Source organism: Pleurodeles waltl, chromosome 5 (genome assembly GCF_031143425.1).
Source record: "Pleurodeles waltl isolate 20211129_DDA chromosome 5, aPleWal1.hap1.20221129, whole genome shotgun sequence".
NCBI classification, from domain to species: domain Eukaryota; kingdom Metazoa; phylum Chordata; class Amphibia; order Caudata; family Salamandridae; genus Pleurodeles; species Pleurodeles waltl.
In genome coordinates this window covers 76,024,545-76,165,032 of record NC_090444.1, presented here as the reverse complement: position 1 = coordinate 76,165,032, position 140,488 = coordinate 76,024,545, and the positions used below count along the sequence as shown (strand labels likewise).

Sequence of the window (140,488 nt, the reverse complement as noted above, 5' to 3'; positions counted from 1 at the left end):
TACAGACCCTTTCCTCCGCCATGTTTTCTTTCATTATGCATCGCTGACAGGCAGATATAATCTACCAACAGAAGTTTTCAAAGGCTACAGCACTGCCATGAACAGACTCAAAGTGGTGCATATTCCACCAACGGTAGTGGTGCAGAAGCTGCATGATCCACCACACTGCCTCCTCTCTTCTGCCTCAGACAGTGGGGCCCACTGGATCAGAGGGATTTTACACCATTGGGTCTTTCCTAAAAGATCAGAGTCTTTAACTGTCTCCACTTTCTAATGGACATCATCAGCCGGACATGCAAAACAAAAAGATGGTCTTGTTCAGTTGTTCTCTTTTACAAAGTTGAGTTGATAAAGCCAACTTACTCTGTCTTGTTCAGTATGCATTAACATTTTCACTAATAGATAAATTAGGGTGGGTCATGAACTCTATTCCTGTTTTGCATCATAACCCTCCTCTCTTTCTTCATAATTTCTCAAGGACCTGGAGTTTCTTCCTCTCCTGCTCCCTAGCATACCATCTGTTCACACCAGATGTATTTATGTAAGGTTTGAATACCATGTAGTATATAGGTGATATTGTCCTCCCAACCTTCAATTTTACTTCCTGTGGTGCTACACTTCTCTTTCAGCTTCTTACATCTCCTCTTCTACATAGTAGAGACATTTAGATCCCTTCATTCAAGTTCCAACCCTTCACTGTGAATTGTCCTGTGTAAGGAGGGGTGTCACATATGTACTCCCTTGGATTTTAGCCTACCTTGAACTCTTTCATTTTCTTTAACTGAGAAACAGCATTAGTAGTTTAAAAAAAAAATAATTGTAGACTTTATTTTGAACTGGAGGGGTGTGCTTGGTTGGTGAAACTTCAAAAGACTAAAGAAGTAAAACTGCACACTGATTGAGGTACGCAAATTGAAAGAACTCCATCATGGTAGCAAAGCATCTTCTGTCTGGGAATTGATCATACATCTCCACCATATTACCCTTTGCTGGTGGCGTTATTCTGTTTGCTCCATTCTGCATCTCTACATTCACACCTTTCATTTACTGTATGCTTCTTTACCCTCACATTCACTGAATTTGGGCAGGCGGTACATATTCTCCTCTGTGAGAGGCTTAAACATTCCTGTCTGAATTTCTTGCTGTTGGACAGATTTTACACATTTTCTAAAAGTCTATCTACCTGGCTCTGGTATTTGATATCTCGATTGTTTGTACTATAGTAGTGACTGTTTATGGGACACAAAGGTTTTGGAACTTCTTTAAAGAGTCTAATGTTCTGGGGTCTGCAGCTGTACTTGCACCTTTGCTATAGAGGACACTACTTTGAGATATGCCGTAGATTTGATATTTTTCACAAAGTTATAAAATGAGTCCCTGAAGTGCTGGTGATGTCCTTCTAAAATGCATTCTGTGGGCAGTTGTCTGTCCCCCTCTTTCCCAGATGAAACAAATTTTGTCTAGTGTTGTGGCGTCAACTTGTATCTCCATTAAAGTAGCCTTTACTGAACTTAAGCCCCTAAGAATTACTAAACTAGGTGGGCGTAGTGTAGTTTGGATTTGTTGGGGTACAGTGTCGTAGAGGGGATTATAGGGGAGTAGAGTTCAGTGGAACAGTGGCAGAGAGTGGGGTGGTGTGAAGTGGGGTGGAATGTGGTGGAATGGATTGAGGTAGTGGGCTGGATTGGAGTAGAGTGGGGTGGATTGGCTTGGCGTAGAGTGGGGTGGATTGAGTGGATTGAAATTGGGTGTGGTGCATTGGAATGGGGTGGATTGAGTGGGATGGATTAGATTGTGGTGGGAGGATTGAATTGAAGTGGTAGGGGTGGGGTGGATTGGATTTATTGGTTTGGTGTACTGGAGTGGGGTGTATTGGACTAGAGTGGTGTGGTTTGGATTAGATGGGATGGATTGGGTTAGAGTGGAGTGGACTAGGGTGGGGCGGATTGGAGTAGAGTGGGGTGGGTTGGAGTGGGATGGATTGAATGGGGTGGATTGGAAAGGGGTAGAATTGGATTGAGTGGGGTGGATTGGATTGGGTGTTCAAGATGGAGAGCAGTGGACTGGAGTGGGGTGTATTGGACTAGAGTGGTGTGGTTTGGATTAGATGGGATGGATTGGGTTGGAGTGGAGTGGTCTAGGGTGGGATGGATTGGGGTAGAGTGGGGTGAATTGGAGTGGGGTGGGGTGGATTGGATGGGGTGGATTAGATTGGCGAGGGGTGTAGTGGGGTGGATTGGGGTGGGGGATTAGATTGAGTGGGGTGGATTGGATGGGATGGGGTGTTCAAGATATGGAGAGGGGTGGACTGGAGTGGGGTGGCATGGAGTAGTTGGCTTGGAGTGGGGTTGATTGGACTGAAATGGGGTGGACTGGATTTGTGTGAGGTAGATTTTGGTGAATTGGAGTGGGCTGGCTTGGATTGGTGTGGAGTAGATTGGATTGGAGTGGGGTGGATTGGATAGGGGTGAATTGGATTGGGGCTTCAAGATGCTTACACATGCCTATAAGCCCCTTTAGGGCATAGGACCATCCTACATCAACCACCGCCTGAACTTTCACCAACCCTCCAGACACCTGCGCTTTGCTTCCCTCACCCTCACACACACTCCCTGCATCCTCCCGGGCTACAGTGGAGGACGATCCTTCTCCTACTTCGCCACCAAGTCCTGGAACATCCTCCTCCTCCTCCGAACAGCACCCTTCCTATGGAAATTCAGAAAGGGACTTAAGACCTGGCTTTTTGACTGAGCCCAACGGGACCACAGTGCCTGGATAAACTTTCAGGTGATTAGTCGTGCTTTATAAATCCGAGTTGATTGATTGATTGGAGTGGAGTGGGTTGGATTAAGGTAGTTTGGTATGGGGTGGATTGGAATGGGGGGACTGGATTTCAGTGGGTGGGCTGGATTGGAGTGGAGTGGGGTGGAATGGATTGGGGTGGATTGGTTTGAGGTGGATTGGATTGGAATGGGGTAGATTGGATTGGGGTAGGGAGAATTGTGGTGGATTGGTGTGGGGCAGATTGGAGTGGGATAGATAGTTTTGGATTGAAGTGTTAGAGTGGGCAGAGTGGAGTGGGCAGATTGTTTTGAATTGAAGTGAGGCAGATTGTTTTGGATTGGTGTAGGGCAAATTGTTTTGGATTGGATTGGGGCAAATTGTTTTGGATTGGAGTGGGGCAGTTTGTCTTGGATTGGCATGGGGCGGATTGGAGTGGAGCAGATTGTTTTGGATTGGCATGGGGCAGACTGGAGTGGGCCAGACTGTTTTGGATTGATGTGAGGCAGATTGTTTTTGATTGGAGTGGGGCAGATTGGAGTGGGCAGATTCTTTTGGATTGGAGTGGGGAAGGTTGTTTTGGAGTGAGGTAGGTAGTTTTGGAGTGGGGAAGATTGTTTTGGGTTGGATTGGGGCAGAGTGTTTTGGATTGGAGTTCAGCAGATTGTTATAGATTGGAGTGGGGCAGTTTGGGGGGAGATTGTTTTGGATAGAAGTGGGGCAGATTGGAGTGGGGGCAGATTGTTTCGGATTGGAGTGGGGCAGAATGTTTCAGATTGGAGTGGGGCAGATTGGAGTGGGGCAGATTGGAGTGTGGCAGATTGGAGGGGGGCTGATTCGCTTGGACTGGAGTGGGGTAGATTGAAGTGCGAGATCTTGTTTTAGATTGGAGTGAGGGAGATTCTTTTAGACTGGAGTGGAGCAGATTGTTTGGATTGGTGTGGGGCAGATTGGTGTGTGAAGACTCTTTTGGACTGGAGTGGGCAGATTTCAGTGGAGGGTTGGGAGGATTGTAGTGTGGTGGATTGGTAGTGGACTGGGGTGAGTTGTTTGGATTGGTGTAGGGTTGATGGATTAGTTTGGGTTGTATTGAATTGAGTGGGATGGATTGGATTGAATGGGATGGATTTGTGTGGGTGAGGTGAGGTGGGGTGGGTTGGGGTGTACTGCATGATTATGTGTTAAAGCATAATTTTGGAAATTACACGTAAGAAAGAAACAATGTTGCTGTGCAATATTTAGAACAAAATAATCGTCGTTTTTTTAGAACAGTGCCACGGGCAAAAACAAGACAGGAGTGCAAAGTGAGAAAAGATGACTTGGCAAAAGTAAAAGAAACAAGTTAACTACAGAAAATAAAACTTTGCAATTTTGCTTGTCCTTCTAGGCATGTTTTTGCCAGTCACACAGCTGTTTGCAGGGCCCTAGAAGTTAAAAAGAAGCACCTCAATCATGTTGGGAGCAGCAGACGGGCACTGATTAAGTTGAGTCAATCAGTGCTTGGTCCCTGCTCCACAGACAGGAACGGAAATAATACTAGGCTTGCAGTGACCAATTACAAGGGTATAAAGATGAGTGCCACGCATGCCAACAAATGGTAAGCAATGGGCTCTATGCTCACTGTAAGCTTACAAAAGTTTAGAGACCTAAAAAGGAACCTTAAATTTACGGACCGCTACTAAAAATGGCAGTGTTGCATGGTCTCATCCAGTGGTCACCCGGCCCTGCAGTTATACACTTGTTACTATCTAGATAGAATGTGAACACCCCCCATGTTGTGCAACTGTGCTTGTTTTTATGGGTGGGCAGGGGAAAATTAAAATCACACATTCAGGCCTTCATTTGGACTTTGGATGTCAATTTCCCTTACCGCCAAAGCCCAACCCGCCAGACGACCGCCGGTGCTGGCGGTCAGCAGACCGCCATATTACGAGTGCTGGCTGCTTTCCGTCATCATTGAGGCGAAAAGCAGCCAGCAGTCGTGCTGGCGGTCGGTGTTGCAGAGGCAGGTCCCTTGCCAGCATCTCCACCCGCCATATTACAAGCTGTAATATGGCTTGGCGGAGTCCTGCTGGCGTGGTGGTGGCAGCGAGGGAAGACCGCCAGGACCCATCCTCTCCCGAACGTTCCCCCTCGATTGGAGGTGGTAAGTGGGCGTCCAAAGGAAAGGGGGGAGAGGGTCTTTGTGTTTGGGTGTGTGTGTGCATGTTTGCAGAGGGGTGTGCTGAATGCGTGCGTGTATGTGCGCGTGAATGGGGGTGTTTGTGTTGATGAATGTGAGTGAGTGGGGGTGTCAGAGAGAGAGAGAGAGAGAGAGAGAGAGAGAGAGAGAGAGAGAGAGAGAGAGAGAGAGAGAGAGAGAGAGAGAGAGAGAGAGAGAGAGAGAGAGAGAGAGAGAGAGAGAGAGAGAGAGAGAGAGAGAGAGAGAGAGAGAGAGAGAGAGAGAGAGAGAGAGAGAGAGAGAGAGAGAGAGAGAGAGAGAGAGTGAGAGAGAGTGTGTGTGTGTGTGTGTGTGTGTGTGTGTGTGTGTGTGTGTGTGTGTGTGTGTGTGTGTGTGTGTGTGTGTGTGTGTGTGTGTGTGTGTGTGTGTGTGTGTGTGTGTGTGTGTGTGTGTGTGTGTGTGTGTGTGTGTGTGTGTGTGCGCGCGCGCGCGCGCAGGGGACAGGAATGAAGATTCCTGTCGCTGGGTGCATGACCGCCAGGGTTTTCGTGGCGGGGTGACCACCACGGAAAGCCTGGCAGTTTGCAGCCTTTCATATGCTTTACACACAAGGGAGAAAGGTTGGGGAATGGGTTAGACAAGGTCCCTAAAGTATGCCTCTGGTCCTTAAAGTGACCATAATAGGCAGGAGCATGTTGACCAGAATATATTAGACAGGAAAGGTCCTAATAACCTTACCCTATAGGTTTGTAATTAGCGGAGGTATTTTTCGTGTTACGCGCACATTTGACCGAAAATAAGATAACCCCTGGAGGCAAACCTAATACCTTGCACCAAAAGAACTAAAAGCAAACAAAAAAAGTTCAAGGGGAGCCTGATTTGCAATATTTGTTTCTGGCATGATGCGACCCCAAGAATGAAGCACCTTGCATGGGTGAGGGGTTTGTGCTCTTTTTAGGTGCACACACTTTTGCTTCCTCTAGACAGATGGGCATTGCCCACTTTGACAATGATGATTTGTAGGCATGCTGTATGGTAGTGTGGCAGCTGTGTAGCATGGCTAAAAATAATAAGGAAGATAAGATGCATCCAGCACTAATGCACTTAAAAAAAAGAAAAAGCATATTAGCCTCGACTGCGTGTCAGTGCTTTTTTAAAACAGTTCTAGCCACCCTGCAAAGCAGCACCGCTGTAAAACATTGCCAAAGCCAATAGTTCCCATAGGCGAGACATACTGCTTTGACAATGCTTGTTTAGGAAAACTACTCACCAGGCTTTTCCTTCATACAATAGTTTGTTAAGAGAAAAGATGGAGTAAGAAGTTATTTTGCACACTTCATTGGCCTAATTACTTTGTATTTGGACTTGATATTTCAGAAGATGTACTAAGTGCATTTTACCCCTTCTCCAGGTAGAGCAATCGGCCCATCACGAAGGAAAGGCACAGGGCTTGAAGGCACCAGGCCCCCTGGACAATTAGGCAGAGGTCTCTACAGCATCAAAATTGTGTAACAATATGCAATTATGAATAAAAAATTAGAGCTACGAACTAGAAGGCAAACATACAATGGATGTAACAGAGGTCTTAATTTCATCATGTCCTCTAAATTTTCATCAAGAAAATAATGCTGAAAGAAACCATTGCAATTTGACATTCTATTTGTAAATTGGCAACATTACAAAAAGCAAAGGCAATGATAAATTACAAAATATGCTCCTGCTGGGGCATCATGGCTGTGAGTCTTTATGTAACATCTGGAAGCTTCAAGTGAGCTCGGCAGAACTTTAGCTTGAGAGCAGAGAGTGATGAGCTTGCAAGAGCACTAACTTGTGGGGCTTCCAAACCTAGCACAGTTGCAGGACCAGTTGCCCTTTTTGGAAGAAGGGACCTCTCCTGGAGAATGGAGTAGACGGGGGAACTAAAGGCTTCCCGAACCTCAAGCAGATACATTCCCCATGGCCACCTGTGTGTGAGCGCTTCCTCAACATGCATGAGGCAAAGTTGCTGGACCCCAGACCCACTGATTCCCGAGTAGGCAACAAGAAGGAAACACTCTGCTAGGCACCACAGTTAGAGCTACTAACCTACTTGGCCAAGTTTAGGGCTCCTGCAAGGACTCTGTTTCACTGTGAAAGGTTTATGACCTGCTGATTACATTGGTCCCCCAGTACGTAACAGAATGTATCCTGCTTCTCAGAAAGGAGTTCTAGACAAATCCAAGATTTAGGTTTACCCTCATGGGTCTCACCCTTCTCTTATGTCCCAGTGCTCCTCACTATATATTATGGTATCACAATCAAGGAGTAGAAGACTGATGGTTGATGTGCTACGTGGCTGGAAGGAGGAGCCCTGTAGTGGTGATGAAAGGAACAGAGATTGTTACTGTACTAACCAGAGAGTCATGATCTGTAGATGCATCCCACCATGCTAAAGTCTAGCCATGACAGATGCGTAACTAAAGTACCAGAGTATGGCACTCAGTTGGATTAGTAAGTGATGTGTTAGGGAGCAGTAACATGTATAGAAGTCTTCTTGGACCCCAACAAGCAGGTAGAGGCACTAGGGCTCATATTTATGCTTGGTTTGCGCTGAATTAGTGGCATTTTTTTTTTTACGCTAATTCAGCGTAAACCTAACTCCATATTTATACTTTGGCGATAGACATGTCTAGCGCCAAAGTAATGGAGTTTATGTTGTTTTCTAGTGTCAATTAGATGCAAGGTAGGTGTTCCCGTCCAGAAAAGGACGATATGGCCTTTGTGCCATATTTATCCCCCTGTGCTAAAATCCAGCATGGGGGGATAGGGGCCTTAAATAATGGTGCTAAGCAAGCTTATTTAATGCCTGGGTCTGGGCAGGCGTAAGGGGACCTGTAGGCAGATTTGCATGGTCGGAGACAGGTGCCCTTCCCTGTCCCAAGGGACACCCCCATCCACCCCTACCCACACCCACACCAGGAGGTCACCTAAGGATGGGGGACCTATCCAAGGTAAGTCCAGGTGAGTATTTCTTTTTTTTTTTTTTTTTTTTGCCAAACACCGATCGGGTGCCCTGACTTGGGGCCCTCTGCACGGCGCTGGCACCAATGGCCATGCCCAGGGGACATTTGTCCCCTGGGCATGGCCATTGGGGTGGTGCGCATGGCTCCTGTCTTTACGAAGACAGGAGCCATGTCCTTGGGGCTTGTGCGCCAGAAAATGGTGCTACACTGCCTAGAGGCAATTTTATTGCCCCTAAACAGTGTAGCGCCATAATTTGGCGCACAAGCCCTGGTTCCCCCTACGCCTCCCCGGCCTTGTTAGCATCCTTTACAAGAACACTAACAGGGCCTTAAAGCTGAATAGCGCCATTCCATAAATATGGCGCCCTGCCCGGGTCATGGAATGGCACTAGCTGGCGCTATACCTTTTGGCGCAACCCTGCGCTAACACAGGTTTGCGTCAAAAAGTATATATCTGCCAATAGGTATCTTTATGAGAGTAATGATGGTTTATTACACTTGTACGCTGGACCGGATATGTGAGCCCACTCCTCCACCGCACACAAGCAGTTGGCCAAAAGCTATCCGAAGCCTCAACAGCTGGATCACCGCATGTGCTGATGCCCTGGCTCCCCTCTGGTACGACCAAACCGCAAGAACCGGCATCGACTGAGCCAGCTGGTACACAGAGGAACTCAGAATGACAAATCACAACTGCAACCAACTGGAGCACAAATGGAGAACCAGTCAAGATACCACAGATAAAGACATCTTCAAATCAACCCTTAAGGTCTACCACCAGTAGATACAGAACACCAAGTGAAGTGCTCTTGCAGATTTCATTGACACAGACACTAACAGCAGCAAACAATTCTTTGTCACCATCAAATATTTCACCGAACCTCCTACCGCCTCCAGCAACATCACCCTTCCTCTACAGAGACTCCTACCACCCCTAACAATACCTTTGCACAAGATCTCGGAATTCTTCTACAATGCATTCACCCCCATATATGGCATGTTTGATCCTCACTGCCACAGTTCAACTTCTCATCACAGCTGAAGAACAACCCCTGACCCTGTGGTCCACTGTCACAACCATCAAAACTGCTACTATCATGAAGATCATCCACTTGGGGGGCCCCATCTGACCTTTGCCCCACCAAAGGTTCATCAAAGGACTCGTACCAATCAGCAAAGCGCCAACACCAATCTTTAGCGCCTCCATTGACTTAGCCACATTGCTGGACACCTGGAAACATGCCACCCTCATGGCCCTGCTCAAGAAACCATCGGCTGACCCAGACATTCTATCTCCTTTCTACTATACCTACCAGAGATCTTAGCGAAACTAGTCAACTGATGCCTCACTGACCACCTCTGAAACTACCAGCTCCTTAATTCTATGCAGTCCAAATTCAGGCCTAACCACAATACAGAAAGAGCACTCGTCACCGCCAAAGACAACATCTGCATGATCTTTGCGAGAGTAGACCTGGCAGCCCTCATTCTTCTTGACCTCTCTACAGCATTTGACACGGTCTCACACCCTATCCTCATCAGTCGCCGGCACAAGATTAGCATGCAAGGACATGCTCTCCACTAGATATGCTCCTTTTAACAGAACACAAGCTGTCAGCCATGCATCTTACTTCTTGGAAGCCCGCAGACTCCTCTGCCGAGTGCCTCAAGGTTTGTCGCTCAGCCCCACTCTCTTCAACACATCACTGATCCTTGTGGCCAACATCATCCGCACATGCAATGCAAACTCTCCATCACAGACAAGACCCCCAACACAAGAAACAAGTTCACTTCCTGCATGGCTAACGTAGCTAACTGGATGAATGCCAATTGTCTTATGCTCAGCACCAACAAGACAATAACAGTGATCTTCGGCACAAACCCATTAACATCGGACTCCAACTGGTGGCCACACCATGGCTCACAATAACCATCAACAGCAAACTGGAGATGACGGCAAAATTCAAAGCTGTTACTGCATCCTGCTCCCGGACCCTGAAGATGCTGCTGAAGATCTTCAAACAGCTCCCATGCAAAAACTATCACCAGTAAACTGGACTACAGGAACACCATCTATGCTGTAATTACCAAACAGCTCATGGGAAGACTACAAACTATCCAGAACTCGGCACCCAGTCTCATCCTCAAATTCTCACGCCAAACTGGTTCCAGATACTCAAGCACTCTCATTTTCAAACTCCTCACACGCATTCAAAGCACTACACAACTTACGCCCCACCTTCGTGAACCGTCGCAGCTCCTTCCATCAACCACCCAGACACTTCCCTTCCGCAGGACGTTCTGCTCGCACACATCCCACACATAAACTGTACCAAATCAGGATGACGGGTGTTGTCTTACGTTGCTCCTAAAGTGTGGAACAGCTTCTCCTCTCCTTGAATTCCTCAGGAAGCTAAAGACCTGGCTTTGCAATTAACCAACTTAACATAGGTAGGGCTGGGCACACACACTTGTTCAATGCCAGGATATCCTCCCAGTTGACCGTGTGCTTTACAAATACACAAAACATAAGATGCAGGTGAGTGCCAAGCCCAGAAAGGCTGCTAATGGAGGTTATTCACAGCAAATCTATGGAAATCAAAGCTGCACTACTGAGATGGGTTTTAGCTAAAATTATTGTCAGCAAAAACTACTGTCTGACAGCAATAATAATGCCCTACATAGTGTTCACAAAAATATTGTCCCATTGGGTGTAGATTTTCTTTTATTAACTCTGAGGGGATGTTTTTGTAAACTATATTTAGAACAAATATTTCTGTTAGGCAACAGTTTGGTTATATTGTTTTGGTACCATACCCTGAGACATGAGTATGCTGGTGCACCACACAGATGTTGATGCCTGCAGATCTGATATATGTGGCAATGTGCCACGTGCAGAGTGGGTGTGAATTAGCAGCTCCTGAGACCAAAAGCATGCTACGACCCTGAGTGGGCATAAACGTGGAAAGAGTCCAAGGAAGTACGCAGAGGGTTGTGCACATGGATAATAAGGAAAATTTAAAGGATACATTCCACCTACTGTTTGAATAGCACATTTGCAACATTGTTTTTGCAACATTGTTTTTCACTTTGAACACCATGCTTGTTTTTCCACATTTCTGAGTGTGGCAGACTGCATCCGCCCTGCACATACAGAGTAAGAGAGAGGGAGCAGGTCTTTACCGGGTCTAGATTCCCGCTTCCACATTGTGGAGCATATTTACAAGAAAACGGGCAATCATAGATGGTGCACCACTTTTGTTGCCACCCCTACCGGCACATAACGACACAATGGTAGCGCTGCATTTATGATCCATCACCAATGGCGGTCGTTAGGCCAATAGCATCAGAATTGTTTATGCTGTTGTGGCACTTTGCTGCACTAGCGTCAAATTTTGATGCTAGTGGAGCAAAATGAAAGGAGCCCATAGGTTACTATGTGTGTGTCATTTTAACGCCTGCTCTGAGTAGGCGTTAAAAATTATACCAAAAATGGCGCAGTGAAATCTTGTAAATTTCACTGCACCATTTTTGCAGGCCTCCCAGCACCGGAACGCCCTGCTTGCATACACTACGCCTGGCGCAGGAATAATGTGGTGCAAGGGGTTACAAAGTGGCGCAGTGCATACATCGTGCCACTTTGTAAATATGGCGCTGTAAAAATGTCTCCTTGACGCCACATTAGCATAAAAAAATGATGCTAATGTGGCGCAAGGAGGCGGTAGGGGTTTGTATATATGCCTCTGTGTGTGTAAGAACAGAAAGTGAGGAGAGGAAAGATCACAGAACATGACTTCTCTATCTACTGCCTCACTCCAGGAAGGATACTCTAATGAGAAAAAATCCAGACATTATTTTGCTAGTGTAAGGAAATGCCTCCTTGGCATGGTTGCCCCCTGACTTTTTGCCTTTGCTGATGCTATGTTTACAATTGAAAGTGTGCTGAGGCCTGCTAACCAGGCCCCAGCACCAGTGTTCTTTCCCTAACCTGTACTTTTGTATCCACCATTGGCAGACCCTGGCATCCAGATAAGTCCCTTGTAACTGGTACTTCTAGTACCAAGGGCCCTGATGCCAAGGAAGGTCTCTAAGGGCTGCAGCATGTCTTATGCCACCCTGGAGACCTCTCACTCAGCACAGACACACTGCTTGCCAGCTTGTGTGTGCTAGTGAGGACAAAACGAGTAAGTCGACATGGCACTCCCCTCAGGGTGCCATGCCAGCCTCTCACTGCCTATGCAGTATAGGTAAGACACCCCTCTAGCAGGCCTTACAGCCCTAAGGCAGGGTGCACTATACCATAGGTGAGGGTACCAGTGCATGAGCATGGTACCCCTACAGTGTCTAAACAAAACCTTAGACATTGTAAGTGCAGGGTAGCCATAAGAGTATATGGTCTGGGAGTCTGTCAAACACGAACTCCACAGCACCATAACGGCTACACTGAAAACTGGGAAGTTTGGTATCAAACTTCTCAGCACAATAAATGCACACTGATGCCAGTGTACATTTTATTGCAAAATACACCCCAGAGGGCACCTTAGAGGTGCCCCCTGAAACTTAACCGACTGTCTGTGTAGGCTGACTAGTTCCAGCAGCCTGCCACACTAGAGACATGTTGCTGGCCCCATGGGGAGAGTGCCTTTGTCACTCTGAGGCCAGTAACAAAGCCTGCACTGGGTGGAGATGCTAACACCTCCCCCAGGCAGGAGCTGTAACACCTGGCGGTGAGCCTCAAAGGCTCACCCCTTTGTCACAGCCCAGCAGGGCACTCCAGCTTAGTGGAGTTGCCCGCCCCCTCCGGCCACGGCCCCCACTTTGGCGGCAAGGCTGGAAGGAACAAAGAAAGCAACAAGGAGGAGTCACTGGCCAGTCAGGACAGCCCCTAAGGTGTCCTGAGCTGAAGTGACTCTAACTTTTAGAAATCCTCCATCTTGCAGATGGAGGATTCCCCCAATAGGGTTAGGATTGTGACCCCCTCCCCTTGGGAGGAGGCACAAAGAGGGTGTACCCACCCTCAGGGCTAGTAGCCATTGGCTACTAACCCCCCAGACCTAAACACGCCCTTAAATTTAGTATTTAAGGGCTACCCTGAACCCTAGAAAATCAGATTCCTGCAACTACAAGAAGAAGGACTGCCTAGCTGAAAAACCCCTGCAGAGGAAGACCAGAAGACGACAACTGCCTTGGCTCCAGAAACTCACCGGCCTGTCTCCTGCCTTCCAAAGGTCCTGCTCCAGCGACGCCTTCCAAAGGGACCAGCGACCTCGACATCCTCTGAGGACTGCCCCGGCTTCGAAAAGACAAGAAACTCCTGAGGACAGCGGACCTGCTCCAAGAAAAGCTGCAACTTTGTTTCCAGCAGCTTTAAAGAACCCTGCAAGCTCCCCGCAAGAAGCGTGAGACTTGCAACACTGCACCCGGCGACCCCGACTCGGCTGGTGGCGATCCAACACTTCAGGAGGGACCCCAGGACTACTCTAAGACTGTGAGTACAAAAACCTGTCCCCCCTGAGCCCCCACAGCGCCGCCTGCAGAGGGAATCCCGAGGCTTCCCCTGACCGCGACTCTTTGAATCCTAAGTCCCGACACCTGGGAGAGACCCTGCACCCGCAGCCCCCAGGACCTGAAGGACCGGACTTTCACTGGAGGAGTGACCCCCAGGAGTCCCTCTCCCTTGACCAAGTGGAGGTTTCCCCGAGGAACCCCCCCCTTGCCTGCCTGCAGCACTGAAGAGATCCCAAGATCTCCCATTGACTTCCATTACAAACCCGACGCTTGTTTCTACACTGCACCCGGCCGCCCCCGCGCTGCTGAGGGTGAAATTTCTGTGTGGACTTGTGTCCCCCCCGGTGCCCTACAAAACCCCCCTGGTCTGCCCTCCGAAGACGCGGGTACTTACCTGCAAGCAGACCGGAACCGGGGCACCCCCTTCTCTCCATTCTAGCCTATGTGTTTTGGGCACCACTTTGAACTCTGCACCTGACCGGCCCTGAGCTGCTGGTGTGGTGACTTTGGGGTTGCTCTGAACCCCCAACGGTGGGCTACCTTGGACCAAGAACTAAGCCCTGTAAGTGTCTTACTTACCTGGTTAACCTAACAAATACTTACCTCCCCTAGGAACTGTGAAAATTGCACTAAGTGTCCACTTTTAAAACAGCTATTTGTGAATAACTTGAAAAGTATACATGCAATTTTGATGATTTGAAGTTCCTAAAGTACTTACCTGCAATACCTTTCGAATGAGATATTACATGTAGAATTTGAACCTGTGGTTCTTAAAATAAACTAAGAAAATATATTTTTCTATATAAAAACCTATTGGCTGGATTTGTCTCTGAGTGTGTGTACCTCATTTATTGTCTATGTGTATGTACAACAAGTGCTTAACACTACTCCTTGGATAAGCCTACTGCTCGACCACACTACCACAAAATAGAGCATTAGTATTATCTATTTTTACCACTATTTTACCTCTAAGGGGAACCCTTGGACTCTGTGCATGCTATTCCTTACTTTGAAATAGCACATACAGAGCCAACTTCCTACATTGGTGGATCAGCGGTGGGGTACAAGACTTTGCATTTGCTGGACTACTCAGCCAATACCTGATCACACGACAAATTCCAAAATTGTCATTAGAAATTCATTTTTGCAATTTGAAATTTTTAAAAGTCCTGCTAGGGCCTTGTGTGTTAAGTCCCTGTTTAGCATTGTCTTTTAGAGTTTAAAAGTTTGTTAAAAGTTTGAAATTAGATTCTAGAAACAGTTTTAGATTCTTTAAAAAGTCTTCCAACTCTTAGCAAAATAATGTCTGATACAGAGATGAATGTGGTGGAACTCGACACCACACCTTACCTCCATCTTAAGATGAGGTAGCTAAGGTCTCTCTGTAATATCAAAAAAATAACCATTGGCTCCAGACCTACCAAAAGTCAGCTCCAGGAGCTGTTGGCAGAGTTTGAAAAAGCCAACCCCTCTGATGATGACCTCACAGAGGAAGAAATTAGTGACTTGGAGGCCAATGTCCCTCCTCCAGTCCTAAATAGGGAGAACAGGACCCCTCAAGTCCTGTCTCCAACTGTGTTAGTCAGAAATAGTGAGTCCCTCACAGGAGGGTCCCACATTTCTGAAATCACTGAGGATGCTCTCAGTGAAGATGACCTCCTGTTAGCCAGGATGGCCAAAAGATTGGCTTTAGAGAGACAGCTCCTAGACATAGAAAGGGAAAGACAAGAGATGGGCCTAGGACCCATCAATGGTGGCAGCAATATAAATAGGGTCAGAGATTCTCCTGACATGTTAAAAATCCCCAAAGGGATTGTGACAAAATATGAAGATGGTGATGACATCACCAAATGGTTCACAGCTTTTGAGAGGGCTTGTGTAACCAGAAAAGTGAACAGGTCTCACTGGGGTGCTCTCCTTTGGGAAATGTTCACTGGAAAGTGTAGGGATAGACTCCTCACACTCTCTGGAAAAGATGCAGAATCTTATGACCTCATGAAGGGTACCCTGATTGAGGGCTTTGGATTCTCCACTGAGGAGTACCGGATTAGGTTCAGGGGGGCTCAAAAATCCTCGAGCCAGACCTGGGTTGACTTTGTTGACTACTCAGTGAAAACACTAGATGGTTGGATTCAAGGCAGTGGTGTAAGTAATTATGATGGGCTGTACAATTTATTTGTGAAAGAACACCTATTCAGTAATTGTTTCAATGATAAACTGCATCAGCATCTGGTAGACCTAGGACCAATTTCTCCCCAAGAATTGGGAAAGAAGGCGGACCATTGGGTCAAGACAAGGGTGTCCAAGACTTCAACAGGGGGTGACCAAAAGAAAGGGGTCACAAAGACTCCCCAGGGGAAGGGTGATGAGACAACCAAAACTAAAAATAGTAAAGAGTCTTCTACAGGCCCCCAAAAACCTGCACAGGAGGGTGGGCCCAGAGCCTCTTCACAAAACAATGGGTACAAGGGTAAAAACTTTGATCCCAAAAAGGCCTGGTGTCATAGCTGTAAACAGCATGGACACCAAACTGGAGACAAGGCCTGTCCCAAGAAAGGTTCCACTCCAAACTCCCATCCAGGTAACACTGGTATGGCTAGTCTCCAAGTGGGATCAACAGTGTGCCCAGAGCAAATCAGGGTCCACACTGAAGCTACTCTAGTTTCTGAGGGTGGGGTGGATTTAGCCACACTAGCTGTCTGGCCGCCTAACATGCAAAAATACAGACAGCAACTCTTAATTAATGGGACTAGAATAGAGGGCCTGAGGGATACAGGTGCCAGTGTCACCATGGTGACAGAGAAACTGGTTTCCCCTGGCCAATACCTGACTGGAAAAACTTACACAGTCACCAACGCTGACAATCAGAGAAAAGTACATCCCATGGCAATGGTTACTTTAGAATGGGGAGGGGTCAATGGCCTGAAACAGGTGGTGGTCTCCTCAAATATCCCAGTGGACTGTCTGCTTGGAAATGACCTGGAGTCCTCAGCATGGGCTGAGGTAGAACTAAAAACCCATGCAGCAATGCTGGGTATCCCTGAACTGGTGTGTGTGAAAACAAGAGCACAATGCAAGGCACAGGGTGAACAAGTAGAGCTGGAGTCTGGAAGAATGGCCCAGCCTACCAAGAGAACAGGAAAGTCAGTTGGGAAACCAACTGCAACACAGCAAAAGAAAGGGAACCTCTCTTCTCAGGAAGAAGTTCTGCCCTCTGAGGGAACTGAGCCTTTGGAGCTTGAACCTTATCAGGTTGAGCTCTTAGGCCCAGGGGGACCCTCAAGGGAGGAGCTGTGTAAGGGACAAGAAACCTGTCCCTCTCTTGAAGGCCTTAGGCAGCAAGCTGCTGAAGAGTCCAAAGGCAAGAAAAATGGAACACATAGGGTCTATTGGGAAGATGGACTCCTATACACTGAGGCCAGAGACCCCAAACCTGGTGCCACTAGGAGAGTGGTAGTGCCTCAGCTGTTCAGAGAGTTCATCCTAACATTGGCCCATGACATTCCCCTTGCTGGACATTTGGGACAAACCAAGACGTGGGAGAGGTTAGTCAACCACTTCTACTGGCCCAATATGTCCAACATGGTTAAGGAGTTTTGCCTCTCCTGCCCCACCTGTCAAGCCAGTGGTAAGACAGGTGGGCACCCAAAGGCCCCCCTCATTCCACTTCCAGTGGTGGGGGTCCCCTTTGAAAGAGTGGGTGTGGACATAGTTGGTCCACTAGAACCTCCCACAGCCTCAGGAAATCTGTATATCCTGGTAGTAGTGGATCATGCTACCAGGTATCCTGAAGCTATTCCCCTTAGGTCGACTACTGCCCCTGCAGTAGCCAAGGCCCTCATTGGTATCTTTACCAGAGTGGGTTTCCCTAAGGAGGTGGTGTCTGACAGAGGTGCCAACTTCATGTCAGCATACCTAAAGCACATGTGGAATGAGTGTGGAGTGACTTATAAATTCACTACACCATACCATCCACAAACTAATGGCTTGGTTGAGAGATTCAACAAGACATTAAAAGGCATGATCATGGGGCTCCCAGAAAAGCTCAAAAGGAGATGGGATGTCCTCTTGCCATGTCTGCTTTTCGCTTACAGAGAGGTGCCACAGAAGGGAGTAGGATTCTCACCCTTTGAACTTCTGTTTGGTCATCCTGTAAGGGGACCACTTGCTCTTGTTAAAGAAGGCTGGGAGAGACCTCTCCATGAGCCAAAACAAGACATAGTGGACTATGTACTTGGCCTTCGCTCTAGAATGGCAGAGTACATGGAAAAGGCAACCAAAAACCTTGAGGCCAGCCAACAGCTCCAGAAGTTTTGGTATGACCAAAAGTCTGCACTGGTTGAGTTCCAACCAGGGCAGAAAGTCTGGGTTCTGGAGCCTGTGGCTCCCAGGGCACTCCAGGACAAATGGAGTGGCCCTTACCCAGTACTAGAAAGGAAGAGTCAGGTCACCTACTTGGTGGACCTGGGCACAAGCAGGAGCCCCAAGAGGGTGATCCATGTGAACCGCCTTAAGCTCTTCCATGACAGGGCTGATGTGAATCTGTTGATGGTAACAGATGAGGATCAGGAGGCAGAGAGTGAACCTCTCCCTGATCTTCTGTCATCAGACCCAAAAGATGGCACAGTAGATGGAGTGATCTACTCAGACACCCTCTCTGGCCAACAGCAAGCTGATTGTAGGAGAGTCCTACAACAGTTTCCTGAACTCTTCTCCTTAACCCCTGGTCAGACACACCTGTGTACCCATGATGTGGACACAGGAGACAGCATGCCTGTCAAGAACAAAATCTTTAGACAATCTGACCATGTTAAGGAAAGCATCAAGGTGGAAGTCCACAAGATGCTGGAATTGGGAGTAATTGAGCGCTCTGACAGCCCCTGGGCTAGCCCAGTGGTCTTAGTCCCCAAACCTCACACCAAAGATGGAAAGAAAGAGATGAGGTTTTGTGTGGACTACAGAGGGCTCAATTCTGTCACCAAGACAGATGCTCATCCAATTCCAAGAGCTGATGAGCTCATAGACAAATTAGGTGCTGCCAAATTCTTAAGTACCTTTGACTTGACAGCAGGGTACTGGCAAATAAAAATGGCACCTGGAGCAAAAGAGAAAACAGCATTCTCCACACCTGATGGGCATTATCAGTTCACTGTTATGCCCTTTGGTTTAAAGAATGCCCCTGCCACCTTCCAAAGGTTGGTGAATCAAGTCCTTGCTGGCTTGGAGTCCTTTAGCACAGCTTATCTTGATGATATTGCTGTCTTTAGCTCCACCTGGCAGGATCACCTGGTCCACCTGAAGAAGGTTTTGAAGGCTCTGCAATCTGCAGGCCTCTCTATCAAGGCATCCAAATGCCAGATAGGGCAGGGAACTGTGGTTTACTTGGGCCACCTTGTAGGTGGAGGCCAAGTTCAGCCACTCCAACCCAAGATCCAGACTATTCTGGACTGGGTAGCTCCAAAAACCCAGACTCAAGTCAGGGCATTCCTTGGCTTGACTGGGTATTACAGGAGGTTTGTGAAGGGATATGGATCCATTGTGACAGCCCTCACTGAACTCACCTCCAAGAAAATGCCCAAGAAAGTGAACTGGACTGTGGAATGCCAACAGGCCTTTGACACCCTGAAACAAGCAATGTGCTCAGCACCAGTTCTAAAAGCTCCAGATTATTCTAAGCAGTTAATTGTGCAGACTGATGCCTCTGAACATGGGATAGGGGCAGTTTTGTCCCAAACAAATGATGATGGCCTTGACCAGCCTGTTGCTTTCATTAGCAGGAGGTTACTCCCCAGGGAGCAGCGTTGGAGTGCCATTGAGAGGGAGGCCTTTGCTGTGGTTTGGTCCCTGAAGAAGCTGAGACCATACCTCTTTGGGACTCACTTCCTAGTTCAAACTGACCACAGACCTCTCAAATGGCTGATGCAAATGAAAGGTGAAAATCCTAAACTGTTGAGGTGGTCCATCTCCCTACAGGGAATGGACTTTATAGTGGAACACAGACCTGGGACTGCCCATGCCAATGCAGATGGCCTTTCCAGGTTCTTCCACTTAGAAAATGAAGACTCTCTTGGGAAAGGTTAGTCTCATCCTCTTTCGTTTGGGGGGGGGGTTGTGTAAGGAAATGCCTCCTTGGCATGGTTGCCCCCTGACTTTTTGCCTTTGCTGATGCTATGTTTACAATTGAAAGTGTGCTGAGGCCTGCTAACCAGGCCCCAGCACCAGTGTTCTTTCCCTAACCTGTACTTTTGTATCCACCATTGGCAGACCCTGGCATCCAGATAAGTCCCTTGTAACTGGTACTTCTAGTACCAAGGGCCCTGATGCCAAGGAAGGTCTCTAAGGGCTGCAGCATGTCTTATGCCACCCTGGAGACCTCTCACTCAGCACAGACACACTGCTTGCCAGCTTGTGTGTGCTAGTGAGGACAAAACGAGTAAGTCGACATGGCACTCCCCTCAGGGTGCCATGCCAGCCTCTCACTGCCTATGCAGTATAGGTAAGACACCCCTCTAGCAGGCCTTACAGCCCTAAGGCAGGGTGCACTATACCATAGGTGAGGGTACCAGTGCATGAGCATGGTACCCCTACAGTGTCTAAACAAAACCTTAGACATTGTAAGTGCAGGGTAGCCATAAGAGTATATGGTCTGGGAGTCTGTCAAACACGAACTCCACAGCACCATAATGGCTACACTGAAAACTGGGAAGTTTGGTATCAAACTTCTCAGCACAATAAATGCACACTGATGCCAGTGTACATTTTATTGCAAAATACACCCCAGAGGGCACCTTAGAGGTGCCCCCTGAAACTTAACCGACTGTCTGTGTAGGCTGACTAGTTCCAGCAGCCTGCCACACTAGAGACATGTTGCTGGCCCCATGGGGAGAGTGCCTTTGTCACTCTGAGGCCAGTAACAAAGCCTGCACTGGGTGGAGATGCTAACACCTCCCCCAGGCAGGAGCTGTAACACCTGGCGGTGAGCCTCAAAGGCTCACCCCTTTGTCACAGCCCAGCAGGGCACTCCAGCTTAGTGGAGTTGCCCGCCCCCTCCGGCCACGGCCCCCACTTTTGGCGGCAAGGCTGGAGGGAACAAAGAAAGCAACAAGGAGGAGTCACTGGCCAGTCAGGACAGCCCCTAAGGTGTCCTGAGCTGAAGTGACTCTAACTTTTAGAAATCCTCCATCTTGCAGATGGAGGATTCCCCCAATAGGGTTAGGATTGTGACCCCCTCCCCTTGGGAGGAGGCACAAAGAGGGTGTACCCACCCTCAGGGCTAGTAGCCATTGGCTACTAACCCCCCAGACCTAAACACGCCCTTAAATTTAGTATTTAAGGGCTACCCTGAACCCTAGAAAATCAGATTCCTGCAACTACAAGAAGAAGGACTGCCTAGCTGAAAAACCCCTGCAGAGGAAGACCAGAAGACGACAACTGCCTTGGCTCCAGAAACTCACCGGCCTGTCTCCTGCCTTCCAAAGATCCTGCTCCAGCGACGCCTTCCAAAGGGACCAGCGACCTCGACATCCTCTGAGGACTGCCCCGGCTTCGAAAAGACAAGAAACTCCCGAGGACAGCGGACCTGCTCCAAGAAAAGCTGCAACTTTGTTTCCAGCAGCTTTAAAGAACCCTGCAAGCTCCCCGCAAGAAGCGTGAGACTTGCAACACTGCACCCGGCGACCCCGACTCGGCTGGTGGCGATCCAACACTTCAGGAGGGACCCCAGGACTACTCTAAGACTGTGAGTACAAAAACCTGTCCCCCCTGAGCCCCCACAGCGCCGCCTGCAGAGGGAATCCCGAGGCTTCCCCTGACCGCGACTCTTTGAATCCTAAGTCCCGACACCTGGGAGAGACCCTGCACCCGCAGCCCCCAGGACCTGAAGGACCGGACTTTCACTGGAGGAGTGACCCCCAGGAGTCCCTCTCCCTTGACCAAGTGGAGGTTTCCCCGAGGAACCCCCCCCTTGCCTGCCTGCAGCGCTGAAGAGATCCCAAGATCTCCCATTGACTTCCATTACAAACCCGACGCTTGTTTCTACACTGCACCCGGCCGCCCCCGCGCTGCTGAGAGTGAAATTTCTGTGTGGACTTGTGTCCCCCCCGGTGCCCTACAAAACCCCCCTGGTCTGCCCTCCGAAGACGCGGGTACTTACCTGCAAGCAGACCGGAACCGGGGCACCCCCTTCTCTCCATTCTAGCCTATGTGTTTTGGGCACCACTTTGAACTCTGCACCTGACCGGCCCTGAGCTGCTGGTGTGGTGACTTTGGGGTTGCTCTGAACCCCCAACGGTGGGCTACCTTGGACCAAGAACTAAGCCCTGTAAGTGTCTTACTTACCTGGTTAACCTAACAAATACTTACCTCCCCTAGGAACTGTGAAAATTGCACCAAGTGTCCACTTTTAAAACAGCTATTTGTGAATAACTTGAAAAGTATACATGCAATTTTGATGATTTGAAGTTCCTAAAGTACTTACCTGCAATACCTTTCGAATGAGATATTACATGTAGAATTTGAACCTGTGGTTCTTAAAATAAACTAAGAAAAGATATTTTTCTATATAAAAACCTATTGGCTGGATTTGTCTCTGAGTGTGTGTACCTCATTTATTGTCTATGTGTATGTACAACAAGTGCTTAACACTACTCCTTGGATAAGCCTACTGCTCGACCACACTACCACAAAATAGAGCATTAGTATTATCTATTTTTACCACTATTTTACCTCTAAGGGGAACCCTTGGACTCTGTGCATGCTATTCCTTACTTTGAAATAGCACATACAGAGCCAACTTCCTACAGCTAGTTTGTGTGGAATTCAGATTCTCATGAGTTGTCCTAGGAATGAAGCATGGAAAGTAAAAATGCGAGGCTGTGATCTTGTGTGGACCAGATGAATGCCTTAGTAAGTTGGCAGTGACTTGGCCTGAAAGTAATCAAGAACCTTACACCAAAGAAGAAAGGCAAGCTGTGCCTCCTTCGCCCCAATCCATCAAGGAATTGTCCAACGTCAGAGTCTCCCCAGAAGAGTGATAAACTGGACAGGGAGCCAGCCACTGCCCCAGTGGAGTTAGAAAGAGAGCCTGTGCCCATGGGATCCAGGATGGTGAGGGTCACTTGCAGTAGGAACCTGAACGAGGGGACCAAAGACAAAGGAAACCGAAAGAGGGCGCTGGACTACCAAATTCACCCAGAAAAATTGCAACCCCAGAGCCCTATGGAACCCCTCTGCATCAGGATGGGATAAAAGGAAAATGTCATGCGCAATGGAACCGAAGTGGGAGGAGTCCCTCGGTCTCGTGACTCGAAAAGACTTCTTCGAAGAAAAACAACTTGTAACACTCCGAGCCCAACACCAGACGGCGGACTATGCACAGCATGTGTATCTGCAGCTACACATGCCACCGAACCGTGTTTTTCAATGGAACACTCAAATGAGGACATCCACCTCTGGGGTGTTTCCATAAACATGTTTGTGGCAGCAGAGGCGTTAGAACTAATGAATCAGAGACTACACCAATGAACTCCGTGCTATACAGCATGCACAGGGGCATCTGGGGTGGTCCCACTGGAAATCTTCCCCTTGTAAAAAAAAAAAAAAAAAAATAGCATGCCCTCTTTCTGAACGAAACTGATCAGTTTGAAGATCCTTACAGTCTGTCATTAGTAAAGCTTGCAGTCACCTCTTGAGTCTCCTGCGATTTCACCCTCTTCTTGGACAGAAATACTTAATGCATGCAGAGGTCACAATGTCATAGGTCAGAGAGGATTGGCCACTTCTCAACTAATCTGTGCAGTCCTCTGACAAATTTGTAAACTCCTCAGCTGGGTAGGATGTTGTTCCCCTTATGCCCCTCCCATGGACCCTTGCATCACCCTCCTTTTCAATACCTACAGAGCTTGAACAGTCCTCACACCCTTACATAATATTCTTCTGTGCATCAGAGAGAAATCAACTGAAGTGAGTGTACTTTTGGTACAACTGTCTCTATGTCTCAAATACTTGAGTTTATAAGCTGTATTTGTTCCTAAATGTCTATTTTTAATCATTTTAAGTAGATGATTGTCCTCGATATATGTGATGTCCTGACCTTGATACCCAGCATTATTATTTTTAGGGCTGAGAAATCGACCTATGGATCTATAAGAAAATAAAAGTATCTCACCTGTAATCGTCAGCTCTAGTTGTACAAGATTAAGTTTGTCTATTTTAAAACGGTTTCTGTTTTTTCAATAAAGGAATAAGCTTTACATATCTATTATTTGTAATAAACTGTTTGGCACTTTTCTCTCACACCGTGTGTACGTATATCCTATTACTTATGATCTGACACATTAGATTTTTTTCTCAAAAAGAAATAATTTGTATGTCCAGGGCCTTATTCGTGTTGAACTCGTCGATTCAGTTGTCCTACAAAGCAATCTGAGACTAATTAATATACAGGAAGAGGTTGATTTACCTACCTTAAAATATTTCAGAAAAATATAGAAAATTAAGAATCCTTGAGTTGAGTGTCTAAATCAAACTGTGTGGAGCACAGAAGAATGCAGCAAAACCGGAAAGCTTGGCCCAACCACGAAAGACCGTCCCAGCCAGGCCAAGCTTCAGGCGGCCATTGCAAGAAAGAGACAGATAAACACGACTACCAGCTCCCAGTCTGAAGAGTCCAAGGGGAGCTGTTGTGCACCAGGTCATTGCACAAGTCAGACTTGTGGACCATATCTGGTCTGGTCAGTGATGCGCCGCGTCAAAGAACTCAACAGAGTGGTGCTTGTGTACAGGCAGGTGGACAAGGCACTTAAGTCCCCAAAACGAGCCTGAGACTCAGCTTGCCACGTCTGAGCATGCTTAAGAAAGAATTTTAACTTTTGGGGAAAGAGGCCTGGGGATCCTGCACCCCCTGGGCTCCAGATTGGGGCTTTGATAAGGTAGGGCAATGCTAGGTGAGAAGTCGAGGCTAGCTGATGGAAGTGTTGCACTTCAGCAGACTCCTCGTCCAGCTAAGGAAGGATGAGAGCATGACTGATGATACCTAGCATAAGTGATGGACCATCTTCAAATACCTCATGGATGTAGGAAGACATCCAGACCTCTTGTTCAATTACATTTTGAGATAAACATCCAGATTGCAGTATCACCCCATAACATCATCCTGAATTGGCTCGGGTACCTCCTGTCACATTGCAACAGGTCAACAAACTCTGAATATAACAAACATTACCTTCCTGAAGACTATCTACATATCACACACAGAAACAGGACTTCCTTGAGCCTCACCATCCCTTCTGGTCCTCACCACAGGTCATCCCGCCTGCACAGTTTCGCCAGTTCGTATTTGTTTAATGTGGAAATCTATTTGCTGGAGACATCGATTTAACCATTTGTAAAATGCATCATTTGTTGTTTTTCCACCCATGTTTGTTGAAGAGGGAAGGTTCTAAGAAGCTGAGATGGTCACTGTGCGGCTGGAATGCTGGAGCATTTGCAAGGATATGCAACGAGGCAGCATCTAAATGCCCGTTTGGTTGCTCAATGTATTGTTAGAAATGTTCTATTAGTGTGTGAATGATGAATAGTGGCTATTCCAATGCAAGGAATGCTCTCTGGGTGGTTGTGTAAAACCTTTCATAGCCAGCTGTGACCAGTTAGATTCTGATGGACCGCTTTGTATGACTCACACAGTGAGGGAAGAGGGCTTTTGAGCTGTCACAGACCTCAGGTCCAACAACTAGGTGAGCGAATGACCATGTAGATCCCCACAACCTTGCACGTTTGGCCCAACCATGATGGCTCTATATAAATGCTATAAAATAACTTATTATAAAGATGGATGAGAGATTTAGGGAGTGAGGCAGTCACGTGAGACTCATGTACACTGTGTGTCCTCATATGTGGATGTGACTTTGTCAAAGAGGCTTGCCCAGTCCGTCAGAGCCCAGAGCGTACGGCTGGCTGTCATACAATGTCTCTGAAGTATGAATGTAGTGTGCAGAGCATGATCACAGCACATGAACTGTTTGCAGAACCCTGGGTAGCATTAGGTGGCCCTGAATCAAAGACTGCTTTCAGACTTCTGTCAAGAAGGGATGGTGAGGTAATCAGATGTGCCTAGAGGCGATTCTGAATTGAGTGACAGTGTCTTCAACGAAATCAGGAGATACTGTGGCATGGCAGGGAGACCGTGCACAATTCCTGTCTAGTCGAGAGCCAACTCTGTTGAAGGAAACCATGGCAGGAAGGGCATGTAAATCCGGGCACCATCTTGGATTGGGAAGACAAAACACCATCTTTCACAATGCTGCTCATGTGCAGAGGGAGATCTGAAAGGGCCCCCAGCTGCCTGCCCAGCATGCTAAAACAAGCCATGTCACTTTATGCCCCCTCTTTCCCTAGTGCGAGTTACAGAAAAGCAAAGCTCTGCACCACAATCTCAAGCAATGCATTGCGACAGATTTGAAAGCCACATATCAAGCCACAACCAATGTAAAAATCAATTCATCTGCCCGCCACCCCCAAATTATGCTATACGTACCGGTTCTACTGAACTACACCACGTTCCACTTTAAAACTTTCTTTAAGATATTTCAGGCTCTCTGCAATCTTAAAAGGGCTGGTGCAAACCACAAACAGGATCAGCCAACTGGGAAGAGGGATTGGTTTTATCTTTTTTGTTAATTTCACGAATTCCTCTTTACATAGAAAAGTATATATTGGACCACTTCAGAAAAAGTCATTTCTATTTCGACACAGGAAGGTGAGGTTATGGAGAGGGGAGGATTCTGTTATGAAAGCTGTGTGTTACACTGGCTAATAGGCTGTCAGAAGTGGGGAGAAAACAAACTTATGGCTGATAGACACTGTAAAGCTTGTGCCTAAAATCATGAATGAACATTTTAAATAAGTCTTTTGTCTCTGGATTTCCCTCACACGTTCAGAGGTGGAACACAGAAGGCCACGGAGAGGATGCATGCGGTGATAGTAAATTCTAAAGTAACTTGACTTTCCAGTCCTCGATAGCCTCTGTTCTGAATAACGGATGGTACTGCCTGGTGGAGACAAGCTAGGACCGTTGCCTGAGTTTTTCATACCCTAGCAATAAAGCCAGGTTTAGCTTCTAGGCACTCTTTTGATGGTGGGGCTTGGGCAGCTCAATATTATCAGTTTAACATGCCACAGACCCTAGTCCGAGGTTTAGATTTCCACTGTCACCGAGATGATTGTGATTTCAGTCTAAATGTGTTGTTCAGTTATTGGACTTTCTACCTCTATTTTACTTTGCCAAATATTTTTTTCAGGCATCGTGTTATGTCCTCATGCCTGCAAAAGTGCCATAAATTAATAAAACATGCAACTTGCAGCTCAGAATATTGGCAGCACAAGAAGGTCAGTGATTAAGGCGGAACATGTGCATGAACTTGCTGTGAGCTGCTCTTTGGGTCAATGATTTTAAGAGTTTTAATAGTCAAATTAAAAATTAAAGTTCAATGATGTTCGAGCTCCGTCAGCTTCAGTGGCCATGTAGTGATTGTTCTGCATCGCTGGGAGGAAGTGCTGGGCCACAGGTCTAGCCCTTCAGTGTTCAGGTGGCCAGTGCAGCGCCTGACTTTAGTGCAGTTCACCCTCGAGAAGGAGGACCCTGAGCTGTGCACTAAACTGTGCACAGATAAAGTCCACACCGAAGCTACATCTCGTGGTCTGACAAGACGCCTCCATGGTTGGGTTCATCTCTCTCCTCTACTTCCACTTCCAGTTCTTGCTCGTATTCAATGTTCTCGTGATCTTCAGGTTGTGGGGCTTCCTCAGAGGCAGGCTGTTCGTGTTCTGCAGGCGGAGGGTTCTGAGAATCGTTGTGCAGATCTCCCACATTCACCTTCACGGGTGACCCCTGCTGACTTTGCTCCTTGCCTCCTTCGCTGGCAGGAACACCTTGATCCAAATGCTGAGAGGAAGGATCGTTGTTTTCCTTCGGGTGGGCGACATGAGGCGGCTGAAGAACGATTGATGGTACTTCATCTTGTTGCATCTTTTGCTCTGACTCTGCGGCAGCAACATCGGTGGGGGGCGTTAAGAGCTCAGATGGATCTAAGAGACCATCATGGTTGAAGTCCTGCTTCTCCAACAGTTCATCCACCACGAGGCTCACCTGTACAGGATGAACATCACAACAACAAGTGAGACTAAAGTACTCTTTGTAATGCCACTTTAATTCACTGACTAAAGCTTAGACAGCGTGTCCTATTATAAGACATTTTCAGGAGAGTTTACATGCAGTAATTGAAATTAGCAAAATTACTATATGTGTAATGTAAAGCATTAGCAATTCTTTCACAGAAGACTTCGGCTTGTGTACAGCTTAAGTCGCTGGATCAAGTAAAAGAGTTACAATCTTATAGGGCATTCCAAGTAGGAACGCTCAGGGTGTGGCATTGGACTTAGAATGAAAAACATTCATGCCAGAAAGCTACACATCCCTTTGTCTTCAAACTAAAACACAGAAAAACAAAGTAACATACAGGGATGGCATTAAAGTAAGTGTGAAAATCCTCAAGATTTGTCAGCCTTTTGACAACCCGTTGTTCAGTGTGCCACACGTCCCGCCACACAACATTACCAGTTCCTAATGTAAGAGGGTTATCCACCTTGACATACCACTGAAACCAAACCGGCTGGAAAGATTGGCTTTTCACACTAGACCTGGATTTTCAATTATACTCCTTTTGCACTCTGCTCTACGTACATCTCGTTCATCCTCCAAATCATCCAGTGCTAACCTTTTCCTTAAAAACTAGCACAAAACTGAACCTCGGTCATGTTATTTTCCTGGAAACCTCCACCACATGCTGAATTTGCAAATACTTAGAAAACCCTTTTCTTTTTCACACAAACTTAAGCAGTTTCCCCAGATCTCCTGCTTGGACCTGTAAAATGTCCATGGTTGTGTGCGTATCACAGCTAGCCTTACTCTCTCTCTCTCCTTTACTCCACCCTTTGTTCTCACTCTGCCTATCTAGATCTATTCCTAATTTGGGTTCTGGCATTCCAGAGCCATTCCAGATTTAGACTAGTAACAGGATCTCTTTTCTGTACTGATATGTGTTCTGTAGTCTCTGCAGAATACAGCTCAAGATGTGGATTCTCTAGACCCCCTTGCAGCACAGACAGAGTCAACATACCATCACTGGACAGACCCATGCAACCCACTGAGCATGCAGCCCACACAAGCCACTGAGCATTACATGAGTAAGATGTGCCTTAGGCAACAATCAGTCCTCACAGGAGTATTTATGGACTCCAAACCTCTTTTCGCCATGAAAAGCCACACTCAAGAATTCACAATAGGAGTGTACTTTATGCTTTTTAAAAGCAAACCCCTATCCTAGTGCACACAATATGGATAGTAGTTACAATAAAAAACAAACAAGATAGTGGTAACGATATTGTTAAACAAGCAGAAAAGTAAAGAATAGTGCAGCATTCAAACTGTAATTTACAATTTGTATGCATCAGCTCTCCATCCAACCCTCTCTCTCTCTGAGCAACTCTTAGCAGTAAAAGGGACAACCAGAGTGTTTATTCCTGGACTCTTCTTAGCCTCTCGTTATTCAATTCTGGCTGCAAGTGGTATGTAAATGGCCCAGATTTAAGAGGGGTAGCGCCATTCTAACAACACATTAACGTAATTGTTTTGGCACTAATGCAGCACCATATTTACAAAATGGTGCAATGCATGCATTGCGCCACTTTGTAACCCTTTGCGCTACATTATGCCTGCGCCAGACATAATGTATGCAAAGGGGGTGTTCCCCCGTTAAGGAGGAGGGGGTGAAAAATGGCGCAAAGAAATCTAAGAGATTTCTTTGCGTCCTTTTTTTTTTTTTAGCACTTTCAAAAATGTTATGCTAATCCTGCAAAGCGCCGGACTAGCATAAAAAATTCATAAATATGCCCCCAAATCTGTAACATTTGACCAATAGTCATATTCCATCCAAATCCAATATTTAAATCACACATAATAATGAGAAAGGGCTTTAATCAAAACCTGTAATCATACAATAAGAATGAAATATATATATACCCTCAATTAATTCATTCAGCTGTCACCTTCCTTCTATTGTTGCTAACGAGATAAATTATACCTGTGACCTCACACATATCAAACTACCAGAAAAACATCCACTTCTTGATAATCTGCTGAAATTTAGTGAAGGTCAATGAATATCTTCACATGTAGTAGAAACATAACTTATTCAAATGAGAGAGGCCTCTCAGAATTCGCACATCCTAATCAAATCTTGGAACCCATGTTAATCTCTATTCGTCAATCCCACATAGAATGTGAAACCAGGAGCGGTTCGCGGTGCTTATCAGCGGCTGGGCACAAGGGGGGGATTAATAATTCTTTTTTTTTTTTTAAACTTACCTGTATAGTTGCTGCCGCTGTCACCACCGCGCCGCTCCTCTTCTGCTGCAGGCACAGGCTCCCAGCCTGCCCTGCAGCCAATCCTCACACTGCTCAGAGAAGCGTTAGGATTGGCTGGGAACGCCCAGCCAGAGCGCTCCCAGGCGGACTGGGAGCCTGTGCAGGCTCTCTTCAGCCCGGCAACACAGTGCCGGGCTGAAGAGAGCCTACTGTGCATGTGTGTTTGGGCGGCTTGAGACGGCAGGCCAAACATACATGGGCACTGAGGGTGAGTGCTGTGCACTCCCCCTCAGTGCTAGCCACAGCCGGTGGCCCCGCCCCTTTCACTAAGAAACAATAATAAACACAGTTTATTATCATTTTTTAGTAAAAAGTTTGCAGCAGCTGCTGCTGGCGGGGGTGGGTGGGTGACGCTCCTCCGCCCTAGTGGAGGAGCTTCGCCTGTGTGAAACACTAGCATCCCTATCAGAAAAAGCAAAAAATAACGTTTTTATAAACCTAACATATCTATCACAAAGTTAGAATCTATGTGGAGTCAAAAGTTAAATGCCAAAATTATTCCCCACACAACCTGAAAAAACAACATAAATCAGAGAGAACCACACAATAATTTCTCTGAATCATCCGTAACAAAACTTAAGTCACCAAGGTAGTAATCAAATTACGTGAGTACCCTTTAATTCACATACTTTATCATCGGCACTAACGCTCTAATACTGGGGAAAGTGTCCTGTAAAAGCACACACAACTAAAACAACTCACCAAAATAGTAAAGTCACAAGGAGAGTTCTCCAACCACCATCCACATGTAAAGTCGGGGTGTGGGCCGGGCACCATATTGGTATCATTATATAAACGCCCATCAATCAACAAAAGACAATGGACTTAGGTGTCATATAGTAACATATTACTGCTCAGAGGAAGTGTTCATAGTGTGGACGGCGCTAAGCTTTTGATTAAAGTGTGGGTGGCCCCTTGTCCTCCCAGAAGCACAAGCGATATGCAACTGCGGGTATACTTGGGTTTGGGCCTCCTCTTGGGCCTGGCCACGGTAATTGTTTTACCATGAAACACAATGTACTCCAGATCAGCCGTTCGGCATTGCACACTCCCACCACTGAGTTTCACACCTAAAGCACATCCCCCCAACCAGGACTCAGTCTTCAGATACACCAAAATTCCTGTTATTACAGTCCTTGAATGCAGATGTTAATTTTACCACAGTGGTATTGGACAACTTTAAGGCCCATATTTATACTTTTTTAGCACTGCATTTGCGTCATTTTTTTACGCGAAAGCAGCGCGAACTTACAAAATGCAATTGTATTTTGTAAGTTTGCACCGATTTTCCGTCAAAAAACGACGCAAATGCGGCGCTAAAAAAGTATAAATATGGGCCTATGTGTTTTAAAATCAAGTTATAGCATCATAGTAATCACTACACAAGTTTACATGACTTTGCCAAATTACACGTCTCTTCTGATTTGTAATAAAGACCATGTTATCACATGATGCAAAGCAGCTTTGACTTTGCAAAAACACCCGCAAATGATTTAGATGTTCCAACAATGTGGCCTTCAGAGGGCCAGCTCGAGTTTCCAATTCCACTTACATAATCACACACCTTTATGCATCATCAGCTTCCAATATCATATTTGCTCAACTCCTCTTAAGTGAGAGGGTGGACAGGAGAGAAACAAGGATGGAAGAAAACAGAAAGAGGGAATGATGAAGTAAAGTGGAAGAGCAGAGGTTAGCCATGTTGAGGACGGTAGAGAAGGGCAAGTTAGCTAGGCTAACAAAAAATGAGAAGATGCAAGACAGGAAACAGAGACAAACACAAGGGTTCCTGAGGTGTTCATGTGACAAGAAAGACTGAAAGAAGATTGAACATCAAATACAGGGGTACTAAGTAGTCCCCTATATGCTTAACAAGAATTGTACCAGAAACAACCCGTAGATGTCTGGATGGTTGGGTTTAAATTGACATTATTGGGGTCTTCATGTCAGAACCCCCTAGAGTAAGAACTTTAAACACAACTGTGGTGCTACTCACTGCTTCAGAAGAAGGTCGCCAGGTGGAGTTTTGAGATACAACGTCACTGAGCAGTTTCAAGAGCTCCAAGCCATCGAGGTGCTTGCTGTTGTCATAATCATGCATTGCAAACAGATACAGAAGAACTGAAAACACAGAAAGATGGTGCATCAATATAAATCACACAATACACCAGTAGGATTCAGAAGAAATGTGAATGGTTATATTACTAATGAATGGCTCTTGGCGCTAATAACAGGATATTTTTGGCGTTTGTGTCATACTCTTTTTATTATTTCCCAGTTAGATCCCCCTGGTCTTCAAACATTTGCAGATAGCCTCTCGGTCTCCAGAGCTGGAAAGACAGACAGTCTCACTGTGCTAAGTCACGAGTTATCGGTCAGACCTACCAGCTATTCTTCCGAGAGTGTGCGTGTACCGAGTTACAGATGTTACAGTTTCACATATAAACATTTAGATTCACAGGTGAATTTATTAGACAACTTATACCAACTCTTCATAGGTACTTTATAGGGTATAAACACAAGGAGTGCATGAAGTAATGGGAAAACAGTGTGTAAAGTTTCTGTGATAAACCTTTGCACATCTATCATCTGAGTTGGGGGAGGCATTAATTTACTCAAGTGTTACATGACTTGATTTATAGCAGCTGTGCAAAATCAGGCTTTACTAGTCATGGTGATATGTTGACCCATTGCTGTTCGGCTGAACAAGGAGTGTGTGGACGCACTTGCCAGGCTCTGAGCCAGGTCTTGCAAAAGGTTGCCAGGGTTCAGGTCTGTAACATGTATAGAGTAATGTGCCAAGGCATGTCAGAAACATGAGCCTCTGCTCACCTTCAGGGCCCAGCAAGGGACCATCCCCTGGGAAACATTCTGGACGGGAATCACTTAAAGGCCGTACCGCCTTTTGGGGGAAACTTTGTGACTTGCAAAAAGCGCTGCATAGAACAGGCGCTGCCTATCTTCGATTCCGGTCCCAAAGAACCTCCGTGTGAACAAAGAAAGATGGGGGTCCATATAATATTATAACCCAATATCAACTTTCAAAGTAGTGTAGACATCTGGAATGCCTTATGGATAAGGATGTCCCTCCAGATACTCAAGTCAGTACAGGTATGATTGGCACCTATTACAAGGGCATACAAGGACGTCTTTAACTCTACCAAACTTTTAGCTCTGTTTTTGTGAGGTAAGGTGCCAACATGCACTTGGAGTAGTCCAAACGCCCCCAAAGGAAGTTCGGGAGACAATTACAAAGAGTCACAAACTCTGGATTCCTGTGTACTTTGGTGAATAAATTCAACTCCAGTGGTAATTGGTGGAACAGAGGATCAATTTAAAAGTGGCCTATTTGATTCATAAACGGAAGTGCTCCTATTCCATCCTCTGTAGAAGTCCCAGACCTCTACTATGTATATTTTTCTTCCTATGTAATTCTCATGTTTTGTTGTTGCAGAATGCCTGATTAAACCACTTTACAAGCCCTGTTTCGTCTCCATTAGCAGTCTTTGCCTTTATCGTCTCTGGACCCAAATCAGGGAAACCATGCTCTTTGGAGGGTTCATATCTCAGTGCACCCTCCTTCGAACTGTTTTATGTCCCTGACTTGAACTAACCAATAGATGATTCTCCTACGCCCCTCTTCACCAATTTGTTCTCTCTTTTGGGAATCCTGCACCCTGCTTACACCTATGGCATCTTTCTACATGCAAAAGATACTTCTCAACTTTCAGTTAATCAATCTGTTCTAATTCATTACCTATTACATAGTCTGGTCTTCTACAATGTCCACTAACAGTAACACGTTTAAGAATTTGACAAGACTATGTCCTAGTGGCCCCAACATTTGCATATTTCTCATGGAATAATCCTGCTAATGTGCGTCGAGTATCTGTAAGAAACAAGGTCTGTCTCGGCCATGTAAGATGATGTCCTAAACAAACAACAAATCAAAGTAATTATAAGTTAGCTCCACCACCCACACTGGTGGAACACCACTGGGTCCCCTTGCCGACCCACACCCTCTTCAAAACCACTTATCCTATAGAGAAGCTCACCATCTCTGGTGGTCCTAGGCACAAACACAGCAGGTATTTTCCAGCTATACATCTAGGATCTGGAACAACAAACCAGTATCCATGGGGACCATCCCAGAGTGGCTCCAATTTAGGAAAGAGCTGAAGACGCACCTCTTTAAAGAACACTACATCACAATGCATTATCACTTCACAAACCAGTTTCCTCTCACATTACTCGCTGATTTAAGATAGCTTTTGACCATGTATAACGCTCCACTGCCTTTGACTAGGTCTGCTCTACAGAAAGACCACATGCATACATACAGGTATAAGTGGAAGGAGCAACATCTGGTGTGTGAGGAACAAAAAAGTAAACTGAAGAAACTGACAGCTCAGATTTTTACTGAAATGTATGAAACCAGAAGTGGTGGCTTGTGAAGAAGCAGCACTAAGGAAAAGAAAACCACATGGATAAGGAGTATGCTAGCACGGCAGTTGTTAGCAACATGGACTTTAGCGTGGTGGGTGTTAGCAAGGATGTTAGCGAGATGGGTGCTAGCGAGGTGAATGCCAGCGAGATGGATGCTAACGAGATGGATGCTAGCGAGGTGAATGCTAGCGAGGTGAATGCTAGCGAGGTGAATGCTAGCGAGGTGAATGCTAGCGAGGTGAATGTTAGCGAGGTGAATGCTAGCGAAGCGAGGTGAATGCTAGCGAAGTGGATGCTAACGAGGTGGATGCTCGCGAGGTGGATGCTCGCGAGGTGGATGCTCGCGAGGTGGATGCTCGCGAGGTGGATGCTCGCGAGGTGGATGCTCGCGAGGTGGATGCTCGCGAGGTGGATGCTCGCGAGGTGGATGCTCGCGAGGTGGATGCTCGCGAGGTGGATGCTCGCGAGGTGGATGTTAGCGAGGTGGATGTTAGCGAGGTGGATGTTAGCGAGGTGGATGTTAGCGAGGTGGATGCTAGCGAGGTGGATGCTAGCGAGGTGGATGCTAGCGAGGTGGAGGTGGATGTTAGCGAGGTGGATGTTAGCGAGGTGGATGCTAGCGAGGTGGATGCTAGCGAGGTGGATGCTAGCGAGGTGGATGCTAGCGAGGTGGATGCTAGCGAGGTTGATGCTAGCGAGGTTGATGCTAGCGAGGTTGATGCTAGCGAGGTTGATGTTAGTGAGGTGGACGTTAGTGAGGTGGATGTTAGCAAGGAGCACGTTAGCAAGATGGACATTGGTGAAATGGATGTTAGAGAGGTGGATGTTTGCAAGGTGGATGTTAGTGAGATGGATGTTAGCGAGATGGATGTTAGCGAGATGGATGCTAGCGAGATGGATGCTAGCGAGGTCGATGTTAGCGAGGTCGATGTTAGCGAGGAGGATGCTAGCGAGGAGGATGCTAGCGAGGAGGATGCTAGCGAAATGGATGTTAGAGAGGTGGATGTTTGTAAGGTTGATGTTAGTGAGGTGGACGTTTCCAAGGTGTACATTAGCGAGGTGGATGTTAGCGAGATGGATGTTAGCGAGATGGATGGTAGCGAGGTGGATGGTAGCGAGGTGGATGGTAGCGAGGTGGATGGTAGTTAGGTGGACATCTGTGAGGTGGATGGTAACAAGGAGCACGTTAGCAGGATGGACATTAGCGAGATGGATGTTAGAGAGGTGGATGTTTGCAAGGTGGATGTTAGTGAGGTGGACATTTCCGAGGTGGACATTAGCAAGGTGGATGTTAGTGAGATTGATGTTAGAAAGGTGGATGTTGGCAGTAAGAACATTAATGAGGCAAAGAATAAATGAGTGTCACAGGACAAAGGAAGCAGAGGTGAGACATGGAGCAGTTAGTGTGCTTTAAAGAGGAGTGTTTCCAACAGCAAGGAGGGTAGAGAAGAACAGATCATGAGTGGTCCCTGTGACCTAAAGACCAAAGTGCAAGGTGCAGCTGAGCAATGTAGGTAGGTGGAGTAGAACAAGGATACTTTAAAATCTTGTAGAAGAAAAGAGAAAGAGAAGCCAGTGAGACCGAGATAAAAAACGCTAAAAGATTGTATGGTTCTGCTTTTCTTACCCTGCTCCCACTTCATGGCGTCAGTATCCTGTTCCACTTTGTCAGTGCTCTTCAGGTAATTCTGCAACAACCTGGACAAGAGATTGAGAAGACACCACCATCAGTGGAAGATGCTCATGGCGGAGGCAGGATCCATACAACTCAATCTCATTGACTGTGAAGTGTGGTTTACCGGCTGCATGGCCATCCCGCCGTATGTGTGAAGCACATGTTTACTGGGATGATCTTAGCTAATTCCTGGATGATGAATGACTGAGCATGTCACCCAAAATTTCAGGAGAGTTTACTCTTGATGGGTTCCTCATAATATGCACAGAAGGTATGATTGTGGTGCTACTGTACAATGTAGGACAGCGCAGGCAACTGGAATGTGAAGGTTGAGTGTGAAGACAGGGGCAACTTGTGCTTAAGCTTGGCAAGTGGATCTATTCTGACGCTGATTTTATCAATAAATTTACAACTTCACATCATCTTATGCATAGAAGAGAATCCTTTAAATGGCGATGTGGATGCAATGTCAGTTTTATAAATGGTTTTGATGAATCCCTCTACTGTCTACTTAGTTTTCAATGATCTGCAGCAGATAGGATGAATCCTGTATAAGCCTCTTACAATGGCCCATCACTTATCGTATCACAGGATGTGGATGGGCGGCTTGTAATGGCAGTATAGCCTGCCTATTCACAAGAACATTTAGAAATGCAGGAGCCAGGTGGCTCTTGATGTGTATGACTTCTGCTGAAGGGGAAATGTGCTGATAGAGAATTTGAGGCTTCACTAAATGTAGGTAAGAGCTGTGGCGTGAATGTAATAACATTACTACTATTGTGCTGGGCAGATGCTTAAGAGTGGTACCACGGCAAGACGCTTGCTAGCTGCATGTGGTGTTGGGAGGCTGCCATGGTGCGCATGCACTGGTCAAGATGTTGAGTGTAGACAAGAGTCCCTGCATTGGGCACTGGCTCCGAAAGGATGCCAGCCACTGTTTAGGAGCTGGTCAGGGTAAATCAGGCTTAGAATGTGGGCTCCTATGCATTCACACCGACTAATCTCTTTAACCATGTGTAATAGGTGACACTACTAGGTAGGTAACACGTAAGTTGTGGATTTAGTAGTCACACTTCTACCACTAGTTAGCAAGGGACCAGAGGGCAGGTAAGTACCAGGGAAGCATGGGCTGCCAAGGGTGCCAGTTACAATCATGGCATACTCGGCCCATTCACACCTGGTTGAAGACATGTTGTGGAGCCCTGCCTCGCTCATCTGTGGTCTCTCCCATAGACCAATTGTTGACAAAGTCTTTGGAAGATGACCAGGTACAGCTCAGGAGATTTCAAAGGAGACACAACTACACAGAATTCATATCAAAAGCAGCGAAAGATCTCACCGAAAAGATTGATCATTAATAAGAAGATTGTACAATGTATCAATCTCCCATACATTTCATCATGCAATCAGATCTTTATCAACAAACAGTTAGGGGCAGATTTAAAAGAAAGTGGTTCATCAGTCTCAATGCGCCACTTTTCTTGCATCCCCCTTCCTCCACCTAACGACACCATGGTTGCGCCATATTTATAGTATGGGGAACCCTGGCTGTTAGCACAATAGAGTGAAAATTGTTGATGCTTTTGAGGCGCTTTGCTGCACTATCGTCAAAAATGTTGACGCTAGTGTAGCAAAGCAGAGGGAGGCCCCTAGGTTACTACAGGTGTATAACTTTAACGCCTGCTCTGAACAGGCATTAAAAATGACAGAAAAAAATGGAGAAGTGAAATGTTGTAAATTTCACTGCGACATTTTTTCGGGCCTCCCTGCATCAGAACGTCCCCCCCCTTGCATCCCATGGGTGGCGCAAGGGTTTACAAAGTGGCGCAAGGGTTTACAAAGTGGCGCAAGGGTTTACAAAGTGGTGCAAGGGTTTACAAAGTGGCGCAATTCAGGCATTGTGCCACTTTGTAAATACAGCACGGAGAAAAGGCCACCTTAGCGTTAACAAATAATTGCGCTAGGCTGACGCAAGGGGTTATAAATATGCCCCTTAAAGTTTAAAAGTCGAGCTGCACAAATCACCTCTCTGAAGGCGATTTGTAGAGTTTACAATTGTTGATGGAGGCCAAGCGGAATGTAAATGTACAACACAGGCGATAACACCATAAGCCTTAGTCTAGCGAGGCCGTAGCACCCAAGTATTGCACTGTCATTGCATTCACATAGCACCTACTACCTGCCATGGGCATTGGAGGGCTTTATGGCGAGTAGAAGTTCTACCCCGAAACCCTAGGTTAGTGGTTAAATTAGTGGTTTTTGGTTAATGCGCTTAATCTAGTGTTTGTCCAGAAGTTTGTTTGTGGTGGAATCGGAAGGAGCCAGATGTCATAGCTGGTGGGGGAGGTGGGTTTGTTCATTAACAAAAATGATTGGTGGGGTGAGAAGTTATGGAAGAGGAGGTTCTTACTACATTGTTAGGTGTCAGTGTTAGTGGGGGAGGGGGAGGGGCTTGTTACTTTATGAGAATGACTGGTGGGGAGAATAGGTATGGTAGAGGAAGGTTAGGGGGTTGATAGATGCAGGCAAGTGATAACTAATTTGTGAGAAGCAAGGGTTATGTGCTATGAGTAGAGACTATGCAAGTGTGGGACATAGTTACTTAATAATGTTTGATGCAGACATTTAACCTGGACGTGACAGAAGGCTCTTATCACAGGCACGTAGTCGCACTGAGGAAGAACTTCTCATGTATGGCCATCCTACATGTGTGTGTTTGTGCGTATGGCTGGGTAGTAGGTGGTAACACAAAGCTTCTTGAGAGTTCTTCTTAGAAGAAACTTTTGCACTAGGTGAAAATGCTTTACACCCTAGAAAACACGCCAAGGTAACACGGGTCGGATGGCATTCTGGCAGTGCCAGGTGGGCAAGTCTCACAGGTCTAGTGAGCGGGCCTGTTTTGTGGTGTGGTGTGGTGTGGTGTGGTGCGGTGCGGTGTGGTGGGACGGTGGTGTTGTGTGGTGCGGTGCGGTGCGGTGTGGGGTGGTGGGACGGTGGTGTAGCTGTCTTCTAGCACACAGCAATGTGCAAGCTGTGGATGCCGTTATCCCGTTGCAGGCAGCACCGGTGGACCAATCGTACTTTGTGGGTAGAAGAGTAGGGATGTGTCGATGTTTATATCTTTTTGATAGAGAAGGAACATTGTACATTTCTCTGTTGCATTTCTGTAATATTACCAAACACAATCCCAGCAGCAAGCACACATACCTGCGGTTTCCCATCCCTGAAAGACCACCCAGGGAGCTTGTCCTCAAAAGTCAGGAGTTGCTCGATTTACAAATGTTAGTCTGTTTTTTTTTTACTCTCACTTCATAAATGAGGGCCACTTTTATTTTTGTGTTCGGGCAAATTTTATGCCCCAGTCCACCTTGGCATCCACTCGAAACATTACAATGAAAACGGTAGAGTCACAGGGATCTACACTATGGCGAGCAACAGCTTCATGACGACGAGAAGCAGAGTTATGCCATGCTATGCAGTTTTTCTATAGTGCACCGTACAGTGTTTTCAAAGGCTTCTTGGGGCTGTTCTGTGATGAGCTGTCTTAGAGAGAGGGGGCTCCTGTGACCCTCACCGTTATGCCATGCCTGTGCACATGTACCACTAATAAAGTTGTGATGTCTCATCTATTGGTACTTTGGGTCATGTTTGCACCTCTTACTGAGGTCCCATAAGTGGTCATGTTTCCTTACTCTTCTTTCCTGCTTCCTTGACTCTGGGAAAGAGGCTCCTTTAGTTGCTGCAGGGCTGGACTCAATTATCAGTGGTATATAAAGTGCACTCAAAAATACTTCTAGACCTGGGAATGTAGAATTACAAGCAAACTGATCATAAGCTCTCCTATTCCGGGATGCGCAAACCAGTATTTTGCCCTTTTTGCCTCTGTGATTTGTGACAGGTTTTACCTGTCGCAAGTTGTGGAGACAGACACATGAGTTGAAAATATTCTGTTTTTGGTGTCTAAGGCCGAGCGTTATCAGGCCTAACTTTGCCTGTGGGTTGTCCTCACAGGGGCCAGAGACTCCTTCCCACCAACCCATGCAAGAATGTGGAGCTGAGATGTGTGTGGTGGGCCAGTAGCTTCACCGTGGGTGTGGTGTGCATGTAAGTTTCATTAGGTCGCTTTGTGGTTAGGTGTGCATGTTGCTCCTCATGGCATGGAGCTGGTGGCCCTGCACGCCCCATTTGTTGGAACTGCATGTGCTGGTCTGCCACTGCGGCACCTTTCCTATATTACACTACAGCCTTGTCACCAGTGACAGGCATGCCCCATAGACCCTTTACTGCTCTATGTCAACATTTACCATACCTAATTTACTCAACTATTCTTCCAGATGTATGTAGCTGGTTACTGGCCACTGACTTGTCAATAGTGGCTATGTAACTAATTTATTTTTTCCTGACCAGTTAAAAGGTTGCCATTGCAAGGGTAGCAGATAATGCCAAGTCCCATAGAGAATACTGCTGCTTTGAAGCCCGCATCCTTGCCTGGTTTTATCATGGCTGCTGTGTGAGACATGCCCATCCCAAGGACACTGTAGGGCTCAGTTTTCTATGACATGAAAGTTATAAGCTTAGATCGTAAGTCAATACTGTCACTGCCATTCTGCTTCCACAGCCTGAAGATGCTGAGAAAGATTTTGTAATGGCTCCCAAGCAATACAAGAAAAACTGTCACTCATGCCCTAATCATCGGCAATTTGGACTATGGGAACACCATCTACGCTGGGATCACCAAGGAACTCACTAGAAGACTGCAGACCATCCAGAAGTCGGCAGCAAGCCTCATCCTTAACCTCCCACAGAGAACTCACATCACACCATAAGTCAGGGAACTACATTGGCTCCCGATATACAAACACGCTCAATTCAAACTCCTCACACACACATTCAAGGCACTACACAACTCAGGACCAACGTACCAGAAAAGTCATATCTCCTCCCATCAACTACCCAGACACATCCGCTATGCAGGATTCCTACTTGCAACCATCCCACGCATACACAGGACCATGTCAAGAAGATGGACGTTCTCTTACATTGCTCCTAAAGCACGGAATGACCTTCCACTCCACATCAGAGTCTCCTCCTCCTCTCTTCCGGAATTCCACAAGAAGCTGAAGACCTGGCTTTTCAATTAACCAACCTACCATCGGCAGGGCTAGGCAGACACACTTCCTCAGCGCCAGGATACCCTTGCGGGTGACACTGTGCTTTACAAATACACATAACAACACAACATATCAAGCAACAGCTCGCCTAAGCATGGATCATTTTACTTTCTAAAGGCACCAGAATGTGCTTTGACAGTGCACACTGCTCCTGTCCACACACTGCCTGTGCAGTCACAGAGCAGTGCACTGTAACCCTCTAGAGCAGGCTGTCATGCTTCACAACCAAGCATGGTATACAACATCACGCCCCACCTCCGGTGCGCTGCCCTCTTCCCATAAAGTACAATTAGACAATGTTTACCTCCAGATACCTTTAGGCTGCACCTCGCTCAGACAGGGTGTGGTGCTCGTGGCAGCAGAAATCTGACAAATATTGACAGGGTGGCGTTTAAGGCTGTGAAGCTAGTGTTTGTGATTCCAGGTAGAGCGGTCTACAGTCTGAGGATATTTCCTTAAGACGTGGCCTTTTTACAAAATGAGGTCCGGTCACCTCAGCTGCTGCCACGTAGACTCTTTAAATTTTCATGATCACATCATGATTGACAGTAACTAAGACAAACTATGGGGCTTATTTACAAGTTACTTGCACCACAGTAGCGTCACTTTTTTTTACGCAGCGGCGGCGCAAGCAGTCCCCTACACTGCGCCACATTTAGAAACTGGTGCAATGGGACCACTGCGTCAGTTTGAAGCCTTGCGCCACATTATACCGGTGCAAGGTGGGTGCTCCCCTGTTAAAATCCACACAAAACTGGTGCAGTGAAATCTGTAAGATTTCACTGCACCATTCTGCCCCTTTAAAGCGTCAGTTTTTAATGCCTGCTCAGAGCAGGTGTAAAAGTGACGCTGGGCTTTTTTTTTTCTTCACTGGACCCCCCCCCCCCAGCATTGCTGGACTAGCGTCATTTTTCTGACACTAGTTCCAGCAATGCATCAGTTTAGCGGCACAAATGTGTCAGAATTCCTGACACAGCCGTGGAATCATGCGCCATGGAGTGCTGTATCATATTTACAGCGCTACCGTCGCTAGGGGGTCCAGGGCTGCCGCAAGAAAACTGGCGCTTCGATCCGAGGCACCAGTTTCTTGTAAACGAGGCCCTATATGCCTGTCGTGTGTCGGCAGGAAAGGACGGAAAGTGTCCAACTAAAGGTGGGCGTGAGACACCAGGAAGGCAGGTGAAAGAGAGCAGAACTTGTGCATGGAAGGAGAGAGTGAGGGAGAGGGAAGGGAAAAGAGGAAAAGGCAGTAGAAAGAGGTGAAAAGACTGACAATGTGCAAAGAGAAATAGATGCGAGTTTAGAGGCACTGGCAAAGGTGGGAGACGGGAGGAGGAAGAGAGGGGATGCATATGATGGGTGAAGACGAGGTGTTTGAAATCCACAGGAGCCAGTAAGGAAACCCACCTACTGAAGGAGCCAGGCTAAGCACCTGAGTAGGGGCCAGGGGCCATATGTATGAACACATTTCCCCATAGACCTCGAATGGGTAAAAACCTTTGATACATCCGGCACCACATGACTTCTGTAGCCATAGATTGAATGCAGAACAGAGCACCCCAGATTTTGGCAACCCCCGCAAATATCACCTGATTTTCCAGATTACTTGACCCAGCTCGGGTGAAAGGATTTTGGGGGATATAAGACAAGCAATATTTTCCTGCTAGGGCCCTCCTTCCTCCTTTAAAAACATATAGGGCCAGATGTACCAAAGGATTTTACCCATTCTGTGTCTATGGGAAAAAGTTTCCTACATATGGCCCATCATTCTTTAGACTATTAATCTAAATTGTAGGTATCTATCTACAACTGCCATAATTTAGCACCAGCCCAACCTGACCAAATATTGCAACACAGTCAACTTTATGTGCACGCATCTTCAGTAAAGAAACAGGTAAGTTCCCTCAACATGTAGCGCTCTGTCGCTGTTTGTTGTGTGAACACCATAAGAATATACAGGTATCTCTGGGCTTTGACTGACCTTCAGCCTTCCAGCTGAGACTGTCTAGGAGGTACCTGAAAAACGTTAATCAGAAAGTGGGGATATGTTTACCACGTGAATGCAGGTACCATTTGACCTTACCTTTACGCAATATGGACAATGCCCGATTCCTGCTAGAACTGAACCTCTACATGGCTTCAAAGTGACACCGTTCTCTAAATAATTTCACAAAGGTTCTTTTTAGATAGTATAAAACCCAATCATTAAAGACAGATGGTATCAAAAACATTTAAATTATTCATGAAAAAAACATAATCTACTTATTTTCACAGTAGTTCCAATTCGTGACAATACAAAATAACTGTCTCAAAGAAGTCTCTTTCCAACTCAGAGATCCAGATGTCTTATTTACAGTCATGGCTGGCAGTGGGGCAAAGTGGCAGGGCAGGGAGAGGGTGAACACAACAAAATAAATGTAAAAAAAAAAAAAAAAAAAAAAACTTACCTTGAACCCGCCTCACCGCCACTCCTCGAGTCTCCACTGGACTGCAGCCTCCCAGGCACAGACTCCCAGCCTGCCCTGCGGCCAATCCTAACACTCCTCTCATGCATGAAAGCAGCATTAGGAGTGGCCTGAGTGCCCTGGCTTTGCGCTCCCAGGCAGACTGGGAGCCTGGGCCTGCCATCTCCAACCCGGCAACACAGTGCCGGTTTGGAGAGAGCTCAGTGCGCATGTATGTTTGGCTGTTCCAAGCCGGCAGGCCAAACACACATGCGTATTGAGGGAAGTGCACACCACTCCCCCGGTGCCTGTCATCTCCCATGGCCCGCCCCTTCAAAATAAAACCATAACAAACTTTGTTTATTATGGTTTTCTTTTTAAAGTTTTGCAGCTGCTGCTGCTGGTGGAGGGCCGACGCTCCTCTGCCTTAGCGGAGGAGCCGCCGCTGCTTAATTACCAACATATAGGAAGCCATCTGGCTAAATGTGATACTTAACGAGAGAGAGAGAATGATGTTGACGGACTCACAGTGTATTTCCTTCCTGTATGGCTTCCATATGCCCTTCCCGATCCCATCAAAATAACTTTTTGTTTGATTTGTTTCCTGCACCCTGCCCCAGGCTCTTACATGATTGACAAAGAAGAGTGTCAGACTATGAAATGGACAGTCAAGGCGAGTCATACCACCACAGAGGCGAGCTGCAAACCGGAAGCAAAGTCAGGGCTTCAGCTTGTCCAGTGTTGCATCAGAAGCAAACTGGATTTGCAGCACATGCATTTTCTGGCTGTTGATTTGATAAAGTGTTGGTCTCTTGCTGTTGGTGAAGCAAGAAAACCCTTCAAACCTCTTCTACCTATACCGCTGAACCTGCCTAGAATACAGGATAGCAGGAGGTCAGATCCGGAGGTGGCATATATCATCAAGTACAACAATTACATCACATTCCCTCCATGATGAAAACAGCCTATCTGGGAATTTCCAACTCAAATAAGACGAATCATGTTACCAACTTGCATAAGTCATGGAAAAATAGTGGTGGAAGGAAAGGTTTGTGACAATTTTCAACCGAAACAAATTTGTCGATGTTACTTAAAAATATTTGGACGAGGCATCTTTCTCATGCAATTTATAGGAAAAACAAGTACTTTGAGCATGTTTTTTACTAATTCTCAAGTGAGAAGGTGCACATGTTATACTTAAGCTTACTTGGAAAGAACTAGGTACATATTTTTTGGGGGAAGAGGAGTTAAACTTCAGATGGAAGACACATGCCCAATGTGGCCAATATCTCGTAGGGATGTAGTGAGCTGAGACAGCATTGTCCCCTGGTTGAGCATCTCCAGCATGGCCAGAGTTTCATCTGCATAGCACTGGTGTCAGGCCATGTGGGCAGGTGATCTTTGCCAATGGTTGAATGTACAGGTTAAAAAGGAGGGTAGCACAGGGGCAAGGATGGAAAGGGATTGCAGGTTTTGATGGTTTGAGGACTAGTGATTCTTAGAAGGGTTTGGTTGTAAAGGCCAATGGTTGTGATTCCTTGGTGATGAGGAACAAGGCTAAAAACATGCACAATATACTCTCAGGAGTCACTCACTTTAGTTTATCATCTCCGAAGTGCAAAGGATTCCCAATTGGCTTGTCTTCAAAACTGTTGGCCAGGTCCAGCCTGAGATAGAAAGAAGAAAAACATGTAAGATTGCAACTACTGATGCCGTGCTGGAAATGGACGCCTTGTAGAGGTTGGCTGCTCCCTGCCCAAGTAAAGCGACAGTCCCCACACTCTCAGAAAGAGCAGCTGATGATTCCAACAAGTCTGCAACCAAGCATCATCTTTAGAGAGTTACATGATATTTCTAGGCAAGAGGGATAGCGTGACGTTACTATAATCTGGCTGGTCTTGTACCTGTAATCAGTGCCACGGCTGCTAGACATGCATTCACTGTAGGTGTGCAATGAGAAGGCAATGCACAGCCTCTCGTTGGAACACCCACCCAGAAGAGCTGTGGAAACCTAGGTACTCAGTCGTCTGTTGCAACACAATTCGATAAGACTGGACGGGTTGTTGAGCACCTCGTAACAGAAGTTCAAAATCCAGCCCCCACCGCCTCAAGCTCTGTAACTGAATGTGATTTTTTGCAGTAAATTTTGATTGGTGTTTCTGTGTCTACAACACCTCTTCTTTTTAGCGATTCCTGATGTCATGGCATTTCTAGGCAGAAGGGGTGAAAATGTCTGCCACAGTACTGTTACCATGCAGAATCCATCCGTCAAGTAACTCCTGCTGCACAACCTGGGTTACCTGTGACCTGTGTTTATACTTTATGCGCCTGACTCACAAAGAAAGTTGTAAGTCTGGTCTCACCAATTTACACCTATGTGGGAGGGCTGGTTTACAACTTTCAGGAATTCACAAACATTCCCAGTAATGCACATGGAGACCTGCATTATATGCAGGTTTGCACGTGTATCCCTGGGAAAGGAGTGTGACATTCCCAGCAGGATCCTGCTCCTGTTATGTAGAGTTCTTTCTTCTTCCTACAGGAGAACTCCGCACAGGACGAACAGGATCATCTGTGGAAATGCACAGTCATGTCTGTGCCAGAGTATTCCCCTCTGTCGACATCTAAATCAGACCCTACGTGTATTTCTGCTTGGAGTCTGATTTTTAAAATGTGGATGGAGTTGAGTATGAGGTTTCCAGCTGCCAAGCATCCAAGTAAAATGATGCTTTTTAGGACTTTTGGACGACTGTGGTACACAGGGGCAGCTCCTCCGCTATGGCTTGCGAGCGTCGCCCCCTGCCCAGCAGCTGCTGCGCAGCAGCTGCAAAATGTTTACAAGAAAACGATAGTAAACTGTGTTTATTATCATTTTCTTGTAAAAGGGGTGGGGCCACAGGCCGCGACGACTACGGAACCCCTCAGTGCGCATGTATGTTTGGCAGATCGTTCTGGGATAGCCAAACACACATGCGCAGCGGGCTCTCTCCAACCCAGCAACGCAGGCACTGCGTTGCTTGGTTGGAGACAGCAGGCAGAGACTTCCACTCTGGCTGGGCGCTCGATCCAATCCTAACACTGCTTTCATGCTGCCAACAGCATGAAAGCAGCGTTAGGATTGGACGCAGGGCAAGCTGGGAGCCTGTGCCTGCACTGCAGTTGAGGACAGTGTCATTGCGGTGCAGCGAGAATTGCAATTTTTTTTTTTTTTATTGTTATATTTTGTGTTTTTGCCCCCGTGCCCACACCGCACCACCCCTTTTCCCTCCCGCAAGCAGCCACTGGTGGCACACAAGACTTTAACTTGAGACATTCATGCAACATCATTTCCGAACCTACCACATTCCCAGGGTCACTATTGTCTACAGCCTGAAAGAGGGGTGCCATTAAAAGCCCTCCATTCAATCCCCATCAACACACCTAGAGTTACTGCTCCTGCAAAGAGTTGGGTGGCAAGTCGGTGAGGTCAGCTAGGGTACCCAGCCCTCCTGCAGGCAATGGAGCAGGTTTGCACCCCAAGCACCCAGGTCTCGCCACACACTCCTTGAGAAGACCACACTAAGACCAGCTGTGTACCTTTCAGAAAGAAACTCAGCCAGCAGCTTTTGTGAACACACAGTTCATGGACCAGTCCACCAACTGGTTGTAACGAGTCAGTTCGGTTAGTTGGGGTACAAGAGGAAGAGGCAGGAGAGGGGTTCAGCAGCAGGGAGAGTAGATATGGTGGAGGAAGAGAGGACAGAAAGCGAGCAGTGGAAGCAGAATGGGGTACAAGCGAAGGAGAGAGAAAAAAGAGGGGAAGGTGTCAGAAAAGGAGGCGAATTAGTGGTCAAAGGAAGAGCAGTGGGAAGAGGAGAAAAAAAAGAGGAGGTGCAGGAAAAGCGCGACTAAGTGTACGACTAACATTTTGTGAAAGGGTCAGACGTGGCCCGAGGGAAGCACTGACCACACAGGGAGCGCGGGTGACCTGGAGAATTGTCCTGATGTTCTTCAAGCACTGTGACCAAGTCACCCATGGAAAAGGACTACATGTGCCTGTTACTAGGTCTTTTCTTGCAGGGGTATCATTAATACAGCTTTAAAAAAGGCTTTTACAGGAGTAAATATATTTTACTGTATTTCCTCTTCCGCTGCACTTTCAAGCCCATTCTTGAACTCACTGGTTACGGGTAGTTGCACTTCACCAGCTTTGGGCTCAATCTGTCTCTGTATGTTTCATGCATCGTCTGCTGCTTGCGAATGCAGAACGCCTTGGGACTGACCATACCTAGGGAATCCACACATTATCCCAGACATCCAAAAGCATTAACCAGTGTCACATTCAATTTCTTCCAATGTCTATTTATCTATTTATTTGGTTTATTCTGTTCTTCGTGGCGAGAAAGGATGATTCAAAGTCATACATATCTTTGATACGCCATGTCTTCTAGAAGGATGTACAGCTGCAAAGAAGAACCTCTATTAGAAATAGTAAGTGAAGAAATGTGAGCCACCCTTAGAAAATGTTCTCTGGCCCTTGAATTCCTGAGACTCTTAACTAAAAAGAGCCAGGTTACTAGGCGTGGTAAATTCCAGCCTTTTTAGTGTTTTATACAGTGTTCCTTTTTTAACTGCTTCTTTATTAAATTTAAGTCATAGCCATCACATAGCAGGTTGCAAAGCTCTTCATCATGAAATGCTGCTAAGAATTTGAGTAAAACAATCCCCATCCGGCACACAAGCCACCCAATCCTGCATTGTTCCTTAGAATTAATTATGCCTGTGACTTTTCACAAATGCATTGTTTCTGTCACACCTGTGCTGGGAATTGGACACCTTCAGCTGGATTCTTCCACATGGAAAGTCCTTGAGCACCATGTCCGAGAGTTTCTGAAGCTATGAGAGATCGCTGGCCTCACCGAGACCCTTGGCCATCAGTAGATCCACCCACCCACCAATTGTTTAAAAAAAAATATTTACTGGGTTTCACACCTGAAACACATGACAGAAATAGGTAGGTGCTGATAACATTGGATAATATACAGAAACTGATCAGAGATGCTCGTATGGGGGCCACCCCACTATGGGGCGTGTCAAAGGAATAAGATGGTGCGTGTGAAGGCTCAGACAAGGACTTGCAAGGTGGTCGTTGCATGGCAAGGTCAAACAGCTACTTAACACAAATGTAGTGCCAGCTGGGGGTCGACTAATGAACCGGGATCAAGGGCGGGTGGGCAGGCGTGGGGACGGTGACAGAGCATAAAAATTGACTCTGGGACAGTGGCAAGAGTGAGTGGACGGGTATATGATGTAATAATCAGTGCTGGGAAGCTGGAGGAGACTGTGTGGATCACCAAAGTAGGATCATCTTGCCACTACGACCAGTATGTGTCGTGGTCGGAGAATACGGTGCGTAATCATGAAGGAAGATAGTCATTGCCCACCTCGCGTTTGAAATGCGCAAGCAGGGTGGCCCAGTAGGGGGAAACAGGCTTTGTGCACGTTGAGGACCTCCTCGTAGCAGAGGTATCCTCATCCGTAGGACCCCATTAGCATACCGCGCCATGGCGCCACCGGAGGGGCCGTGGCAGAGCACCGGTGGAGTATGCGCACACACTTGGCTAGAAGTAACGCTAGGGCCTTGAAAGAGCGCGCACTTTGTGTCCGGCTGTACATCTGAAAATGCCACGGGCGCAGTCCTCCCATGTGTATATGTCAGATAATTCCAAGACTGCGTGCAGGATGGAGTAGACTGAACGCCAGTAGCACTGCAAGGCCAGGCAGGACCACAGCATGTGCCCGATATCTGCACTGAAAGCCTGGCAACGAGGGCAGCCCACCTGGGTTCTGCGGAAGTAACGATTTAACTGTGAAGGGGTTCAATACACTCTTTGAAAGATAAACAAATTGTATACTCTTGAAGCAGGAGTTGCTGGAGACTTGCAGAGGAAACTCTAGTGTCTGCTCCTATTCCCTGTCATGCAACACCCTCCCAAAATCGTCCTCCCACTTCTGCCATAAGGCAGCCAGGTGGGTGATCACCTGTCTGCTGATGGCTTTATAAAGCCAGGTAAGGAGGTGTCAGCCATCACCCATGGCGAGGATAGCCTGCAGCACTGGATGTGTAGTAGGTTCCTCCTCTGAGACATTCCACAGGATGTGGCAAGTGTGACTAAGTTGCCTGTGCAAGAGGAACTGTCTGGGTGGGAGATGATGTTCCTTGGTCAATTGGTCAAATAAGAAGAAGCGGCCACTGGAAAATAAGTCGCCCAGAGTGAGCACCGAGTGCAATGACCAGATCTCTGGTAGAATAAAAACCAGGGCGAGACTAATAAGAGGGAGCAATGGCACGTACATGGGTGTCCAGCGGGACAGATGATGCATCCACGTTGTGCACGCGAGACAGCTACTGGAGCCGCTAAAAAGTATGCCTCAAAAGAGAGGGCACCAAGGCCTCCATGGTTCACAGGCAGCTGTAGTTTGGCAAGGGTGACTCGGCGGCGCTTGGCACCCCAAATAATAGTGCACAGAAGAGTATCAAGTTCCTTAAAGAAGGAGTGCGGCGAGATGACTGGGAGATTCAAGAAGTAATACAGAAGGAAGGGCAGGATTACCATCTGCGCCAAGGTGATTTTTCCTATTGGGATAGGGGTTGGGACTGCCAGAAGTGTTTCTGGGTTTGAATTCCTGCTAGGGCCTTGCGGAGGTTCCCTTCGTACAAGTCTAGAGGATCATGGTAAAGATAGACCCCAAGATAGCGCAGCACCCGAGCATGTCATCAGAGGCGGGTATTGCATAGACAGACCTCTCGTGGTGGCAGATCGGTGCACAGCGGATGTATGGCCGACTTCCCCCAGTTGACACGCAGTCCTGCTGCTGTGGCAAACTCAGCTAGGGTATCTCCAGTTAGGTCGACTGTTACATCCCGTAGATAGAAGAGCAGGTCATCCGCATATAAGGATATCATATCACATGCATGCTATCTGCGAGCGGGACGCCCCACTCTCGACCCTCCTGATGTAGTCATTTAGCAAGCAGTTCCATCACGAGTGTGAACAGTAATGGGGAGAGCCGGCATCCCCGTCTCATCCCTCGGCCAACCAGGAAAGGAGCGAAGACGAGACTACCCAGTCGACTACGGGATCTCAGGTTGGTGTAAAGAAGATGGGTGTAGGCCATGAGCCTGGGCCTGAATCCAATGCGGGAAAGGACTATGAAAAGGTAGTGCCATGTCAACGTGTCCGATTCCTTCTCTAGATCCAGGATAAGGCAGGCTGCTCGTAGGAATTGCCCCGTGACTCAGTCTTCTATGCAAAGAGGTGACAGATTTTTCTGGGAGGTCCTGCAGCCTGGAACAAAGCCATTTTGATCAGTGTGCACTAGATCCGGGAGGATTGTGGCATACCTATAAGCAAGGATCTTTCCCAGGATTTTATAGTCGGCCCAAAGAATGGCTATGGGTCTATAAGAGGTTAACTGCAGCTTAGGGATGGAGACCAAGAGAGACTCTCTGAGGGAATGCCGGAGTTCTCTGGCATGCAAGGCAGCCTCATACATTTCTGCAAGGCGAGGTGCCAGGAGTGCTGAGAAACCACTGTAGTACTCGAGGGGTAGGCCATTTAACCCTGTTGTTTTATTCTGGGCAAGATCACAGATCGCCTGTGCCACGTTAGTAGGTGTAATTGGGACATACAGGAAAAGCCTAGATGTGGTGGGTATTTCCGGGAGGGCGATGCCTGCCAGAAATGCGCAGGTGGAACTTACCGAGGTGTCTGGCGGTGCCAGGTAGATATAATGTTGGGTTGTGTACGAGTGATAGTGTCCGAGAGAGTCATCCCCTTGGTAATAGGGCAGGCAGAAGATTCCGGTCTGATCAACCAGGCCAAGAGACTATTGAAGTAGATCAATCTACCACTGCATCAGATTCTCCTGCTCCGCTAGAGAGGCCGAGGAACATCTGCCACATTTAAGGTTCTTAGCCAGGGAGACAGAGACTGGTTAAATCCTGCTTTAGCTGAGTGGCAGGGAAAACACCAGCAGAAAATTCTCCAATGCTCAACTTTGCTGGCAGACTTCCTACTGTTATGTGTGGGAACTGGAATCTACTCCTAGTGGTGGGATATCGTCAGTGCCCACATATCTAGTCTCCTGAACATGCTGGGGGTGGTTCCCAGTGCATTAAGGAAAATTATAAGTGTCCTGTAGTGAAAGTCTGCCACCCTTTCCATAGACGTCTTTCATAGATGAAACTCCATTGCCGAATCAGTGACTCCAAGGGCCTGATTTAGATATTGGTGGTATTACCACTGCCCCACTGTGTCAAGTCGACGGAGTTCTGACTGCTGTATTTAGATGCATTGCAGCTGAACCGCTGACTGGAATGACAGAGTGCTCTTCCTAACCTTCAGGCTGGTGGGCTCCTGTCGACCATATTTAAGTGTTACAGTTCTGCGGGGAATGCACTCGGAGAGGATTGCTAACGGAGAGAGCCGTTGCGGGAGTCAATATATAGTGTACAATGGGAGGGGCTATTGGATAGAGGTAAGTTACACACACACACACACACACATACCATACCATAGCCTTATGTGTCCACCTGCACAACAAACTACATACACACTATCAATTGCCATTCCACCACAACACAACATGTAAATGCAGAAAAAACACGTTGCCATACAGCCATTACATACAATATGCACACTATTGATACTACACCCACATACAACTCAACCACAACAACCAACACAACTACACACTCATCAAAATAAAGACAGTCACATAATAGTAAAAGTACAAATGCCACAACAATGACCACCACACAACACTAGCCTGAATATTGCCCCCAACAACACAACATACAACCAAACAAACACAACAAACATCAGACCCACATGCAAGTGGCACACATACTGACACACCCACATCACACACTCCAGCTCCCTCTACCTCAACTAGCCAATCCACTCACACACACATACATGCGCGGACTCGCAGGTACAATTGGAAGCACAATATTAGAAGTACAGGCCCCAATGCATTGTGCACACATGGCCATAGTTGACAAGTGTGATGTTATTGTAATTTTGGTGCAAACTTTCATTTGCTAATGAATACTTACACCAAAATAACAATAATGTATGTGATTGATTTGTGTCCCCATCAATGTCTGCCACAGATGATTTCAAGACATTTGCTTGTCACAAGTATTTATTTTTTTAATTGCTGTGACATGTATGTGACTGCATTGGTCCCGAGCTCATGTGCAAGGACCAAACAACGTAAACAAGTAATGCAGAATGCTTACCGTCAAGTCTGGCGATGGTAGGGTCGTGTGTCCTCCATGGCAGCAGCAATGGCTGGTCTTGTCCAGTCAAAAAAAGAAGTGGAAGTAGGAAAAAGGTATGCTTTACCTCATTTCCCTTCCAATACGCCAACTCAGATGTAGAGATACCACCACCACAGTTGGCTTTGCGAAAAGGCACATCGTAATCTGCTAGGTGGGAAAGGTGGCTGGAGTCCCCCCGCCAGCCACTATTTCCAATGGCACCTTCACGTGGCTGGAGATTCCTGGCAGAGTCGGCTGGACTCAGACGGCCTTCGCCTATGGTCCCGCCAACATCTAAATTGGACGGATGGACCGCCAAGACGGCAGATGGGGAATCAGTTGAAAAAGTGTAAACAGGATCATTACCACCAAGATCTAAATCAGGCCCTAAGTAGGGTGGTTTACTAACCTGCTTTGGCAAACTTTCTTCCACACTTGGCTGAACAGGTAAATTAATCTCAGGCAGATAACTACCATAAAGCAGCCGCTAATCTACCAGCTTGCCTGTAATCCATGCTCTATTTTACAGAAGACTAGTTAAAAACTCTCAGATTTCAAACTCTTATTCTGGCTTAGACAGGCTGTGTTCCAATAGCTGTCATCATCACCAGCTTTATAACTATTTATTTTGAAGTGCCTGCTTCAATAAAGTCATCCAAGCACTGCAACAGCCATGGATTCCCAAACAAACCCCTGTCTTGGACACATCTTGCCTTGCAATACGTGCAGGATTAACTTTTAATTTGCACTTTACATGTTGTGTGTGGCTACTATGACTAATTTGGTACATCTCTTTAGGATATTGTTAAACATAGAAAAGCCACAAATCTCAAAAAGTATGATCCTGGGTGTTAAACATGTCTGTAGCTTGTGTAGCGTTCAAATTATGACTTCCAGATTCAGAACCCAGGAAGTATCTTAAGATGGCAGAAGTCAGCTTTCTTCCCTTCTATGTTCCCTGGGATTCCTCTTGCCCACAAGGTAACTCCACCCTGCCTTCCCCTTGCTTTTGTTTTAAAAAGTGACAAACCTGAATGGGATACAATCCACTTAGATCCTAAACCAACTAATATGATACACTTTTTTCTTTTGGTGTGATTCACTTCTAAAATTGTTATCAAGACGGTCTTCAAAAGTGGAGATTTAGGAGTCCCTTTCCAGGCAAAAAAAATGAACTAGATCTGAGTATAGTACCTGTCCATGCCAGCATTCTTCGGAGCTCCTTCGCTGTGTCCAAGGAGGACTAGAAGCCAGGAGAAGAAAGGCCATTTCATCTTGATGTTCTGCAGGAAAGTATCAAGGAAAGGTGGGTGAGTAGGAGACTGAAGGGAGAACTAAAGGGTTAGGCGAGACAAACAAACAGAAGAGGTAGATGTGAAAAGTCCGAAATTAATAGCGTAGGCTCAGTTTTTAAGATATGGAGAGAATGTGAAAATTAAGATGGTATCTTATACCTGATACCAGATATGTGACGATCTGGTGGGAAATCTAAACATGGGGAGAGCACATGGCAAATATCAAAACTTTAGCAATGACTTCCCATTGTATTTTTTAAGATTTACATTCTCCTTCTTTTATCTGTTCTGAGGAGTCTAGGTTGCTGTGTAATTCTGGACTTTGGGGGTCATTCTGAGCTTGGCGGGCGGCAGGAGCCGCCCGCCAAGCGGGAACCGTCAGAATACCGCTGCGTGGTCAAAAGACCGCCGCGGTTATTCTGAGTTTCCCGCCAGAAGGCCGCCCGCCAGCCCAGCGGGAAACCCCCTTCCATGAGGATGCCGGCTCCGAATGGAGCCGGCGTAGTGGAAGGGGTGCGACGGGTGCAGTTGCACCCGTCGCGATTTTCAGTGTCTGCTTGGCAGACACTGAAAATCTTGGTGGGGCCCTGTTAGGGGGCCCACGACACCCGTTACCGCCAGCCAGTTTCTGGCGGTCAAAACCACCAGAGCCAGGCTGGCGGTAAGGGGGTCGGAATCCCCATGGCGGCGCTGCCTGCAGTGCCGCCATGGAGGATTCCCTTGGGCAGCGGGAAACCGGCGGGACACTGCCGGTTTCCCGTTTCTGACCGCGGCTGTACCGCCACGGTCAGAATGCCCATGGGAGCACCGCCAGCCTGTTGGCGGTGCTCCCGCGGTCGTTGGCCCTGGCGGTCCATGACCGCCATGGTCAGAATGACCCCCTTAGTATTGTCAGCAGCCCTTGATTTCTCAGATGGTCCATTTGCTATGATACTGCGCCAAACTCCTGTTTCAGGGCTTGACTCCTGTTAGCGAGGCCAAGCAGGCAAGGCTTAATCATGGAGGTAACCTGTGCCAGGTACTTGCATGATATAACATCATATGAAACACACCAGATAATTTCTTGTATAGGACTAGGAATGGAGATTTTTGCAACAGTATAGCAAACGTGTGCAACAAACCTGAAGTGCCTAGCAGGTTCGGAGACAAAGCTGCACATTTAAATGTATTTAAAAACCCTAAATGCAGTCCCTTCCATGGTACAAAACTAAACAGATTGCAGGACAAAGAGTCCCAGTAACAAAACAAAGCTACAGTCAAAGACAATGCCAGATGATCACAATCAGAGGGCATTAACATGGTGTTCTTAAATCTCTGGCTTTCAAAGTAACAGCAAATATTGATTAAACATATAATCATTTCCTGGCACTGTCAGTGAATTTAAAGGCAGGCAGGGCCCTTGTTACCGCCCTTTTCCTCATCCTGTTCCTGCTCCTGTTCTGAGCAGGCGTTAAAAAAGGCGAAAAGATTTACACAAAGAAATTTCTTAGATTTCTTTGCGCCATTTTTTCGGCCCCCCAACGGGGGTACGTCCCCTTTGCATACATTATGCCTGGCGCAGGTATGATGTAGCACAAAGGGTTACAAAGTGGCACAATGCATGCATTGCGCAACTTTGAAAATCTGCTGTGGCGATTTTGGCCTCGTTGGGCCATATTAGCGTCTTAATAAAATGATGCTGATGTGGCACAACGAGGCGCTAGGGGCTCTTAAATCTGCCGCAAAGTGTAGAAGAGAGCTCAACTTTCTCTAGGACCAGGCATCAGCATTCCACTGTATTTATTCATATTTATTCCAAAAACTCTCTTCAATTTCTCTATTACGAATGTTATTAACCGTGAATGTGCCTAAGCTCTGTTTTGCACGATAAATAGTTTAATAAGTTCTCAAGATGTACTATCCTGACACTTGCATGCTCTGCTATGCAGCGTGTCATGTCTTCTGTCTGCAGTTGTCTCTGCACCGTTTCCAGTAGCGACCTACTGCTGAGCAGAGAATACTTCAAAATGCCAGTAGCATTTTCCAGTCATGCCTCATATCTTCAAAAGGTTCTCTCAATTACGTTTTCTTCTCTGCTCTCGTGTTTCCAAAAAAATAAACTTCTCTGCACATAAGTGGAATGTATGCTTTTTTGTTCTACGAAGTGTTACGACAAAAATAACAGAGAGAACAAAGGTTGTAAATAATTCATCAGTGTAAGCGACTCTGTTACACACCTATTCTATTACGAGCCCTGCTCCCGCTGTACCTTGTCCCGCCTGTTACTTCCGTTGCAGTTTGTGTCACGTGGTCGCTGTTACTATGGCTACAGAGACACCAATCCCCAGCCTAATGAACATTTTCCTAGCTAGCGAGAAGGAAAGTTTTAATTCTATTATGGACTCGGAGGCGAGGATTATGCATTTCCTTCTTCACTTTTTATAAACCAGCAGCTTCAAAGAGTAAAAGAAAAAACATTCACTAAACATCCCATGAACCATAGGGAGTAGGTAGTCATGACAACCAATATGACAACCAATCCCCAATCATAAAACTAACACTGCTAATTACCCCACAAATTATGGCACTCATGACCTCTTTGATAACAACATTGATATTATCAATGTAATATCTGTAGTAAAAATGTTGACAAAAAAGCTGTGCATGGCAGGGGCGCGAGTTATAGTTACCTTAGGGCTTGAGTTATAGTTACCTTAGAGCACGAATTATAGTTGTTATAGTTACTTGAGATAACTCTAACTATAAATGGTGAATTTCTATGGTTTAGTGCATTTGAAATGTGAGCCTAACTTTAAGGTCCCTGTAACTTTTGTTTTTTTAAAGTGACTGAATGAAGATATATAATATATATATATATAATTATTCATCAAAACACACTTTCAGGGTTAGAGTGACGCATAAATTATGCAAAACAGAAAAGAGCACTCTGGTAAGTACCCATGTGTAGGTGGAGAGCAGCTCCAGTAAGGAGCACCCTACAACACCAGCGACACTCCAGCTCGGCATGGATGGCACTGGGCCAATCCTATGCTTAAAAACATTGCTAGAAAAACAGACTTTTGAGGTGAGCAAATCTAGAGTGTTGCTCGTGTTGTAAGGTGCTCCTTAATGGCCTTTTGCTCTTTCTATGTGTGCTGCAGAATGCAGCACACATAGAAAGAGCAACAAACTAGGAGAAATGACAGCACTTCTCCTTGTTGCGCCATGTTAAGATGCTTAGATGTTGGTGCTGCCTCAGGTTTACCAAAACTTGTAAATGTGGGGCAGCATCAAAATTCAATGGGTGTTGCTGTGGCACACCCACAGCAACACCAATTGCACGCCCCTTCCTTGCAAAGTGCTGCGTGTGAAGGGGTCATATTTACAAGGTGGTGTTAAGCCACAAAAAGAAGCTTAATGCCATCTTGTAAATATGACGCAGTGCATAGTGATGGGCCTTGTAATCTGGCCCCTTGTCACTCTCTAGCTCGGCGTGGATGGTACTGGGCCAATCCTATGCTTAAAAACTTTGCTAGAAAAACAGACATTTGAGGTGAGCAAATCTGGAGTGTTGCTGGTGTAGGGTGCTCCTTACTAGAGCTGCTCTTCACCTAAACTTGGGAACTACCCAGAATTCTCACTCTGATTTACTTATATGACATCTGTTCCTCTTCTTCACTGGAGGAAGTTAACATTCATGCTCCCTTACTCGTGTTTTTTAATCAGTACCTACAGGAGAAGTGACATCCGTTAAATCAGTCCCGAAATTTAATTCACAGCGTTACAACCAGTATATGTACAACTTCTTCAGAATATCAGATCCTGGGGAGAAAACTGGTCAACGAATAAACAAGTATATTCCAAACATAAATTGACCCAATGAAATAAATCTATCAGTTACTTACTGTTAAGCAAGGACTCCCAGGCGGGTAGAGATATATTACCATGATACTCCGGGTGGGATATCCTCACCTCTGTGTCCTTAATAGAATTGAAACTTTCTTTCACGCTAGGTTTGAAATTTTTCGTTCTATGAAACGGGCAGAAGCGAGGATTACGTATGTTCAAAGCCTACTTACAATCAAGGCTGCGGCATCATATATAGGTTTGAAGTAAAACCTTTTAAAAGTGGATTCCGATAACTTATCTAACGCATTCATAATGTCCTTCAGTCTACCACATACCTCAATAGCCTTGGATGCCATGGTCCCTCTTTTAGAGTGAGCTCCGACTTGATGGACATAAATTCCTGATTCCACCATAATCCATCTTACCCGCCTGGTGATGGAAGGAGAGGATGCCGCCCTGAAGGGCTGTCTGATAGTGATCGGGAGCTGTCGCTCACCTGGCGGCCTAATATCGGCCATTTTGTCCTCATGTGCCTTAATGCATATAACCACACATAGATTAGGTGAATCTTCAAAAGCAGGGTAGGTTTCTGACCTGATATTTGTCTTGGTCCATCTAAAGATAGTAAATGTGACACCTTCTGGTGGTAAAATCCTTGTTGAGATATCCAAGGCCCTGACATCGGATACTCTCTTGAAAGAGTTCAAATAGAGCAGCATGGCCAGTTTCGCCGAAAGCTCCTTCCTGGAAAGGTATTAGTTGTCCTGCCAACTTAGAAGAATACGCAGAATCAAATTAACATCCCATAGCCCTGAGTACCTGGGTTTCAAGAGTCTAGACAATTGAATACCTTTCATGAGTTTACAAATGCAAGGATGTTCACCCACTGGGATATTGTTGATGATGTCCACCAGAGATCGCTGACCTGAAGGTGTTCACTGTGCAATAAGCTAGGCCTAATTGTGCTAACTCTGCCAGGAAGATCAGGATGTCTGTAGCATCTGCCCTCAAGGTATCCATGTGGCTCTCCATGTACCAATGAATCCATCGTCTCTAGGCCGATTGATACCTCTTGACCGTACTGGAGGCCCAAGCCTGCGCTATGAACTTTTCAGGGTCATCTGAAAGTCCACTGTTTTCTCAACATGGCCTGGAATCCTCCACACCTTGAATCTGAAATGGTCCTGCAAGACCAACAGATATTGACGTCCGTGAGGGTCCTGCAAAATCAATGGGAAGGATGGCAGCTCCATTGGTGGCTTCCAAGATAGTTCCAACAGGGTCAGTAACCATACTTGTGATTTCCAAATTGAAATCACCAGAACCAAGGATGGATGCCCTCCGATGTCAGACTTGAGCTGATATTCTAGGTATCAACAAGAAGGGTGGAAAGGCATCCGGTTGTCCCCTTGTCCAATCCTGTAGGAAAGCATCCACAACGAAAGCCCTTTGATTCGGGTGCCAACTCATGTACTAGCGAAGTTGAGCATTCCACATAGATGCAAACAGATCCACACTGTATGAGCCCCATCTGTCCATCAGGATGAAGAAGACCGTGCAATTTAACTGCCAATCTCTGGAATCCTTGATGTAGCTCGGGTTCCAGTATGCCACCATGTTCTGTATCCCTGGAAGATATCCCGCCTGTCACTGATATTTTACATTGGAGGCAGTAATGCCAGAAATCCCTCTCCAACTCCGTCAGTGCTTTCGAGCAAGTGCCCCCCAGGAGGTTGATATATTGGACCACTCGGACTTTGTCCACCCGCAGTAGGATGCAGCAGGAGACTCTGTCCCGAGTATGAGACCGGATCGGGAGGGAGCCTGCCAGAAGTTCCAGGCAGTTGAGGAGTAGATTAAGCTCCTCCTCCGGCTATCTACCTTCCATGGTGACCTCATCACATCTGGTCCCCAGCCCTGCCAGCTGGCATCCAACTCTATGATCAGGTCTGAAGAGGACCCAAAGATCACTCTGCCATTCCATGCCTCGATGAGGCCTATCCACCACTGTAACTCCCTCCTGACCTCGGTTGTCAAAGAGATCAGCTCCAAGTAGGTATGGCCCCTCCAATGATGAGCTGCCTTCAGGTGCTGAAACGCTCTGCAGTGCAGGTGACCTGGGAAGATAACTTGGATTAACGAGGACAACAACCCAACTATCCTGGTCAGCTGCCAGAGGGAAATTATGTCTCTCTTCAGGAGTTTGGTCTCTTAACTCTTGATCTTAAAAATTTTCGACTTGAGTTAATGAAAAGATGACTTAGAGTCAATAAGAAAGCTCAGGAATGTCATGGTCTGTGATGAGATCAGCTCCAGTTTCTGTCTGTTGGTGACAAACCCTAGATCCTGAAAGAGCACAATAGTGTTCAAATGCAATAGCAGTTGGGTTCAGGTTGATCCATCAGGAGCTTTTTGTCCAGGTAAATAATCAACTGAACACCCTGCGTCCTGAGGACTTCTGCCACTGGTCTGAGGAGTTTGGTACAAAAACATGGTAATGATGACAGGCCAAACGGGAGTGCCTGAAATTTGTAAATCTGACCCCTTCAAGAAAATTGAAGAAAATGTTGATGGATGAATACCCTTTGCCTTGAAGTGGAGGTACACCAGCCACTAGTTGAACTCCCATAAATTTATAACCGGTCTGAACACCCTTTGTCCTTCTTCTCTACCAAGAAGAGGTTCCTGAGAAACCCTTTGAGGTGCAAAACTGACCTGCAGATCGCTGCCTTGTGTAAGAGCTCCGCTACCTCGGAGCCGATCAGACTCCTCTCCTGATCTGAGAAAACAAGGGTATCATCTTACCACCTGTACCCGAGATCCATAAAGCTCTATGTGGTACCCCTCAACTGTCTCCAGGACCCACCCACTTGTGAATGAATGAATGAAGTGTTTTAATCTCCCCACTAGGTTTTAAGGGAAAGGAAGGATATTGCTTACCATTAAATCCTCCAAGGTCGTTAGACCCTCCTCATAAGGCACAGTTGGCTTGGGCTTTCCTGCCTCCCATGTTGGGGAAAAAGGTGCCCTGGCGACCGTCGTTCCAGCCATTGTTTCTTCTGGCTTGACCCCTGTAGGAGCTTTGTTGAAAAAAGCAGCTGGAGGAGCCAACCCTGCCGCTTCTGGCCCTGGCAAAAATCTTTCTCTTTATTGAAGTCCGGGCCTTGTCCAGTGCCAAGAACATGGCCACAAACTTGTCCAGTTCCTTTACAACAGGCTCACCATACAGGTTACCCTGCGCTATAGGTGGCTAGTTCCCCCAATTTGGGGTCGGTTTCAATCAGAAGAGAGCAACATCTCTCGGCAGAGAGAGCACAGCTGATGTTGCCAAGCTGGCAAACTGTCATTTGTGCCCAGCCGGCCACAATGTCTGTCGAAAGGGGAGTACTGATTGTTCAGCCAGTTCAATTATTTTGGTGAGTGGGCCAAGAACATCCAATAATTTATCATGACGTGCCCTTCGGGAGTGGTCAACGCCCTTTTTTTGGATTGTTCATATATTGTGCAAAGAACGTGCACATTTTAGGATCTATGTCAGGGGTTGATGCCACCTTTCCGCTTAGAGAGGGCCTAGGGCATTCCACTCATAAGCGGGTTCTCACATCTTTGTTAAGTGGTTGACAGATCTTACTGGCCATGTAATCTGCCACTTTTTGGTCTGGGAGCCACTCGGAGGATCGTTGGTGGTAGATCCCTTTCCAGCTCAAACATGCTCGACTTTCCCTCTACAGTCAAAAGTGGCAGAACATGTGTGCCACGGCTCTCAAGAGTCATGTCCCTCCTCTGAGGAACCATCATCGTCCGTGTAACCTTTGCCTTTTATTGGGGACGCTCTATCAGGGTCAAAGTTTGGTGTGACTATGTTGCAATATTCCCCGAGATGTTCTTCCTCCCGGTAGGGTATGTGTTTCAACATGCGTGCACTCTTACTGAATGCTTCTCTCAAACGATCGAAGGCATCCAGGTGCCCCGCATTATGTTTCTGGGTCCTGAGTAGCCCTGTGGAAGACGGACAGCTGGGCCCAGCCCCCGTGTCACTATTACTCCCACAGCCCCCAGTCACATAGGTCATTAACCCGTTGACCAGTTCCCGCAGTCTCCTTTTTATTTCTCATTGAAAAACATATTGTTCACATGTACTTATCTATAAGACCTCTTGTGTCATTGGAATTACCTCAGACACAACAGACAGTCAGGTTTATTTTGACAGGTCAAATTGCAGTTTTTACATTGCTACACTCAGGTTACGATGGTAGGCCTGAAGCCATGTTCGCACTGTCACTGTATTAGATTGCACAAAAGGTGCTGCAGTCCACTGGCTGCTTTGAACGTCCAGGTCTTGGGTACATTTTGTACCACATAATAGGGACTTATAGGCAAGTTAAATATGTAAGTTAGGAGTATGCCAATTTGACCATGTTTAAATGGAGGAGCACATGCACTTTTATACTGGAGTAAATTGCTCAGAGTGGAAAGCACATAGGCCCTCATTATGACTTCGGTGGTCTTTTGAAAAGGGCCCCTGCAGTGCCCATGCCAAGTGAGTCTCCCATACCACCAGCCATTCCATGGCGGTGTTTACCGCTATGGACAGGCTGGCGGATGGGGACTCCTAATCCCCAGGGCAGCGCCGCTTGCAGCACTGCCCTGGCGGATTACAAATGTCGAGACTGCCAGGCTGGAGGCAGCCTGGCGGTATCGGCAGTATTTCAGTTACGGGTCGGCCATGGCCATAATGTGGCGGTAAGTACCGCCAGCCTGTTGGCGGTACTACCGCCACATTATCACCTCCCGTCGGGGACATAATGACCCCCATAGTTCTAAAGCCGGGAAGAATATAGGGTCCAGCAAATATGGGCTGATCATGCAAAAAGGGTGTTTTCAACACATACAGATGCACTTACAATAAACTGATACTGACTGAACAAAATCCAAGAGTCAAATAAACAAATTCAACAAAATCGACCAATTCAAGGAAGAGGAATGACTGAAGGCAAGTGCCATCATAGTGACCACAGTAATTCTTCACACAACAGGATACAACGACACAAAGAGTCAAATACAGAGCTCACAGGAGTCACATACAAGCTGGAAGTGGTCGGATCAGATACTTGTCACAGATGGCTGCCACTGACGCATAAACAGTGTCGCTCTTTAGCAGGGTGGTGCTGCACCCCATATGGTTCAGTCGACCAGCCACTCCTGTAAGTCTTTGGTCAGAAAATAAACTTGGCCATCCAGTGTCCAATCTTAGGGTGCTGGCCAGTTCTTCTGCTGAGCCAAACATTAAAATGGATGTTTTCTGACCTGTAAGCAGTAGTATTTTAATCTGATTCCTGGAAGTTGATCCTTGCAGTCTTTTCTACAAAAGCTTTACTTCGTTTGAAGACTTACCCACCACTCCCTTAGCCAAGAGCTCAAAGCATGTGCAAACTATATAAAACCAGTCTAGCACTTCAGTCTTCCAAGCAACAGAACAGTGTATTTCCTGGTGAAAATCTGGTGACTAATGTTTTCTATTTTCAGTTCAAATTAAGGCGATGTTAAAGAGAAATGCAACAGTTTTCCAGTTTTCAAAGCGGAGTAACTCATAGCTGGTTTGGTTTATTTCTGCAAAGCCCAATGAAGGCAGAAGCGACCATGGTGCCACATGGAGTGTTGTACCACAAGAACTGGGGTTGCATGGAAGAGAATGGAGCTGGAGACTGGAGCTTTCCTCTGCAGGGAAGATACCTTGTACCCTCTATAGATTCCTTGTCATGTTCATACTGTATGAGGAGAGGAGATGCTCCAGTCTTGAGCTGTGGGTCCGCTCCTTACCCTAGACCAGCTACTCACTTCCTGCATGCTGAGAAGTTGAGTGGGATGCCTTTATCCCTATTTTCTGCCTGGCTGCCTTAAAGACCTCCATCAATCAGGGGCCAGTAGTAGGGTTAAGGTTGTGAAGGATTTCTAAAGGAATGACCTTGATGCCTCCGATAGACCTACAAAGTTCTCAGTTGTGCTCTCTTTGGAAAGGTGAAAGACAGAATGCAGAGCCAGGTATTTCCATCAAGGTCTGCACACAAATCATGTCATATATTCCTAATGTGCTCGTCTACTTCAAGGGGAGATTATCGTCACCCATGCTGTCCCTGCACTACTCTGTCCAAGAATGCCCTCCTCCTCCCACACCTCCCGTCCAGTCCTTCACGGAGGAAGTATTGTCTAGTGTCAAGGCTGTGGATCCTACTGTCCCCACAACATGACACCCTCCATATGTGTCCAATTCTCAACCAGAGATGTGCTCAGTCTCTTATCTTAGGGCCTCCTCACAATTGATCTTCTAGTTGCTGGCACGCTTGTGCTTAGTCGATGGACTAAGGGTGAGAACATACCTGGGACCAACTGGAGCTACTATCTGGAGCTTCCTTGGAGCTCTACTGCAAGTGCTCGTGATTTTCCGTAGCCATGATATTCTTCTAGAGACCTTGTAGGCACCCCTCGGCAAGGAATCATCACTCCAATTCTGGATTGTTGAATTTTCCAGGATGTTATGTAGGCTGCACTGATAGAATGTTAAGAACAGGTGCATTGTGTGATGCAGATGTGTTTTGGTTGATTATTTCGTGGGGAGATCAGATGTTTTGCATGGCTGTTTGTGTGAGAGGCATGAATAGACTGATGAGACCTGAGTGTCAGGCCTGCCAGAAGCTTTTGTGAGGCCTGGGTCACGTAAGGCATGCGGGTCCTCAGAGAGTGGAGAAAGGCAGGTAGTGGGTGGTTTGCGATCGAGAAGCAGGAGCTCAGATAAGATTCTCGGCTGACTGAAGAAAGATGAGACCCTCCAAGGCTAGTCCTGGGGTCCTTTAGTATTTCTCAAGATGAGGACCTGCAGAGTCCATGCCTGGGCCCAAGGCAGAAAGCACCATGAGTAGGTCCTGAGACACATAAAAGGTTGACCTTGTTGTAAAAGTACAGTGAGTGAGCACAAGGTGAACACAAAGCTCCAGTAAAGATGAAGGGATATGATCTAAAGCAACCTGTGCATATGACACAGTAGGACAGAGCGGAACGGTAAAAAAATAAATGTTCGCTTCCCCTCTTCAAAAAGAGCTTGATGTGCACAGGAATAAAGAGGTTCTTTCACAAGTATTTAGTTGCCCAAACTCAGATCTCACTGAAATTGAATTTAAATCTTGATCAAGAAAACTGTTTAAGGTGAAACCCTCAACAGAGTAGTCGTAGCCACGCCCTTGCCTGAACACACAGGCCTAAGCAATGTCTCCAGGGACAGTTCTCTTGGCGGGGGCTCAGTCATGCCCCGCACTGATGGACTACATTCGAATTTAGAACTGGTCAACTTTTCAGTAGTCCCAAAAGGTAATATAGACAACCAGCTTGCAGATTTTGGAACAGATGCAGAATTGAGTGGTAATGGAAATTCCACCAATGTGTGGACGAGGTGCAGGGAGTACCTGGTACACTGATCATCAGCATGCAGTGCTGTGGTTTTAAGGGTTTCGGCTTCTGTTTCCCCCACACAGATAAGTGTCCTATAGAGGTCACCATCCAGAGTAGCCCGGTTTATGCCGTAGTCACACATTTTACCTGCATGGAATATGTAGAGTCAGGGCCACAATCACCCTTCTTGTCAGGCACTTCTGAGTACACCAGCCAAATCCCAAAGTTGTGATTAGTGTATTACTCTTAAATTCACCAATAAATCACTACCACATGTTTAATGTTACTAAACATGGACTACTGGTCACCCAATCAATGAGCGCAACACAACAGCTTGTGTGCGTGTTTAAGGTTAAGCATTGCTATTGGCTACTCCTGAGCCTGAATGTGTATTCAAACACTAGCGCCGGACATTGATGTGGAGATGCGAAAGACATTATCTGAAGCTCTGACCACTCCGGCTGGGAGTCGGGTGTCCCTCCCCAAACGAAGCAGACACGGGTAGTAAACAAAAGGTTACTGAACCCGGGTCCTACCTCTCCTCCCATGCGAGGGAGAGGTGATGAAGATACCTATGTTCGTCTACTACAGGGAATTCGGGCTGGGGTGAGTAGCCAGATCCGTAAATTCTCCCTGCTGATAGCTGTTATGCACCCTCCCCGCAGTACTGTGGTCAGTGTGTACATAGCGCGCACACACACACACACACACACACACATTACAAGGCACATACCAGCCCTGGCATCATGCCACAGGTGGTATCTGCACCACAGGCACATTGCCCACTTGTTCGAGGCGGGTATTACCACTGAGGCTTTCTCCCATCCTTCAACCAGAACAAAAGACTCGAGGTTGGCCACACCCTGTGTGCAGACGTTTCCAACAGCTCTATGAAAGGTTACATCAGGAACGTGGTGTACTGTACATACGGGCCTCGTTCCACACCTCAGCTCCTCACAGCTGCAATACAGGAGTGAGCAATACAGACTGCCTCCTACTCCGCTGCTACCAGGCCAGAGCTTAACTGGTGCCGGGGGCTGGAGATGGGGGTCACCAGCACCTATTTTTGACCCATGGCAAGAGAGAGGAAGGATAAGAAAACTGTGAGAAAGGGAGAAAGCAGGAATGAAAAACGACCTACTAGAGCGAGATCATAGATGTCATTTAAGGGGGGATGGGGACGCAGCTGCGACCCCTGGCTTGTCCCTTGCGACCCCTGGCACTGTCTTGCAACCCCTGACTTCAGAGGGAGCAAAGTCAGTGTGAAAAACACTGATCCTGCTCGTCCTAATGGGCATCGTTGCTCCATCCATGTTTTCTGCACACGCTTTGTTATACTAACAGGAAATGAACGTTTATTATTCACTATTAGTTTAATTTAAAAAAACAGAGCACCAGGAACTGGAACGAGATCTTCAGTTGCAGATGATTTAAGTTAAAAAAAAAAAGTTGTGCGAGTGTGTTTCCATGCAAGAGTGTGTGTTTGTGATCATACGTCTGCGTGTCTAAGCATGTGTGAGTGACAGTGAGTGAGAATCAGTGACAGGTAGTTAGTGAGAATGATTGTCAGTGAGTATGACTGTGTCAGTGAGTGAGTACGAGCAAGTGCAAGGTAGTGAATAAGTGCAAGTGAGTGAGAATGAACGAGGAAGAGTGAGATACTAAATGTAAGTGAGCGTGAGTAAGAATTTAGTAACTGCTGTTGGCCCTTGAATACGGTCAGTAATTTGTGGCTTATATAGGCACGCAGAAAAAATACTGCTGCTGGGCTGGCATAATAGAGAATTGCTAGCATGACAGGCACCTGTGGCAAAATAGTGCCACTGGCATGCTGGAGTTCATTTGTGGCACAGTGGTCACCCAGTGTAAAATACTGGCACTGGCATACCAGCATCAATCCTAGGCATACCGGGCACCCATGGAAAGATACTGGCACTGGCATTCCAGCATCAATCCTAGGCATACTGGGCACCCATGGAAAGATACTGGCACGCATGAGGATTTTTTGGGAATGGGGGCATCTGTGGCGCTAGCTTATTGGAGATGCTTCTTGACATTGGCGAGGAAACCAGTGGCATATGGGGCAACCATGACAATACTGGCCCTGACATACTAGAGGTAACTTTGATATAAGGTATATGGATGGCATAAACTGCAAAATTCTGACACTGCCATACTGCAGCTAATTTCTGGCATAAGGTCAAAGCCATGGAGTTAAGTGTTAGATATATGGGCGCATCCTTAGCACATTCAGAAAACAGAGTCATGTTTCATTGGCTTGGCATGCCCTTAAAGGACTTCATTATGAATGACTATCCTTTCAGAGCCTATGGCTTTTTAGCACATTTATGTGAAAATTGTGCATTTACATACACTATTTGATCATATTAAAAGTAACATTTTCTTTGGGGCGAGAACCCTTCCAACTTCTCCTAGAAGAGGTGTAGCTGGCTATAATTCAGGGAAAGTATTACATTCCACCGCTTTCAAAGAGCATGTCTGTGCCCTAATGCTGCTGGTTTCTAAAATGGACATTTGCCTGTGTTGCGTTATAGGAAGAATGGAGTTACTGTACTTTATGTCTTCAGGGTTGCCATGTGACACCACTTCCTATGGCTATTCAGGGTCATAGGTCAAATGATCTCTAGTCCTGTGATGTCATTAGGGTCAAAGCGTGTGTGATGTCATTTCCGCTATTTCTGGATTTTTGAGGAATTGACGTCCCTGAGTGAGATAAGGAGACAGGAAGTGTAGGCTGAGAAGGAAGGAACAGGGGCGTAGCTTAGTCAGTGAGAGTCAGAGGGGTGAATTTCAAATGTCCTAACTAAAAGGCGATGAGCCACAGGCCGGAGGGGTAAGATGACCAAGGCTTGAGATGGACTGTTCAAATGAGCAACGAGGTCAGTGCTGCATTAGGTGGGCCTCTATCTAAAGTGGCATAGTTGGCGAAATCCAATGGGTTGGAATTAGAGGTATGCAAAATGTGTGTGATTTGTTTTGCATAATTACATGCAATTACATCGAAGTTACCCGCAGTTACGTGAAATGCAAATCTATCATTTTGTGCTATATTTTAACATGAAATGCATCCTCGTGTAGTTTGTTTTTAGCCAAGATGCATTTGAATAAGAGCATAGTGAACAACAGCCATTTGTGTTCTGTTCTTGCTGTGTGTTTGCTGCAAATTATTGCTGGAAATTGCACCCTTCGCTGTAAATTTATATTGCGAATGGCGCATAATTATGCAAAGTGGTGTAATAGGATAATTTTTGGAATTTCCTGCAACAAGAGTAACACAAAATTCCTGAAATTACACTGGTGAATTTTAATTTTCACCCTGGCCTAGTTGGAATACTACCCCAAGCAATTTCCAGTTGTTAAGACAATTTCCAGGCATTTGTCCCATCACCTCTGGGTGTCAGATTGCCAGTAGCATGTCTGGAAACCAAGCACCTTTCCATGTGTACTACTTACTGCACATGTTTGTGAATTTCAAAAAAGTAGTAAATTTGCATCCATTCAATAAATACTTCTGCGGGTGCAGATTTACTACTTGTTAGTAAACCACTCATATAATGTATATATTTAAGTTCCCAATCCAAAAAATGAAGAAATAAAACCTCCCAGTAAAATGAGAACAAGAAAAACCAGCACAGAAATAGCAGACCTGACTCAAGCACCCCAGAACCAGCTATCAAGCCAAGAATGTACTTACTTAGGGGGCGTCAGACGCCAAGCACTCCCCCTGAAGCTCTCCCCGGGGAAGAAGCGTGAGGTGGAATCACGTTGGGTGGATGTGGCAACTGTACTCCTGCATCAGCAGTGGGCTCCTAAGAAAAACTTGGAGCGCCTTCACGTATTTTGTTAATTCATCGATGCAAGATCCCTCTACCGCGCTCAGTTTGCTGCTTTGCCTCTAATTTTTCAATTAATCGATCATTTTTTAAGTAATCAGAACGACTCTTTGAGTCTGAAGCAAAGTTTATTTTGTCGATGTCAAAAATATTTTGGCCACATTAACATTTTCTATTGATCTATGGCTTTTCATGTCTTTATATTTGTCCTTTGTTGAGCTCCCCTGGTGCACGTTGGCATTGGCAGCCTCTAATAAACAGTGCCAGTATGAAATCGATACATCTGATATTGTTACACAACATTCGAAGATGTGGGGCTTTTCTTTTTAAGTACTAACCGCGGACAGTCCACCGACATGTCCACCGCAACAGGGTTAGAAGTGAAGAAAAACCTGCTCCCTCCAAAAGTCTGACTGTAAACCAAACACAAAGTAAAAGGCTACAAGTCCTTCTATGGGGTCATGTCACAATGCAAAACGAAAATCACCATGACATGACCGTATGTATGCACTGTGGTTTTCTGTATGCCACAACCACTTAAAAACAGTGCCTAGGAAACCTTCACACTGCAGAAGTGTAAATACTAGACAGTTGTAAATAGATCTATAGCAGGGATGTCCAAACTTTTTTGGTTTCCCTTCAGCCAAAATCTTTTGATTTTACTAATGTTATATATGTAATAGAATTATAGGGGATTTCAGCCAGCAGTCTTCATCCATTGGTCTGCTGTCCTGTCATTCACATTTCTCATCTGCCCACTACAGCATATATCATGGGGCACTTGGTCAGCTCAACTCTGTCATTGGCTATCTTCACCGTAAGTGATGGAATTCTGCCCTTTGACAAGGGACACATCAATAAACAAGGGAGTTCCTCTCAGTGCTTTCGAATACTATGTTACGGTGTGCTTTTTAAGACAACAATATGTTGCTTTAAGCCAATATTTTCTTTCATATTGTCCCAACAATAAAATTTTGAAAACCCCACGAGAACCCTGGCTAATGCTTGACCTATTGGCTTTGCCAGTGTTAGTTTTGCCCTAGAGACAACTTTAGCTGTTTGGTCAGCCTCATGTAGTAAAAAAAGATCATATGTACAAAATACATGCATGCATATAGGGGTTTTACATAATTATGCTTCCTCCATTGGTCCTATCAGCTGTCATTCACACTTTGCTCCTTCCCATCAGAACATCCAGCATGGGGCACTGGGCCAGCCCAGTTCAGCTATTGGCTCTCTTGCGCTGCCAGTGATGGCATGTTTCCTCATCACTTGTACACATCCGTTTAAAAAGAAGTGCACTTAAGTGCTAGGGCTGGTGAGACAATACTTTACAATGCCCTTGTTTCCTTTCATTTTTTCCTTATTTTAACTAATCTCGTCCTTCTGGTAGAAACCCAGACATTTGTGTTACAAACCCTTTATATTTTTTTTAGAGCACATGCAAATACAGAACATTTTATGGCAATTTATCTCTTGGCAAACGTGTGGGCGCCATGTTCATTTGCCCCTTCTGAACCCCCCCCAAACTCGCCCAAGAAGCAGGGTGCAGACTTCTTCTGCCTGGCACAGGAGTACTTACCTCTCCGAAGAAGGATTTCCTGTTAAGTGATGGAATTCCGTCTCCTTTCTTTTCTTTGATTAGTAAACTCTCTATTTTGCAGAGACAAGGTCGCCTGAAGTCTGCAGGGAATGACTAAAAGCTGCATGAAACGGCGAGAGAGCCACAATATTTGTGACCCGTGGGGTGTGGGCCATATGCTGGGCAAGCCTGCAGCCCCCACTAAGCACACGGTCTTTGTACATCTCTGAGGCAACCTGCCCACAAATAAATGGGAGGAGCCCTTCACCAAATTTTGCAGAAGGGCCTCATATTTGTTTGTTAGTTACACCACTGCCTGTAAAAATGAGTCTTCCAGAAATCATTTTTTACTTTTTTGTATATGAAGACATACGCAAAATAAGCCATTGTTTTGACTGTATTTATTTAGAAAATCAAAATTCGGGATGCAGGAATTTTTATTGCTCCTCCCCCTTCAAATGTCAATCATGACTACCAGGCCAATAGCATGAGACGTTAAAACCTTAAAAGGCCTCACGTCAGGGTTCCACAATGCATTGCTTTCAGGTGTACACTTGTATGGAGCATGGCCACTTACAGCACTAGCAACGACGGGTATTCAAGTGCCATCAAATGTGAGTGGATGTAGACAGATAGAGCAAATAGTAAATAAATATGGATAAATACAGAGAGAAATGTCCAAAATAAACACCATAAACTGGGAACCTAGTTATAATGACTTTCAATATACAGAAACCAGTTACAAGTCAGAAAACAGGGGCCTGGAACACAGCAGGATTGTATATTGTAGTCATTTCTAAATATGGTCATATGTACTTCCTGGGTTCTGAGTACATTTCATGGAGTCTGGTTCATACAATGACTTCAAGGACACATCTTCACTTTGGCGTTTTGGAGGATCATTGTGGCAAGGGCAGGCGTCCCCTGGGTGCCAGCCTCTAACCTGGGTGGGGCTTGCGTGGATGGTGTAGGGTGCGCAGAACAGGGTGCACTCAAGGAATGTCACTGGTGCCTCGTCAAGCGTCAGTATGTGTCCTAGGACGACAGACAAGCGCCAAGGGCATCCAAGGAGCTACGACATACGGGGCGGTCGTTTTATCTTCTAGGTAGGGACGTAGTTTAGTAAATATTGTTAGCGGTCGTGAGACTGAGATTTCCCGAAAAAGCAAAGGAGTGACCCCAACAAGAACTATAAAGTGAGCTGGGACAAATGGACGGTGGTAATGGACAGGTTTAGGGGCATTAGCTTTTAGGTATTTGTAAAAGTGAGGCCAGTGAGTGTGGGCCCCCAGAGAAATGCCTGAACTAAGTTCTCCACTCTGGTCCATTCAGAGAAATGTCTGAACTAAGTTCTCCTCTCTGGTCCATTTCCTTCTCACAGGAATGTAGGGTAGAGATCCCAAGGAGACCAGGTCTAGGATGGGAGGCAAGAGTAGGCCTTCTAGTAGCTCAGTCCCAGCAGCACACCACAGTTGGAAGAAGACAAGAACCCGCAAGAGCAGGCCAGGAAAAGCTGGACAATAGTAGAATATCTTACAGGATGCCTAACAGTGTGCAATGACACAAGACGCCTAAAGCTAAAACTCCAGGAAAGGAAAGTAAGACACTACGTAGACCATAAGGCACCTGTCGCCGTGGTGATCTACACATCAATGAACCAGGGATCCTTCTTTTTTTCTCCCTTTTAGTACAAAATATGGAAAAATATCACAAAGTTAAAGATATGAAGATTATGTGTGCAGAAGGACCCTGCAATTTGTTTCGTTCTACTAGGGCGATGGGGATACAACTGTCCATTGCTCGGCTCCAAGCGCTTTTTAAGTTTTATGCTGCGTCTGCTAATAATGCCTTGGATGCCACTCCAAGTGATTGTGGATGCTCAATCTAGATTTTTCACAAGGGATATCTCGATTAACGATGGGCTATCATTTGTCAGTATAACTTGAAAGGATGTACCACAGAGAGAGCCAACACTTGGATGACTGTGGGACTTTGTGGTGCATTGTGCATGTGGTGGTGACAGGAATTGTGTCTAACGTGCACTTGTGTTGTAGAGCTTTTGTTGTAGGGTGATGTGGTTTGGGCTGGATGCACCACTGTCCTGGCAGATGCTGAAGCATCTGGATAGCTTGTAGCCCCTGGAGTGGTCTCCTCACTGCCATGTGACACACACCACGACAAATCACTTGAAGGAAGATAACGACAGGAAGGGTAGATGGAACCAGGCTGAGGCATGAAGGGGATGGGAGACACAACTCAACACCCCCACACCACCCCTGCACAGCAGGTGATGAGGGGGCTTTAGGTAGATGCAAAAGGGAGCCGGTAAGTGGGGGCAAAGGTTACTGGGAAAGGATATCTGCGAAAAAAAGCATTTACCCGCTAAGCTGCCTCAATGAGACAACAAATGTATGTGAGATCTAAGATTGCATACAATGCTCCGGTGCTGGTACATTAACCATCCGGGCTGTCTGAAGAGGGCTGAAACGGTGGCCTTTGGTTGACTCAGTATTTTCATGCTAGTCCAGAAAAAAGTCAAGAAAATCAGCACAATCCAAAATGTTTCCCCTTCTTTGAAATCTAAACATAAGCAGCAACTGCAATATGAAAACACATCAGAAGTATTTAAGAGCTGTCTACACGATTCCTACATATTTTTTATTATAGAAACAGAACAACTATGTTAAAATGAATACACAGGACGTTTAACAAATTGTTATGTTATTACCAACGCCTGACCCTTCCATAGCCTCAGAATCCACAGAAATGTCCAGTATTGCTCTCTTAGAAAGGTGGTACCCCTTCCTGCAGGCCAGCGACACCCATCAGATGTTCACAATCATGACTAGATCCACCGCCATATTGCACCCCAGGGCACCAACAAACAGGTACACAACAGTGGGGTTGGGTAATGCTTCTGAAACGTAAGAGTACAAGCTTCCCTCCCTCACAGAATAGTACTGCTCACCATCAGCAAAGCCAGCATCACTCAGCGAACAGGCACAGCTGGGTATCAGCAGAGAAAGCTTCCCCCCATTAGAAATAGGGATACACCATGTGCATCAGTTGGCAAGCTTCCCTTCTTCACAAGAGGACATCACAGCATCCGTCACTCACAGGTACAGCTGGGCATCAGCAGCACAGAAGTGCAAGCTTCCCTTCTTCACAAGAGTACATCACAGCATCCGTCACTCACAGGTACAGCTGGGCATCAGCTACGCAGAAGTGCAAGCTTCCCTTCTTCACAAGAGTACATCACAGCATCTGTCACTCACAGGTACAGGGCATCAGCAGCACAGGAGTGCAAGCTTCCCTTCTTCACAAGAGTACATCACAGCATCCGTCACTCACAGGTACAGGGCATCAGCAGCGCAGGCTTCCACTCCTTATTGAACAGGTATAGCAGAGGCAGAAGTGCAAGCTTCCCTCCTTCACAAGAGTACATCACAGCATCCGTCACTCACAGGTACAGGGCATCAGAAGCGCAGAAGTGCAAGCTTCCCTTCTTCACAAGAGTACATCACAGCATCCGTCACTCACAGGTACAGGGCATCAGCAGCGCAGGCTTCCACTCCTTATTGAACAGGTATAGCAGAGGCAGAAGTGCAAGCTTCCCTTCTTCACAAGAGGACATCACAGCATCCTCCACTCACAGGTGCAGCTGGGCATCAGCAGCGCAGGCTCCCACTCCTTATTGAACAGGTATAGCAGAGGCAGAAGTGCAAGCTTCCCTCCTTCACAAGAGTACATCACAGCATCCGTCACTCACAGGTACAGCTGGGCATCAGCGGCGCAGGCTTCCACTCCTTATTGAACAGGTATAGCAGAGGCAGAAGTGCAAGCTTCCCTTCTTCACAAGAGTACATCACAGCATCCATCACTCACAGGTACAGGGTATCAGCAGCGCAGAAGTGCAAGCTTCCCTTCTTCACAAGAGTACATCACAGCATCCGTCACTCACAGGTACAGGGTATCAGCGGCGCAGAAGTGCAAGCTTCCCTTCTTCACAAGAGTACATCACAGCATCCGTCACTCACAGGTACAGCTGGGCATCAGCAGCACAGAAGTGCAAGCTTCCCTTCTTCACAAGAGTACATCACAGCATCCGTCACTCACAGGTACAGCTGGGCATCAGCAGCGCAGAAGTGCAAGCTTCCCTTCTTCACAGGAGTACATCACAGCATCCCTCACTCACAGGTACAGCTGGGCATCAGCAGCACAGAAGTGCAAGCTTCCCTTCTTCACAAGAGTACATCACAGCATCCATCACTCACAGGTACAGGGCATCAGCACCACAGAAGTGCAAGCTTCCATCATTCACAAGAGTACATCACAGCATCCGTCACTCACAGGTACAGGGCATCAGCAGCGCAGGAGTGCAAGCTTCCCTTCTTCACAGGAGTACATCACAGCATCCGTCACTCACAGGTACAGGGCATCAGCAGTGCAGGAGTGCAAGCTTCCCTTCTTCACAAGAGTACATCACAGCATCCGTCACTCACAGGTACAGGGCATCAGCAGCGCAGAAGTTTCAAGCTTCCCTTCTTCACAAGAGTACATCACAGCATCCGCCACTCACAGGTACAGCTGGGCATCAGCAGCGCAGGCTTCCACTCCTTATTGAACAGTGCAAGCTTCCCTTCTTACCGGAACAGGTACAGCATGGTAACAGCAGTGAAGCTTTCCTCCCGGACACTGCAGCAGCAGTACAAGCATCCTACTGTGACAGAGCAGATAAAACCCTGAGAGCATCCGTGAAGCCACCGCTCTCTAATAACAGATACAGCACCATGCTAGCACCCTGGTCTAGTTAATGCATATATATAAGTATAAGTATAAGTATTGTTGTATGGATTGGAAAGTGCATGGGTGATTGAGCAAGTAAAACGGTATAGTACAGATGGATTAGTTCAAACATCTGTCATATCAGCGCCAAGATGCCCCAAGGAGTGAATGTGCCCTTGGTAAAAGATATGCCATGTCATGTTTTGCTATGTGTGGAGGGTTGAATGGCTGATTAACTAGAAGGAGAAGTGGACGGTGGTGTCAGCTGGTGGACAACTGGGTGAGTGGGACAAAGGATGGCTTCTGAATTTATGTTTTGATGAATGCTGAATTCTTGTGGATGGATGGATGAGTAGATGAATGAAGAAAGAGGATGGAGAATGCATGTGAAAGAAAAATGTGGATTGACGACCTTGATGCTGCTGTGTTTGGAGCTGCTCCCCTTGTGCACATGCTGAGCTGTAGAAAGAAGCTGGTGGCAACGAATCTCTATGCGGGGGAAGTACTGTTACAGCATCTCATCAATACCCCCTGCAGTCACCTGAAGTGGTCTTATGCGTACCTAGGAGTCCGACCCCAGTAACAGAAGATTCTATACCGACAAACATGATCTCTTTTATTTACCACTTTGACTTGCTGGCTTAAAGAGAAGTTCATAAGAGAAGGAGTAGCATTGAATCATCTCAAAATGATGTCTAACATGTGGTTGACATGTACATTTCAACTCTAAGCCACACATGAAACTGCGACTCCAGCAACTGCGGTAAACATGTGCCCGATGTATCAGGACGTACATTATCTACAGCGCCTCAGAAGGATACAGCAGGAAGGGCAATAAGAAACAAGTGTTGGGATGCTGCTGAACTGTAAAGTGCACCTGCTTAAGTGCTATTCTCAGAGTAGATGTGGTGCCACCTCAAATACTGGCCCCGTAACCAGTGTCACCCTGCAGAGGTGGGCACAGCCCACGCAGAGCCTAAGGGGAGTGGGTGGTGGAGTGCTGGGGGCTTTGAAGCCCGAAAGGAACCTGGTGAAGGCGAACAAAAATGAAAGATAAAATCGCTGGCCCGCAGATCCTACATCTGATACTTCTTGTATGCATGAGGGTACTCAAGCAGGGGAATACCCGTGCTGCGGTGGGAACACAGAACTGAAGAGCTGACTTCAATTGCTGAAGCACTGTGTCCCTAGTGTCCGAGCACCACACACTCACATAAGGCCAGAGAGAGATGTGACGCTCCAACTCTGTGTTGATTGGATCACTAGGGCCATTATCCCCAGCAACCAGTAGTTTAGGATATAAAAGAAGGGAGGTTTCCAAAAGAGGCATTGGCGATGTAGTTTAACTAGGAATCCTTTCCAAGAGGCTTCATCTACATAACTAAGGCCCTCATTATGAACTCGGCGGGAAAACCCGCTGAGTTCGGCGCTGACGGTCAACAGAAGACCGCCAGCGCAGAACCCCCCGCCAGCCACATAAGGAACATTCAGCTGGACCAGTGGGTGGGAACAGCGTTTCTGCCAGCCGGCCCAGCTGGATGCAGGGCCTGAACATGCCGGCGGACATGTAGCAGTGGGGCGGGTGCAGCAGCACCCGTCGCGCATTTCACTACTCAATTTGCGCGACAGGGCTGTCCATGGGCGCCCCCGAGTCACAGATTCCTTCAGCCTTTCCCTGGCGGTGTAGACCGGAAAGGCTGGCAGCCCTGTCGGATATGAAACTCCGCCAGGCTTCAGCCACCAGGCTGCTTGGGGGTGGAAGCCTGGCGGTGGCGGCGTTTCAAATGTGGCGGTTCAGCCATGTTCATTACGTGGTATCTGAATCACCATGCCGTTGGCAGCAATTACTGCCACCGCTGGCAAGGTGGTCCGGACCGCCATGTACATAATGAGGGCCTAAGTGTGTGGCTTCAAACATGCAAACTAAAATTCTGTGTTTTACAAAGCAGGCCACCTGACCAGTATTTGAGTGGCTCTCTGTGAGTTGTAGGTTATTGCATTCAGACAGATAACACAACAACAGACACACACCTGTAAACAACCCAGACCTATTGGCTTTGCCAATGTTAGGAGTATCAAACAGATGAGTAACTACGTGTGAATAATTAGAATTGAAAATTATTCAATTCTGAAAATGTAAAAGTGACTCGAACATTGCTAGGATCTGTGGCAGGGGAAGCGGCACTCAGAGTGTCTCATTCACTTCTGTTCCTCTTCATGATACTTTATTCTTTAATCGTCCATCTGCACATCTAAACCATCATCATTCTCCTCTTTAAACCATCTTGCTACTCTCTTCTTCTGCATGTATGTCTCTTCATCTCATCACTTCACCATACCCCACAAGCACATCCCACTAACTCAACCTAAAGCACTGCATTCGCTTTTCTTTTGCAAATATGTTGACCGTTTGGTACCATCCTGAAAATCAGTCGGCCCCTTGGTGACCCATCGCTTGTACTCGCTGCAGAGAGGACACATCTTGCATGTGCTTGAACTCTGAATACCTTCAGGACCCATTGCCAGCACTGTGAGAAATTCACACCAACTACAGACTCGTCTCTAGAGCTCTAAATTGTGTCCCGTCATGAACTCTCCCCCACAACCAGACCAACCCATACGCCCAGCAGAGACGTGGGTCACACCAAAGAGTTATATGTTGCATGAAAAAGCTACAGAAACACAACATATGGAAAACAAAACAAATACCTATTGGAAATGGAAGATGAAGTAAAAAGAAAATCTAAACAAGGACCGCATCACAGTTATGGATTACCTTAAGCCCCAATATGAACCCGTTTTAAAGACAGATGGGGTAGTAATTAAAAACGGAGACCAGGCAGGACTCGATCCACTTAAAACCCTGCAGGCAACCCTCTGATGTGGAGGGGGTGCGGGCGAGAGGTCGATCAGATCTGAGCCCTGCGTACAAATCACACACATTTGATAGGTCACTCCATGATCCCAGGCCCAGTCTCAGAGGTGGATGATGATCCACTGAAGACTTGAGGAAGATGCCTGGCTCTTACAGCCAAGCCAGACCTTTGGTTCATTTCTCTTTGTTAACCTACTGTTTACCCACATTTACCCAGTCTGCAGCAACAGTAATCTGAGGTCACTATTGCTCCAGGCAGCCAATCGGACTGTCACTGCCAGGCCAAGACCCGACTAAGAAACTATTAAGAGGGTGTTCCACCCCATACCCCCCTGAAGCTACATCCCTGCGCCCGGGGCTTGGGCAGGAACCACACCGCTCGAAGGGACAGGATGGCGGGGTTGGGCAGGATGGAGACCTCCTGTCCACTCAGGAGCTCTGAGTGTGGGGTGTACAATGTCCCCTGTGGGGCACAAAAGGAATGTAAAGGATTTTGGGAAAATAAAAGAAGGGGAAATCATCCTGGGAGTAGGTGCAGGGGCAGCAGTCTGTGGGGAAGAGACACACTAGGGGAACCAAGGTGAAGGATTGACACTGCCAGGTGGTAGTCGCTTGGGGGGACGGTTTCAAGAGTGACACTTAGAGGAGTCCCAGGAACAGATTAAGGAACAGGCCCATAAAAATGAATACAACTATTACAACACTATAAGGAATTAGGAGGAGAAGTTGCATCTGGGAACCCTGGATTGGGTAGATAGTGGGAGGTAAATTAAAAGTGTGCAGCAGAGGAATGGGGGATTGGGAAACTGAGGCACAGGGCATCTAGTGGGGCAAAGGGAAGAAGTTTCAGGCAGGGAATGATTGCAGCGAAAGGGAGAATTGTCTATCAGGCAGACAGTATGGCAGGAGGGAGTACAGAGCTGAAAAGAGTGGGAGAGTTGGATAGAATAATTCACATTGTATTTTATCAGTGATGCAGTGATGAGGAGAGCAGGGACAACCAATGAACGTTGGTATAAATAAAACTAGTCAGATGCACAAAAGGGCGGACCCCTTAACAAAGGGGGGCGTATGGCCCGGGCCATGGGGCAAAGAGTATAGAGGAGGTTTAACTTCAGTTCAATACAACCCCAACATCACATACACAACATCACATTAATACTAATAATTAACAATACATCAAGAAAAATCATGAAAAAGAACAAAAATGTATGAATATCAAAACTTAAAACCTATATCTTGTCTGCATGTATCACCTAGTTCAGAAGAGCATCTTTTACAGCCTGAATATGGCTTTATTCACTTTGTCAGGTAAGTTTATACACATCTCTTCTCTGAACAACACAACACTTATAAGGGCGTTTGCTATAAACGGTTCATGTATTATAAACATAATTCTGTAACAAAGGTTACTCCAGTTCTTAAGTGAGATACATCACCATCACTCAGGGACCTCATATTTCCCGTGTCAGTCTCTGTTCCCTCTTTAATCAATTCAATTGGACCCAGGTGTTATTCTTGGTCTCTCAAAGTATGCAGGCAAATCCTTCACTTGAGACAGAGAGGTTTCCCAGGTAAGGACTGGTCTTCTTCTCAGTCTGCATCGTCCCTCTTCCCTCTCTAGTCCCCACACCTGCCTAAGCCACAGGTGTGTCCCGGGTAAGGACTGGCCTTCTTCTCAGTCTGCATACTCCCTCATCCCTCTCTAGTCCCCACACCTGCCTAAGCCACAGGTGTGTCCCAGGTAAGGACTGGTCCTCTTCTCAGTCTGCATCCTCCCTCTTCCCTCTCTAGTCCCCACACCTGCTAAGCCACAGGTGTTTCCCAGGTAAGGACTGGTCTTCTTCTCAGTCTGCATCGTCCCTCTTCCCTCTCTAGTCCCCACACCTGCCTGAGCCACAGGTGTGTCCCAGGTAAGGACTGGCCTTCTTCTCAGTCTGCATACTCCCTCATCCCTCTCTAGTCCCCACACTTGCCTAAGCCACAGGTGTGTCCCAGGTAAGGACTGGTCCTCTTCTCAGTCTGCATCCTCCCTCTTCCCTCTCTAGTCCCCACACCTGCCTAAGCCACAGGTGTGTCCCAGGTAAGGACTGGTCCTCTTCTCAGTCTGCATCCTCCCTCTTCCCTCTCTAGTCCCCACACCTGCTAAGCCACAGGTGTTTCCCAGGTAAGGACTGGTCCTCTTCTCAGTCTGCATCCTCCCTCTTCCCACTCTAGTCCCCACACCTGCTAAGCCACAGGTGTGTCCCAGGTAAGGACTGGTCTTCTTCTCAGTCTACATCGTCCCTCTTCCCTCTCTAGTCCCCACACCTGCCTAAGCCACAGGTGTGTCCCAGGTAAGGACTGGCCTTCTTCTCAGTCTGCATACTCCCTCATCCCTCTCTAGACCCCACACCTGCGTAAGCCACAGGTGTGTCCCAGGTAAGGACTGGTCTTCTTCTCAGTCTGCATCGTCCCTCTTCCCTCTCTAGTCCCCACACCTGCCTAAGCCACAGGTGTGTCCCAGGTAAACATTGGTCTACTTCCCAGTCAGCATCTTATCTCTAATCCCTACATGCCTTCAGTATGGAATGACTCCTTCCTTTTTCTAGATCTCCACTGGTCGCCACTTCCCTTCTTATTCACTTGGTTTCCTCCCTTCTGCTCCTATTAGGCCCTACAACCTTATGCGCCACTCTTAACAAACCCGCCAGGAAAGAAATAATACAATCCGCACAAGGGAGGCCCTCGGCCTAACTGGCCACTTGATATGCAAGGGGATATGAAACCTGAAAGGCATGGGACTGGCCCGCGGGACAACGTTTAAGTTTTTGGATAAGAGAGTATCCTGGTATCAGATTAGGGGAACACGGGGGGGGTGGTGTGTGTGTGTATCATGTATTGTCAATCAGTCATGTGACCAGACATTTTTCTCTGTGTCAAGGAGAGGCAACCCTACTGGTTCCTCTCATGAAAGGGTCAACTCTTATGTAAACCCCAGAGCCTTCAATTGACTTACCACGTGCGTGAGTGTGTAAGACATTTAGGGTAGTAGTTCTCTGCATGTAGTGACAGTCTGAATATTAGGGCCAGTGGGGTCCATTCCGGATCCTTCTGATCTATCATTGCGCACGCAGAGAATGGACATGGATTCCTCCGACAGTGCAAGTACATTGTGTGGCATTCCTGTGGTTTGCAGTGGAGATCCAGTCACTGCAGTGAGACAGGGACAAGGCTACATTTTGAAATTCAATGAGAACCTTAGTAGTAAAGAGCATCTGAATATTTTTCCCTGAGCACTGCCATTTGCTAGATGGTTGGTTTAGGGGCGAAACTGCATCGTCTCTTGTTCAAGGTGAGGTAGTTTTTAGGCTGAGCCCTGAACTTTTGTCTATCCATGATTACTGCTCCATTGAAGGCTCATGGTAGTCAGGTGCAAAGATCCATTAATCATTTGTGGCCCTTGTGTGGGATACTGCTCCTTGGAGTCAGTGCCATTGTTACCTACTGTGCAACTGTCACTTTGTGCAAAGGCGGAGTCCGAGAAGCAGCCCGAAATTGACATTCGAAAGAGAACCGACCCAAACTGGCATGAACCCTTGGACAGTGCATCCAAGTGCACTATATGGTAATGTTTTGTAAACATGGAAACCAAACCATGCTCCTTTCCCAAGGGAAGGTGTAGAAAAGTGGTTGTGCAAAACAGAGACGTGTAGGTTGTCGAGATAAAAGCTGCTGATGGCAACAAGTGCATAGGACATTTGCCAATCAGAGATCACCACTGGTTAATATGATAAAACATTTTGGGGAAGGAAGAGGGCAAACCTTGCATTAAACATCCCAAAGTTAAGGGAGAGTATCCATAAATTGTATGGCGGGAACAGAAATAGTGATGCATGGTCCTTCTGTAAAGTTCAGTTCAGAAAGTACAAGAAGGAGCATCTAGAGTTTAGCTGAACAAAGAAGCTTGTTGTTTATTGGGTAGAAACAAGCGAAAGGGGCATGCTCGCAGGACGATAAGCGTTGCTGCGACGCGGATGCAACTTGCCGATTCCGCCACAAAAGCAGTGGGTGTGATGGAGCTCACTGCAACTTACAGGTCCAGGAGTGACCAGCCGGGCAGTGATGGCAAGAACAGAGGGAAATGATGGACACTCAAGGCAGTGATGCTAAAAGGGAGGAAAAGCACGAGAGGAAAAGGTGAAATAACAAAGGGCGAGGGCGTACCCGCGCCTGTTAAGATACAGGAGTTCGGTAAAACATCAGTGGGTTATGACAAAGAGGAAGAAGCAGAGTTTTTGAGGAAGGTTTTTCCAGAAGGTTTTGCTATTCCACATAACGGGTCAGTGAATTCCATTTGACTGGCCTGAATTCAGCTGCCCCTATGCAGGAGTTTCAGACTGTCACCCTTGGGACTATTTCTAAAGAAAGAGCCGGGTGAACTCAGAATGATGCCTCACCTCTCTTACCAGAAGGTAGCTCAGGAACTCCTTTGAGGACAGGAAAGAATGTTCATGGTACTTTCATCTTGTGGATCAGTGGAGCGATTGGTACATAGCAAGGGTGTGGTTTGGGGTGATGTACACTGGAGAGTAGTCAGGAAAGATCTGCACACTATCTGGATATTGTATGTGTGGCAGCCGGGGAAATGAAACAGGTTAGTAGGAATGGGTGTATCCCTGACCCTACAGAAGTGTGTAGGCCCAGAGGAGGAGCTCTTCTTCTTCGGTACTTTAATTGATACTCTCAGGCTTCCAGTGATAAGGGCAGAGCTTCAGGGCATCGGTGCAATTGTGTCTGTTGGCAAAGAAGGTGCCGCAGCCGCAAACACTGGTTAGTTAGTTGAATTTTGCAGCCAGACCAAGCCCAGTTGGTAGGATGCGCTCTCTGAGGTTCGGCAGACAGCAGGGCTGGCCCTCAAGTTACACTTTACTTTAACTGATTTTCCATGGTGGTGAAAAAAGGTTTAAGGCCGTGGGATCTCTTTTTGGTGAACTTCAATGGGATTTCGCTGAGGCAAGGAGACACTGGGGTTCTACACTAACGCAGGAGGGAGGGTTGGATTTGGGCTTAACGCGGACTGGAAGTGGTGGGCTTCGTGTCCTGGCATTAAAATGGCTGACAAAAAACATAAAAGTTTTGAAACAGTTTCCAGTCTTGGCGGTGGTGGCAGTTTGGGGGGGATCACTCCAGAAACAGGAACAGTGTCATTTGGTCGGACAGCTTCTCCGTTGTCCGGGTTCTGAACAGGCTCAGTCAATGGCCCGCGCACAAAGGAGGGCTCAAGGCATCAACACCAATGAGATTATGTGTGAAACTAAACATTCTGTTTTTTGCACATTTTGTCAGAGTGCCATGGTGTAATTGCAGATGCTAAATGCAGAGGAAATGATTCGTTCTCGCTAGGCCGTTGGAGTTAGTGCAGTTGATTATGAAGCAGCCATTTTGTAGCTATGGACTGAGTATGGAGGATTATAAAGTTTGGGTAGGAAGATCCGCTGGGACCTCATGGCAGTAGTTGATGGAGAATGGCATCAAATAATTCATTAAAATATCTAAACTACAAAACAGCAGGCGACCTGAGCAGTATTTGGGCGCCTCTCTGAGTTTTGTTATTGCATCCAGATACAGAACACAACCACGACCTACGCCTAAAACAAGCCAGCCCAGCTGGCTGTTAGTATGCTTTTTTGGAAGTACAAAAAAGAGAGTAACAATGCTTCCTTTTATTGTGAATAATTAGAATTGAAAATGTTTCAATTCTAAAGACCATGGGACTGAATGTAGCCTCACTAAGGTGTGCTGATGGGGTAGTGGTCTTGGGAGTGAGTGTCTTAGTCACTCTTGTTTCCCTACACACCACTCTCCCCTGCAGTCTCTCACTTTGTTTCACTTGTGACCCTTTTTTCCCCACATCCCCCTCATCTGCATATCTCACGTCATCTCTTTCCTCTCAGCAACATCTTTTCACCCTCCTTCTGCACAGATTTCCTTTTTTTACAATTTTATATAGCGCACACTGGCCCTTGAGGTATTGTAGCGCTTTCCCTGACATTTCCTTTGTCTCCTCCCCTTCACTGCCCCTCACACACTGCACTTTTCTTGCCTTTTGGTGCTGTCCATATTTGGACAGTGGAGGACCTCCTGCACACACACGTTGTTTACTTTCACACCCACGCCTCCCACAATGTGCCCCATGGACGTCAATTCACCGAAATGCCAGGGGCAGCGGAAGTGACATCACACGCCCTTTGACCTTCACTTTCACTCACACACATACTTACACATACACACAAATTCACACTTACACTCTCTCTCACATAAACAAACTCCCACCCGCAAGCACGCACACAGCATACATTCAAAAGCATTTTTTACTTACCTCAGCTGCCATGGAAGGGCATATACAGCGAATTGTACCCCATTTTCATTATACTTATAGTGAATACTAAAATATTATTCACTGTTAGTGAAATAATAGATTGACGGAAAGCAGAGAGTGGAGCCCCAGCTCACGTCCATAACCACGAGCTGCCAATGTGTTCCTGGCACTCAATTTGCCACCTCCGAGGCCAGGGGTCGCCAAGGCAGTGCCAGGGGTCGCAAACGACGTCCACGTGTGCCCCTCGCATACAGGGGCTGCATCTTGTCTGCTTGCTTCGACGTTTGTTTTAAAAGCAGCATGCCAACGCGTACTCGGAAATGAAACATTTGAAATGGTGCCACGGCGGGGTGGCACAAAACCAGAGCCTCGCTGCACCTGTGATAAATGCTTTGTTGCTGAAAACCCCTGGGGGCCGACGCCCGCTTCGTGCATCGGAACCAGCACCCGAGCGGTGCTCTGTGGACAGTATTGTCAGTCCGGTTCTGCACCTCCCATCAGGCCATACTGCACAATTCTACATCAGTCCAATTGTTTTAATATTTCCCTCCCTAACACCCTTGGTGCCTGGCTGTGGAGCTGGCCTGGGCATTAGGGACCTGCCCGCCCAACGGGAATTTCCCATCCATCAGGTTCAATTGCGCAGTTCTACCTTTTTTAATGTTATTTTTATTTGTTTTAGAAATTAAACAGCTGAACAATCATTTCACCATTCCAGCAGTTTACATTGGCAGCTGGCATCTCACAAACCCAATTCAATACCAGTCTCCATAGTGCCATCCCAAGAGGACCCAAACCAGTCACATCCGCCCCCATTGGTCGAGGCCACGCCACCCCCGTCGACTCCGGTGGGGTCCTGTACGCGCATTTCTAGTTTAACTCAATAATTTCATAATTCAATAAGGCTCTGGCTGTGTTTGAACTTTCTGCCTATGTGTCAGCCCGAAGGCCTTCCTGCTTGCGCACAGGCAGGGTGGCGCAGACCTCCAGGCTGGGTGCAGGGACACCACTAGTGCTTAATTTGTGTTTGTTGTTTCCGGTGCAGAGCACCGGCACTTATTTTTGAGGGACGGAGCTTATTCTTCTGACTCAAGCGTTTGCTGCGAGCAAAAGACATATATTGGAAAGACGGAGGAAGAGAAAAACGAAAAAGCGTCACAATGGGAGAAAGCAAAAAGCTGCAAAAGTGAGCTGAAGGGGCAGGGGCTTTAAAAGGATTGAAGATGCCCGAGATGGTTTAAGGATTACGCTGCATCAGTATTCCGCGTTCCCACATTTAATTGCAGCAGCCGCGGGTTTAAGAGGAGGGCTTTGAGCACCGGCACCTTTTTATTTACAAATTAAGCACTGGACACCACACAACATATGCCTCACCGACAGTGCCACCACACTTCAGCTCCAGTGGCACTGATGTTCCAAATAATAAATGAAGGCCCTGGCCAACCGCCGCAGGCCCCGCGCCCACTTGCGGCATTCACTCACCGAGCTGAAGCTGCTCAACCGACTGCGCTTGACGAGGACCTGGCCAGCCCCATCCATGCATGCGCACAAGTGCATGCTGCTAGTGCATGCAGAGACAGCGTCATACCCAAGGTAGCACAGCCTCTGCCATCCAAGGCCACCGAACAGTCACAACAAAGCGCCTCGAAGCCAGGAACTCACTGCTGCATGCATTGCAAACCGAGAGTGGCTGCGCACTGATGGCCCTCAGGGCGAAGAGGAGACGCATCACACCGATGAGCTGGGGAGAGACCAATGCCATCCAATGCCATCCAATGCCATCCTGCGGAAGATGCAACAAGGCTGCTGGCTCCAAGCGACACTGGCAACGAGCGGCCATCTTAGGTGAAGGCAAAGAAAATGTTGTTTTATAGTGAGGGCTGTTAGCAGAGAAAGAAAGTGAGATGTGAGTGCAAGAGGGAAAGCCTGGACTGCGAGAGAGCCGGCAACACACAAAGACTGAAAACCTGAGCCACTTCTCAGAAGATGGCACTGGGTGTAGTGAAAACGGTGCCCGGAGAGACCATGGTAAGCTATAGTGCAAACAGAAGTGTTTAACCGGAACAAACCACAGCTCACACGAGGTAGGACCAGTCCTGTCGGGGTTTGTGGATGTAATTATTGTGCTTTCATTTTACTGCAGCCTGCAGCTCTCGCACTCCATGTGCGCATGCGCAAGCGATAGAACATGGCGCGGTCTCAGTGGTGAAGAGCGCAGAATGTTTCTAACAGAGAAAGAGTGATGTACACACCTACATCTTACACATACTCACCAATAGTGGGGGATAAAGAACATGTCTCTCCTAGAGGTGATAACATGTTAGGGTGGCCCTATCAGAAAGTATTATTGGCACTCATTGTGGATCCCAATGCCCTCCTGCAGTTGCAGGTCCATGTGGTTAAAAATGTGAAACAAAATCCAAGAAGCTTTTAAAAGGGTTTGGGTGCCTGTAGTTATACATACACCAGAAAATCAAAGTAAGCTGATCAACCACCAGTGTGCATGAAGCAGTAGGAATGTAATCAAAGAAATGGTTTCAGTCTGGGGTATGTGTACCAGTCAAGGCAACTGACCTGTGACCACAGAACAGTGTGGACATTTGTTGCGCATGGACTTACAGGCATTACCCAAGGAAGCAGTGGTAGGGAAGTCCCCTTTGTTGAATATTACAGAGATGATATCCATGCCATGGGGGCCAAGATAGTCACATTACCACCAGAATAGATTACATGAGCAATCCCAAGATTGCACAGCGTTTAAATACCAATGGGAGTCTATCAATTTGTAAGAAAGTCCTTTGGGAGTTTATTGGTCACATCGGTGTTTCAGACAGAGATGAACTCTGTGTTTGGAGATCTACCTGGAACAACAATTGTTCAGGGCGACGTACCTGTGTACGGGAATTCGTGGGAGGAACGCAATGAACAAGTGACAAAGGTTCTAGAAAGATTTAGAGACCATGGGTTAACTTTGAGGGTTGACAAATATAGCTTTGGGAATGCTGAAATCACTTCTCAGCATTACATCAGCAGGAGTGAGACCTAAGGAGGAATTAGTGGAGACAATTAAAAAAATGTACACACACCAGTAAATAAAGATAAACTCTTGCACTTCCAAGGAATGGTGGAGTTCTGCAGCAGGTACATAGAGAGATTGTCTTAACACAGAGAGTCGGGGAGAAGAGGAAGACAAACCCATACTGTCTCCCCAGAAGCTGAATCATAAACACAGGAAGTATGGGGTTTATTTGTTAGATGGAACCGCTGGTAACAAATTTACCTAGGGCTCTTCTATCTCACACTATGGGAATCATTTTGCGTGCTGCTTTAAGCTATGTGGTGGGGGAAATTTCCTTTACGGACTAGGTGATCTCACACACTATATAGTGTCTTGCTTCATCATATGACCACCTAGCCCCATCCGGGTAGGACAATGCCACCTGGACAGACTCAACCTCACCGTTAAAAGAACACGAGGGAGCGCAGAAAATGTGAGATCCAATTCTGCTAGGGGAAATATAAAAACACCTAGTCAGTCACCTGTGTAATAGTACACCTTTATTTGTGGTAACCGGTGGTGAGATTAAGATCAAATGATGGGGCACCTATAGGAGGGTAAAGGCTCACAGGGTCACCTATCTATTAGTTACTGGCCAACATGTTTCTGCCCACTGCTAAGAGCCTAAGGATGTCTGGGGGCATTCTTCAGGGCCTGTGATCCCTCAGTGTCATGCACTACAGAAGCAGGAGAAAAGGGCTACCTCAATAGGAGGAGCTCGGGTGCTAATAGAGGAGAGGGCCTACCTGTGGGAAGCTACACCACAGAGGCCCTAATCCTGAAGGGCAAAGAGCCCCAGGTCTATGAGAGGGGGAGTGTCCCCTTGTACAAGCGGTCAAGGAGGGGAACGGAGTAGGTGCACAGTGAGCGCCTCCTTTGGAGTATGTGTGACTGTCTAAGCTGTGGTCTGCGTGGGGAATTCTATAGTGGCATGCCTTGAATAACGCTTACCAGTTCCACTGTTCCGACTATCCTTCGTTCCTACAGTGATTGTGCCATTTTTAGGTGTAGCTTGACAACGCAATTGCGGCAAGACCTCATCTGATCAACAAAAAGAGTTTTAAGCAGCATTTCAGAGGGGCTTTGACTCCACTCACATGTTGATCTTCCTCCATGCTGAATTTCATTGGACAGACATCGTGTGCATCCACTGAAAAAAGTGCTTGCATTGCACAGATTATGCTCGATACAGTAGGCCTAGGTTGGTTATGGTGATAAGCCAATGGTCAAGGCTCTATGTTTTGTAGGTTCATTGGGAAGAGGTACATCAGATGCCATAATTCTAATCTGTTTATAATGAAAGAATATGTCAAAGACAGTAGGCCTGAATTATTTACTGTCAAACATGTTAAATTCAATAGAACTTTATGGAACTATGTGTCAAACAAATACACGAAGTAGCTTTACACTGTAAACACTCTCATAAATAAAATAGGAATGGGTGTTACATTGAAATCTCCTTTGCCAAATGCCATAGGCATGGTCTTTACACTGTGAACCCTCTGACAAATTTAATAGGAAGGGTTTTTGTATGGTGAACTCTGACACCTGCAGTAAATAGGGCTTTTACATTTTGAAGTCAATGAAAACCCTGCAGAAAGAAGCTACACATTTTTAACTCTTTGACAACTACAATAGGTAAGGGTTACAGAATGTAAACTCTCAGACAAATGCAACAGTAAAGGGTTTAGGGTATATATAGATATCCCTTTTTAGGACTGGTCGCAGAAAATGCTTTGTGTGTCAGAAGGAGAGTTAATGTTCATGTCAACGTATACTTTGGATCTGTCTAATTGAAAGGTCCCTCTGGGCAGAGAGCCCACAGGCATGTTTATGAAAAAAAGCCATTAGCCTTTACTTACTTTTCTTATTTTATCCTGTTGAGGCAAAGCCACTAGACCGCTGACTTTATATTGTGAACAAATTCTGCGAATGTGCATCCTGGTTAATCTACAAGGCGCCTGTAGGAGAGCTTCCAATTTACAATTCCATCTTCTAAACATTTTTAAAATTTTGATTATGGTGTTTACTTGTATGTGCACTGAAGTACTTTTGTACTTTTCCTTTTTAAAGAAAAGGCATTGGTTAGAATATCATTGCTTATTGATTTAATGTGTGTTATGTTTATGTGTTGCTCAGTTCTCAGCTGCAAGCCCACAGCACATTTCTGAGTCAGCCCTTTACTGCTTTGCACATTTCTGAGTCAGCCCTTTACTGCTTTGCACATTTCTGAGTCAGCCCTTTACTGCTTTGCCTCAGGTCAGGTCTGCATTGTGAACTCTGTGACAAACGCACTCGGACGAGGGTTTGGATTGTGTGACAAATGCAAATGGAAAGGTTTTTACATTGAGAACTCTGTGGAAACTACAATAGGAAGACCTTCCCCCTGTAAACTCCTTGATGGACACCACAGGCAAGAGCTATCCACTGTTTAACACCAGGAGACCTTCTGAAACAGACCTGCCGTCCCGGTGGTGAAACAGAGGTCTCAGTTTCATTTTATGCATTTGTAATTTTAGGTTCAGTTTTTAGTTGTGTGTGACTTAAAGTAGTTTTTCTTTTTAAAAAGGGAAAGCACTGGACGTTGATGAAGAATGATTGTACAATATTTTTTTAAAGTTAATTTAACCCTTTATTTTGTTTGCTCTTTAGGTGTGTTGAAGTGTAGCTTTTATAATTAAAAATTAACATGAAAAGCTTGCAAATTAATGTATAATGATGTCGCATAGAAAATGTATTGCTGTGCTTTTAATATACACGTGTGAAATGTGCCCATGGGGAGTGGCAACTAATGTATATGATGATTATTGAAATTTATCAATAATGAATTAATAATGTACTAATTTGGGATTTTGTGTTAGCATTAAGAATGATAGGTTAAGGTTTTGCTAAATTAATCACTACGGCACAGGCAAATAATGTTACCACATCAGCTCTGATACAGAATGGTGCTAGTGTATCCACTGCACCCGAGACGCAGACACAGTTGCAGCCACCACCAGTTCAGAGGCTCTACCCTGATGTCCCAGTATTAGAGACGACTACAAGTTTGATGGTGCCGCCTGATCCAGTAAACACGGGATCAAAGTTAGTGCGGATTGAGCCAACTCCACATTTGCTGCCCCAGCTGCACCAACAGGTGGTTCCGAATTACACTTCGGTCACAGGACCGCAGTCAGCCACGGCACCTGTAATGAACCAAGCTATGGGAGTTAATACTTCACAGGGTCTGGGAAACGGACAGGCACCAGGTGCTATATCTTTGCCAATTATCGTTGGTCCACCAGTACCGCTGTATGTGCAGGCAAAGCCTAGTGTATGTGACCAGGGGGTAATGACTCAAGAGGTGATAAGAGGAGGGTTCACAGGAAGCCCTCAAGGGATGACACCGTGGAAACAGACAGCAGAAAGATCTAGATCTTTGTTGGACTTCAGTCCGATTGGGGTTCCTTTAGAGACAATGAGACAAGCAGGTTTGGGTCTACTGACTCACCAGGTACTGAGTGCAAATACGTCACAAACGCCAGTGGTGCAGGCTGGAAATATCTTGTTGCAAGGTTTGACTGCGCAACAATTGAATGAATGGTTAGACAAGCTTAATTCTCCACAGACTACCCCTGCAAGAGCAGAGCGGCCAGAGAGAGAGGAATACTTGAATTTTGTGAGGTTGGGCGTGGAAGCAGCAGAGTTAGTTGAAGGAAGCATGGGAGTGAATAGATTAGAATCATACACTGAAGCAGAACTGAGGTACCTGTGCCCTAAGATAACCAAAGAAGCGAGTAAGGTGCACCAAAGATTGGCAAACCTAGCAGACAAATACGGCATAGACTTAGACAACAAGAGGAGTTACAGGTTAGACTTCGAGCCTAAAGATTTTGACCACATGCGATCTACTGGGATGAAGGCACACCTTAAAGAAATACTACAGAGGGCTCAAGTTTGGGGAGCATTAGAGAAGTGGGAAGGCAGATGGGCAAAGAAGAGAGATAAAAGGAAAAGTGATTGCTCGGAACAGCAGCAGGCGAAAGCGGTACCAGACACGGGGACAATAAAGATGTTATCAATGAGAGAGACAGCTGGGGGGGGGGGTTCTAGTTCATGGACCATGGTCTAGAGGTGACATTCTATCCTTCACAAATGACTTTCCTAGACTGAGGGAAAAGCCGATAGAATGGTATCAGCAGACAGACAGGTTTGTGAAGCTTGCAAAATGTCTTTGGGAGGACTTGAATACACTGTTTGAGATTATAGTTCCAGCCGATTTGTGGCTTGAGTGCAAGACAAGGTGTGGATTGGCCGACAGAAGAGCCGGCAAGGGACAAGGTTACTGGAGCACCGTCTCCTGAGGTGATGAGGTATTACTTTAAGGTGATTGAGTTCCTGAAGCAGAAGGTGTCGCCGCAGAATATTGATTGGCAGAAGATTGATCGAACGGCACAAGAAGGCAAAGAGTCGATACATGCTTACTATGAGAGGTTGTTAAAGGCATTCAAGCACTACAGTGGCACAGAGGTCATAGAGCCGAAAGACATGAATCACCTTGTGTTCAGGTTTGTTGAGGGATTGAGGCCAGAGATTAGGCAGATGATTAAGAATCATTTGATCTGTTGGCAAGCGAAGCCGATTGATGAGGTGTTGCAGTATGCAAAATACAGTAGTGATGAGATTCAATTGAAGCAGAGAAAGCTGAAGCTGAAGGAGAAGGTGATGGTGATGCAAATTAAGGCAGCTCAAGCAGGGATGCAGGGAAATGGAGTACAGAAGATGGTGAAGCAGCTGCAAGGAAACAAGCGAGAGGCAGAGGTCGAGGAGGTTTTATGAACCGTGGTCCAGATTTGAATACTGTAGTAGTTCAAAATGACGTGAAAGGGATGAAAAAGATGTTACCATGCCCTGCGTGCGGGGGCGTGGGACATTGGAAGCGGGAATGTCCGATGATAGTGCAGGATGGTGTTGTTCAACAAAGCAATGATATCGTGCATTTCAAAATGTGAAGGGACCAATGCTGCAGTCGTCTTGACGCTGACCCAGTCTTCGTGTCCCTGCGGAGTCTGAGATAGAGACCTCATTCCAAGGTAACGAGGGTTAGGGGCTCCTCTCATGGACATGGCATTGGCAGATTAGGTTTAGAAAACCCAGCTCTCCTTTAGGTAGGAGGTTAGGCCTTTCACATTAGGGTATTGGGGCATATTACATCTCGTATGTCTTTTTACGTATGGCAAGATGGTGGGGGTCTTCGTAATAATGACTCTCGTCTTCACAATTCTGTTTCTTGCATTATTCATTATCCTAATCATTGCAGCCCATGCAACTTATCGCAAATTGTAGTTATGTTAAATAAAAACTATTGAAACTCTACTGCATCTTTGTCATTGCCTGTGTTTGTATGAGACATGTTATATCTGTGAGAAAGGGGTAATCTCTGTTTAACCACGACACTCCCTGAGATGTCTTATTCTCGAGTCCATGCGTAACAGCTGCCCTAAATCACCTTTTACTATTGTGTTATGGTGAGGTGCTTCTAGTGAGCCGGTAAGGTTGGGATAACAGTTGCAACTTTTTGTAGGAAAGTCATAGTCGCCTGCAAACAAAAGTACTGTCATCCTTAAACCAGCAGTCTTGCTCAGAGCAAGAATCCAAACTACGACACTTCTATCTTCAATCAGATATTGAAGAAGGATTTGGAATAATTGGAATTGCCTTTTAATTCGACTCTAGTGCAGTATATAGATGATTTGTTGATTGCATCCAAAACGAAAGATGACTGCAGGTATGATACTATTGCCCTAATTAATCACTTGGGAAAGAATGGACATAAAGTGTCCCAAAAGAAGCGGCAGTACTGTCAGAAAGAGGTGAAGTACTTAGGCCATCTGATTGATAAAGGGTCGAGGAGAACATCGAAAGAGAGAGTGACAGCCATATTGCAGATGAATCCCCCGACATCCAAGAGAGACGTTAGGATGTTTTTGGGAATGGTGGGCTACTGTCGCCAGTGGATTACAAACTTCCCAATTATCACTAAGCCATTAGTGAAGTTGACCATTAAGGAGGTTAAGGATGGCCCGGATACCCTAACTATGTCTGAGAAAGAGATGAGGGCATTCATTGAGCTGAGAGAATGTATGTGCAGGGCTCCAGCTTTAGGTATCCCTGAGTACACGAAGCCTTTTGTCCTGTTTTGTCATGAACGTGATGCTTGTTCTTTGTCTGTCCTGACACAGGTCCATGGAGGTGCAAACCGCCCAGTAGCATATTTTTCAGCTACTTTGGACCCGGCTGCAGCAGCCTTACCGGGTTGTCTGCGTGCAGTTGCAGCAGTTGGTCAAAGCCTTACTCAGTGTGAAGGCATAGTGACGGGACATCCTTTAACAGTAATGGTCCCACACTCAATCGAAATACTACTCACTCAAACCAAGACGCAGCATATGACAAATGCCAGACTGACAAAATATGAAATGATTATACTGGGGTCACCAAATGTGTCATTGAAACGTTGTACTGTGTTAAACCTGGCAACTTTGCTTCCCAATGAGAATACAGATGTTGTTGATGCTGAGGAGGTAGAAGAGGATTGTCTTGAGGTAACAGAACTGTGCACCAAACCGAGACCTGACATTAAAGATACCCAATTGGAAGAGAATGATTACATTATCTTTGTTGATGGCTCGTGCTTGAGAGACTCAGTAGGAGTACTGAGAGCCGGATACACTGTATGTACAATCACTGGTATCCTAAAAGCATCTTGGCTTGAAAGAGTATACTCTGCTCAAGTGGCTGAGTTGGTTGCTCTTACTAGGGCATGCCATGCCGCTGACAAATTAAAAGTCACTATCTATACTGACAGCAGGTACGGATTTGGAATTGTCCATGATTTTGGCCAGCTATGGTCGCAAAGGGGTTTCATGACCTCTTCTGGTTCTCCAGTGAAAAATGGTGAAAGAATTAAGTAGTTGTTTCACACAATTCAGTCACCTCTTGAAATTGCCGTGGTGAAATGCAGCTCTCATGTGAAATCACAAGACTTAGTTTCCATGGGAAAAGAATATGCAGATCAAGTCGTAAGGTTTTCTGCATTGAACTGTATATTGTTCAAAGATCAGTGGGAATTGTTACCTGAAACAGAAAATGAGACATGCACAGGTTACGCATTGAGGGTGGTTGACACGATGGAAGAATTAAAATTGTTGCAGGGACGTGCCAGCAGAGAAGAGAAACGCTCTTGGCTTAAAATGCAATGTGTACAAAGACCTGATGATTTGTGTGTGTCAGACGAGGGGAAAATGGTTTTGCCAAACAGTCTTTTGTCACAGTTTTCAAGGTTTTACCATGGTCAAGCACATATTGGGAGAGATGCCATGATCAGGCTGTTCAAAATTGATTGGTTTAACCCTAAATTCCGATAAGCAGGAGAAGTGATTTGTCACAGGTGCATCATCTGTTAGCAGATGAATGCGGGGAAAGGGACCATGGTGAATTTGAGCCACATTGGGAGAGCAGGAGGTCCATTTAGCAGAATGCAATTGGATTTTATTGAGATGCCTGTGTGTGGAGGTCTGAGATACGTGTTGGTGATTGTGTGTATCTTTAGTCACTGGATTGAAGCATACCCCACACATAGGAATGACAGCCTCACAGTAGCGAAGTTGCTGCTTAGGGAATTGATACCACGTTTCGGGTTCCCGATCTCTTTAGAATCAGATAGAGGAAGTCACTTCAACAATGAGGTGGTTAAGCTCTTGTGTGCAGCATTGAACATTGAACAGAAGTTGCATTTTAGCTACCGTCCTGAAGCCTCAGGACTAGTGGAGCAGATGAATGGTACCTTGAAGTCGAGAATGGTGAAAATGTGTGCAGCTACAAATTTGAAATGGCCAGATGCATTGCCCTTAGTGCTAATGTCAATGAGAAATACACCCAACAAGAAAACAGGACTGTCTCCTCATGAAATTCTCATGGGCCGAGCTATGAGATTGCTCGCAGTGCCTGCAAATGCTCTTGTGGATATCACGGATGATATGGTGTTGGACTACTGGAAGGGCCTGGCTGACGTGGTCCGCTCTTTCTCTCACCAGGTGGAAGCAACCACACTGCCACTGATAAATGATCCAGGTCACAACCTGAAAGCTGGTGACTGGGTTGTCAAGAAACACGTGAGGAAGTTGTCTTTGGAGCCATGTTGGAAGGGGCGGTATCAAGTAATACTGACAACTAATACTGCTGTGAAATGTGCAGGAATTCCAAACTGGATCCATGCCAGTCACAAAAAGAAGGTGACGTGTCCAACTGATGAGGAAATTGAGTTGTCGAAAATAACAGCTACAGAAAAGGAAGTATCAGGGCCGGAGAGTAATCAAAGAGGAACTGAGACTGGAGGAGAGCCTGTTGAGGATGGCTTGGTCACTCAAACAGCAAACAAGACCCAGAAGGGTGACGGTGAGCCTATCTCAGCTGAGGCACCAGGAGGACCGACCCAAAGAGAGGTTCTCACAGAAGCAGACGGATACGGGTTTGAGGTTGAACCCCTGACAGACCCAGAGGGCGAAGGAGGTGAGGCAGAAGGAAGTCAGAGTGTTCAGACTCCTCCTGAGCTGCTTGCAGGTCCAGCAAGAGAAAACACCATAGTACAAGAGGAGGGCATTGAACAGCAACCTGAAAAGCCGAACAGTAAAAGGACACTGAGAGGAGATAAGTGGCCAGAGTCACAAGTTGCAAAAGGAAAAGTGGTCATTAATGAAACAATAGAGGAAGAGGTCGATACCACAAGGAAAGAAGATTGGAGTGAAGAGGAATTGCAGGGTGATCGAAAGTTGAAAAGAAAGAGCATAGCAAACAGAAGATACGCGGGTCCTGAATGGGCTTATGCAACTTCAGCTGAATGGCAACAAGAGTTCTTGGCATTCTGTTTTGATCGAGAGGTTCCAGGTCAATATTATGGCACTTGAAATTGACCACAAATAAAAGAGACTGTGTTAAGTTGAAACTGAGTTAAAGGGAAACCTGAGAGAAGAGACTGATAAATTACCGGATGTGACACTGTTAACCTGAATTGACTTTTGAAAACTGATTGTGACAAGCTGCTAGACTGATTTGACAAGGATCCTGGGAGTGAATGAGAAAGATGTAAATATTTGCTGGAGAAAGACTTTCGCTTAGTGTAGGAAGTTGGCTCTGTATGTGCTATTTCAAAGTAAGGAATAGCATGCACAGAGTCCAAGGGTTCCCCTTAGAGGTAAAATAGTGGTAAAAATAGATAATACTAATGCTCTATTTTGTGGTAGTGTGGTCGAGCAGTAGGCTTATCCAAGGAGTAGTGTTAAGCATTTGTTGTACATACACATAGACAATAAATGAGGTACACACACTCAGAGACAAATCCAGCCAATAGGTTTTGTTATAGAAAAATATATTTTCTTAGTTTATTTTAAGAACCACAGGTTCAAATTCTACATGTAATATCTCATTTGAAAGGTATTGCAGGTAAGTACTTTAGGAACTTTAAATCATAAAAATTGCATGTATACTTTACAAGTTATTGACAAATAGCTGTTTTAAAAGTGGACACTTAGTGCAATTTTCACAGTTCCTGGGGGAGGTAAGTTTTGGTTAGTTTTACCAGGTAAGTAAGACACTTACAGGGTTCAGTTCTTGGTCCAAGGTAGCCCACCGTTGGGGGTTCAGAGCAACCCCAAAGTCACCACACCAGCAGCTCAGGGCCGGTCAGGTGCAGAGTTCAAAGTGGTGCCCAAAACGCATAGGCTAGAATGGAGAGAAGGGGGTGCCCCGGTTCCGGTCTGCTTGCAGGTAAGTACCCGCGTCTTCGGAGGGCAGACCAGGGGGGTTTTGTAGGGCACCGGGGGGGGACACAAGCCCACACAGAAATTTCACCCTCAGCGGCGCGGGGGCGGCCGGGTGCAGTGTAGAAACAAGCGTCGGGTTCGCAATGTTAGTCTATGAGAGATCTCGGGATCTCTTCAGCGCTGCAGGCAGGCAAGGGGGGGGTTCCTCGGGGAAACCTCCACTTGGGCAAGGGAGAGGGACTCCTGGGGGTCACTTCTCCAGTGAAAGTCCGGTCCTTCAGGTCCTGGGGGCTGCGGGTGCAGGGTCTCTCCCAGGCGTCGGGACTTTGGATTCAAAGAGTCGCGGTCAGGGGAAGCCTCAGGATTCCCTCTGCAGGCGGCGCTGTGGGGGCTCAGGGGGGACAGGTTTTGGTACTCACAGTATCAGAGTAGTCCTGGGGTCCCTCCTGAGGTGTTGGATCTCCACCAGCCGAGTCGGGGTCGCCGGGTGCAGTGTTGCAAGTCTCACGCTTCTTGCGGGGAGCTTGCAGGGATCTTTCAAGGCTGCTGGAAACAAAGTTGCAGCCTTTCTTGGAGCAGGTCCGCTGTCCTCGGGAGTTTCTTGTCTTTTCGAAGCAGGGGCAGTCCTCAGAGGATGTCGAGGTCGCTGGTCCCTTTGGAAGGCGTCGCTGGAGCAGGATCTTTGGAAGGCAGGAGACAGGCCGGTGAGTTTCTGGAGCCAAGGCAGTTGTCGTCTTCTGGTCTTCCTCTGCAGGGGTTTTCAGCTAGGCAGTCCTTCTTCTTGTAGTTGCAGGAATCTAATTTTCTAGGGTTCAGGGTAGCCCTTAAATACTAAATTTAAGGGCGTGTTTAGGTCTGGGGGGTTAGTAGCCAATGGCTACTAGCCCTGAGGGTGGGTACACCCTCTTTGTGCCTCCTCCCAAGGGGAGGGGGTCACAATCCTAACCCTATTGGGGGAATCCTCCATCTGCAAGATGGAGGATTTCTAAAAGTTAGAGTCACTTCAGCTCAGGACACCTTAGGGGCTGTCCTGACTGGCCAGTGACTCCTCCTTGTTTTTCTCATTATTTTCTCCGGCCTTGCCGCCAAAAGTGGGGCCTGGCCGGAGGGGGCGGGCAACTCCACTAGCTGGAGTGTCCTGCTGGGTTGGCACAAAGGAGGTGAGCCTTTGAGGCTCACCGCCAGGTGTGACAATTCCTGCCTGGGAGAGGTGTTAGCATCTCCACCCAGTGCAGGCTTTGTTACTGGCCTCAGAGTGACAAAGGCACTCTCCCCATGGGGCCAGCAACATGTCTCGGTTTGTGGCAGGCTGCTAAAACTAGTCAGCCTACACAGATAGTCGGTTAAGTTTCAGGGGGCACCTCTAAGGTGCCCTCTGTGGTGTATTTTACAATAAAATGTACACTGGCATCAGTGTGCATTTATTGTGCTGAGAAGTTTGATACCAAACTTCCCAGTTTTCAGTGTAGCCGTTATGGTGCTGTGGAGTTCGTGTTTGACAAACTCCCAGACCATATACTCTTATGGCTACCCTGCACTTACAATGTCTAAGGTTTTGTTTAGACACTGTAGGGGTACCATGCTCATGCACTGGTACCCTCACCTATGGTATAGTGCACCCTGCCTTAGGGCTGTAAGGCCTGCTAGAGGGGTGTCTTACCTATACTGCATAGGCAGTGAGAGGCTGGCATGGCACCCTGAGGGGAGTGCCATGTCGACTTACTCGTTTTGTCCTCACTAGCACACACAAGCTGGCAAGCAGTGTGTCTGTGCTGAGTGAGAGGTCTCCAGGGTGGCATAAGACATGCTGCAGCCCTTAGAGACCTTCCTTGGCATCAGGGCCCTTGGTACTAGAAGTACCAGTTACAAGGGACTTATCTGGATGCCAGGGTCTGCCAATTGTGGATACAAAAGTACAGGTTAGGGAAAGAACACTGGTGCTGGGGCCTGGTTAGCAGGCCTCAGCACACTTTCAATTGTAAACATAGCATCAGCAAAGGCAAAAAGTCAGGGGGCAACCATGCCAAGGAGGCATTTCCTTACACAACCCCCCCCCCAAACGAAAGAGCTGAATTAAAAAAAAAAAAAAAAGAGTTTCTAGCCATCCTCAAATTAGTTGTTTATACTTATAGCACTTTACTTTCTGATTCTTTACAGATCATGCATAGCACGGGAGATGATATTGAGGGAAGTAAGCGTTGTAAATATTTGGGTGTTGCTTTGGGTGTTGTATGTGTGATATTCATTATAGCTTTGTTTGTGGAGAGGCGTTTGGTGGATGAGAATGAAGCTAACAATGCTACAATTTCTGAGACTGCTACACTAACACCGCGGGAGAGGTTTGAACAGGATATGAAGTATCTGCATGAGGAAACTAACTGCAAAGGGGAACTGTCTACTAATGTTTTCTATCGCTTGCTGAGTGAGTATGTTGATACTATGGATGCGAAAGCCAGTTATGTGTGTACACAAATTCCTGTTTCAGTACAAGAGGGGGTTACATATCACAGCTTGCCACTAACCTACGGAATAAGTTGTAGTCTGCTACTAACACGTTTCTGTAACCAAGAAGAAGTGCAATACTTTTACTCTAACTATGACCTTGTATTCTCTTATGTGCCTATTATAGAAAATTTGAATAGTGTAGGTAAATATTATGCCATAAAGCTGATTAAGGGGTTCTTTGAGCCTAGAGTGACGATTAGTACATCTTATGCACACCGCATTTATTTGACATGCTTGCTTACACATGTAGAGAAAAGCTTTTTAGATCACACTGAAGATAGAAGGAGTGTTTTAAAGGGGAAATTAGAAAAAGGCTTAAAGCAACATTCCTTTATTAATAGTGGTAGTTACAACGGGGTTAGGGAACAAGGGAAACTAGCTTTAGATGCACAACATGTAGGTAAGCTTTGCATTACGCGGCCAAAGTCATATTATGAAAATGTGTTTGTGGGAACGAGTGAATGTAAGCATGTGTTTTTGTTTCAGAGTAAATGGACATTCATGTTAAATGGAATGGATCAAGCAATCCCAGACTTAATGCTTATTACCGTCTTCCAAAGGGATGGTATGGGACATGTTATTTGGGAATAGTTTTCCCAAAGATCTATCAGCTAGATGATTTAAAGAAATTCCCGAAAGTGACTGAATTACTTCGTACTAGAAAAAAGAGAGAAACTGCCGCGTTGTAGTAGGAGACATATTTGGAGCAATAATTCCTTCAGTAGAGGTTATTTCGAACTCCGTAAAGATTCAAAAGTTGTCTACTATTGTGGATAACATGCTGATAAACTTCACAGGGGCTATACTCCTGATGGATACTGAAATTGCTGCGGAGAGGGCTATGACTCTTCAAAATAGGCTTGCTTTAGACATTCTTTTAGCGAAAAATGGCAGAGTCTATAAGATGCTTAATGAGCGTCACTGCTGTGCCTATATACCCGACAATAGTAATGAGATTAGAAGTATGCTTACTAACCTGACAAGAGATAATGCAGATTTGAAGGAACTGAAGGAACCAGGAGTTTGGGAAAAGGTTGGAAATGGATTTGCAAAGGTGGGAAGCTGGTTTAGTAACATTTGGCATGGGTTATTGGGAAAATTAATACAGGGGATAGTATTGTTTTGGTTTGTTTATTTGGGCTATGGTTATCATGCGAAATTAGTAAAAGGATCAAGGTAAAATAGGCAAAATCCAATGCGAGGAGGGAACAAAAGAAAAGGGAAAAATTGTTCAGGGCAAAATATGAAAGAACAAAATCAGGGGAAGAAATAGAAATAAAGGAGATAAGAAAATGAATTAATTGAAAACAAAGGGATTTGTGTGATGACAAGTGTCATCAGAGGAGGGATTGTTGGAGTGTAGCTTTTATAATTAAAAATGAACATGAAAAGCTTGCAAATTAATGTATAATAATGTTGCATACAAAATGTATTGCTGTGCTTTTAATATACGTGTGTGAAATGTGCCCACGGGGAGTGGCCACCAATGTATATGATGATTAATGAAATTGATCAATAATTAATTATTAATGTACTAATGTGGAATTTTGTATTAGCATTAAGAATTATAGGTTAAGGTTTTGCTAAATTAATCACTAGGCCTTAGTTAGCAAGAGTCTGGGCCTAGCTGCCTGGTCTCATATTAAATGTGTTTTTCTAACGTGCCATGTGCTGACTTGCTGAAGGACATGAAGTCGTACTTTTCCAGAAGCTAGAAGATGTGTGTGTAACCGTAGTAAATTCTTTCTCATGGGACCCGACTTGCTCAAGGAGACATTCTTGCTGAATGAAACAGTGTAATTCGCAACAGGTGCAAGGTCGCCTGAACTGGTAAAGACAATGGAACTACTGACTGAACAGTGGAAGTAACTTTTTCGTACCTGACTTTCTACCCGTTGGAGACGTCAATTACAGGAGCCAATAAACTACGTGAGAACTGTTTTAAGTGAAAATTCTAGTAAGGTGAGCAGCCGATCATTGGATGGAGATAATGATGCACCAAATTTTGCCCAATTGGAAATTAGGAGACTGTACAACAAGATTAATATAATACCATGTCAGAAGGAGAAATCAGCCATTTTCCAGCCACTACGAGCCTAGCCATTACGTGCCTTTCCTTACCTAGCCACTTTGTCATTGCGTACTATTACTTAGATATTCTGTCTTAAAGACTTTGCGGTTTGACTCTTCAAACCATTTTCATCCTTGCCTTGCCTGATTCATACTTCTCCTCCTTATGAGGGAAGTGTTCCTTATTGCCAGTCTTGCTGAACTTTGCTGCTTATCCTGGCTCATGGCGAATCAACTGAGGGCCTGAGGATGAAGACTGACTCTGTATGCTGACCCATTACGGACGGTAACTATATAATGATGAAATTGTAATTGTCTGTTTGCCTTTTCTTTCCAGGTACCAACTGCTTCTTTTGACAGAGACCATAGATAGATGTTTTCTAAATTTGTGTTACTAAATTGTTTTGCATGAAGCCCAACATGCTAATGCAAATTCGAGGTTAGTTAAGGAGTTCACAAAACGGATGCAAATAGACAAATGACGGCATCTTTGCTTTGTTGAATATTGTGCTAATGATACTCTGCTGAAGTTAATCCATGTTGACGTCGTGTTTTGTTCTAATGATCATGATCTTTGCTTTGATGAAATATTATTTGAGTTGCCATATTGTGACTTTATTGATGTGTTTTCTGGTACTGAGACTAATAAACGTAATAGTAGAGTGTAACAAATAGGGAATACATATCATAAACCTTACTAAATTCTGTGTGGTTATTCATGGCTGAAAGGTCATGGTGTGTTTCGATTCTTATTAATGTCATTAACTAACTTGATTGATTTGCTATTGTGAATATTTATGAGGTTATTGATCTATTGATTGACATGTTTATTAGTTATCTCGTCTTAAGGTGTCTCCAATCAGGGTCAAAAGATTTATCGGCCTAAAACGAGTCCCAAAGTAAGTAAATTATCTAGGACGGGACGCGTTATCAGGTGTTACTTTTTTAAACTACGCTGTAAATATTGAATTCCTAATACAACAAAGTGGTAGTAACACTGACTGTTCCCTTTGTGAATGTTTTGTTTCATTCGCACGCTTGATGACTAATAACCTTTTTAATGTGAATGCAGATAAAATTGAGGTGTTGGTTCAAAGGAATCATCCTTAAACCTGGACTTCAGTTTGGTCGTCACTGGCTCTCGACCCACTCCGAGCCCCTGTTAATATGACCAAAATGTTGGTGTTACTATCAACACTGATCTTATCTTCTGCCTGCATGACAGCAAGATCTCTCCCTAGTAAATATTGCTCTAATCTGAAGAGCATAAGGAACATTCAACCTTGTCTCTCAGTTAAAGGGAGAAGTTTGGTGATCCAGGCATTTTGTTTAGATTATGGCAACACAGTCTTTCTTGCCTTACCTAAGTATTGTATCTGCTGCCTTCAGATCGTTCAAAATTCTCTCTCAAATTCCCAGTACATCACATGTAAAAGGCTGTGCATGCGAGTGCAGGCTGTGTGGTGTCACTGTAAGATTGCACAGTGCAGCACATTAAAGCTGGATCTATTGGCATTGCCAATGCTTGTTGGAGGCATTATATATAAGGTTACTACATTACTTGTCACCAGAGGCACTAAGTTCTATTCCAGGACGTTCTTTGGTAAATCATTGTAATCAAGAACTTTAGTCCAATTGACACAATTGAGGTAGGTCAGGACTACCCTACTCAGAAGGCATTTGGTTGTTATATGAATGCCCAGGGCTGCAACACAGCCTCCTTCCCGACATGCAGTCATTTGGTAATCTTAACTATACATCAAATATCCTCTCATTTGTGTAGGTGGTTGTGACGAGTGGGGTAATCAAGCCTTGGAAAATCATAAAACGTTTATCAGACCCGCAAGTCTTGTGACTTGAATAATTTACCCAATCTAACTCTTAAAATTCTTGATCCACAGACTGGTCTCAAACAGTGAGATCCTAGTCTAATATTTTGTTTTACAGGACTACCTTTTTCTTCTTTATCACATATATGAGCACTCTCAGATTTGCGAGTTCAGCATTTCTGGTATACAAAAAACGCTTTCGCTTGATTTATTACACTAAACGTTTTCTCAATGTATAATACGGATGTAGCCTATATATGGGGTACGCATGACCCGTGACTTGCTTCTTAGTTCACTAATAGCATTGTCATCAGTACGTGGGCATGAATGTTTCTCAGTTCATGTTAAAAAAAATCTCACTTGTAATAAGTATATTACAAAAGGGGGGACGTGGTAGCGCACAGTCATTTACAGACGGCACATGTTCTATTGAAATGGCTCCAAACGTTCCCACTAACATGCAGTTTTACTGATAAAAACTATATCACATATAAACAATAATCTGTGGAAATTGGGTTACAGGAAAAATATGTATCATTTGCACATCAGCAAGTAAAACGTTCTGGTTTGTTTCCACCCTATTAAAATCTATCACACAGAACTACAAAAAATTTGCTTTCTTAACTAGTGAAATATATTTTAAAATGTTTGCACAGTTCATTTCACCCTATTTGTCCAGCAGGGTTTTTAGACAGTTCACTTTACAGAATCCTTTAACTTTGCAGTCAGAAAAAGTAAAGTAACCACCAATCTCCAAGATAGAATAAGCTGCAAATTACAAGAAGACACAAGCTGACATTTGACCTCTGTCTCTGAACACAGAGCAACTGTGACAAGATAAAAACAAGATTTAAAAGCATCTTTATTGCTCCTTCGCTTTCTGCGTGAACAGAACACCTGTACTTTGTCGGCTGCCAGAACAGGAAAGTAGGCCCTAAAAATAGTTTGTCCTGATAAAACCTAACTCAAGTGGGGAGTACACTTATTGAGACCTAGGGCCTTTTTGAAAGCACATAAGAGTTTGAGTACATTTATTATTACTTAATTGTGCTTTTGAAATATCTGGGTACACTTAACCTTGACTCAGAGTTCTTTCAAATGTTCTGAGTTCTTGACTGGATGCCAGCAAGAACTCACAGAACCTCATTAGGTTAATCCTGATGGCCAGCCTCTGAATGGATTCCCTATTTTTAGGTCTTTGTAAATTGAAGTAGAAGGGGTGGATGGGGGAACAGACAGCATCTAATGGCCCCTGTCTGTGTTAGGAATGAGAGGCAGCATTTCCATTCTTGGAGCCCAAGAAGACATGCGATTTGTCTGCATCCACCAGGTTATATGTACACTGATCATTTTTAGGTTAAGTTTTCTAGATAGTGCGTATGCTAACTGTTGCAAGGCATATTGTGGTTTACTGTGAAGATGGAGGGGCTTAGATACCGCACTTACCATTGATTGGCTTTCCGTGTCACTCTTATTTGCCTCTTATTGGTGCCTCAGCTTGTCAATCTTGTGTTTGTCCTTCTCATACGGCATTGCCTCCATATCATCGCTTTTATTGGCGGGTTTCTCTGCTTCCATTGCTTGCTTTTCAAAACACTACTGCTTTCTTTTGTGTGAAGCACCCCATGATTGTGCATGCATTTCTTACATATCTCCTTCGTGTACTTATATTCCCCTGCAATCTGTGTTGCTCAGTTGTCTGACTGCTTCTCCTCGCCCTTTCCCTTTTAGGCTCACATGTGTTGCTTTTGTAATCCGGCCATACCACGTTCCTTTGCCATTTCTGACTCACCCTACTATGTGCTGGTCTGCTGTTCCCCAACCACCTTTTCCCGTTTTGCTTTGCTGTTCTCTAACCTTAATCCCTCATGCTGCTTTGCCATTACCCACCCCCCACCTCTCCCTCTGTGTTGCTTTTCAACTCCCCTGCCTGTCTGTTTTAATACAAAATACACTTTGTACATGTTTTATTTTCTATTAGGTACAGATTCAAGATAGATGTATAACTAAAAAGAAAAAAAGCACCTGTGTCATTTTTAAGGTGCACTCGTATTATTTGCAGGCCTAGAAAAGGACCCAGATGGGCGCATTAAAGACTTTTAAAAACTTTAGCCACGTTTTTACACTTCAGCCACACTGCACAGCGTCAATCAATCAATCAAACAATCAATCATAACACTTGGAAAGCGCGACTAGTCACCCGCTAGGGTCTCAAGGCGGCAGTAAGTGAGAGGCAGTCGATGAACAGAGGGGATCACGTAAAAAAAAAAAAACGTTTTGAGGTCATTTCTGAATTGTGATAGAGTGGGATAGAAATATGTTGGCCTATTGACATCATGCCCATTTGTCTTACTGGGCTATGGAATGTCTTTTCTGTTCTTGCACAAAAGAATAAACTGACTTATCAACGAATCTACGATGTGCTGTGGTTCTTCCTTTTTCTACAAACTGACTGTGGCCTCCTCAAGGCAATAGTCCATGCACCCTGTGGCTGGGTGTTACACCACTTGAGCACTCCTCGCAACATTAGAGACTTGATCTTCTATGCTTTTTACTTACTCACGCCATCTTATCCTTTGGAAGTGCGCACCATTTCTACACAGCCACAACTCCTTCTTCATCTTTGGTTGAGGTATTCTGGTCCGACATTGTGGAGGGCTTTGTAGGCGTCCGTGAAAAGCTTGAATGTGATTCTGTTGTCTATTGGGAGCCAGTGCAGGTCTCTCAATAGAGCGGAGGTGTGGCTGTGTTTGGGGGTGTTCATGATGAGACGAGCGGAGGCATTCTGGATGCATTGCACTCTTTTCTCTACCTTGGTGGTGTTTCCAGCATTGAGTGCGTTGCAGTAGTCTAGGCGGCTGTTTATGAGGGCCTGGGTGACTGTTCTTTTGGATTCGGTTGGGATCCATTTGAAGATCTTCAGGAGCATGAGCATGGTGTTGAAGCAGGCAGAGGAGACTGCGCTGACTTGACGGTTCATTGACAGTGCTGAGTCCAGGATGAAGCCGAGGTTGCGGGCGTGGTCAGTGGGGTTGGAAGCGCTTCCGAGGGCAGTGGGCCACCAGGAGATGTCCCAGGCTGAGGGGTTGTTGCCGATGACAATTACTTCTTTTTTTTTTGGTGTTAAGCTTGAGGCATCTCTCCTTCATCCAGGCGAAGACTGCCCTCGTACCGTTGTGGAAGTTGGTTTTGGCTGTGTGTGGGTCATTGGTGAGGGAGATGATTAGCTGAGTTTCGTCAGCGTATGAGAAAATGTTGAGTGCGTGGTGTCTGGCTATGGTGGCTAGGGGGCCATGTAGAGGTTGAAGAGAGTAGGGCTCAGAGAGGAGCCTTGCGGGATGCTGCAGATGATCTTGGTGGCCTCTGAGTAGAAGGGGGTGCATGGCTGCACACCATTGGCAAAGCGAATAGGTCACAAAGGTGCGACCTAACAGCTTTACCAGCTCTTGTTGGAACACTATGGACGTTGCTGTGGTCTTGAGTGTGGGCATTTGACTCAGCATGAAACGAGAACATGGTGATGCCAAGTATAGCAGAGTATTTTATTAAATCCATGTAGCACATCACAAGATACCCAACAACAATAACACCGTGGGGTACCTTGAAGTGGAGCACATATGGAACACGCTCAGTTCAAACAAGTTTAGGGGTACAAGGGCTGATGCAGGGTCAGTTATCACCTGCTTCAAATGCATGGAGCGACTAACTGTGCTGCACTAGTATGTTGCAGTTGTTCACGGTATATGTGCTGGTGAAAGGCTCTTCATCTAGATTAGGTGAATGATAGGCTATGGTTGTTGTATGCATTGTGTTTCCAGGATTAGGGAAGTTTCTCATTGTAGCCCTCTAGTGTTTATACAAGGAAGATCCACTCAGAGTTCCACAGTTTGGCTAAGCATCCTTGTTTACAGAGAGGGGGCACAGAGCTGCCAGGGACTGGATGTTCCAGTGTGTGACTGAGCTTCAGTGCTGGGGAGAACTTGTCAAGGGTTTCAAGTATCTTGCCATTGATTGGATGATGGATGCGGCCAATCCACATGCATGAGAGATAATCATCTCTTTGTGCCAATGCGAGACGCAAATTAAGAGCTCAGACCAGCATAGCTATGTTTCTGTAAGGTTTATTCAAAAAATGATCCATCATCCTGAATTTCAGTGCCCTGAGCTGCCTTGCTCCAAGGCTTTTATTTCACACATTAGTTAGTGCGCTATTATACTTTTTAGGAAGAAAGTCACCAAGATTTCACTTCAAATATGTGTGACATTTCCAGGATTTGGTGTGCTTATGTGTGGCATTGTAATGCATTTTGAGTTACACTATGTGTGACACTTTATAAAGGGATAAATCAAAGCAATTATATAAATGAAACAAGGTAATTATCAGACATTCCTTCTTTGTACAATATATTGGTTTACAAGTGGTTTTCGAACAGCCTGGAAGGCAAAGTAATATTAGGAAAAAAGTAGACCACAGAGCCTGTCTCTCAAAACATGGAACCACTTGCCAGTGATTTCATGGGCTTGCCACATCCACATCACTTCACTACACATTATCACACACACACACCAACATACATATCCATTCACAATAGATACATTCAATAACTGGAATTAGTTCTGTTTAGTTTTGCATTTTTTGCTAAAAGTTGAAGCTGTAAATATTCATTTTATTTTCATCAAAAACTCTGCAGTTTGGATTAGCACAAATCATGAAAACCCAAACAAGAACTCCCAGAATGTACTGTGTTTTTGAATGACTAATACAGTCCAGGAGATGCACTTCACAGTGACTTCATTGAATTCATCACTAGCAGCACTCGCTTTCTTGAACTTAAATGCATGAAACGCAGAGTAGGCCCTCCTGGGATTTTAACTTATGATTTTCCAATGATGGATTGTTCTTGAAAGTATGGCAGTCGATGCTCGCGGGGGAAAAAGGGGCAGGGTGGGGGAAGGTAGGAAACAACCAAAAAATAATAATAATCATTTTTTTTTTTAAACTTACCTTCCTCACCACGCCGCTCCGCTGTCCTCACTGCAGGCATAGGCTCCCAGCCTGCCCTGCAGCCAAATTCTAACACTACTTTCATGCTACTGGCAGCATGAAAGCAGTGTAAGGATTGGAAGGATCGCCCTGGCTTGGCGCTCCGAGGCAGAGTGGGAGCCTCTGCTTCTCTCTCCAACCCAGCAACACAGTGCCGGGTTGGAGAGAGCTCAGTGCACTTGTGTGTTTGGCTGGCCCGAGACGGCCGGCCAAACATACATAAGCGCTTCATCCCTGTCATCACACGTGGCCCTGCCCCTTTTACAATAAAACCATAATAAACATAGTTCATTATGGTTTTATTGTAAAGGTTTTGCAGCTGCTGCTGCTGGCGGGTGGCGACGTTCCTCCGCCCTAGCGGGGGAGCCGCCGCTGCAGTATGGGATCAATCTAAGCTACCTGATCATAAACGAATCGGATGGCATTAAATACCAAACAAGATACTATCACAGTGAATCCCACTTAAGTATCTGTAATTACAACAAATCTCCTTGAAACAAAGAGTCGGACACTGAGAAGAAACACTTCATCTACATAAATGAACCACAAAAGACTATTAAATCTGACAAAGAAATTCTATTTTAGATTTTATTAAGGCAAGGGCGTTTCCCAGGTCAATTCCTTTGAATTATTTAGCTGAAAACAGTGGAACCTCTTGAACTCGATGCAAAGGTAAACTTGGGCTAAAAGTATAAGTTGATGACTTTCGGTATTCACAAAGGTAAGTTAGGAGTAGTATCTCACGCATGATGAGTGAGCCTTGACTGCTGCTTCGCTAGTAATTGTAATAAAGTGGACATGTATCTTTTTAACTGTATTTTACACTCATGCATCGTTGTTTGTAGCTATCAAGTGGTCCTTGCCTTGAAGAACCCATTAGTTCATTATGGCTTCTAGCCATATATTTCTGCATTCTAGGATTTGTAGTACTGTTTTTAATACCATATGAATAAGTGTAGACATCCCAGCATTCAAAGTGCTGTTAGGCAAAAACCGTGAGTAGTTGAAGGTGTGATCTATTAGGTAACACATCAGTTTATTCTGCCAGTTGTACATTAGCATATATCCTCAGTGTACCTTTAGACCTTCCTGTGCCCCAGAATGGTACATCTTACAGTTCTACCTCAATGCACAACAAGTGACTCTCATGCACGACGCAAGATGTTCCCCTGATCCACAACGCCCAGTACTCTTGTGAAAAGTATCAACCACTGGTACCCTGAGGCACATTACTGTGTACTCCTGTTAGGCGTATCGCCCACTGCTGCCCTAGAGCACGTCATTGTGTACTCCTGTGAGGCTTATCACCCACTGCTGCCATAAGACACGTCAATGGGTACTCCTGTGAGACGTATTACTCATTGCTGCCCTAAGGCATGTCACTGTGTAGTTCTATGCGCGTATTACTCATTGCTGCCCTAAGGCACGTAACTGTGTACTCCTGTGAGATGTATCACCCACTGCTGCCATAAGGCACGTCACTGTGTACTCCTGTGAGACGTATTACTCATTGCTGCCCTAAGGCACGTCACTGTGCACTCCTGTGAGATATATCACCCATAGCTGCCCTAAGATACATCACTGTATAGTCATGTGAGACATATCACCTATTGCTGCCTTCAGGCAATTCACTGTATACTCCTGTGAGATATATCACTCATTGCTGCCCTAAGGCACGTCACTGTGTACTCCTGTGAGACATATCACTCATTGCTGCCCTAAGGCACGTCACTGTATACTCCTGTGAGACACATCACTCATTGCTGCCCTAAGGCACATCACTGTATACTCCTGTGAGACACATCACTCATTGCTGCCCTAAGGCACATCACTGTGTACTCCTGTGAGACATACGACCCATTGCTGCCCTAAGGCACGTCACTGTATACTTCTGTGAGACATACAACCCATTGCTGCCCTAAGGCACGTCACTGTGTATTCTGTGAGACACATCACCCATTGCTGCCCTAAGGCACGTCACTGTGTACTCCTGTGAGGCGTAACACTCATTGCTGCCCTCAGGCACGTCACTGCATACTCCTGTCTATAGATATTAGACACTTATGAACGAGTTCTTGTGTATATTATGGATTCAGGTATTGATGGAATAAAGTGTTCAAATTGAATTTCAAGTTGTCCTGAGTCATGTTCTGCTGAATGGAAGTTGCTGGGGAGTGCTACAGACTAATTTTTAAGGTCAGACGGGAGACAGGGTGTTTTTTTATTTATTTTCTGTGTTTTCTCTACCCCGGAGACCTATTTCAGCAGGGGCCCCCTATATAACATTGGGAACAGCCAGGGAAGTCCACGCTATCTGATTATTATCAATTCCTTCATCCTTCTCTCGAAAGAAGTGCAGGTGAGAGCAGCCTCCCTCTTCGGTGCTCCGAGCTGCCTCTACCTCTGGGTTCAGGTCAGGAGATGTCCCCCAGCAGACCAGCACTCAGGGAGCCAGCACAGAACGAAGGCCTAGTTTACTGTGCAGGGGGTTCAACCTGCATCTCAGCGACGAGGGCTGAAGAGACTAAACCTTTACCTCAGCGACGAGGGCCGGAGAGACTAAACCTTTACCTCAGCGACGCGGGCCGAAGAGACTAAACCTTTACCTCAGCAATGATGGCCGAAGAGATTCAACCTTTACCTCAGCAATGATGGCCGAAGAGATTCAACCTTTACCTCAGCAATGATGGCCGAAGAGATTCAACCTGCACCTCCGCGACGAGGACCACTGAGACTAAATCTTTACCTCAGCGACGAGGGCAGATGAGACTAAACCCTTAACTCAGCAATGAGGGCCGATGACACTCAACTTTTACCTCAGCAATGAAAGCCAAAGATATTTAACCTTTACCTCATCGATGAGGGCCAAACAGACTCAACCTTTACCTCAGCCATAAGGACAGATTAAACTAAACCTTTACCTCAGTTATGAGGGCAGATGAGACTCAACTTTTATCTCTGTGATGAGGGCCAATGAGACTAAACCTTTCCGTCAGTGATGAGGGCCAAAGAGACTCAACCTTAACCTTAGTGACGAGGGCAGATGAGACTCAACCTTTACCTCAGTGAGGAAGGCCAATGAGACTAAACCTTTACCTCAGCGATGAGAGCTGATCACACTTAACCCTTACCTCAGCGATGAAGGCAAATAAGATTAAATCTTTACCTCCGCGATGAGGGCCGATGAAACTAAATCTTTACCTTAGCGATGAGGGCTGATGAGACTAAACCTTTACCTCAGAGATGAGGGCAAATAAGATTAAGGCCCTCATTATGAACACGGCGGTCGAAACCACCATGTTCATGCTGGCAGTCTTCTCAGTGACCACCAGCTCCCCCTGCACCCCGCCGGCCGTATAATGTACATTCCTATGGCAGGCGGAAACATTGTTTCCCATCGCCGGCCCAGAGGAATGCCTGGCCGGGACATTGATGGCGGACAATGCCTCTGTGCGGCGGGTGCAGCTGCAACGGTCGCGCAGATCACTGCCCATAAATCTGGGAAGTGACCTGAACGATGGGGCACTGCACAAGGGCCCCTGCACTGCCCACGCCAAGTGCAGGGGCCCCCAGGAGTGCCCCAGTGCACCCCTTCCGCCAGCCTTTCCCTGGAGGGGAAACCCACCAGGGAAAGGCTGGAGGCTAAGGGATCATTATCCGAGGGGCAGCACCGCTGCCCTGTCGGATAATGATGCAGTCCACCGCCAGGCTGCCTGACAGAGGCAGCCTGGCAGTGGGTGAGGGCCACCTATGGCGCAATTTCCTGCCACTGCCGGCATGGCGGCCCACACCGCCAACATCATAATGAGGGCCTAAATCTTTACCTCCGCGACGAGGGCCAATAAAAAATAGGGGGTCATTATGAACCCCAGCGGTTCAGAGCGCCATGCCGGTGGCGGGTGAACAGACCACCACTAGCATGGCGGGCTGAACCGCCACATAATGAACACATTGAGGGCCGCCATAGGTGGCCCTCCTTCACCGTCAGGCTGCCTCCGACAGGCAGCCTGATGGTGGAAGGAATAATTATCCGACAGGGCAGCGCTGGCTGAAAGGCTGGCGGAAGGGGTGCTCTGGGGCCCCCCTAGGGGCCCCTGCACTGCCCATGCACTTGGCATGGGCAGTGCAGGGGCCCCTGTGCAGTGCTCCATCGCGCAGATCACTGCCCGATTTACGGGCAGTGTTCTGCAAGACGGGTGCAGCTGCACCCTCCGCACAGAGGCATTGACGGTGGGGTCCATGTGGAGCCGCCGGCAATGTCCCGGCCAGGCATTCCGCTGGGCCGGCCAGCCTGAACATGGCGGTAAACACCGCCGTTTTCATAATGAGGGCCTGAATCTTTACCTCAGCGATGAGGGCTGATGAGACTAAACCTTCACCTCAATGACGAGGACCAGTAAGATTAAACCTTTACGTCAGCGACGAGGGCCGATGAGGCTCAGCATGTAACTCAGCAATGGGCGCCACTGGGACTCAAACTGCACGTTACCTATGAGCCCGAGTGTGGCCAAAACACTAGGGTGTAACACTGACCCTGCAGCGCGGGGGGCAACCCTTTAGGGGCTCGCAATCAGCCCAAGGCCAATGAATATCTACCTATGAGATATGGAAGATTCATGGGCGCCTCGTCCCATTCTTCAGTGGGGGCATCTTTTCGCCTTACACCACTGCAAAACATGCGTGTGGTTACTTGTGCCCTGAGCCCTTAGAACTACTCATTGGCCAGGAAACATCTGCACCCAGTTACTTACTGCGGGAGCAGGGAATGCTGCGTAAAGGAGTTCTCAGCGGTTTACTAGTGCGGCCCCAAGTGTGTGCACTCATTCAATTTTTTTTGCCACATGACACCTCACTCCTCTGTCAGTGCACTTTGTAGGGAAGGCTGGTACTTGCCCCAACCCCCTCTGGTGTCTCACCAAGAAAAGAGATGGCATCAAAGGTGGTCTCTGGCCTCTGCTGCTTGTATCTGTGGTACATTCATCTGTACTCACGGGCACATCACATGCCAAAGGAGATCTGCATAAACTCAAGGGACACAACAACACAATCACAACAACTGTACACAAAAAGGCACAGGCTCACACACAAGTATTGGCCAACTTGACTTTTGCACACTCAGGCCCCAGGCCCACACATACTCTTTCACGTGGCTTGAACACAAACAGGGACACTCAAATGGCGCCCTCGTATGACATGTTCACAAACAGGTTCACATACATGCCACACTAACATAACATACACAGATATGTGCAGGCCCAAATACCATGTCCACAAATGTGTACACCTACATGGCATTTTCACAAAATACATACACATGTGCATACTCACATGGCATGTCCACAAACAGGTTCACTTACATGCCGCGCTAACATAACATACACAGATATGTGCAGGCCCAAACACCATGTCCACAAATGTGTACACCTACATGGCATATTCACAAAATACATACACATGTGCACCCTTACATGACATGTTCACAAACAGGTTCACATACATGCCACGCTAACATAACATACACAGATATGTGCAGGCCCAGACACCATGTCCACCTACTTGGCATATTCACAAAACACATGTGCATACTCACATGGCATGTCAACAAATGTGCCCTCTTACCTGGCATGGTGGTATAACATACTCAGGCTCACATGTTGTCTACAAATCAGTATACCACCATGACATGATCAGGTGACATGACTTGCTAACGTGTTCTGAAGCACATCAAGTGGTGGCACCAGCCCAACAACATAACATGTTGAAATATGCACCCAGATACACACAGGTGTACATTCACGCCTTTACATGTGCCTACTACAATGAAGGGACCATGAATACGATGTGCCATAGTGTGCACATTTTCATATCAAGCCTACATGCGCACATTCACATGACATGACCACATATGTGGACATACGCATCCCTTGCCAAAAACATGCACACAATCACTGCCTGCTCACGTGTTTGCACATGCCTACACATGCAGAATAGATACATGCACACTGACACACACACATTACATGTCCGTACAGTCACGTGACCTCAACCGAAGAAAGACAATTAAAAGTCAACCACACTGTGCACCACTGAGAAACACACACAGGAGTCAGGGCAGCTGTGAACATGCCAGCAGCACACACAGAAGGGCACAGAGAGCCTGTAGAGGGCCCACATAATGACACTACTGTGACTCATAATAATCACGTGTGCTTATTTGTCATATATGTAATTGATTGGGTGCTCACACCTAAACAGAACAAAAAGTATACGATGCACTTTAGGGCAAAGACCTTAAAGTGGAACCCTACAGACAGACAGACAGGAAGCTGGCAGGGAACGCTTCTAAAATATGCGTTTAAAAAAAAAAAAAAAACAGAGAATAACGTATACAAGGCCGAGGTTTTCCCGGTGATTAAACAAACATAAAGACGGGTGTTTCCAAAGTGAAGAAACTTAGTGTAGGAGGCTGCCCATAACGAGAACAGAGAATGATAATAACAGCGCGTGCCCCCGTCCCCGGGCTCCCTTCTGCCGCACGCTGGCCCTTTAACAGTAATTCTTACTAATACACGGGCTCCTACTTGTTGTTGGCTGCTGGGGCCGGGAGCCGAGTCCTCCTGGCCTGCCTTTGTCCAGGGATGCTCTGGGACAGCCGGGCGGGGTCACGTGCAGCGATGCCTGATGCTTCTCACTTGTCCAGCCTGCAGTCAGGTCCCTGATGCCAAGTCACCTCTCGGCTCCTTCTCTCCCAGGTCCTGTTCCACACACTGCGGTACAGCCCAGCATCCCGGCTCTCCTCCCACGTCCTCCCCGCCTGCCGGTGCAATGACAAGGCGCACAGGCCCCGCCCCCTGACTGCAGCATCCCTCCCACCTGTACACTGCCTGCCCCTGGCACCGCGGGACGTCCATTCCTCACAGGCCCCGCCCCCTGACTGCAGCATCCCTCCCACCTGTACACTCCCTGCCCCTGACACCGCGGGACGTCCATTCCTCACAGGCCCCGCCCCCTGACTGCAGCATCCCTCCCACCTGTACACTGCCTGCCCCTGACACCGCGGGACGTCCATTCCTCACAGGCCCCGCCCCCTGACTGCAGCATCCCTCCCACCTGTACACTGCCTGCCCCTGACACCGCGGGACGTCCATTCCTCACAGGCCCCGCCCCCTGTCTGCAGCATCCCTCCCACCTGTACACTGCCTGCCCCTGGCACCGCGGGACGTCCATTCCTCACAGGCCCCGCCCCCTGACTGCAGCATCCCTCCCACCTGTTCGCTACCTGCCCAGGGTTATGACAATGCAGCACGTCCGTCAGGACCCGCCCCCTGACTGCAGCATCCCGCCCACCTGTTCACTACCTCCCCAGGGATATGCCTAAACGTGTCCGGCCATACTGCACAGGCCCCGCCCCTGATTTCTGCACCCCTCCCACCTGTTCACCCCCCCTCCTCTTCCCATAGGCTCCGCCCCTCATCTTTGCTGGGCCCCTCCCATGCCCCTTCCCTCTCCCTGCACGTTGATGCAGGCGGAAGCCCAGCCTTCCTGTCAAAAAACAGAGTCCACGTGGCTGCCTGACACGTTTCACCCAGGATCTCAGGGAAAGAATCTACGCCCCCAGGCGGCCTCTGCACAGCACCCGCTGGGCTCTGCCAGCTGGGCACATCACCCTCCCCACCCCCCACCTCCTAGAACCCAGGAGAGCCAAGGCCTCATGGTGTCCAACTTCACAGATGAAAAAACATTTTCTAGCTATTGTGTCAAGAATTTTCAGTTCTGGTAAGGACACGGAGGCAGTGTTATGCGTCTCAATCTTTGCCCCAAAAACTGACAGCCAATGAAAACACTGTATATTCAAAAACTACATTTCCCTTGAATATATGTGTATACTGGCACAGATCACATGTCCCAATCACATTGCATCTAGTCCCTTAAATATCCGAGACACCATTTTGTTTCCCCTTTCTTTGCTGAATTAGAACTTTTAACCAACAAGAAAATTTGACCATCCAATAATTTTTCCCATAGAAACTGTTCCTTCAAATGAACTGATCCTTCAGTCAACAACACACGACAACTGTGGCAACAGTCTCCTCGAACCCAGAAGAAGCAATGTTAAACAACTCTACGTCCCCTCGTCACCATTCGACTGAAGACAACTCTCACGCCCAATGGAGTCAGCGCCTCTATCCAGCATCAACAGCCTCTATCCAGCATAAACAGCCTCTATCCAGCGTAAACAGCTCTACGACCCCTCGGGAGTCAGCGCCTCTATCCAGCATAAACAGCCTCTAACCAGCATAAACAGCTCTATGACCCCTCGTCACCATTCGACTGAAGACAACTCTCACGCCCAATGGAGTCAGCGCCTCTATCCAGCATCAACAGCTCTACGTCCCCTCGGGAGTCAGCGCCTCTATCCAGCATCAACAGCCTCTAACCAGCATAAACAGCTCTATGACCCCTCGTCACCATTCGACTGAAGACAACTCTCACGCCCAGTGGAGTCAGCGCCTCTATCCAGCATAAACAGCCTCTAACCAGCATAAGCAGCTCTACGACTCCTAGACACCATTCGACTGAAGACAACTCTCACGCCCAATGGAGTCAGCGCCTCTACCCAGCATAAACAGCCTCTATCTAGCATAAACAGCCTCTAACCAGCATAAACAGTCTCTATCCAGCATAAACAGCCTCTATCTAGCATAAACAGCTCTACGACCCCTCATCACCATTCGACTGAAGACGACTCTCACACCCAATGGAGTCAGCGCCTCTATCCAGCATAAACAGCCTCTATCCTGCATAAACAGCCTCTATCCAGCATAAACAGCTCTACGACCCCTCAGCACCATTCGACTGAAGACGACTCTCACGCCCAATGGAGTCAGCGCCTCTATCCAGCATAAACAGCCTCTATCTAGCATAAACAGCCTCTAACCAGCATAAACAGTCTCTATCCAGCATAAACAGCTCTACGACCCCTCGTCACCATTCAACTGAAGACGACTCTCACACCCAATGGAGTCAATGCCTCTATCCAGCATAAACAGCCTCTATCTAGCATAAACAGCCTCTAACCAGCATAAACAGTCTCTGTCCAGCATAAACAGCTCTACGACCCCTCGTCACCATTCAACTGAAGACGACTCTCACACCCAATGGAGTCAATGCCTCTATCCAGCATAAACAGCCTCTATCCAGCATAAACAGCCTCTATCCAGCATAAACAGCCTCTATCTAGCATAAACAGCCTCTATCCTGCATAAACAGCCTCTATCCAGCATAAACAGCTCTACGACCCCTAGTCACCATTCGACTGAAGACAACTCTCACGCCCAATGGAGCCAGCGCCTCTATCCAGCATAAACAGCCTCTATCTAGCATAAACAGCCTCTAACCAGCATAAACAGTCTCTATCCAGCATAAACAGCTCTACGACCCCTCGTCACCATTCAACTGAAGACGACTCTCACACCCAATGGAGTCAATGCCTCTATCCAGCATAAACAGCCTCTATCCAGCATAAACAGCCTCTATCCAGCATAAACAGCCTCTATCTAGCATAAACAGCCTCTATCCTGCATAAACAGCCTCTATCCAGCATAAACAGCTCTACGACCCCTAGTCACCATTCGACTGAAGACGACTCTCACGCCCAATGGAGCCAGCGCCTCTATCCAGCATAAACAGCCTCTATCCAGCGTAAACAGCTCTACGACCCCTCGTCACCATTCAACTGAAGACGACTCTCACACCCAATGGAGTCAATGCCTCTATCCAGCATAAACAGCCTCTATCCAGCATAAACAGCCTCTATCCTGCATAAACAGCCTCTATCCTGCATAAACAGCCTCTATCCAGCATAAACAGCTCTACGACCCCTCGTCACCATTCGACTGAAGACGACTCTCACGCCCAATGGAGCCAGCGCCTCTATCCAGCATAAACAGCCTCTATCCAGCGTAAACAGCTCTACGACCCCTCGTCACCATTCGACTGAAGACGACTCTCACGCCCAATGGAGCCAGCGCCTCTTTCCAGCATAAACAGCCTCTATCTAGCATAAACAGCCTCTATCCAGCATAAACAGCCTCTATCCAGCATAAACAGCCTCTATCTAGCATAAACAGCCTCTAACCAGCATAAACAGTCTCTGTCCAGCATAAACAGCTCTACGACCCCTCGTCACCATTCAACTGAAGACGACTCTCACACCCAATGGAGTCAATGCCTCTATCCAGCATAAACAGCCTCTATCCAGCATAAACAGCCTCTATCCAGCATAAACAGCCTCTATCTAGCATAAACAGCCTCTATCCTGCATAAACAGCCTCTATCCAGCATAAACAGCTCTACGACCCCTAGTCACCATTCGACTGAAGACGACTCTCACGCCCAATGGAGCCAGCGCCTCTATCCAGCATAAACAGCCTCTATCTAGCATAAACAGCCTCTAACCAGCATAAACAGTCTCTATCCAGCATAAACAGCTCTACGACCCCTCGTCACCATTCAACTGAAGACGACTCTCACACCCAATGGAGTCAATGCCTCTATCCAGCATAAACAGCCTCTATCCAGCATAAACAGCCTCTATCCAGCATAAACAGCCTCTATCTAGCATAAACAGCCTCTATCCTGCATAAACAGCCTCTATCCAGCATAAACAGCTCTACGACCCCTAGTCACCATTCGACTGAAGACGACTCTCACGCCCAATGGAGCCAGCGCCTCTATCCAGCATAAACAGCCTCTATCCAGCGTAAACAGCTCTACGACCCCTCGTCACCATTCAACTGAAGACGACTCTCACACCCAATGGAGTCAATGCCTCTATCCAGCATAAACAGCCTCTATCCAGCATAAACAGCCTCTATCCTGCATAAACAGCCTCTATCCTGCATAAACAGCCTCTATCCAGCATAAACAGCTCTACGACCCCTCGTCACCATTCGACTGAAGACGACTCTCACGCCCAATGGAGCCAGCGCCTCTATCCAGCATAAACAGCCTCTATCCAGCGTAAACAGCTCTACGACCCCTCGTCACCATTCGACTGAAGACGACTCTCACGCCCAATGGAGCCAGCGCCTCTTTCCAACATTTGCATCCACAAAACATCACACTTGCTTCTGTTGATTCCCTGAAAGAAAGGAAAACACTAAGCCGTGACTTTAGCAACAAACTCCAGTAAATACCAAATATGCATCATCGGTGGGTTTACATAGTAGAGCATAGTAAGCAATACATTACATTTGTAAATACAGTATAATAAGTGTCAGTTACTTTTGTAAACATAAACCTTTGAGCTGAAAAGTAGTGGGTGGGATAATAAGCTCCTCCGTGTCCTTAATAGAACTGAAAATTTTAAACGCAGCAGTTGGAAATTTGGTTATTATGTATCAGGGCCGGAGGATCCAATAATGCCACTTTAAAGTTTTGCCACCACAACAGAAGCAACATCAACAATGAGCTTATAATAAAAGGCTCTGAAAGTAGAGTCTGCCAACCATTTGGCTGCTCTTATAATATCCTCCAGCAGGGAACCTAAAGCATGAGCTTTACACTTTAACGCCCCCCTGGCCAGGTGAGTTCCAAATTTGGACACCTCCACGTACCCACCTGGCCAAAGTTTCAGCAGGTTTTTGCAGTGTGATCAGCAGCTGCCCACTTGGCTTTTGCCTGAACTTTCTAGTACTCGCTTCATACACCTTTAGACATCTATCCACACACAGCTTACCACTGTTGGGAAAATATTTATAAAGCACAAATCTAGACTCAGGGGGTCATTATGACTTCGGTGGACGGAAAAGGCTGTCTGCCGAAGTCCCGACGGGAAGGTTGCCGCCAGTGCGGCTGCCTTCCCGCTGGCCCCATTAAGGGTTTCCTGCTGGGTCAGTGGGCGGATACAGTGTTTCCGCCCACATGCCCAGCGGGAAACGGCCTACAGCATTGTCTCTGGCTCATAATAGAGCTTGCGGCACTGCTGTAGTGCTTAGGGTGCAGCAGCACCTGTCTCAATGGGTATGACCAAGGGGGCCCCTGCACTGCCCATGCAAAGTGCATGGGCAGTGCAGGGCCACCACTGGGGCACCCTGCACCCCATCTCCACCAGCCTTTACATGGCAGTGCTCCCGGCATGTAACTGCTGGCGGAGAGGGGAGGGGTCATAATCCCCAGGGTGGCGCTGCTTGCAGTGCTGCCCTGGCGGATTAGGACCACCATCACCGCCATACCCTCCTGTGGAGGTAAACTGGCGGTGCTGGCGGTCCGACTGTGGGGCAACCTGTAGGAGGCTGGACTGGCTTGTAGTGAGTACCAAGGGGTACTTGCACCTTGCACCAGGCCCAGTTATCCCTTATTAGTGTATAGGGTGTCTAGCAGTTTAGGCTGATAGATAATGGTAGCTTAGCAGAGCAGCTTAGGCTGAACTAGGAGACGTGTGAAGCTACTACAGTACCACTTAGTGTCATATGCACAATATCACAAGAAAACACAATACACAGTTATACTAAAAATAAAGGTACTTTATTTTTATGACAATATGCCAAAGTATCTTAGAGTGTACCCTCAGTGAGAGGATAGGAAATATACACAAGATATATATACACAATAGCAAAAATATGCAGTATAGTCTTAGAAAACAGTGCAAACAATGTATAGTTACAATAGGATGCAATGGGGAAACATAGGGATAGGGGCAACACAAACCATATACTCCAAAAGTGGAATGCGAACCACGAATGGACCCCAAACCTATGTGACCTTGTAGAGGGTCGCTGGGACTATTAGGAAATAGTGAGAGTTAGAAAAATAACCCTCCCCAAGACCCTGAAAAGTGAGTGCAAAGTGCACTAAAGTTCCCCTAAGGACAAAGAAGTCGTGTTAGAGGAATAATGCAGGAAAGACACAAACCAGCAATGCAACAACTGTGGATTTCCAATCTAGGGTACCTGTGGAACAAGGGGACCAAGTCCAAAAGTCACAAGCAAGTCGGAGATGGGCAGATGCCCAGGAAATGCCAGCTGCGGGTGCAAAGAAGCTTCTACTGGACAGAAGAAGCTGAGGTTTCTGCAGGAACGAAAAGGGCTAGAGACTTCCCCTTTGGTGGACGGATCCCTCTCGCCTTGGAGAGTCGTGCAGAAGTGTTTTCCCGCCGAAAGGACGCTAACAAGCCTTGCTAGCTGCAAATCGTGCGGTTAGCGTTTTTGGACGCTGCTGGAGCCCAGGAGGGACCAGGAGGTCGCAAATTGGACCTGAAGAGAGAGGGGACGTCGAGCAAGACAAAGAGCCCTCACTGAAGCAGGTAGCACCTGGAGAAGTGCCAGAAACAGGCACTACGAGGATGCGTGAAACGGTGCTCGCCGAAGTTGCACAAAGGAGTCCCACGTCGCCGGAGACCAACTTAGAAAGTCGTGCAATGCAGGTTAGAGTGCCGTGGACCCAGGCTTGGCTGTGCACAAAGGATTTCCGCCAGAAGTGCACAGGGGCCGGAGTAGCTGCAAAGTCGCGGTTCCCAGCAATGCAGCCCAGCGAGGTGAGGCAAGGACTTACCTCCACCAAACTTGGACTGAAGAGTCACTGGACTGTGGGGGTCACTTGGACAGAGTCGTTGGATTCGAGGGACCTCGCTCGTCGTGCTGAGAGGAGACCCAAGGGACCGGTAATGCAGCTTTTTGGTGCCTGTGGTTGCAGGGGGAAGATTCCGTCGACCCACGGGAGATTTCTTCGGAGCTTCTGGTGCAGAGAGGAGGCAGGCTACCCCCACAGCATGCACAAGCAGGAAAACAGTCGAGAAGGCGGCAGGATCAGCGTTACAGAGTTGCAGTAGTCGTCTTTGCTACTATGTTGCAGGTTTGCAGGCTTCCAGCGCGGTCAGCAGTCGATTCCTTATCAGAAGGTGAAGAGAGAGATGCAGAGGAACTCGGATGAGCTCTTGCATTCGTTATCTGAAGTTTCCCCAGAGACAGAGACCCTAAATAGCCAGAAAAGAGGGTTTGGCTACTTAGGAGAGAGGATAGGCTACTAACACCTGAAGGAGCCTATCAGAAGGAGTCTCTGACATCACCTGGTGGCACTGGCCACTCAGAGCAGTCCAGTGTGCCAGCAGCACCTCTGTTTCCAAGATGGCAGAGGTCTGGAGCACACTGGAGGAGCTCTGGACACCTCCCAGGGGAGGTGCAGGTCAGGGGAGTGGTCACTCCCCTTTCCTTTGTCCAGTTTCGCGCCAGAGCAGGGGCTAAGGGGTCCCTGAACCGGTGTAGACTGGCTTATGCAGAATTGGGCACATCTGTGCCCAACAAAGCATTTCCAGAGGCTGGGGGAGGCTACTCCTCCCCTGCCTTCACACCATTTTCCAAAGGGAGAGGGTGTCACACCCTCTCTCAGAGGAAGTTCTTTGTTCTGCCATCCTGGGCCAGGCCTGGCTGGACCCCAGGAGGGCAGATGCCTGTCTGAGGGGTTGGCAGCAGCAGCAGCTGCAGTGAAACCCCAGGAAGGGCAGTTTGGCAGTACCAGGGTCTGTGCTACAGACCACTGGGATCATGGGATTGTGCCAACTATGCCAGGATGGCATAGAGGGGGCAATTCCATGATCATAGACATGTTACATGGCCATATTCGGAGTTACCATTGTGAAGCTACATATAGGTAGTCACCTATATGTAGTGCACGCGTGTAATGGTGTCCCCGCACTCACAAAGTTCAGGGAATTGGCTCTGAACAATGTGGGGGCACCTTGGCTAGTGCCAGGGTGCCCTCACACTAAGTAACTTTTCACCTAACCTTTACCAGGTAAAGGTTAGACATATAGGTTACTTATAAGTTACTTAAGTGCAGTGTAAAATGGCTGTGAAATAACGTGGACGTTATTTCACTCAGGCTGCAGTGGCAGGCCTGTGTAAGAATTGTCAGAGCTCCCTATGGGTGGCAAAAGAAATGCTGCAGCCCATAGGGATCTCCTGGAACCCCAATACCCTGGGTACCTCAGTACCATATACTAGGGAATTATAAGGGTGTTCCAGTAAGCCAATGTAAATTGGTAAAAATGGTCACTAGCCTGTTAGTGACAATTTTGAAAGAAATGAGAGCGCATAACCACTGAGGTTCTGGTTAGCAGAGCCTCAGTGAGACAGTTAGGCACTACACAGGGAACACACACATATAGGCCACAACCTTATGAGCACTGGGGTCCTGACTAGCAGGGTCCCAGTGACACATAACAAACATACTGAAAACATAGGGTTTTCACTATGAGCACTGGGCCCTGGCTAGCAGGATCCCAGTGAGACAGTGAAAACACCCTGGCATACACTCACAAACAGGCCAAAAGTGGGGGTAACAAGGCTAGAAAGAGGCTACTTTCTCACACAACCGCCACAGTCGTAATATGGCTGTCGGACCGGCACAATGGCGGTGGCCCGACTGCCACAGTGGCCCGACCGCCACCGCAGCCCTGGTGTTCTTAAGACTGCCAGGGTCGTAATAACCCCTTAGTCTTTGTATGTTTCAAAATAGAGAAAGAAAATCCATCCGTAGAAAATACTCTACCTTTGAGGTCGAAAGCACGAATATATGAAACTCTCCTATATGAAATCAAACACAGAGCATAGTGAGTTTGGCCAACAATTGTTTTTGTGATAAGTCTTCATTGTCCGGCCATCTCTTACAAAAACAAATGACTACATTCACCCTCCACAGGCCTGTGTGCCTTTGTTGGGGAGTATTAGTTAACCTAATACCTCTCATAATTTTATAAAGAAATGGATGTTCCCCAGCTGGCTTACTTTCCAGTGGGAGATGCCCTGTGATATGGCAGACAGAAAATTGTTTAGTGATCTCTAAGCAAAATCGGAAGACACCAATTGTGACAAAAAATTTAATACCAAATGTATGTCAGGTCCCAAGTGATCAATTCTTCATTTGTCACACTAGCTAACCCATCTCCTCTATGCCGAAGCATATCGCTTATGAGTGTAGGCTGACCAGGCCTGTTGACTATTTAAGGTAGACTGCTGTGAAATGCCTGGCATGCTCCAACATTCTCTAAAATCCTCCAAAGATTTCCTATCGAATCCAGCAGAATGTTCTGAAGTGCTGGCAGGTTCACTGGGTGTAAAGAAATGGCTCCCTGTTGCAGTTACCCCCCACTTTTTGCCTGATACTGATGCTGACTTGACTAAGAAGAGTGCTGGGACCCTGCTAACCAGGCCCCAGCACCAGTGTTCCTTCACCTAAAATGTACCATTGTATCCACAATTGGCACACCCTGGCATTCAGATAAGTCCCTTGTAACTGGTACTTCTAGTACCAAGGGCCCTGATGCCAAGGAAGGTCTCTAAGGGCTGCAGCATGTCTTATGCCACCCTAGAGACCCCTCACTCAGCACAGACACACTGCTTACAAGCCTGTGTGTGCTAGTGAGAACAAAATGAGTAAGTCGACATGGCACTCCCCTCAGGGTGCCATGCCAGCCTCTCACTGCCTATGCAGTATAGGTAAGACACCCCTCTAGCAGGCCTTACAGCCCTAAGGCAGGGTGCACTATACCATAGGTGAGGGTACCAGTGCATGAGCATGGTACCCCTACAGTGTCTAAACAAAACCTTAGACATTGTAAGTGCAGGGTAGCCATAAGAGTATATGGTCTGGGAGTCTGTCAAACACGAACTCCACAGCACCATAATGGCTACACTGAAAACTGGGAAGTTTGGTATCAAACTTCTCAGCACAATAAATGCACACTGATGCCAGTGTACATTTTATTGCAAAACACACCCCAGAGGGCACCTTAGAGGTGCCCCCTGAAACTTAACCGACTGTCTGTGTAGGCTGACTAGTTCCAGCAGCCTGCCACACCAGAGACATGTTGCTGGCCCCATGGGGAGAGTGCCTTTGTCACTCTGAGGCCAGTAACAAAGCCTGCACTGGGTGGAGATGCTAACACCTCCCCCAGGCAGGAGCTGTGACACCTGGCGGTGAGCCTCAAAGGCTCACCCCTTTGTCACAGCCCAGCAGGGCACTCCAGCTTAGTGGAGTTGCCCGCCCCCTCCGGCCACGGCCCCCACTTTTGGCGGCAAGGCTGGAGGGAACAAAGAAAGCTACAAGGAGGAGTCACTGGCCAGTCAGGACAGCCCCTAAGGTGTCCTGAGCTGAGGTGACTCTGACTTTTAGAAATCCTCCATCTTGCAGATGGAGGATTCCCCCAATAGGGTTAGGATTGTGACCCCCTCCCCTTGGGAGGAGGCACAAAGAGGGTGTACCCACCCTCAGGGCTAGTAGCCATTGGCTACTAACCCCCCAGACCTAAAAACGCCCTTAAATTTAGTATTTAAGGGCTACCCTGAACCCTAGAAAATCAGATTCCTGCAACTACAAGAAGAAGGACTGCCCAGCTGAAAACCCCTGCAGCGGAAGACCAGAAGACGACAACTGCCTTGGCTCCAGAAACTCACCGGCCTGTCTCCTGCCTTCCAAAGATCCTGCTCCAGCGACGCCTTCCGAAGGGACCAGCGACCTCGACATCCTCTGAGGACTGCCCCTGCTTCGAAAAGACAAGAAACTCCCGAGGACAGCGGACCTGCTCCAAGAAAGGCTGCAACTTTGTTTCCAGCAGCTTTAAAGAACCCTGCAAGCTCCCCGCAAGAAGCGTGAGACTTGCAACACTGCACCCGGCGACCCCGACTCGGCTGGTGGAGACCCGACACCTCAGGAGGGACCCCAGGACTACTCTGATACTGTGAGTACCAAAACCTGTCCCCCCTGAGCCCCCACAGCGCCGCCTGCAGAGGGAATCCCGAGGCTTCCCCTGACCGCGACTCTTTGAATCCAAAGTCCCGACGCCTGGGAGAGACCCTGCACCCGCAGCCCCCAGGACCTGAAGGACCGGACTTTCACTGGAGAAGTGACCCCCAGGAGTCCCTCTCCCTTGCCCAAGTGGAGGTTTCCCCGAGGAACCCCCCCCTTGCCTGCCTGCAGCGCTGAAGAGATCCCGAGATCTCTCATAGACTAACATTGCGAACCCGACGCTTGTTTCTACACTGCACCCGGCCGCCCCCGCGCCGCTGAGGGTGAACTTTCTGTGTGGGCTTGTGTCCCCCCCGGTGCCCTACAAAACCCCCCTGGTCTGCCCTCCGAAGACGCGGGTACTTACCTGCAAGCAGACCGGAACCGGGGCACCCCCTTCTCTCCATTCTAGCCTATGTGTTTTGGGCACCACTTTGAACTCTGCACCTGACCGGCCCTGAGCTGCTGGTGTGGTGACTTTGGGGTTGCTCTGAACCCCCAACGGTGGGCTACCTTGGACCAAGAACTGAGCCCTGTAAGTGTCTTACTTACCTGGTTAACCTAACAAATACTTACCTCCCCTAGAAACTGTGAAAATTGCACTGTGTCCACTTTTAAAACAGCTATTTGTGAATAACTTGAAAAGTATACATGCAATTTTGATGATTTGAAGTTCCTAAAGTACTTACCTGCAATACCTTTCGAATGAGATATTACATGTAGAATTTGAACCTGTGGTTCTTAAAATAAACTAAGAAAAGATATTTTTCTATACAAAACCTATTGGCTGGATTTGTCTCTGAGTGTGTGTACCTCATTTATTGTCTATGTGTATGTACAACAAATGCTTAACACTACTCCTTGGATAAGCCTACTGCTCGACCACACTACCACAAAATAGAGCATTAGTATTATCTCTTTTTGCCACTATCTTACCTCTAAGGGGAACCCTTGGACTCTGTGCATACTATTCCTTACTTTGAAATAGTGCATACAGAGCCAACTTCCTACATTGGTGGATCAGCGGTGGGGTACAAGACTTTGCATTTGCTGGACTACTCAGCCAATACCTGATCACACGACAAATTCCAAAATTGTCATTAGAAATTCATTTTTGCAATTTGAAATTTTTCTAAATTCTTAAAAGTCCTGCTAGGGCCTTGTGTGTTAAGTCCCTGTTTAGCATTGTCTTTTTAGAGTTTAAAAAGTTTGTTAAAAGTTTGAATTAGATTCTAGAAACAGTTTTAGATTCTTAAAAAAGTATTCCAACTCTTAGCAGAATAATGTCTGATACAGAGATGCAGGTGGTGGAACTCGACACCACACCTTACCTCCATCTTAAGATGAGGGAGCTAAGGTCTCTCTGTAATATCAAAAAAATAACCATTGGCTCCAGACCTACCAAAATTCAGCTCCAGGAGCTGTTGGCAGAGTTTGAAAAAGCCAACCCCTCTGATGATGACCTCACAGAGGAAGAAATTAGTGACTTGGAGGCCAATGTCCCTCCTCCAGTCCTAAATAGGGAGAACAGGACCCCTCAAGTCCTGTCTCCAACTGTGTTAGTCAGAAATAGTGAGTCCCTCACAGGAGGGTCCCACATTTCTGAAATCACTGAGGATGCTCTCAGTGAAGATGACCTCCTGTTAGCCAGGATGGCCAAAAGATTGGCTTTAGAGAGACAGCTCCTAGCCATAGAAAGGGAAAGACAAGAGATGGGCCTAGGACCCATCAATGGTGGCAGCAACTTAAATAGGGTCAGAGATTGTCCTGACATCCTAAAAATCCCCAAAGGGATTGTAACAAAATATGAAGATGGTGATGACATCACCAAATGGTTCACAGCTTTTGAGAGGGCTTGTGTAACCAGAAAAGTGAACAGATCTCACTGGGGTGCTCTCCTTTGGGAAATGTTCACTGGAAAGTGTAGGGATAGACTCCTCACACTCTCTGGAAAAGATGCAGAATCTTATGACCTCATGAAGGGTACCCTGATTGAGGGCTTTGGATTCTCCACTGAGGAGTATAGAATTAGATTCAGGGGGGCTCAAAAATCCTCGAGCCAGACCTGGGTTGATTTTGTAGACTACTCAGTAAAAACACTAGATGGTTGGTTAACTGGAAATGAAGTGTGTGACTATGTTGGGCTTTATAATTTGTTTATGAAAGAACACATTTTAAGTAACTGCTTCAATGAAAAGTTGCATCAGTATCTGGTAGACCTAGGTCCAATTTCTCCCCAAGAATTGGGAAAGAAGGCAGACCACTGGGTCAAGACTAGGGTAACCAAAACTTCCACTGGGGGTGACCAAAAGAAAGGGGTTACAAAAACTCCCCAGGAGAAAGTGGGTGACACTAGAAACAAAGAAAAAGAGTCCTCTGTAGGCCCCCAAAAACCAGAACAGGTGGGTGGGCCCCAAGACACAACCCAAAACAAAGGTGGGTACCAGGGTAAGAACTGGGATGCCACTAAGGCCTGGTGCCACAACTGTAAACAGTCTGGGCACCACACCAAGGACACTTCTTGTCCCAAAAACAAACCCCAGAACAAAATTCCTGGGGTAACCAGTGTAGCCATGGGAGATGACTCCTCAGATGAGGAGGTCTTCGTAGCCTTCAACTGGAAACAGGGCCCAACAGGTGAGTTGGAGATTCCAGAGGGAAGTAGACACTTCCACCACCTACTGGTGAATGGAATCCCAACCACTGCCCTGAGAGACACTTGTGCCAGTCACACTATTGTGCATGACAGGCTGGTGCTCTCAAACCAGTACATCCCAGGTGAGACTGCCAGGGTAAGAGTTAGCCTAGACAGGGTCACTAAGAGGCCTGTGGCTTTAGTGCCCATAGAAGTGGGTGGCACTCTTAGCTGGAGAAGGGTAGTAGTCAGTACAGACCTCCCCCTTGATTGTCTCCTTGGAAATGACTACCCAGAGGTTAGTCAGAGCTCAAGAGAGGAACTGGTCCAGTGCCAGTCCTCTCCCAAGGATTCTGGAAGTCCTGCCTCTGCAGTAAATGCAAGCAGGCCCCAGAAGAAGAAGAAAAGAAAACAGAGTAGGAAGGGTGGACAACCTTTAGCCAAGGTTACAGCAAGCCAAGGAGATTCTGCTCCAGTAGGGGAGAACTCCAAAAATGGCCCTGATAAAGTCCAACCTGACCCACAAGAAGTCCTGGCTAGTCAGGCAACTGTTAAACCTGAGTGGGTGGCTCCTCAGCTAACAGAAGAAAGAGTGGAAGAAGGGTGTTTACTACAAGATGTGGTAACCCCCCACTCCAATACAGCAGACAGGCAACCTGAACCCAAAGAAGCCTGTAACTTAGCCCCTTCCCTTTTAGGTGAAGAGCTAAAGGTGTGGTTCTGGGCACTGACAGCTGTCAGTGGCCTCTGCTGGGTGTTAGCCTTTATGGCTGCACTATCCTTAGCATGGTGGTCTGACCCCATGCCAAATAGCAAGTTAGGCCCCCTGACCCTATTGGTCATGGTGGGGTTACTCCAGCTCTGGGTAACCTCTCTGGGTAAGCTAGGGGTAACCCTGGCCAAGATAAGGTTAGCAGAGGTGGATACCTCTAAGACCAAGATAGAAAGAATGGGTGGAGACATTGAAGAGGCAGACAAGAGGCAATTCAGACTAGGTCCTATCACTGTGGAAGTAGGTCAGTTCCCCAAAGGGAATGACCTGAACAGAAGGATGTAAGGCAGAGTAGGCCCTGCAACTAACCAGCCTATTTCTCCTACTCTTCCTCGCCTGACAGACTAGGAAGACTCTCCCAGCTTGGGCTGAGTCTCCTGGCCTGTGGGCTGGGGGGGGCTTGTGTAAAGAAATGGCTCCCTGTTGCAGTTACCCCCCACTTTTTGCCTGATACTGATGCTGACTTGACTAAGAAGAGTGCTGGGACCCTGCTAACCAGGCCCCAGCACCAGTGTTCCTTCACCTAAAATGTACCATTGTATCCACAATTGGCACACCCTGGCATTCAGATAAGTCCCTTGTAACTGGTACTTCTAGTACCAAGGGCCCTGATGCCAAGGAAGGTCTCTAAGGGCTGCAGCATGTCTTATGCCACCCTAGAGACCCCTCACTCAGCACAGACACACTGCTTACAAGCCTGTGTGTGCTAGTGAGAACAAAATGAGTAAGTCGACATGGCACTCCCCTCAGGGTGCCATGCCAGCCTCTCACTGCCTATGCAGTATAGGTAAGACACCCCTCTAGCAGGCCTTACAGCCCTAAGGCAGGGTGCACTATACCATAGGTGAGGGTACCAGTGCATGAGCATGGTACCCCTACAGTGTCTAAACAAAACCTTAGACATTGTAAGTGCAGGGTAGCCATAAGAGTATATGGTCTGGGAGTCTGTCAAACACGAACTCCACAGCACCATAATGGCTACACTGAAAACTGGGAAGTTTGGTATCAAACTTCTCAGCACAATAAATGCACACTGATGCCAGTGTACATTTTATTGCAAAACACACCCCAGAGGGCACCTTAGAGGTGCCCCCTGAAACTTAACCGACTGTCTGTGTAGGCTGACTAGTTCCAGCAGCCTGCCACACCAGAGACATGTTGCTGGCCCCATGGGGAGAGTGCCTTTGTCACTCTGAGGCCAGTAACAAAGCCTGCACTGGGTGGAGATGCTAACACCTCCCCCAGGCAGGAGCTGTGACACCTGGCGGTGAGCCTCAAAGGCTCACCCCTTTGTCACAGCCCAGCAGGGCACTCCAGCTTAGTGGAGTTGCCCGCCCCCTCCGGCCACGGCCCCCACTTTTGGCGGCAAGGCTGGAGGGAACAAAGAAAGCTACAAGGAGGAGTCACTGGCCAGTCAGGACAGCCCCTAAGGTGTCCTGAGCTGAGGTGACTCTGACTTTTAGAAATCCTCCATCTTGCAGATGGAGGATTCCCCCAATAGGGTTAGGATTGTGACCCCCTCCCCTTGGGAGGAGGCACAAAGAGGGTGTACCCACCCTCAGGGCTAGTAGCCATTGGCTACTAACCCCCCAGACCTAAAAACGCCCTTAAATTTAGTATTTAAGGGCTACCCTGAACCCTAGAAAATCAGATTCCTGCAACTACAAGAAGAAGGACTGCCCAGCTGAAAACCCCTGCAGCGGAAGACCAGAAGACGACAACTGCCTTGGCTCCAGAAACTCACCGGCCTGTCTCCTGCCTTCCAAAGATCCTGCTCCAGCGACGCCTTCCGAAGGGACCAGCGACCTCGACATCCTCTGAGGACTGCCCCTGCTTCGAAAAGACAAGAAACTCCCGAGGACAGCGGACCTGCTCCAAGAAAGGCTGCAACTTTGTTTCCAGCAGCTTTAAAGAACCCTGCAAGCTCCCCGCAAGAAGCGTGAGACTTGCAACACTGCACCCGGCGACCCCGACTCGGCTGGTGGAGACCCGACACCTCAGGAGGGACCCCAGGACTACTCTGATACTGTGAGTACCAAAACCTGTCCCCCCTGAGCCCCCACAGCGCCGCCTGCAGAGGGAATCCCGAGGCTTCCCCTGACCGCGACTCTTTGAATCCAAAGTCCCGACGCCTGGGAGAGACCCTGCACCCGCAGCCCCCAGGACCTGAAGGACCGGACTTTCACTGGAGAAGTGACCCCCAGGAGTCCCTCTCCCTTGCCCAAGTGGAGGTTTCCCCGAGGAACCCCCCCCTTGCCTGCCTGCAGCGCTGAAGAGATCCCGAGATCTCTCATAGACTAACATTGCGAACCCGACGTTTGTTTCTACACTGCACCCGGCCGCCCCCGCGCCGCTGAGGGTGAACTTTCTGTGTGGGCTTGTGTCCCCCCCGGTGCCCTACAAAACCCCCCTGGTCTGCCCTCCGAAGACGCGGGTACTTACCTGCAAGCAGACCGGAACCGGGGCACCCCCTTCTCTCCATTCTAGCCTATGTGTTTTGGGCACCACTTTGAACTCTGCACCTGACCGGCCCTGAGCTGCTGGTGTGGTGACTTTGGGGTTGCTCTGAACCCCCAACGGTGGGCTACCTTGGACCAAGAACTGAGCCCTGTAAGTGTCTTACTTACCTGGTTAACCTAACAAATACTTAGCTCCCCTAGAAACTGTGAAAATTGCACTGTGTCCACTTTTAAAACAGCTATTTGTGAATAACTTGAAAAGTATACATGCAATTTTGATGATTTGAAGTTCCTAAAGTACTTACCTGCAATACCTTTCGAATGAGATATTACATGTAGAATTTGAACCTGTGGTTCTTAAAATAAACTAAGAAAAGATATTTTTCTATACAAAACCTATTGGCTGGATTTGTCTCTGAGTGTGTGTACCTCATTTATTGTCTATGTGTATGTACAACAAATGCTTAACACTACTCCTTGGATAAGCCTACTGCTCGACCACACTACCACAAAATAGAGCATTAGTATTATCTCTTTTTGCCACTATCTTACCTCTAAGGGGAACCCTTGGACTCTGTGCATACTATTCCTTACTTTGAAATAGTGCATACAGAGCCAACTTCCTACACTGGGCAAGTGCACAACATCTCGAGCTAGGAACCATGACTGAGCTTTCCAAATCAGGATCACTAAAATGATCTCAGCTCTCTGACATCTGACTTGAGACAAGACTCTGGAAATCATTACAAATAGAGGAAAATCATAATTTTGATTCTGCTACAAGTCCTGGAGAAACACAGTGGTTGCCTGCTGCATCAGATCCAGTTGCCTACTGAAAATGGCTGGGAATTGCTTGTTCAGCCGAAACACAAAGAAATCCATCATGCAGGGACCATCGTGTTGTCTAGACTCTTGAGTACCTGAAATGTAACGTCAATCGCTTGTTGTCCAGCAGATGACAAGAGTTCAAGTCTGCCACTATATTCTTTTGACCTGGGAGATATTCTGCCAAAATATCTCCCAGGCTAGAATATCTCCCAAAAGTTAGAAATGCCCAAAGTCCTTGGCAAGTTCTGCTAACAAGCGGGGCTGTGTTCTGCCCAACTTGTTGACATACTGCACCACTGAAATGTTCTCCATCTGAAGCATAATACAATAGTTTGTTTTTATCAGAAAGAGATTCTTGATGGTGAAAGAACCCTCCAGTTGTTCCAAACAATTGATGTGGAGACTCAACTCTGTCTGTGATCATTGAACTCATGTGGTAACAGAGCCTGATGTGACTTTCCTGCCCCATCTGCTGGCATCCAATTCTATTATCTCTTCCGGAAAGCAACCAAAAATCATTCTTCTGTTTTACGTCTCCATGTGGTCAAACTACCAAGGGAGTTTGGTTTTGGCATCTGCTCACAGGGAGACTTGATCCGCGTTGGAAGGGCCTTTCCAAAAACTTTGAATCTTAAGGTGTTGGAGGGCTCTTTAATGTAGAGGCCGGGGAAAAATCACCTGGATAGATGAGGCCAAAAGGCCAACCATCCTGGCCAGGGATCTCAATGACACAGACTGGTTGCACAGTGCAGATCTCAATCAATTCCTCCTTGATCATCTTGATTTTTTGTTGAAGTCCGAGTGAAAAAAAGAAGCATCAGTTTCATTAAAAGTAGTGCCGCTGTCAGGGTACTTGGAGCCAGGAGAGTCTGGCATTGGGGTACACTATAGCCATGGCCCCCCAAGAATGAATCGGCTATCTTTTCCAAATGCTCTGTAAGTGGCCACTGCCTACTCTTAGCTTTGCCTTTTACATGCTTGGGACTAGTTGAGCCACTAGCCAGGAGACTTTGTGCACCCCAGCCCTGTTATAGGGCATATCAGTGAAGTTGCTACGTGAACAGTTGTAAGGCAGGCACTACGTCCCTGTTAATAGCTTGCTGGGCGCTGTTATCTGAGGCGTCTACTAAACCTTGATCTATCTCTAGCTCAGGCTTCTCATCATATGCTTTTCATCATATCCAGCGTACACCTCCTCAAAGGTTTGATAATGCTCCATATCAAGATCGCCAAACAATAAGATTTTTATATATATATATATATATATATATATATATATATATATATAATATATATACACTAAAAAACAAAGGTTATAGGGATGTTCTAGTTGGGAAGAAGAATAAAAAAAAACATAAAAATTCACTTAAAAAACAGACGTTACAGGGACGTTATAGTTAGGTTGACATTTTCTGCGCACAAAACAATAGAAATTTAGCAGTTATAGTTACCTTACCTAACTAAAACTTGCACCTCTGGAATGCACTGCTTATTACCTCATAAATTAAAACTAAATAGTGACTACAATGTCTGTGGGACATTACTTTTTGCTATTATTTTTATATAATTGTTTAAAACACTGTAAATATATGTTGAATAAGAAATTTTCTTTTCTTTTTTGGTAACTAAATGTTTTTATATTTTATTTTCTACTTGATTTTTTATGTAAATTGTTTTCTTTTTCATTGCATTCAGTAGTTTGAAAATAATATATGTTTACAGCTTTAGGAACTTTAAAAATAAAAATTGTACACCTACAAAATGTTAACATGTCTATTTAATAGAAATATGCTATATAATTTTTTTTATTTTTTTTTACTGGAGTGCCGTAGCCGTTGCAAATCTTTATCATTGGCGTCACAATTTTATTGTATTTTCTGTATTGCTGAAACATATACAAACACCTTTTAAAACTGTAAGTGTCACCCAGGCATTAATTTGTGAATACTTACTAAATGTAAAAGTCAATAGAAATTCAATTTTCATGTATTTCTTGTACTTTTCATGTAGTCGCGATGGATACGCGACCCTAGCGCAATGTCCTTCCGGAGTCGCAAATCTATTGTATTTTTAAAATTATCATTTTCAATATATTGAGACGTTTATATTTCATTATGAACTTCTGGAATTACAATGATAGCAGAAAAATATAATAAATATAAATACATGGGTATAATATAATGTTTTTGTCTTATTTTGTGGAGCCTCATTGGAGGCGCGGTGCATGCACACTGGTGTGACGGATTCCATATGCCCGAAAAAAAAGGGTTTCGATCGGCTGAAGACATTTCAGTTACTAGCAAAGGAAATCTACACCTGTTTTTTTCCATCCTTTTACCATCTTCCAGGCAGTTTGCACCTGTGTTGCTGGAGTTCAATTTTGGTTGTATTTTTTTGTTTTTAGTGGCAGTTTTTGAAAACAGCAGGATGACAGCTGCTTCTCCAACAAATAACAACAACAGAAGTCACCTTGAGGATGAAGAGGCTCCAAAAAAAAGAAAGGAGAGCATTGTGCGGACCAGTGCTTAATTTGTAAATAAAAGCATGCCAGTGCCCAAAGCCCTCCTCTTAAACACACAGCTGCTGCAAATAAATGTGCGAGCACGGAACACCGAGGCATCCCGAAGCCATCTCAGGCCTCGTCAATCCATTTAAAGCCACTCCCTGCCCCTCCAGCTGACTCTTGCAGCTTTCTACTTTCTCCCTTTGTGATGCTTTTTTGTTTTTCTCTTCCTCCGTCTTTCCAATATGTGTCTTATGCTCGCAGCAAATGCTTGCGGCAGAAGAAAAAGCGCTGGGCCTCAAAAATAAGTGCCGGTGCTCAGCACCGGAAACAACAAACACAAATTAAGCACTGGTGCGGACCTTCTTTACTATTCCTGAGGGTAAAAAGAAGGTGAACGCCAAAAAAGTGCCTTGCAGTCTGTGCAAGAAGATCTTGTCATGGGGGTCTGACAAGAAATATTCATGGGGAACTTCTTGTATGAAGAAGCATTTGGAAAGCATGCATAGTGATCATTTAGCCTGTGCGCAAAGAGAGCGAGACCTTTCCGATAGGAGTGCTGTAAATGAAGATGCAGAACCAGGAACATCATCTGGATCTGCTGTTCCTTCAAGTTTCGCTATTACAGTGCCGGACTTTGCTGCAGTTGCACAGCGATGTGTAAAGTGCAAACGTACTTTGTGTGCAGAGTATCATGAATGCCATCAAAGTACAAAAGTGCTAGCTTTTTGATTGTTCTTTAAAACAACGTTTGTGTTATTTTTTCATACCACTACTGTTTCTAAAGTTGTTGTGTGAAAAAAAATTATATAACAAAAATTGCTCCAAAAAACACAAACACATTTGAAAAATTTAAAAACACTTGAAAAAAATGTTTCTTTTCATTAGTGGGTGGGTGCATGAGTGTCTGGGTGGGTCTGTGAGTGAGTGTATGAGGCTCTGAATGCGTCTGTCAGCAGGAGTGTCAGTGTTTGTATGACTGCACCATAGATCTGTGTCAGTCAGTAGTGTGGAAGAGTGTCTGATAGAGTGTTTGTGTGTGTATATATATATATATATATATATATATATATATATATATATATATATATATATAATTTTTTTTTTTTTTGGCGCTTGGCCAGAGTTGTGTCTCTGGCGTGGCTTTACACTGGAGCTGCATTGAACGCCATGATGGATTCACGACTTCATGATTGTGGCCAAAAAAAGGGTTTTCCTCTTTATAAACCCAACAGCTGTGCTCTCACACACGCTTAATGTCCCCATAAGGTCAAAGTACTGGTACTCTGACCCCTTCTATTATTATGAGACCCTATTTCCACCCCTGGGACCGTACACCAGTTCATAAAATGGCAGCTGCAACTTTCTGGACAGGTTGCGACCAACCAAACACAGTATTCCTCGTTGCGTGAGGATTTGCGCAGAGGTCGTGAATCCTTTGGGTCCCTATATATACACATTTGGATTTTCCTAAATTTCTCAAAAACTATTGAACGGATTTACACCAAATAACGAAAAGGGCTCTTTGTGGACCAAGAGCTACCTTTCTGCCAAATTTGGTATAATTCTGTCCAGTGGTTTTTGCGCTATCGCTGTTCAATTTTTCCTATGGGAATTAACATTGGAAATGCTCTAAGTTTCTCCCCCCACCCCTTTATCTCAGCCCCCGCTTAATGGATCACCCTGAAACTTTGCAGACAATAGCTCACATGACTGTCCAATTTTTGGGGAAAATTTCATGAAGATTTGTCAAGCGGCGTCAAAGATATAGGCAAGCAAAAACATTTTTTTCTATAGAAACTAGGTCCTAACTATAACTACCTAGTTGTATATATATATATATATATAGATATATATATTCTACATAAGAGCATGGGCACAATTCACAGAGACATTTGTGGGTGTAAGCTTTTTTTTACTAGTGTAAACGTTTCCATGTGGGTCATCTAACATGGAGATGCGCCGGTAAAAAGATGTATTCACACTGGTTTGTGCGAGTACATCTTCTGTCAAGGGTGTGGCCTTTCTTAGGCAGGATGGTTTGTGAACACCCACAAAAGTACTGGATAGTAGGTTCAAAAACGTTCTATGAGCCATCCACATCCCGGAAACAATCGAAGATTTACTTCTGTCCAGTACAGGAGTAAATCTGTTTACAGAATGGGAATGGAAAGGGAACTCAATCAGAATCGGTATAGGTGAAGGGATTCTTCTATAGGGATAAATACTTCCACCGTGAAGAAAAAAATAAATAAAGTTAACATGTCCAAGTGCACAAATGCATTACCTTTATTCATTCGAAAATGATGTACAGCGGGTACACGTACACGTGCAAAACTGCTTTCACGTGGGCATAAATAGAATGCACAGCAGAATTCCGCAAGCATTCCTGGGAACTTAGTAGTCACAGCTTTCAATATGTACTCCTGACAATTCCCAAAAAACTAGCAAATAAATTGCAAATATATGGAAGCTCTAGAGAAGTAAATTTCTGACTTTTTTTGTGAATTGGCCCTGCCATGTAGAAGGAAACATGAATCCTGCACAAGCATTGACTGCTCACCATGTTTCCATTTAATCCTTACTGCTAAATGCACATGTCTGTCAAAGGGCACATTATTAAGTGGGAGGGGGATACACATTACTTCCAGCACTACAAGGCCTAGGACATATCTTGTCTGAACTGTGCCCTGCTTTCAACGTGGCTGCAATAACCCTGAGGGACTGCTGCGGTGTTAGATACGTGCAAAGGTCAGGCGTCCTGTCCTTGAAGGAGGGCTGTTTCAGATTTACTTGTGTACACAAGATAAACATATCCCTGTCACAAGGAGGGCCTGTCACAGCCTTCTCACACGCTTGAGACCCGGTCCCATATTTGCTCCTAATGGATTTGTTTTTACATTTTGGGTAAAACTCCTATCTTCGGGCATTTATGCAGGTTCCATGGATCACTGCACCAGTCGTGGAATACAAGAAGTGCTCGCATTAAATGTACCTATGCCTGTGGTAAACTGCAAATGTGGACCTAGAACAGAAATGTGTTTTGGACATTTGGCTCCTATTCACAAAGGTACATTTCCCATAAACATGTGTTTAAGACCAAATTTACCTTCTTTAAGCTTGTCAACAATTCACAAAGGGATTCCTTGCAGGCGTAAATCCAATTATGGGAGTGGACATTTCCATCACAGAGATCTGCGCAGCCATAAATCCCACTCAAGGGGTTGGAAAGTGGGCGCTCCATGACGTGGATTGCTTTGGAACGGAAATATCACAAACGTGTACTTGGTTGGTATTCCCGAACTCCTCTGTCACACTTTTCCACTCTGGAAATAGTGATAGTTTTACTCCAGCCAAGCGCTAGAGTAACTCACCTTCCAGGGTGGGAAGAGTGACGGGTCACCCCAGGATTGCTGCTGGTCTAGGGAAAGGTGCTTCTTCATGGGGGGAAATATTTTCATAGCAGAAAAGAATAAAAGCATCTCAAGAGGGATCCTGCTTCCACTGAGCGTTTTCTCGCAATGAAGCGCTTGGGAGCCCTTGTGGAACGTCACGTAACCATCCCAGGAGTACATCTGGAAACGTACATCTGGCACAGCTTTCCGGGAGTCAGGGGCACCATTGAGGACCTGCAACAGCGATGGGCCAGGGAAAGTGGGAGCAAGGCACAGAGTTTAGTGTGGTCCTCCGGGGCGAGCTGGGGCTCCTGCTGCAAGGCAGCGGGAGGCTGGAGGGGCCTCCAGGAATCAGGGCACAGGGAAGGAGAGAGCAAGGCATCGGGAGGCTGGAGGGGCCCTCCAGGAACCATGGCACAGGGAAAGTCGAGAGAGTAGGGCAGCAGGATTCTGGAGAGGGCCTCCAGGAATCAGGGCACAGGGAAGGAGAGAGAGTAAAGCAGGAGGAGGCTGGAGGGGGCCTCCAGGAATCAGGGCACAGGGAAGGAGAGAGAGTAAAGCAGGAGGAGGCTGGAGGGGGCCTCCAGGAATCAGGACACAGGGAAATAGAAAGCAAGGCAGAGGGAGCCTTGAGGGGCCTCCAGGAACCAGGGCACAGGGAAAGAGAGAGCAAGGCAGAGGGATCCTGGAGGGGCCTCCAGGAATCAGGGCACAGGGAAGGATAGAGCAAGGCAGGGGGAGGTTGGAGGGGCCTCCAGGAAACAGGGCACACGAAGGAGAGAGAGCAAGGGCGCTGGAGGCTGGAGGG

The 140,488-nt window shown here is 46.6% G+C and overlaps 1 protein-coding gene across 1 annotated transcript; it reads right to left on the bottom strand.

The window, feature by feature from the left end:
- Positions 1-26,093: 26,093 nt before the first annotated feature.
- Positions 26,094-116,107, bottom strand: CGREF1 (cell growth regulator with EF-hand domain 1). The gene is made up of 6 exons (XM_069233608.1): positions 115,886-116,107; positions 54,170-54,258; positions 45,264-45,335; positions 36,006-36,076; positions 31,929-32,053; positions 26,094-27,595 (listed from the first exon to the last, which is right to left on the bottom strand). Exons 2-6 carry the CDS (start codon positions 54,247-54,249, stop codon positions 27,134-27,136), a joined length of 810 nt encoding a protein of 269 aa, XP_069089709.1. The 5' UTR covers positions 54,250-54,258; positions 115,886-116,107; the 3' UTR covers positions 26,094-27,133.
- Positions 116,108-140,488: the final 24,381 nt, after the last annotated feature.

What these genes read in the sequence shown, in the direction of transcription:
- CGREF1 (XM_069233608.1), bottom strand. Translation starts at nt 54,249, where the DNA reads ATGAAATGGCCTTTCTTCTCCTGGCTTCTAGTCCTCCTTGGACACAGC. An exon ending in TTCGGAGATGATAAACTAAA is followed by an intron (nt 36,077 to 45,263) that starts GTGAGTGACTCC and finishes TCTCTTGTCCAG; the next exon opens with GTTGTTGCAGAATTACCTGA. An exon ending in GGCGACCTTCTTCTGAAGCA is followed by an intron (nt 27,596 to 31,928) that starts GTGAGTAGCACC and finishes CATCCTGTACAG; the next exon opens with GTGAGCCTCGTGGTGGATGA.